This window comes from Artibeus jamaicensis, unplaced genomic scaffold (genome assembly GCF_021234435.1).
Source record: "Artibeus jamaicensis isolate MK-2021 breed Jamaican fruit bat unplaced genomic scaffold, CSHL_Jam_final scaffold_1964, whole genome shotgun sequence".
Taxonomy (NCBI): domain Eukaryota; kingdom Metazoa; phylum Chordata; class Mammalia; order Chiroptera; family Phyllostomidae; genus Artibeus; species Artibeus jamaicensis.
This window is the reverse complement of record NW_026522030.1, coordinates 10,294,089-10,438,267: the sequence shown is the minus strand read 5'-3', so window position 1 is coordinate 10,438,267 and position 144,179 is coordinate 10,294,089. Positions and strand designations below refer to the sequence as shown.

Genomic DNA, 144,179 nt, shown 5'->3' with positions numbered 1-144,179 from the left:
AAGACACCCCACATCGATCACCATCAGGGAAAAGCAAACCAAAACCACGAGGAGATGCCACTTCACACCCTTTGGAATGGCTACTATAACACAAAACAAAACATAGAATAAATGTTCAGGGGGACGTGGAAGTTTGCAAACCTTGTGCATTGCTGGTCGGGAATGGAGAATGGCGCAGTCACTGGGGAAAACAGCTTGGCAATTTCTGAAAAAAATGAAACATACAACTGATCCAAAAATCCACACTAGTTCTATACACCCCAAATTATTGAAAGAAAGCATTCAAACAGATACTTGTATAATGTCTGCAGCACCATTTCCCCCATTAGTTAAAAGGTAGAAACAAGCAAATGTCCATCAACAGATGAATGAATAAATAAAATGTGGTTTATTCATAGGAAAGAATATTATTTAGCTGTAAAAAGGAGTACAGATAGATGCTATAACACGAATATACTTTGAAGACGTTATGCTACGTGAAATAAGTCAGACACAAAAGGACAAGTATAGGACGAAGCCACCCATATAGGGGAGACTTAGAATAGGCAAATTCATAAACAGTAAAATAGAGGTTATTAGAGGCTATGGGGAGGAAGGAATGGGGAATTAGTGTTTAGTGCATATAGAGTTTCAGTTTCAGATGAAAAAAATTCTGGAAATAAACAGTAGTGATAGTTGCACAATATTGTGAATGCGTTTAACGACACTGAATTGCATACTTAAAATGGTTGAGTGGTAATTTTTATGTTATGTATATTTTACCACAATTCTTTAAAAATCCTGCTCAACCACATACAATATGATTTGGGGCAAGTTAGTTAAGGTGTTTTGTGCCTCTCTTTCCTTATCTGTGAAATGGGAATCATTGTGAGGATTAAATTATCAGATAGTTGAAGTGCCTGGGGCATAGTAGATGCTCTGATGTTATTTCCCCTGCTACTTCTTTCTGTCCCTAAAATACAAATAACTATTTCTTCCTTGATTATAAAACTAACACATACTCATTGTGAAAACATTCTTCTCAGCCAATACCTAATACAGACAAATATTTTAAAGAATAACATAACCCTGTACATTGGGGAATTGTGACCCACCCCACCATTCTTTTGACATTGTTTTTGTAAATGCTGACTCTGATTAATAAATAGCTTATAGATAAATAACATGTTTCTATAAAAATCCTAGGAGGTAACTTCAAAAGACATAGACTCCGACCTTCAGGCACTCCAGCCGCAGGAGATTTGCAGACCTTCAAGTATAAGACCAGGATGATGGACACCAGACCATAGCTTGACCAGTTTCAAGGTCTTTATCAGAATAGACTGTTAAGATGGGCTTTGGGATGTTAAGATGGGCTTCGGGATGACAGACCACCATCTTCTCAGGTGGCTGGCACTTGAATAAAACCTCTTTCCTTCCCCCCAGCACCTGTCTCACAAGTTTGGCTTTTGTTGTGGCAGGCAGCCCGCCCCGCATTCAGTAACAGAATTTGGTGAGCCAGGCAGGAGAAGTTGGATCCCCCAACAGACATCTGGGGTCCCAGCTGCTTGTGGTAGGCTGATCCGTGGCAGGGACTCCAGGGATTTTTCCAGCTGCTGCTGAGACTTTTTATCTTGGGGATTTTCCCTGCTCTCCCTCTCAAGGCATCAGCTGCCTGAAACATTTAGCTGATGAAAGGAAATGGGTCTCTGGGCAGTCAACGGACTCCAAGACTGGGTACGTCAAATAGGTGTACACACTGCTGTTGGGGCTCTTTAGCCTCTGGACTCAGCAGCATGTCATCTATAGCACTGTTTTGGTAAGAGATACGACTCCAGGAACTCTATTCCAGTTCTTCCATGGGAGGAAGTCAGTTTCTATTGGAGAGCTCTCCTCTATCTCTTCGAGAGCTCTCTGAGAGCTCTTGTCTGTCTGAAATGAAACTTTGGTTACAGTTGTTCTTTGCTTGCTTTCTTATCTTTTGGAAACTTGATTTGAGTGTTGCTGTTTTGGGCACACAGGGAATCCTCTGTCTCCACTGTTTTGTCTTTGTGCCATTTGGACCTCCTCAGGGTCATTTGTGGTACCAGTTGGTGTGAGATAAGATTCTAAGGCTAGTGTCCCTGTCCCTCTTCTTAGAAGATTTAGTTTGCAAGCATTTGTTTAAACTTTGTCTGTGCTTTAGATTTTGTTTTAATTTCTGTTTTGAAATGGGCAGCTCTGTCTCAATTCCACCAGAAAATCCACTGGGTTGCATTTTAGACTAATTAGAATTGTTTTGCCAAGCATCTGCTAAATAGGGTAAGATCTCTTATGTGTAAGCTTTCATGTTGTTACATCATAATGATCCTACTCAGAAATGATTTAAACTGATGGTTCAAAGAGAGGGGGGTTCTCACTCCCTTTCTAGGCTGTAAAACTCAGAAAAAAGAAAAAAATGAGGAAAAGAGTCTTTTAAACACCCCAAATCCTCCTTCTGGAAGCCCAGGAGCTGCCTCAGTCTGAGGAACAATAGGGCAACTCAAGTGGCGAAAGGTGTTCAAGCCTGATGTCTCCACTATCTCTTCTCCGGCCTCCTTAAAAGTTGTCAAGGACCCTGGGTAATTCATCAGCTCGCTTCTGAACACACTAAAGGAATGCAATAATGACCAAGAATCCAAATGGATGACTTCAGTTTAATAGATGTCTTTTAAAGTTATTAACATAAAATATTTGTTATGCCTGGTTTTACAAAAATAAGTTCATGTTATCATATTTTGCTATCTATAAAACATACCCACATTTTTGGCCCAAACTTTCAGAGAAAAAAATCTTTCATTTTAATTTTTTAGTTCAATTATTTATTTATTTATTTATACTTAGATACTTATTTTTTGTATTATGAAGAAATTTTAGCATTTATTTTTTTAACATATTATGATACAAGAAATTTTATGTCACAAGTAATTACAAAATACAAGAACAGACACAAGGTATTTCAGGTATACAGACCCATGTATAACACATATCCTTGTTTGTCCCTCAAAAATTCCGGCAAAAGGTGTGCATTATACATGGCAAAATGGTATCCATCTCTGTTAACAAAATCTGTCAAAAAATGACTTAAGTAATAATTTACTTGAAAATCTTATAAAGTTGTTTAGAACTAATAAATAGCTATAACTAAAATAAAGAATTTTTGATAAAGCTATTCAGTTATATATATAATTTTTCAAAGCTTTTGGTAATGTAAAACTTTAGAGTATTTCTGGATTAAATGGCAAAAATTATTGAACACCTGGATATTAAAAAATAACAGGTTACTAAAATATTCACTGATCTGAGTTTACCTACTTTGGACTTCTTATTGCAAAGAAGCCAGAGAACACATTTAGATCTGTTAGAGCAAAGAAACAACAAAAATATCAAGGAAGTGAAAATATGAGAAAGGGATCTAAGAGAAAGGGACATGTGTATTGCAGAAAGAAAGAACACTGGGAATGGAAAGAAGGAAATAAGAGAAAAGGGAGAGACACACAGGCAGATAGTGAAGCTGAGTGGTGATCTTGGTGATGAATGAAAAGGCCCAGGAGCGCCCGCTGATTGGTCAAAACCAACTGCATTTCCCCACAGGAACTCCAGGTATAAGGACAGCAGTAAACAATTGATTGATTTCTTAGTCTGATGCACTCTCATTTGTAATTCTGAGTGTTATTTTTAAACTGGTGTTACAAAGAAAGTAAATTCCTTTGTCAATTACACTAGAATCAAATATATAACCATGTCATTTTAAGTATTTTTTTTGTCATTTAGAGATCATCATTACTTTATTCTCATGCATTTGCAAAAATGTTACACCTTCAGGAAAAATCCATGGAAAGGAGTCTGACTTATTCTAAAATATAAATTTCTGAGAATAAAATTTCAGATTATACCTTTAAACTGGACAAAGATTTATAGAACTTTAGGAAATAACTGGGTTCATAGAAATACTGGCAAATAAGATAAACAAGAATTTATTATGGGACTAAATGTACTAAAGATAATTATTATCTTTATAACTTTGTTCAAAATATTACTGATTTGTAATTTTTTTTGTTTTCCAGATATAAAGAAACTTGTTTGCTTTTTTAGAACAGTTTGGTGAATTATATCTTAGTAAGCAGTACTGAGTCATTTATATTTTTCCCCCCTACTTGATCCCTCCAGAATTTAAAAACTCTTCATGAGTATTATTATTTTCATGATAATATGTTTGTTTGCATGAATCCAGTAAGAGTCTGGTTTCTTCATAATAGGACACATAAAGTCAGTTTGCACTTGAGGTTTTGTTAACCGAGACTTTGACTGGAATGCCATGTTTTAGAAAGAAATGCCGGGCACTGGATGCCATCAGAAAGCTTTCAGGAATGAAGATTGACTTTGAAGCCAATAAAAGCTCCTTGGACAAATGGTCGCTTGTTTATTCCTATGGTTCATGGCAGTCTTTCCAGGCAAAGAGCAAAGATTACTTTCCTGGGAGATGACAAGGAAGGAACCTCAAGACATTTTGGGGGACCTCGAGAACTTAAGGAGTTTACCCAAACTTATAGGCATTGCAAGCAAAGCCTGATGGGGACCATGTGGCTTGGCCTCTCCGCCCTATGAGGCTAAAATTCAGTTGGGAAACTCTTCGTGAGATTCCAACAAAGTAGATTTAAGAGAGCCTATGTGATCAATTGCTGTTCTTGTTTTGTTTATGCAAATAATCGGGCCACATTGAAGCTGGACTTCATGCAGTAAATGAATTGGTCTTTATTTGGCTCTTTAATATAAATGAAAATAAGTTTGGAGAAAAAAATTGTGTTTCGATCAAATCTATGATACACTGTTATGAATAATAGACCCTAGTTCATTGTTAGATTTTATTTCTCACCTAGGAACTACACTGTATCCTGAATTTTTCCAGTGTTCTTAAATGTTTTGGTTACAACCCTCTAACTTCCATGGAAATGGAAGAAAAATTGACAGGGAAGAATTTGAACAGTGGGGAATTGTAACCCACCCCAGCATTCTTTTGACATTGCTTCTGTAAATGCTGACTCTAATACATAGTTTATAAATAAATAACATGATGGTATAAGCATCCTAGGAGCTAACTTCAAAAGACACAGACTCTGGCCCTAGGCATTCCAGCTTCAGGAGATTCGCTGACCTTTAACTGTAAAACCGGGATGACGCACACCAGACCATCACTTGACCAGCTTCAAGATCTTTTTCAGAACAGACTGTGCTGTGATCTGCATGTTGAGAACTTTTCAATGCCCTTCCCTTGGTGTCTTTGCTCTGTTCTCCCTCTCCCTCCTTATAAAACTTCTGCTTGAACCAGATATTAAGATGGGCTTTGGGATGAGAGTCCATCATCTTCTCAGGTGGCCAGTCCTTGAATAAACCTCTTTCTCTCTCCCCAGCACCTGTCCCGTGAGTCCGGCTCTGGCTGGGGCAGGCAGCGGGACTCAAATTCGGTAACGACCCCACCACTCAAAGAAAACCAGTTGTCAGGTTGATATCTTTTCAGACTTTTTTCTCAATTTCCCCACATAGCTCTATTTTTTACATATAACATAATTTTATTATTAAGTAAACAGCATTCTCTGGGTAAAACAAAAAAGTATAATAGAAATAGATTTTAAAATATAAAGCATAGCATGACAGTGTAATAAACAAACACAATAGTCTTTCAACATATACAGACTCTAAAATTTTAAGCAAACTTAGACTGGTCTGTGTGATTTGGTATCTTTGGCCTCAAAAATTTATATTCTAGTGGTGGTGGGAGTGGGAGGTGGCAAACAAGCAAGCCATGAAGTATATGTGTTTTGCTAAACAAAAATGGGCTCCTTTTGCATATGCTTTCCTTTTCACACCACATGACAGCTTTCCAACACCCTTACTGCCTTTTAAGATACACTATGTAAAGCCTTTCCTAAGATATGCCTGTGTTTTGTCACCGTGTGTTGGTGCCCAAGTGGGATAACTGTGGGATACCATGTGTTTCTGCTGCTCCAGTGCCCTGACTATGTGTGCTAAGTCCTCTCTGCGGCATGCACGCTGAATTCAGTGTGGAACTGGCCTCTCTGCCAGAGTGGGGTTTCCCAAAGTACCTTCTTCAGGACACCCCTCCTCCAGTACACGTCACCATACGAAGATTCTACAACAGGCCAGAGAGATTTGGAAAAAGCACCCTGCGTATTTTCCCCTTAGAGGTTCTCTGAGCTTTGTTAAAGGCAGGTTGAAGGCTCTGGGAAGTCCTGTAGTTAAGAAATTGGTTTAATCTTGTTTAATCCAGCTTCCTGATTTTTTCATGAGCACTGGACACTGTGGCTACATACCAAAATGCCGTGATCACAGGAGAGCATGTGTGTGAGTTGTTGTTTGCAAAATTCTGCTGGGTTCATGTAGTGTTCACTTAGCTCAATCTCTGTTGTAATGAACATTACAATAAAATGGAAAAAGGCAACTTTTCTGACCAGGAGGGTATATTTAGGATGCTGCCACCGGAAATGTTGAGAGCTATACTGTGATTTTGCAAATATGGGGGGGGGGGAAGTTTAGTAGTTGGAGAAGGGGTGTCAAGAAGACATTACTTTTGAAAACTCAAGGAGAAGAAGAGAAAACACAGATAGTAAACACATTAAGGGCAAACATTATCTCAGTGATAATCTTAACTGTAATTAAAGATAATGCAAATTAAAGGATACTTGAAGCACTGTCAGGCATCACTAAAAAAGGGGTGGGGGGGGATTAGAAGGCAAATGCAAAATATAATCCCAATGCTGGCGAGGCTCTGGTGTAACTGCTATACTCCGTTAACCAATGACTCGGTAGGGTTACACAACCTGTTAGAAGGCAAAATGTAGCGAGAACCACAAAGATAAGAATCTCTTTGGTTAACAATCCCACTCCTAGCCATCTATCCTAAGGAAATACAAATAGAAAGCCTTACGCCCAAGTACTAACAACAATAGCAAAATACTGGCTGTATCCTCTGTGAAAGTGTCAAATGGGAAGTGTGACTTGAGGTAGAAGTGTCCTGTTGGAGGTAGTTAAGTACTGATGGAACAGAAACAAAATCCCTATCAGCGCCTTTGAATTGCCTGAACAATTTTAAAAACAGATTTCAAGGCTCTACCCCATTTGCGCAAAACCTGTCTCTGGCCCAGAGCTCCCCACCTCAGCCATTGTACTAGAGACCTCCCCCCTCATTCCCACCTGCCATTGCTAGTGTCAGATTCTTTCTGCTTCTGGTTCAGAGTCCAGAGAGAGGGAATCTGGTTGGAAAACATTCTTTTGTGCCAGGCCGTGGGCCAGCCCAGGAAATCAGCCGCTCCACAGTCAATGCCCAGCCCTGATCCAACCAACTGTAGGAGGCTGAACAGAACAGTACAAAGCCCAGTCCCCTACGCCTGCCTGCGCCTGTCTTCTCAGCAGGGTCTGTGCACGGGACCCTTTGCCTGGGTTGCAAAGGCAACCGTGAAAACATCCTGTGCATTATCTGGGGGAAAAGCAGGTTCCATGATTCCAAATCTCCAGCTGACCAGAAATCAGGCCGAAGCTTTGGACTGGGTCACAGCAGAAAAATCTCAGCAAGCGAGCCTCCTTTCTGGCAGAAAGAAACATTCCAAGTGCTCTGACAGAGAGAAGGAAATATTTCACAGCCATTTCAGAAACAGCCATGGAGACAATTAGCAAACCCAACCTCCCATAGCACGGATTTCTCTTCCCACAAATTTCAGAATGTCGCTTTCACTCACATCAGGGTTTTTAAGTACCACTTTCCCAAGTGATTTGGGCAAAGGAGCAGGAATATCACGCTCAGCTTCGGCCGTCCTTGCCAGCCTCATCCACTCAGAGAAAGCCACACCCGCTCTTCCCAAAGCACAGAGGGTAATGTTGCTTCTTGCTGAAAAGTCTGGCCAGGGCAGGAGGGCTGACTGAGGAGAGGCTTCAGCAGTGGAGCTGCCAGAGACAGATGAACAAGAAGGAGCTGAATTTCTGGGGAAGGAAAGAAGAAGAGGAGAGCAGGAGGACCTGAAGCGGTCCTTCCTCCCTTGGCATCTCAGGGGCAGCAAACTTCGGGCGGTGCTGTCTAATGTGCGCGGCTACTCACATTTAAGTTAATTTCAATGAATGAAAATAAAACGAACAAAACAACAAATGAACAAAAAAATTCAGTTCCTTGGTGGCACTAGCCACATCTGAGTGCCCAATAGCCACAGGTGTTTCAGCAGCTGTGGTATCAGTGCAGACCTAGACCAGTCCCATTATTCCAGAAAGTTCTGTGGGGGAGATCTGCAGAGTAGGCCGTGTTCCCTTCCCAAGGACCCCTCCCTAATGTTGGTCACACTGCGCCCACCCTATGGGGACAGATGTCCCAAAGCCAGCAGACAGCGGGAGTCCTCGGAGAAGGGTAAGTCACCATTTGGGGGTTTTCTGGATGGAGGACTCCCCAGGTTTTCTGTTGCTGTGCAGAGAGGGAGGGTTCATTCATTCCTCCTTTCCCTTTTCTTCTAGGAATGCAGCCACAGTGGTCAGTTCAATGAGCATGTGGCTTATTTCTGTGTCCCTATAGAGGAGCGAGCCTTGAATGGGGAGATCAACCAAACAACCAACCAAGTAAATGAAAAGAAAAGGCCAGATCAGTCCAGGGCTCACACACCATTAAGGTGTGGGGAGAACATGAAAGGCTGTAGCTGAAAATCAACCAAGCCACACTTCCCACCCCCACCAGGCCAACGGCCAGGACCAGGCTGCCCTGGGAAGCCTCAGGGTGGGGGTGGGGTCACATTGATACCCTCCCCGCCAGTGGCCCTGCCCATGAGGAAAAGCCTCAGGGGATTTCCCCCTTAAGGACACTGTTTGGAAGATGACAGGGACGTGCTAGGGGGTGCCTGAGCTCCCACTTCCAGCTGCATCTTTCCTTAGTCTAGTTCCCAGCTGTTCTGCTGCAGAGGGCTTTGGGCATTGGTCTGGTCCTTTGGGGAGAAGCTGCAGGCCCCTCCTGCTTGACGTCCCCCAAAGGAACTGCTCCCTCCTCATTCACAGCCCCTGCTCCAAGCTAGCCTGAACCTCCCGGCATGCTGAGCGGCCACTGTCTGATTCCTCCAGAGCAATCCCACCAGCCCCATTGCAAAACACACGATGGGACCCACCCAGGTTTTCCATCTGAAGGGTTTGACTTCTTTCCAACAGAAGCCTTAATAGATTAATTAGATCTTCACCTCTCGGGGATTTGGCAAATAAACAATGTTGCATTTATACCAACAATAGGTTTAAAGAACTAGTAGTGATTTATCATCAAAATTAGTCACCCTGGGTTTAACACGAAGGGCAATAAAGAGTTAACGTGTGCGTGGGGGGTGGGGGGCAGCCATGAAGGCGAATTGATTGCCTCTCTTGCCCTCAGGCCCTCAGATAAAATTTGGCAGAGTGCAAGTCTAAGGGCTTGTTTCGCTTCGCCTCGATGCAAGCCCACATTGCTTGATCTTTTGGAAGCATTATGCTACGCTAGATGACCGAACAGATATTTTTTTTCCTCAGTTACAGCTCTCTTTAGCATTAGATCATTGAAAATATCTGTAAGACGTGTTTGCTTCTGACATCCTGAGGTTCCAGGGATTTTCTAGGATCTGTTTCCCAGAACTAAGTGGGACATCAGACTTATCAGATCAGCTTTCCCGTGATTGAAAAATAAACTTTCCTGTTTCTAAACAAAGTTTTGTTTCTGGTGATGAAAAAATATAGATATTTAGATGATAGACAGATTTAAAATTCAACCAGCAAGAGGTCCCACGAATATACGGGTTCAACATTCCTTGCCATGTAGTAATGCATATGAACAAGTGTCTAAAGCTTACAGGAGAGTTTTCTAATGAGAAAGAAATCATACTATGGAGTCTTAAGTGCATTTTTCTCAGTGATCCCTGAAGCAACATCAGGACGCTTCAAGGCCACTGCAACCCTTGACCGTGCCAGCCTCCGGGTTGCCCTCACCAGTCTCCGTCTTCCACACCCCACCTCCCCCGACACCCTCCCCTCTGCCAGGCCTCCAGCTCTTTGCACACACCTCCTCCACCCAGCCTTATTTTCTGACGGCTTAGCATACTCCTACATACTATTTAAAATGCAAACAATAAGGGGGTTCTTTCAAAGTACAAAGCAGATACACGGCAACAAATCGCAGATAATGTAGCAGAGCAAACCAGTTCTGCGGGTTCCAATTTATCTGGGAAGTCCGCTTCTCTGAGTTCTGAACTGCCAAGTCCCGGATCAGTCGGGTCCCCATCCCCCTCTCCCTCCTCCCTGGCCCTTGAGGAAGCCCTGACAGTTTGACTCAAGCCCACGTATCTCTGCAGATAGCTCTTGGAGTGCCCAAAGGGACTACTTTAACCCCCCTGCCTCTCACACACCCAGAAATCTCTCTCTGGCCAGCTCACCAGACACATGCGGAAGACCCTGGTTCCAGAAAGCCCCACAGACCGTGAAACAGCCTGGCCTCAGAGCCTGCAGAGGAGGCCTGCAGCCTTCCTGGTTGGCAGAAGAGCCATGTATTTATTTATTTATGTTTGGCCGCAGTGAACTGAGGGATCTGTGCTCAGCTCTCAAGCGCGGCTCTGAGTCTCAGTGAAGAGGCCTGAGGAGGCATTAGTCCCAGTAAGCGCAGCAGGAGGCTGCCCATCCCCCCACCTCCTCGGACGAAGGGGGAGGGCAGGGAGGTGGTGGTCCAACCTACGGAAGGGATCTTTTCTTCCAAAAAGAAGCTGCATGTTTTGAGTGACACGGATCAGCCTGAAGGAAAAGAGAATAATTCCTGCTAAGCAGCTACTGCGTACTCACGTAATTTTTTGCATTTAATCCTCACCCAGACCAAATGGTACAATTACTTTCCCCAGACCTGCCTCTAACCTTGGCAGGGCCAGGAGTACAATCGGCGGTTCACGCACCACATACTTCATGCTTTAATGTTTTCAAGTTAAAAATCAAACTAACAAGCTACTAAATAAAGTATGTGCTAACCTCCTAAATTGATGAATATCTCTGTAACGCTATGGGAGGCCAAGTTCAAATACAGAATTCTTAGGCTTATCGGAGCTGAACTGTGGCAATGCAAGGAGAATGGCTCCTTCTTTTCTCAACCTTGACTCTGTCCTCAGCCATCAGTGGAACATGCCTGTGTGGAGACCAGATGTTTCTGCTCCGTCCACCCTGTTCCCTCCCCAACAGCTTCTCCAGGCCTCCACTGGACCTCAGATGGGCAGGGCAGCACATCTGCAAGAGGACAGATTTGGGAGCAGCCCCCACTGACCCCAGAAGCGGGTCCAGGCCAGTTTGGACAAAGAATTTCAGCGTCCTGACCTGTGTAATGTGGCTTACTTAGGGAGCATGGGTTCCCAGGGGGCAGGCCCCTTTCCCCTAGGTACCCCTCACCCAGCAGGGAGAACTAGAGGCAAAGAAAATGCAGAACAGAACCCTATACATTAGGGGGACCAGAGAAGGGAGGCTCTTGTCTAAGCCTAAAGATGTTACTGATTTTATTTATCTCCTGCACAAATGAACAAGTCGAATATAGCTGCCCAGTCCCTGGGAGATGAATCCACGTGAAAGAGGCTAGGTTCTTAATCCCAGGAGAACAGAAGATCCCATCGTAACCCATGGGCCATTCGGGGTTGACACCATGGCACCCCATTCTGAGATCACCTGCTAAATTCAGAGATGAGAAACAAAACCCTAAGAGGTTAGAAGGTTCACGATGGTCACACAGCTAGTAATCGATGGAGCTAGGCTGCGGACACACATCGGTCTGACCCGATGTCTTTCTAGACACCACACTACTCCCTGAAAGACCAAAGAGGAGGGTGACCGAGATCGAAGAGAAAAGAGGATGCAGAAAACAGCAGGCTGAATTTTGATGCTCTGGGATTGGATGCATCTTGGCTTTCCTGTGTGCAGTGCAAACCACGGTCTGCTTCAAGGGGTTTCTGAATGTTGGTGTGCCACCCAGGTATGCCCCTGACCCCATGCCACTCTCTGGCTGCAGGCAGCTATACGACTGGACCTAAACACAGAGTTTTCTGCTTGGGTGCTTATCTCACATTCCCCTCGGTTCTCAACCTGCCGTCTGTAAGTTTTTACTTTAATAAACTGTGCCCTTCCCTCTCATCCTCCAAGCTGTCTATCTGCCTGCTCCATGGAAAAAAAGGCGGCCTTGGGCGGACCAGTTAATGAAATTGTCTTCAGACCGGGGGAATTCACAGAGCACAGTGACACAAGGTATTTTTTTCCTCATTAAATCTAATTATTATAATTATAACTTGTTTATAGATCTCTAATTGGCTTTGCCAGTGAAAGCCAGAATGCATTATTAAGCAAGATTTAGAGAAATAAAACACCTAAGAACAGACTAGAAATATGGCTATTACATTTATATGGCCCTCAACCATTGAAGCCTTGTCCTTATTTTATTATCCTGTTAAGGCCAGTGGTTTTCAGCCTTGGCTAGACTTGGGAATCACCTGGGAACCTTAAGGAATCACTGGCAAATGTGTCTCATCCCCAGAGTTTGTGATGCGATTGCTCTGGGGACAGGGCTTTTTACAAAACTCTCCGGGTGATTTTATGCCGTTAAGGTTGGGAACCACAGTTGCTGAGGCCAAGACCTACCTTAGCCCCACCTGCGCTGCTTGTAGCGGGTAAAAGCATGTGCAGGCCCTCGAGCCTGCCGACAGCCACCTTTCCCAAAGCTCCCCACGGCCGTCCCAGGCCCTGTGAGTACTCTGGCGCACAGGTAAAACTTTCCCTATGTTCACAGTTTTAAGGAGAGAGGATCTTAGTGTATTTCCTGCACACATGAGAAAGTCAAGCATGGTGAGCAAGGTGGGGCCGACCCCTGGGAGGATAGAGCCTGGGGAGGAAGAGGCAAAGTCCTTGGTCCAAGGGCAATAGACGATGACGCCACCTCACTGCCGGGGTGGGGAGGGGCTGGGGGGAGTAGGGCTGGTACTGCAGTACTCCCATTCTCAGGCCAGCTGCCCTTGCCCAGCCCCCCCTGGTTCCCTGGGCTCTGGGCAGGCTCTCCTGTGTCACATTCTTGTGCTCCAAGAACCATGGAGGAAAGTTAGGAGGGGCCACGGAGGAGGCTCTAAAGGCTTCGGAGCTCCGGCCGCTGGCCCCGCCTGCTTCCTGAGTCCACCCAGGAGCCCTGGTCACTTGGCTTGCCGCTGGCTCATTTGCTGGCGACCTGAGGACAGTCACCCACCCCAGTCTCTCAAGTTCAGCCCCTGCAGCTGCAGAGAAGTTGTACGACGAGTTCCACAGGCGATCGGGCCTGTGGGTCTGGGACCCTGAAGCTGGGCTGGGGCCTCTCTGGGCCTTTCTTCAGAGACTCTGTGTGGCCTAGCGGTCCGCCACTGGTCAGCCACAGATCTGAAGACGCCTGACCGCACTCGTGGTCAGCCGGAATAACCACCTGAGCTCGGCTCCTGACCCCAGCTGGGCCAAGGCCTGGGAGGAAAAGGCCCGCATTGTTTTATTATGAGATCAGGCACAGCTTGTCCAGTGGAAGAGGGAAGCCCTCAAATGCCTTAATAGTCCTGCCAGTCTTGGCCGGTTATTTTCCACTCTTCACCAGGGCACAAAAAACTATTGTTTCCGAAAACTCTCAAGCTCCCTCTAGTGCATACGATTTATTGGGCATTACTTGAGCACCAACATTTTGAAGGACCTAAGGAAATAATTAGAAATTCGGGCTAAGATTTACAAATTATGATAGAGCAGCAACATTTATGGAAGCCAAAAATAACCTAAAAGGGGAGTAGAAAAATAATCAGGATGCATTACAGTATACAACTTAGAAATGTGATGTTTGAGAAAGATGTTTTAATGATATGGGGAAACACTCATGATGCAATCGTGTTAATGTGATCATACGTATATACACTGGGGTAGGAGCCGTGTGAAAAACACGAGAGGCAGGCAGGCGTGAAGAGGCAGAACACAGAGGATTTTTAGGGCAGTGGAAACACTCTGTGTGACAGCACAGGGATGGACACATGTCCCCTACATTTGTCCAAACCCACAGAAGGTACATCATGCAGAGGGAACCCTGACATGAACTAGGGACTTAGCGTGATCATGGCGTGTCAATGCAGGTTCATCAGCTGTAACAGACGTACCCCTCTGGTGGGGGATGTTGATAGTGGGGGAGGCCCTGCCTGTGGCGGGAGGGGTTAAGTCTTTTTTCTAAAAGTTCTGGAAATAGATAGTGGCCATGGTTATGCAGCATTTCAATGTATTTAATGCCACTGAGTTGTATACTTAAAAGTGGTTAAAATGGTAAACTTTATGTTGTTTATATTTTAGCACATGCCAAAAATAAAAAAAATAAATCCTTAAAAACATATGCAATGCATGCTCTGAAAATGTTGGGAAGAAAAGCCTCAAAACGTGAGCTATCTTTAGGAGCGAGAATATAGATGATTTTTGTGTTTTTCTTTAGCCTTATCTGAAAGGCCCTCACTAAGCACGTAGAAAAATGTAATTAGACTACAGAATCTACAAGCTGGAAAAAGACGTTTTATCAGTCAGGGTCTCCACAGAGAACAGAGGGGACGCCTGCCAATTGGAACAGTCTGAGGAGGTGTATGGACAAAGGCGTGGAGGTGTAGGGGCGCCCGGGGATCCGTAGGACTTGGGGTGTAGACACAACAGACCTGTTACCATCGCTGGGCTGAGAGAAGAGGCTGGTGAGAAGGTGACAGAACCGATAAGGAGCAAGAGTCGTGCAGAGCAGGCCACACCAGAAGGAGCAGGGACCCTCAGCTGGAACAGCAGCCCATCAAAGTGACCCCTCTGAGTCACTCCCCTCCCTCCTCTATCTCCTGCTGGGCATCCCTGCTGGACGGAACCTTGAGGGCAGGAAGCCCAGGGAGACCTCACTCTGTACCACGAGGCTCAGAGTGGAGTGCAGAGGGTGGAGAGTGGTCTGAGAGACCATCTAGAATTAGAAGCAGGAAGCTCATAGATTCTGCTGTGCGTTAACTGCAAAAGCTTGAAGAATTTATTGATTCAGAGTTGAGATGGATCTTAGGGGGTTCTAGTCCAACCATCTCTCTGCCATTTGGGAATGCCTCTTTATCGTGTCCCGGGAAGACGACCATCCAACCTTGGCAGAGATGACCTGTAGCCACGGGCAGCCCCTCTCTCCTGGGGAGTCCCACCCCTCAGTGGACAGAAATGACTATTAGAGAGTTGCCTGCAAAGAAGCAGAACGATGCCGTGGAAAGAGAAGAGACAGGACACCAGGATTCAAACCCCTGCCCCTTGGTCAATCCGTATTTATCTTGGTCTGATTTTCACCTATAACAGGAGCAATAAAGTTTATCTGACATACTGGTGTGAGGATTAAGAGATGATACATGGTAAGGAACTTAATAGCTAGCATATGGGAAGCCTTCAATGGATGCTGAAACCTGGACCTGAAATCTGTTTCCTGGAAACCCATCACCGTGGGTCCCCTAGTGACCCAGAGCACCTCCCCCCCATCACTGCCCTTCACAGGAATACCCCCAGAATATTTTCTCTGCTTCGGGCTAAGCTTTTCTATTCCCTTTGACCATTGTTGTTTTTCAGACACTTTATCCTCCTCCAAATAAGGACCTGCCTTATTCTAGATCACCCATCTCCATGGCCAAGAGTGGATTGGTATGGAGAAGGTACTGGGCCCATGCTGGCCAATTAGGTTCCTGCCCTGGGATTTTCAAACTGGAACTGAAGCGAGTCAGATCCTCTCTCCTGGTAGGAGCTGAGGGATGTGAGGTATGGGACAAGTCGGCAGTCATGTGTCCCGCTGGGTGGTGGAAATACACTGTGCAAGAGAGACAGTGAGGGTGACCCTAGGAAGCACCGTTAGTTAATCCTTCTTGAACTCTGTAAATAAATACAGTCCTTTTTATCTAAACCAGTTTGCAGTTCACAAAGGGTTTCTGAGAGTTCTGAATAAAAGAACCATCTTGGCTACCTCTGAAAGCCCAGAGCGTGGGCTTTAGAGTTCAAGAGGCCCGGGTTTGAATTCTGCATTGACCATTTACCAGACTTGTGGCCTGTAGCAAATTTCACAGTCACTCGGAACCCTTTTTAGGTTCACCTGTAAAATTGGCACAGCGTTCGGTACCTCGTGACTTTACTATGAGGGATAAGAAAGAAACATGTATACAAAGCCCAGTTCTGTACCTGGCATGCGGTAGAGTCACCCCGTTGGCAACAGCAAAGCAAATTTTATCTTTATTTTACTGACTTTGCGGTTAATTCAGACATTTAGAGACGCAGTCACAAATTTCCTTTTCCCACCCCAAGCCTGCACTGCCTTTTCTGAGCCTAACTGTGGGATTTTAAGAATTTCCCTACTCACTTTCCCCTTTGTCAATTCCAGAGAAATTGTTTAGCAGGAATGTTGACATTTTTGAAAGGACAGATGCTCCTCTGTCCCCCTCGGAAGCTTCTGACTTGTGATGTTTTCAGAGATTCATGACCAGGGCAACGGAAGCAGGCAAGGTTGAAAGAAGTCTTTCTCCTCTGCGGACTGTAAATTCTTGGGCCCTTGCCCAGAAATGACTTTCCAGAATAATTGTCCTAGAAAGCTCCTCACAGACTGCCTGTCTGCTGAATTGCCACCCACTGAAGTCAATTCACGGTTCCCGTCATCTGTCTACAATGATGCCCACTATCCACAAAAAGCCCTTGGCTTAGAGTTAGAATGTCCTAGGCTCAGTTTCCAGCTCTAGAAGTTTCTAGTAAGTATGTACTTGAGGTGTTGAAACATCAGGAGGAATGATTCATTCACTTGTAATTCATTCAACAGGCATTTAATGAGCGCATTTCACGTCCCAGGCCCTGCAGGGGCTGACGCTGGAGTTATAAGACAAACACCTAGCATTGATCTCAGATGGATTATATTCTAATGGAAGAGATCAGAAACATATTGCTGTAATTTAATGGCTATAATTTTGTCATTAATGGTGGTGTCTGCAATAAGCCCCCCCCCAAAATTCAGTGGGTCATCATGAAAAAAGTTTGTTTTTCTGCTTATGCAAAGTCCAGTGTAGATTAGGAAGCCCTCTTCCTTCCTGCAGCCACAACATGTGGGACACGTTGTCACAGTGAGGTCAAGAGAAATGGAGGAGAAACGTCAGCTCTTAACTGCCATGACCCAGAAGTAACACACGTCACTTCCACTTGTAGTCCATGGCCTAGGACCAGTCACCTGGCCACCCCAGGGCGAACAGAGGGAGCTGGGAGATGCACGAAGCTCATAGACACTGCTGTGTATTAACTGTCTGTGCCCCCACAGGTCATGCTATGCCAGCAGTGAGCAAGGGGTGGTGCATTAATGATGACTCCCTGGACTCAAGTAACAGAAACCAGCTTGAGTTAGCAAGAACGAAAAAGGAACTTGACTATAAGAACTGAAAGGATTTGGGGGTCTCTTTGAGAATCAAATGGCAGAAATGCAACTGAGCAGTAGGCAGGGATTATAGTCAGGAAAGGCAAAGGCACTGGGGTCTGTCTCTGGACTGGGGAGCACCTAGTGAGAAGGAAAGGAAGCTTCTGCTGTCGCAGACAGCAGTGTGCTTTGCGGGGAGGATCCCTGATGAGGGATGTGTAATCCGCACGGGAGAGAGGGAAGGAAGGAGGAAATGCATTCCCACGGAGCTGATGTCTGCCCTGAGATTATCTATTTTTTAAAAAATATTTTTTACTGTTGCAAAATTGCCCTGCGGTTCAAAGGCTAGAAAGGAGTTTGATAGGTGAAGACAAAGAACAAGGTCATTCCAGGCCTGTGTTCTTGGCTGAGTAGAAAACCATCTGGATTTGGAATGAAGGGTTCGGGAGGCAGAGGGAAGACCGGGTATGCATGGAATGAGGCCATGTGGGTTGGCCCGGACCTCTGTCAAGGGAAGTGGAACTCCGGATGTTAGACCACGGGAAGAAAGCGGCTGGACCCAAGCTCAACTGCAGAGCGAGAAGGGCGCCAGCAAGCAGTCCAGAGGGACTGAGGCAGCTTCAGTTCCCTAGTGTTCTCCATTGTTCCACAGGGAGGCCTCGGCTGGCCCAGGGGCGGTCGGTCCCAGACCACAAGCACCGCTGAGTGTCTTCTTCCATCTCCCAGGCCCACAAAAACCCTGGGGGGGGGGGCTTAAAGGGCCTGACAGCTCAGTTTCCTGCCGCACTCTGCTCCGAGGATGCCCACAGCTCTGATTTTACACGGCTCTGACCCTCGCACACGCTGAGTGACACAGGGCAAGAGGCATTATGTGCTCTGTATGATGCTATCCAATACGGTGGCCATGAGCCTCCAGTGGCTTCTTCAGTTAAATTACACTTAAATAAAAACTTCTGCCCCTCAGTCACACTAGTCACATTTCAAGTGCTTAGTAGTCCCTTGGGTCTGGTGGCTAGCACATTAGAGAGTGGAGACACAGACTATCTCCATCATGCCAGGAAGTTCTATCAGACAGAGTTGCCTTAGAACATGAACTTCAAGTGTGTGTCTGTCTTGTTTTTCGTGGTAGCTCCAGGCCCTGAGACAGTACCAAGCACGTAGAGCATGTGTTCAATAAAAACGTGGAATGAATGAATTGTTGAACAAGTCACTACTGACAGAGGAGGAAGGGAGATTGGGAGAGATGTAACTTCCACAGTCCAGCAACCACGTGACAAAGCTGGGACTCCTACCAGTCCCCCCACCTCCAAGCACCGCCTTGTTCGGCCCTTGCCTGCAGCTGGCGGCCTTGGTGTGCACCCAACCTCTGACAGCAGGGAGTGGTCCTCTGCTGTCGCCGTAGTGACCTCCTGCTCGCTGATGGGAAAGCCACTGGAAAAAAATGGCTTATGAGTGCTTCTTGGCCTTTTGGCTAAGACTAAGTATAAAAAATGGCTTGTAATTTCTTTTTTTTTCCAAGGTAAAGGGAATAGAAAATGTGGGAAATAAAGGGAAGTAAAAAGTTATTTATTTTTTCTAACACTAAAACCAGCTCAGTTAATATCCAGGGATGTTTCCTCCCAATCTCTTTTTCAACACAGATGTGTTCGAGGTGTCCACAGGGTTGTGTCATTTGCTTTTGAAAATCTAGGCAGTTACTTAGGCCAGAAGCTTCCTGCTTGCGTCTCCCAGACTTGCCTTGAAACTTCTGGGCCAATTTCTTTAGATATCAGCATAGTCCTCCCTGAGCCTGTATGTCCCCTCCATGGAGTGTGCCACAGCTGTGATGTGGTGGAGCTGAAGGCAGGGGCTAGTCGGATATTAAAACTGGGTGGTTGGAACCCTGGCTGGGTCGCTCGGTTGGTTGGAGCGTCGTCCTATACACCAAAAGGCTGTGGGATCAATTCCCAGTCACAGCACATACCTAGGCTGCAGGTTCAATCCCTAGTCAGGACGCATACAAAAGGCAACTGATTGATGTTTCTCTACATCCCCCTTCTTGTTTCTCTGAAATCAATAAACATATCCTTGGGTGAGGATTAAAAAACAAAACTGGGTGGCTGGGGATGGAGATTTCCCACCTGCCCGTGAGGGAAGGCCAGCCACAGGCTCTGTTTTGGGTTTTTTTTTTCAGGGACATGGAAATGAGCTGCCTGCCTAAAACATGCGAGGAGTCACCAGGGCTGCCCCACTGGGAAACTCACCCCTGACTCTGGGCCATGTCACGTCATGTGATGGGGTCTGAGCTCATCACTTGACTGCATGGGGATTCCTGGTGATAACATCAATGTTAAAACTTGCCCAGAACTAGTCAACCTTGGGAGACCCAAGGGCCCCTGACTCCATGGGATAGGGACACTTCCACGGTCAAGGTTGCAGGTGTCCAGAGAAACCTGGTGAAGATGGGCTTGCAAAGCACTTCTAAACCCATGGGAGCAAAGAAACCCACAGTCAGCAACTGCAACACACAAAAGACTTCACACTCCAAGAACTCGAGGTAATAAAATGATTTGAAAGAAAACTGAAACCAAACAGGCTGACGATTTTTGAAGCAATAAACAAAGGAACGGATGCTTTAAGCTTTAAAGCCAGAGCAGAACAGAGTGAGAAAAGAACAGGTAGGTTTGAAAAGTGACTATGCAGAAATTCTAGGGAAGATATAATTATTGAAACAAAGGGAGCCCATGAGTTCAGAGATGTGAAGAAAGAATGGGGATGGCTTTTTCAAGAGTGTTTCATTAATAAAAATTGTTAACTGTCCCTAGACGTCACGCACTGGTTCAGGGGTTTCGAATACGCTAGCTCATTTCAAACACAGAGGAGGAGGAGATCCTGTCCACACCGGGGAGGCAAGGAAGATTCTGATGAACTCCTGGACTGGCCATCACCGAGACGGTCAAGGAATAATAATGAAACGTTACACGGTATTATGTGTAAAATAAAGCAGTTTCCATTTACATCTAGGATTATCCCATTGAATCCTCATTCAATAATCTCATTCATCTTCAGAACAACCTCTTAAAGCAATTGTGAGTCTCACCTGCATTTGTGGCTAAGGGACTGTGCTTACGGCCACTAAGAAATTCCCTGATTTTCACAGTCACCCAGCACTGTAGTGGGGACTTCAACGGAGGTATGTTGAGTCCACAGTCCATGCTGTTAACGATAATACTAAGGAACCAGTGGGCGTTCATTTTGGCTTTCATCTTACGTGTTATTTACTCTGGAACAGGCAACGCAGTCACCGATTCAAAGGGCACCAAAAGGTCTAGAGTGAAACATCCGCCTCCCACCTCGGTCCCTCCAGGGGTGGGAGTAACTCAGACCCTGAGTAACCATCCAGTGTTCAGCCTATAGAAGCAAGTGTCTATAGATGTAGTTACATACAAGTCTATCTACATGGATGGATATTCTTTTCTCCCTTTTTATCCAGTTGGAAGTCTTCTCTACACTTTGTTCTTATTTTGCTGTTTTCATTTAACACTCTATCTTGGAGAGCCTTCTGGATTAGTATAGAATAATTAAGAAAATTCACTATTACTAATAATATAGAGAACAATAATAAAATAATGAAGGCCTTCCTCGTTGTTGTTTATGACTGCAGGATATTCTGTATTGAGATTTACTTACCTGGACCTCTATGCTGGGCACCCAAGCTTTTTCTAGTCTCTGCCATTACAGTGCTGTAGTGAATAACTGGAGGTATGTGAGGAATCTGTTCCTGAAGGTCCAACTGTTTGGTCAAGGTCACGTGCATTTGTGATGTTACGTTGTACTATAAAGCAGTTGCTTCCTTCAAAACAGCAAACACAGTATTTATTTCATACATGAGGCAGTTCATGGAACCGTAAATGCATAAACTTGGAGGCACTCACTGTCAACTTACAGGTATAATCTTCTGAGCCCTTTTTTCTACATGCACACCTCTATGCACATGTACACGTACACACTTGGAGAGCACACTATTTACCTACGTTTTTGTTGGGGTTTTTTAACACTAATATTACCATATGATCATTCTAAATTTTATTTAAATATTCTTTACAAATGCGTTTCATGATTGTGTATTACTCCATATGACCATATCATCATTTACTTGACCCATATCCTCAATATGGACACTTCAGTTGTTTCCCATTTTTTTTCATTTTTACAGACCTCTGCAGTGAATATTCCTGTATGTAAATCATGGTCCTCATTTCTGTTTGATATCCCGGTCCATTTTTCTTCTAATCATTAGAATCAGTGACGAAAGTAGAAGTTTCTCCTAGTCATGTTTTATTCTGGTCACTGGAATCAATGACGAGACAGAGAAGTTAGGGTGAAGAATATCAACATTTTACAAGTTCTTAACATACACTGTTAATACGTACGTAATAGGCGCCGCCCTCCCGGAAGGTGGAGCCCTGTGTGTCCCGACCCCCTCATCTCACCACTTCCTTCCCAGCACGAGTCTTATCGGGAAACAGCAAACCCAGCAAAGGTGGCATCCGCTGCTTTGTTCTAATGACTGTACATGTGACACTTATTTATTACACACCAAAGGCAAAACTTAAAAGGAACCCAACAACCCATAGTCTCCCAGTTTTGGTCTAATCACTATTAACATGTTGTTGACTTTCTTCCCAGGCTCTCCTCTATTTAAATATTTTCCATAAAATTGTCATTATCTCCAAAAACATGACTTTTATTCTTGCCAACTTTAAGCTAAAAATGTCATCTCTTATTTGAATTTGTCATATTGGTTGCAAATATTTTTTTCTCAGTTTTCTGATTGCCTTCTTGTTGTTTATGGTGGTCTGAATTTTTATGTGATCAGATCTAGAAAGCTTTTTCTCTGATCTCCCCAAGCCCCATTAAAAACGCTTGCCACGGGGACAAGGGTGTTTAGTAAAATAAAAGGGAAGAGTATCGGGGAGAGCAGAATCCTATCTGAGATCGGCAGTGTAAACAGCATTGGCCTATGTTCATTCAGCAGGCGTTCATCCACTCATCACTGTGCTTGTGTGTGTCTATGGGGACACAGAGATGACCCACCTGAGATTCTCTCTCCAGAAGTGAGATAAGGTGGGCGTAGCCAGTGATTCTAACACAAGAGAGGGTAGGTGTTCCGAGCCATCAGAGAAGGCCAGAAGAGGAAATGTTGTTTCAGTTCAGGAGGGAGGAGGCCAGGACGGCTTCCTGGAGAAGAGGGCGTTTGCGCTGGACCCACCTGGGCGGCTGGGAAGACCTGGAGCACGTGGATATGAGGAAACCAGACAGCGGTGGGAGCTGGTGGAGGGAGGAATTACAGTATTCCCGAGAGAAAGGGGGCAAGAAAACCCTGTGGGGTCCTCAGGCAAACAAACAAAACAAAAACAGAAAAATCCCTCATCCTTAGAGTGATTGGTAAATACGAGCGGTCCCCAGCTCACCAAGAAAAAGTTGTATTAAAATAGGCCATCATCATCGAAAAATTGGGAATTCCAAACGGACTTATCAACTTAATCCAGACCACATTTGCTACCTTAACTAGTAGAATGCCATCTGATGGTGACTTAAATCAAAATGGAGACAGACTGATCACTTCATTGCCAAGTTTAATGTTTTTCAATATATGTGCACTAGTAGCAGTAGTTCAGCCTTTAAAAATTATGCAAGTGGCATATGTTCAAGACAGCAACTTAGACTATACCAATAAGAAGGAAGGAAAGGGTCTTCACCAGCAACTTCACGCCCAGAGACACACTCCTCACACACGCGCGTGCCCCACCACCTCCCTGACGATTTGCCATCATCTACGTGTCTATCTTGGATCTAAACTCCATCTTTCTCCCCCACTTCTCTCTGTCTGTCTATCTGTCTATCTTGGTACTAGCCAACACAGCACTTATGCACCACGAATGGTCTAATTTTCCATGTAACAACTCAAACTTCACAGCAACCCTATGAGGTAGATATCATTATCCCCAGTTTACAGATGAGAAAACTGAAGCTCAGCAAAGCACAGAGAGGTCAGAGAACACAGGCTCAGGGAGGACGTTGTACGTCCCTCCCAAGGGGCGTACAACCCGTACATGGGGAGGAGCCGGGATCCAAATCTAGGCTCTTTGGCTCCATGATCTGTGCTCCTAGCCACCATAGTATACTGGCTTTATCTAACATGAGAGTCACACAGGAGTACTACTTTGTAACCCGAGTTTTTTACTTACTGGAACATCACAGATTCTGTGCGTGTCTACAGCCCCCACCTCAACTTCAGAGCCACAAAGTAACCTTGGTGTGTAACACAAACCCACCAAATGTCATCGAGACAGACTCTGTTGAGCACTGACATTGTTCCCAAATATTCACTGTCACAAAAGTACCTCACTGTACAACATATTAAAGCACTGTCTTGATATCAAGACACAAAGCCCTCAAATTATTCTTGTCGGTCAGATTCCCAGAAGTGGAGTTTTGGGTGGGTGGGTTTACAGATGTTATGGCCTTGATGCCTGCGACCACCTGCCCCTTCAGCTCTCCCACCAGGGACTGATGGCATTCTTAGTTGTGCGTTTGCAGTTCTGAAGATGGAGATGAAGTTCACAGAGGAGTCACCCAGTCGAAGTGTGCAGCTCAGCGGTGTTTAGAACAGCGACAACACTGAACGACCATCACTACTCTCTAAGTTCAGAACATTTTCAGTGCTTCCGAAAGGAACCCCAGGCTCATTAGCAGCCATTCCCCTTCCCCTGCCTCCAAGCCCCCGGCAAGTTCTGAGCTACGTCCCATCTCTATGGATTTGCCTTTTCTGGAGGACTCCTGTAAGTGGAATTATAAAATAGGTAACCTCTTGTGCCTGGCTTTGTTCAGTTAGCGGTTTTTCAAGGTTCATCCGTGCTGTAACACAGATGAGCACATCATTCCTTTTCATGGCCATATAATATTCCATGCTATGGATAGGCCACCCTTTGTTTATCCATTCATTGCTCAGCCGGTGAACATTAGGTGGCTTCCACTTTGGGGCCATTTACGAAGAATCGTGCTGTGAATACCTTTTTTAGTTCTTGATGGTGAGAATTCCTAATAGCTTTTTTGTCATCGAGGACAATCTGGATTTGGTACAGGAAACAAGGGACTGCTGAAGGGCTGTAACTTTCACATTTATTCTACAATGTGTTTTTCTAGGCATTTCTCGGTTGTCTCCGTTTCAAGTTTCTCTGAGTTTTTGTGGTTAGTTTATAAATAGCATGTCTTTTGTTTGAAAACTTGACTTACTGGCTTTGATTACTATCAAGCCTGTTCTCATTTACAAACTTCCTGCCTTTGCCAGGTAGGTCTCTCACAACCCAAACCCTGCATCTGGCCTCGGTGAAATCTAAGAGCTAAGTTCCTCACTGGAGCCCCAAAGGCCTAGGTCAGAATGACCTCACACTCTGGACAGAGTCCAGACAGCACCCCCTTGTGGGCAATGCCAGGTACTTCTGTCGTGTCTTTTCTTGCTGTGTTCATATATATTTTTAAATAGTTCATCTAATTTTTTTCCCCTTTTACGGTTCTACAGTATGCTCACTGTTTTCATACAAAATTTAGTCCATACAGTACAGGGAAAGGAGATAGGATCTTGACTGGCTGAAAAAAGAATTGATATCCAGGATTTGCTATGAGCTGTAACTGATAGGAGTTCTGGTTGACCCTTCTTGGGAAGGGTGAACAGACTTAGTTGCAAAAGGGATGGTTGTTCTATGTTAGGCCGCAACACTGCTGTGTTTTGGAAGTACGGGGAGGATATTAGGTAGCAAGAGGAATGGACTGCCGGGGACATTTGCATTGGTCACTCCACCTTTAAATTTGGAAACACTTCTACTGCATGAGGCAGAGATCACCTCCTACATATCCCATTACAGATGCTGAAAATGCCGCGTTTGCTTTTCCAGGCTCCTTTGCAGCTAGGTGAGGGCACATGGGCTAGGGCTCTGCCAATAAGAAGCATCTGCCCCAGAGGTCGGAGCAGGGACTGTGTAGATACATTTTGGTGAGGGTGGCAGCTGCAGGGCCAGCTCTATCCAGCATCCAGGGCAGGATGGTGCCAGCTGTTCACGTGCCATGCTCTGTGCTTAGGGGCAGTGGCAATGGAGACTACAGGAATGGGCTCTGAGATGTGATCTTGACATTGTTACCAACCGTACGTTGGAGGTCCTGCCATGCCTGCCTGAGGTGCTCCCATTGTTTTGTGGAGCATTTCCCCCCTTTATTCACAGCTGTCTGCTTGGCATCAGAGGGGTGCAAGTTAAAGATTCTAACACTAGCTCTGGCTGGTGTGGCTCAGTGGTTGAGCATCGGACTGCAAAGCAAAAGGGTTGCAGGTTCGATTCCCAGTCTAGAGAATCTGTGATTCCCAGACTAAGGCACATGCCTGCATTGCAGGCCAGGTCCCCAGTGGGGGGCACATGAGAGGCAGCCACACATTGCTGTTTCTCTCCCTCCCCATCTCTAAAAAATAAAATAAAATCTTAAAAAAAAAAGACTCCAAGGCATAAGACTTAATTTCAGCAAATGTTTATTCAATCAGAATCTTGGGCTTTGCCACTGGGTGGGAAGACAATAGAAGCTGTGAACCCATTTCTCAAAGAACAGATGAGAAATGGATGGAGTTTCAGGTGGGGCCGAGGTTTTCAGCGTAGGCCAGAAACCCATCAACCACTGATGAATTTTCTATGGGTCAGTGGGGCAATGCAAAAGATCTCAATGGTTTCTGTGGCCCGTGTGCGGAGGCGTGGTCAGTACTACCACCGTGTGCAAGGAACACTGCTGATGTGTCTGTGCCCGAGATGACATTGCCATCTATGGAGGAACAGAGATGCTGAAAAGGTGAGGCTGTCCACAAGCCACCTGGCCGAGGGATGGGATGCATAACTCAGGGCCTGGGTCGCGGTGGGCATATCCCCTCCTGCCACCGGGTGGGGAGGAGGAGGGTTGTTACTCCATGCCGGAGGGGGCCAGTGTAAAGCTGAACACCACTGAAGAAAATCTCACACCGTGCCTGTGCCAAGACCACCAATCAGCAGAGGCCAGCAGTGGGACCAAGGCTGGGGACCTCTCCACAGGCCCAGCATGCTGCCCCCCCTTGCCTGTGGGGCTGTAGGGAGGAGTGAAGCCCCTGAGAGCTCAGGCAGAGTAGGGTGGGGAAGGAAGTCCAGAGAGAACCGGACCTCTAATTACAATTATGATACAATACAAATTTGCTGCTGTGGATCGAATCATGTTGAAGCTCCAACCCCCACTGGGATGGTATGTAGAGGTGGAGCCTTTGTGAAGTACTTAGGTTCAGAAGAGGTCATGAGGTCACAAAGGCAGGGCCCTCATGATGGGTTTGGTGACCACAGAAGAGAAGGAAGAGACCATTAGGGCTCACTTTCTCCACCACGTGAGGACACAGCAAGAAGGTGGCTGTCTGCAAGCCAGGAAGACAACTCTCACCAGGAACTGAACTCATCAGCACTTGAACTTGGACTTCCCAGCTTCTAGAACTGTGAGGAATAAATGTCTGTTGTTTAAGGCCCCAGTGTATGGCATTTCATTACCGCAGCATAAGCAGACTAAGACAGCTGCATATTGACCCCCGTCAGGCTTTTTAATACCCAGGTTCGATTACAGAGATCATCTGTAACGGATCAGAATAAAAACAAGAATGGCAAGAAAAGCACCCACTGCAGCCAATCGGGGTGCTCAGGGCCCAGAAACATCTACACCATTTTCAGCAATAAACTTTCATGTTCAGACATAGCTGTGTGAGACTCCTCAGATTAGTTACGTGTGTGTCTGTAATGTTAGAATTCAGACCCAAAGAACAATCACTTCATGTTCTCTGCATCTGGTTTTCTTAGTCTGTGGCACCAACGCCCACCCAGTTGCTCAACCTAGAAACCGGCCCCACCCTGAGCTCCTCCCTCTGCACGCCCATTAGTTACCATCACTTCCTCCTCTTCAATGTCTAGGCTAAGACAGCTTACTTGGTTCTCATTGCCACCATCCCTCCTCAGACCTCTGCCGCTGCATCCCAACAGGTCTTCTTACCTGGCTCTGGGTTGGACAATGATGTTGGAAGCCCTGGGGTGGCCTCGGGAGAAATCCTGGAGCGTTTCTTGACCAGAGAGGAACCCAGAGGTTTAGGCCTTAACCAGCGAATGATGCACGGGTGGCCACAGATGAAGACTGACCTGTATAATTGGGGGGTAGGGAATGGGTAGGGACCTGGGGTTTCTAGAAGAGGTAAAGTTTGTGTTATCAGTCTATTCTGATTCAAGTGGTTCGTGCAGGTAACAGATGGGTGTGGATCCCATCAGGAGCTATGAGTGTTAGACTTTGAGACAATGGTTTGGCCTTGCTGAAATAACACAGCTGCATTTACTCCTGTGTGCTGGGCCTTGAGAAAGGTGCCTCCTTAGAAATCAGTCCTTCAGCAGATCTGAAGTCAAGGGATCTGCAGGGGAGGCTGCTGATGGTGCCCTAACAATTACTCCCCCTTCTTCAATAGTAAAGCTCCTAAATGTTGGCTGGGTCAAGTGCCATCCAGAATAAAGGCTGCATTTCCTAAATCCCCTTGCAGCTAGGTGGACCCACATGATTAAGTCCTGGGTGTGTGCAAACCTATGCAACTTTTAGGGATTATCCTTAAAGGAAGAGGCGGTCTTTCTCTCTCTCCTTTCCTCTTTCCAGCTGGAATATGGATGTGATGGGTGGAGCTGGAGCAGTCATTTTGGACTGAGGTGGAAGGTGTACATTGAGAACAGTGAAGACACCAGATTGGAAAAACATGGATCCCGATGACCATGCAGCTAGTGTACCAGCTCTGGACTCCTGTGCTCATCCAAGAGAGAAATAATTTCTATTTTGCTTCAGCTACCTTTACTTTGGTTTTCAGATTCAAATTTTATACCCCAAAATGAGATGCTGCAAATAACATCTAAAATGTAGCACTGGCTTAGTGGAATTGGCAGGCCAGCAGAGCGCAAGAATAGAATTGCCTTTTACACAATGCCTACACATCTGATGAGACTGTCATCTGCAGTAACTTGGAGGACAGACCACATGCTGACGGGAGCCATGACAATAGAGACGATGGAGGGAGGATGCAACACGTAGGACTATCGCTCCTTGTTGCTCTTCACAAAGTCCTGTGGAAGAGACACGAGCTAGGGCTACCGCCGACCCAACTCAGCAGAGATGGGGGAGGGAGGATGCTGCTTCGATAAGGGAGGCACTGTTTGCAGCCTGAACTCAAAACTAAGGTTTTGAAGTATAGAAATGCTTCTGTTCGACTGCTTTTGTTCTCCAGACTGCAGCTGTTGGGAGCAGTGGCCTTGAAGTGGCAGCTTTAGCAGGGATAAGGCCGGGGGCGGCAAGCCATTTCAAGACTTCTCAGCCAGAAAATGCAAACCAGGTAGTTCCAAAGATCGGTGTTGCCTCAGCGAGGGGAAAAAAGCCCAAAAGTTACAGGGCACAGAGAGAAGGGGTGCTTCGGAGGAAACATTACTGACAAAACGCTGGCCATTGAAATCAGGTAATGTTGCATAAGGGGTCATTATCCTAGTCTCTCTAAGTTGGTACATGTTTAAAATATTCTGTAATACACACTTTAAAAATACAAGACCATGTATAAACAAACAAAGCATTGCCTTCCCACTGTAGCTTTCTGTTCAGGTGCCCTTTGAGGAGGCAGAAGCAGAGCAGGCAATGCCAGTCTAGAACAATCTTTAGCTGTGGGTACTTGATGAAATTCCACTGGCAAAGAAACCAAACCCTGAGGACCCCGGGAACTGCCCCAAAAGTAGGAAGGCTACAGAAGCTGTGATATTCCCCAAAGGGTCCTCCCTTTGCAGGTCCCATTCAGGATTGGCTGATAGGTCAACAGACAAGGAGTTTCTCCTGGAGAGCTGGGGTGGCTGTCATGATCTCCCAGGGACTCCTGGGCGAGCCAGGGTTGTCTTTACTCTTCCTGCACAGTGGCCTCGGACAGCCACTCAGAGAAGAATTTCCCATTCTGTCCTCATGAGTTTTCAGTGTCTGTTTGCCTGTTCTTACTTCACCACTGTTCAGAGTTGTGCTGGGAGAAGGTAATTTCTGGAGTTTATAGGCCACGAGACCCCAAGAAGCCACCCAGAACTGATGGAGACCGCCCATCACCCAAAGGTGATTTTATCTTGAGCTTCATGCCCTACCAGCATGGGGTTCAGGTTTGCACATTTCAGGGAGAGGAGTGGCCTCTACGTGAGGCAAGAAAGATAACCAAAGGGTCAAACTAGGGCAGGACCGCTACGTGCTCTTCAAACACATTCTTTGTTTCTCAGGAACACGACTCTTGAGTTTCCATTAGGCACATGGGTTCTTGGAAGAAAAACTACCTTTCCCAGACGCCCTTGCAGTAGGTATGGCCCTGTGACTAAGATCTGACCAATGGGATGTACAACATCCTGACAAAGGGGTCTTGCATTTCTTCTCTCACTTCGCTCCATCCTGCTGGCAGTGAGAACATGGCTGCAGCCGCCATCCTGGACCTGATGCAGAAAGTGCACACTGGGGATGGCAGAGCCACAAAGAACCTGGGACCCGGGGATCCTGGAGCCACCGGGCAGCCTTGCATGACAGAGAGTAGAGGGCCTTCTACTCTGTGGAACCTGTTGCTGTCTTGAGAGACGAACTTAATTCTGATCTAGAATTGCCACCAAAGGGCAACACAGAGACAGGCGCTGTGCATGGTCCTGCTCCTGGGGAGCAGTGTCCTCCAAGACTCAGTACTTATTAAAAGAAACCAAACAGCCCTGGCTGGTGTAGCTCAGTGGATTGAGCGAGGTGGGCCTTTTTTCCCTCTCTCCTTCCTTCCCCTTGTTATGCAAACAAAATAAGGAAACACAGAAATCAAGACAATTATTAGAATAAAAATGCCAACACACAACGCTAGTGTTGCATAGCTTGAGTGTTTTTATATGGATCAAATTATTTTCAGTAGAGTCACTGGCAGAACAGATCTGAATGAAAAACATTCCCAATTTACAGAAAAAAATATTGCTGATCGGTAAGGATACTTTTCAAAACTACAGAACACAAATCCTTCATTGCTCCAAACAGAATGTGAGTTATAAAGATGGCGGACAGTCTGAGGTTGGAGTTTTGGCCTTCTGTACTTGGCCTGTCCTCAGTCTAGGATGGCAAGAATCAGAGGTGGCGATCCCTGTCTTTGTGTTCAATGACGCCAAGGTGTGAGGGACAATCTCTTGGGGACAAGTTACAGAAGTGAGATGGGTCTCTCTCCAGAAGCTATACAGCTTTCATTTAGAATTAATTTCAAATCTCCAGTAAACAGACTCCTAGAATGGCAAAAGTGGAAAGAACCAAAGAACTCATGTAGTCCAGCCCAACCTTCCTACTTTCCATATGAGGGAACTGAGGCAGAGGGCAGCAGATCTCGCCTAAGTCTAGGTCTAAACTGAAGACCCGCCCCTTGTGATCTTTACCCATTGATGCTGCCTCTTGGTGCTTCTGGAGGATGAAGAGGCAGGCCTGGTGCGTGCACTCCTGAGCAATACAAACATGGCAAGTAGCAACAGAGCCGCGATACCATCTACACTGAGCTGCGAGCATAGCTAGCTATAAATGACTGTGGTAGGAATTGAGGACCAACACAAGGTTGTAATCCATGCTCCCCTGCCGCCCACATCACCCCCAACCAAACGGAGTTAGGTATCTTTTTTCTGGAAGGTCAAAACACCAAGTGCAGGTTCCAGTGGGCGACACCAAAAGGGATCTCCCATTTGGTTAATCAAGTCAGCACACAGAGGCATCTAAATGAGATCTTTTGGAGAGCGCCAGAGCGCAGCATGTAAATGTCTCCTCCGTTCATTCCCAGCCAAATTTCTCAAGCAAAATATTTATCCTGATTTTGATGTTCTTCACTTAGAACTAAAAAAAGGCTTCTTAAGTATAATTGCTTAAGTGTATAAGGTGGTACAGCAGAAATCTCGTTACAGAATTTAATCGGTCGTATCTACAGCATTTACTTGCATATTTTTGCTCTTTTAGGTAATTCTCTTGTCTTGTTCGGCCCCAGCGTTTCATGGATTTTGCTCCTGGTAACATCTGCTGGGTCTGCACTGCCTTACAAGAGGCAGAAGAAGGTTGGTTTAAGCTTTGATAAGCTTCTTGGAAATTTATGTGATAATAACATTTCTGCAACCATATTAAACAATTAAAAAAAACAATAAAATATGAATCTGCAAACACATTTAGACGTCTCAAGATTTTTCCAGACAGGGCAACAGCACATTTTTTATCAAATGGCAATGACTCGCTAAGTATTCTGATGGCATCTGAACTCACGTCAGCTTTCCCACCTTCCCTTCCCCTCTGCTGTTTCCTGGAGAGAACTTTTCTGAGTCCCGGTTGAGCAAAGGCGCTGGCATAATATTCCTCTGTGCTTCTGTTCCCTTCAGAAGAAAAACAATTTCCTCTCATGACAACCCATATGACTCTACTGTTTCATGGCTGTTTGGACCAATCACTGGCGCAGTTAACTTTTCCAAGTAATTTATCCGCAGCAGTGTCAGATTCCAGCTGATGCAAATTCACATCAAGGGCACCCTAGTTTGTCCTCATACTCAACTTCAAGGTCTCAGTTTTATTTCTCCTCCAGCACAGATGAGGGGACAGGCATGGTGCTCTTCAGTGACTAGGCCGAGAGCATGTTACTGGTGAGCGCACCCGGGAACCAAAGTTCCTGCCGCTCACCTCCACTCTCCTGCTTCCTCCTGCTGGGCGGGCAGAAAGGCCGCCAAGGATGGGGCTCAGGGGTTACCTGTCCCACGGTACAAGGGTGCAGCACCACAGAACACCTCTCTCCCACCCCTGCCATTTAGCAGTAAACTATTGGTGGGGAAAGATGGGCAGTGTGTGAGTAAAGGTACTAGGTCTGAGATCAAGGTCTTCATTCCCTTTGCAGCCAGGAAACTACTCAGTGGTCCATCAGAATGGACTCACTTCTGCGCACTGTAATACGGAGCATCCTTTTTTTACAATTCCTGTTAGGGAACTGCCCTGGCTTCCTCTTCTGGGTACATATAAAGCGCTATTTAAACATGCCACATTTAAAGGGATTTTTGTAATTTATTTTCCTTAAATAATAATAATTTGCTACAATCTTGTCACAAATTTTTAAAAAAATTTAACACAGTACTAACAAAGGCAGAATTCTTTAGGACAGTCAGAATCGTGGTGCATTTAGAATAAATTAACATCAAATTGCATTTATATTCAGATAGTCTGATCCTCTCCTTTGAAATGAAATGGAGACCATTGTAACCGAGGGTGAATACGCGCATTTGTTCTTTATATAAACGCCACTGTCATTTGAATCAAGTCAGGAATCCTGAGAAACATCGCTGACCCGCACCCACAGACAGCCCTCCAGAAGCTGGGTTTCCCACGGTTCAATGCCTAGAAGATCGTTCCTCAGAAGGGCCAAAGATTCTGAACAGTCAGATGATATCCCATCTCCCCTCAGGAAAACCGTAATGTTTCAAGTGTAAGAGCTCGAAGTAGCAGCAATCCATGTAGTAGATTCAGTAGTTGACGGTTCCAGTCTTGGGCACTGAGAGAGAGCACGGTGAGAGGCGGCCAGGTGAGCAGCACCTGCTTCTACAACTAACGCGCCGAAGCCAAGACGACAGCCGACGTCCTCATTCTCAGTCTCAACTCGAAACACACCTGAACCTGCGGCACTGACCCGGTTCAGGCACTGCCTGTGAACCTGAAGGGGGTCACTAATGCAGGCAGACAGTGGGCGTTTTGGACACGATTGGCAGGGGCAGGCGGGATAGAGGGAGGGCGGGAGAGGGGCTGCTCATCCTTCAGCCGGAAAGCCCACCCCCCTGCGTTTGGTACATTCATCAGGTTTCCTCGGCAGCGGGGCAGGTGACCGCTGACTGTTCCAGCTCGGTCTAGGAGCACATGGAAGGCTTGGCTCGTAGAGTCCTGTACACACATATATACAAAGCATCGACGCAACTCGAGATGGCCACACCGTCTTATTCTGGGAGGTCAACTGCGCCTCTGGCATCCCCTCTCAATTGCCCAAGGATGGTTTACAGGATCACGGTGACGTCTAGGGAGGGAGGCATTAGGACAGGCCCCGACTGGAATCCCCTTTTCTGTATTTCTCTCTGGAGGAGTATGGGCCTAAACGCTACCACTGCATGCGTATCTACACGGGCCCTATGTACACGATACCTTTTTAAAGAGATTTAAAGTGCCTGGGCTCAAATGTGCCCTGTCCTTCCCCACACCACAGTCTACAGATTCCTCTTGCTGCTTCCAGAGAGAAGGTCTGTCCGTAAGAGGATGCCCTTGGAAAGAGGAATGAACGTTTTCACAGTTGTCTTTAACTGGGATCCAGCACTTGGACTAAGCCTTCTTCATAAACACGAAGAATCGCTTCGCACACAAACTTGTACTGGCTCTGGGAAGAAAAGAAAGCAGCCCCATGAACGTTACGTCACACCACACGCCGAGTTACTGGAGAAGTGCCCTCCGAACTCCAACTCAGGGCCAGGCCGGCCCTGGCACTACACGCCACGGGGGCAGAGTGAAGAAGATGCACCCACAAACCCATTGTTGCTGTGAGGTGAGGGGTGGGAGCTGTCCCCAGAGAGGGACGGGCGGAGCGTCATGGAATCCCAGCAGAGGGAGGGACCGGCTGTCTGTGGGAGTCAGGGCAGGGGTGGCAGTTGTTGGGGGGTGGCCACTCCAGGGGAAGCTCTGAAGACGATGACCCTTCCTGAGAAGTGCGGTCAGGGCTCACAGTCCTTGTCCAGAACACTGGGGACTCTGGATTTTTGTCTTAAAGAAGAGCCACCGGGCCCTGGCTGGGTAGCTCAGTAGGTTAGAGCATTGCCCTGCTACGCCAAGGATGTGGAATAACGAATCTATGTTTCTCTCTTCCTTCCTCTCTCTCTCAACTCAATAATTTTTTTTTTAGAAGAAAAGCCACTGAAAGGCACTCTGCAGAATACGGTTCTTTATATCAACAAACCCCATTTCAGTGATGTGCACAGGCTGCAAGGAAGCATTTAGACTGAGCTTCACTAGCCTGGAAGATACACCAAAATGATGCACTTGAAAACTTTTAAGCCAGCAAGGAGGTCTTCCATATCTCAAAACAGGGTAGAAAATAGCCTCAATCACCTGACTTTCCCCCTTTTAACCAGACTTTCTGGGTACAAATGAATATAAAATTGGTAAGAGCTCAGAATTTTTAGAGAAATCGTATATACTGCCCACGAGCCTGTGAGGATACAACACAGAACTCCACTCTTTCCTCTGTTAATGCCTTCTAGGGGTTTTTCCGCAGAGGCCGCCCCTCCAGAAGGCCTTCCCTGACTTTCCAAAGCCGGCTTTTGATTGGCTCCCACTGAGTTCTTAGCTATCCCTGCTGAGATTTGTAATAGACTAATCCAGCTCTCCTACCATACATACGAGCTTGGGTCTCTGCGTGTGTGCAATGATCTGATGACCTGAATAAATAAGAAATGGTCCGTTTTTGCAGATGGGGCAACTGAGGCTGGGAGAGAGGTTAAGAGATTATTCAAAGGCCGCCCAGTAGGGAGCCTGGATCATGGTCCCCCACCACCTTTCTGGTAGATCTGGGGGAAAACCACAAGAGCTCCTCTTCAGGACACGTGCAGTGCCGGGGACCCAAGTGTGACAGGTGGGAGAAAGCACACAGGAAGGGTGGGTGGGGCCGTGCAAAACAGGCAGCGGGGTGAAACCCTCGGGTGACCTTACTTTACCTCTCATGGACAAATGATGGGCCAGTGGTCGGCAATGCAGAATGCGACCTGGGCTGCTTCCCGGCCGAGTGGCTGGCAGGAAGCAAATCGTGGAGGCAGCTAAAGGCTGCCAGACGCAGTGGGCTGGGGAGTAGTTCAGCCTGTCCAGCTCTGACTGTGGGCAAGTGACTCAGTCCCCTCAAGCCTTGGTCACCTGACCTGGAAAGCCCTTGGCACAAGCCTGGCCCAGGGCAAGCTGGGGGGGTGGTCGGGGGGAGCGTTAGCCACTGCAATTATTTTTATTATTGGATTTCCACTCACTGATGTCTGCACCATCATGGCGCGCTGGTCTCGCATTTTCCGGACAATATCCAGCGGGTAAACAGGCAGGTTCCTCTCAATCAGGCACATGGCTGTTTCCATGGTGACCAAGACACCAGTTCGACCTATTCCAGCGCTGGGGGCAGGGAAGGCGGGGAGAGGAGCAGAGACTTGGGATTTGGTCAGTCAGCATTTCTGCACAGCCCAGCTTGACTCCTCCCCAGTTCCCACTTTTACTCAGACTTCCTCCCCTGACCTTCAGGAGTACAAAATGCACACGGAGGGCAGAAAAATGCTCTCCTCTGATAGCCTGAGGCTGGGGGCTTAAAAGTCTAAGGAAAGAAACCCACCTTTAAGTACAAACTCCACCCCCTGTTTTATTTACATCACTTGTGAAGGCCAGTTGCCTCGGGGCAGGTGGGGGGTGACAGAAGGACTTTCTTCCCCAACTCTGCACTGAACTCGGGAAGTTCATGCTTTCATAAAGCCCCGAATCTTTTGTCACAGCAAAGAATAGAAGCCTTGTAAAAGCACTGTCCAGTCTTGTGGGATTCAGGCGGACTTGACGTCTGCCATCTTTCTCCAGGCCTCTCCCAAGGAGTGGCAACGGAAATACCACCCCCCAAACCAACAAGCCGGGTACCTGCAGTGCACGAGGACGGGCTCGGCGTCCACCCTCAGGGACCTCACGTAGCTTACGAATTCCAGAAAGTCCGAGGAGTCATCGGGCACGCCATGGTCAGGCCACGCGACGTACTGGAGGTGTGTTACAGTGTGCTCTTCTCCGGTCTGTGGGACAGGCGGCGGGGCTCAGGCAACCCAGAGGGTAGGCGGGAAAACCCAGCCCCGCTGCAGCCAGGAGCTCCTGCGGCCTGACCCGCTTCCGCCCACTGTGCACAGCCCCGCAGGGGCCCTGGCCAACTCCCACCCACGCTCCTCACCTCCTCCCCCACACCCACTCCCTCTCAGCCCAGGCCGCCCCCCCACCATGGGCTGCTTCTCCACTTCCGCCCACAGGGAGATCCTTCCTTTTGCTCCTACTGCCTTTGCCATTAGGGCCACAATCAGTAGCTCTTTTTCCTTTCTTCCTTTGTTTTTTTTTTTTTGTAATGGGCAAAATTTATATAACACGAAGTTTACCAGTATTGAGTGTACACCTCAGTGGTTTTAAGCACATTCACAGTGTTGTACATCAACCACCACTATTTACCCCTTAAACATTAATCCTTCATTCCCTCCTCTCCAAGGCCCGGGCAACCACCATTCTCCTTTTTGTCTCCATGACCTTCACTGCTCCAGGTGCTTCATGTAAGTGGAATTATACAGTATTTGTCCTTTAGTGTCTGGCTTCTTTCACTTAGCATAATGTCCTCAAGGTTCACCCATGTTGTAGGAAGCGTCGGAATCTCCTTCCCTTTTAAGGCTGAATAACATTCCGTCGTGTGACTGCACCCCATTTAGTTTATCCGTTCACCCCTCCATGGACACGGGCCAGTCCCACCTGTTGGCTACTGTGAACGGTGATGCTGGGAACACGAGCTCTGCTTTTACTGAGATGCTCACCAGCTGAGAATGTGGAGCAGACTGGGAAGGGCAGCTCTACGGGGACCACTGAGGACGCTGACTGAGCACTGGCCTCTAAACAGCGCCCTCCCCAGGCCACTCGCTGCCAGGGGGCTGCTCACCTTGGTGTTGGTGACCAGAATTTCTCGGAACACATAGGCAATGGTGCAGTCCTCCGACTGGCAGCGGATGTGAAAGTTGCCATGCTCCGAGACGTCGGGGGGATCGGGCCAGTACTGGTGACATTTGGTCTGCAAGGGAACCACTGGGTATGAGTGACTCCCACTGTGGGGGCGGTGCACAGGAGCAGGCGACTGGACAGATGGGCCGGGCATCTGACCAGGACCTTCGCACTCACACCGGGTTCTCCTGCTTCGAGAAAAGGAACTCATGTGGGGCTGACTTGCTCTGTGGCGGTTCCAAGGGGACAGAGGAACGCACCTTCCTCTTACGGAGAATGGGCTGGGGCTTGGCCGGCCAGGAGCCGGGCCACAGCTCACAATCCAGACTGGGGCTGGAAGCTAGAGGATGAGTACGGAGACTTACCTTCTTCATCACCAGGGCCTGGACTGAGGAGCGACCTGTCCTCCCCCACTGCCTCCACCCCCAGTCAAGCCCACTCCAGTCTCTCAGGCCCCCTTCTCATCTCAACACCCTCTTTCTGCCTCACTCCCCCCCCCCCCGCCGAGAGGTACAGGCCTCAAGGCACCACGGTAAAGAGCACACATTTGGGAGTCAGACAGGACTCTGCCGAAGTTAGCCGTATGACTTCAAACCTGCTACTTAACTGCTCTGATTTTCATATCCTTCTCCCAAAAGACGGGGACAGTGCCTGCTTCTCAGACAGTGACAGGCTGGAGACAGCAGTGTGCAGTGCCTGGCTCACTGTGGGGGAAGGATTGAGTCACCGGTGCCCATTATTACCGCTGGTACTCCAGGCCCCACGTCAGCCTGAGTAGGGATGACGAGGGATCCCATACAAATCCAAACGAAAGAAATTCCTAAACCGAGAGGACCATCCCTTTGCATTTGAGCAGCAGCTCCTAGGCCTGCAAAATGCTTTCATATAGGGCTCATGAAGCTGATACTTCCAGACAACAGATGAGGAAACCCCAGGCTCAGCAGAGTTAAGGGTCTCGGGCTGCTGTGGCTAACCTGCAGGCTGGCAGACCCCACTGCCTCCCCACCGGCAAACTTTCCCATAGATAGCATACTCCTGCTTCTGGATGCGAAGCAAAATTCAGGGCAACCTGTCCATCTCATCATAGTTCTGCCTGTCAAAAATTTTGACTCACTCAAAAAAAATTTTTTCTCTAAGCCTACAGTTGCATCAAATGTAAAAACTACATTTGTTTACAGCTGGAAGAGGATATGTAAACATGGAAACAGCTTTTCTACTCTTATTTTCAAATGTCACAGTTTGAACTTAATAATGTGAAATCAAAGCATGCTGCTGGAAAGTCAGAGTTAGAATTTACTTGTAAACCTTAAGCCTGGGCATTTGGTCAGTAGCCATTTCCTGACTTCGCTTAGACACAAAGGGGCTACTGTCCGCAGGACCCAAGGCAGAGCCGATGCCCGCCACCTACCTATGCCCCCTCTTCTGCGAGGGGGCTGCAGGGCTCCTGCCCACAGGACGACTAGTGGGAAGCTGTCTTCTGAACTGATCAGCCCATGCGCGGCAGAGTCACAAATGCCTCTGTTTCTAGAGACCCGCAGGGCATCTGACCGGAACTGGCCTCTCCCTCTACCACCTGTGTCAGGTTTGGATCTTAGGTCTCCTTGGACCTGAAAGCACTGGGGGAAGAGGACGAAGTCTGTGGAAGTCCTGGGTTTCAGCCCTGTGGGTACGACCCAGTAACCGCCCGTGTGATTATGACCAGGCTACTTCACGTCTCTGAGCTGCAGGTGCCACGTCAACGCGGTTGCTGAGGGGAGGGATGATGACGCTCAAGCCTGATGCTTTTGAACAGTCACATGAGCACAAAGCAGTGCTTTCTATGGACATTTAAAAAATATTACTCACGCATTTTTAGAGAGAGGAGAAAGCAGAGAGGGAGAGAAAGATTGATGTGCAAAAAAACACCGGCTACCTCTCAAACGCCCCCAACCAGGGACCTGGCCCACAAGCCAGGCATATGCCCTGACTGGGAATTGAACCAGAGACCTTTCAGTTCCCAGGCCGGTGCTCAACCCACTGAGCCACAACAGCCAGGGCTCAAAACAACCCTATTATTGGCTCTATTTTGCATATAAGTAAACGGAAGCTCCCAGAGGGCACAAACTGGTGTCAGATGACACATGTGTTGGGGCAGATACGGATGTAAACACTCATTCCACGCCTCCCCCTGCAAGAAGAACCCTTGATGGAAGGTGAGGAAATGACTTTTGCGGTTGGAAAGCTATACCTCTATTGTTCTACTTCCTTTATGAGGAAATCATGAACCTGAAGGGAGAACACAATAAAAAACATTTGGGGTAGAAAAGAAAAAGGGAGAACTCGAAGTAGTGGGAGCATCTCCGAGACCACAGGGTGCAGCCAGGCCGTGGAAGAGCCCTCTCACGGGCAGACGTGATGGGGGACTCCGACCAGCCACACAGCTGCGGGGGACCCCCACTCTGCTAAATGCATAACATGGGGAAAACAATGGGACTTGCTGAAGATGTCATCTGGCCTGTAGTGACCGACTCCTGACACCAGGAAGGACCAACTGCTGGATGCCAGTGAGGACCCGATGAGGGGCCTCAGGGAGAAGGGCTCGGATCACCTGAGAGCTGGTAACAGGAGAGGCAGGAAACACACAGCCCGGATTTTACAGGGACGGGTCTCTAACAATCGGTAAGCAAAAGGGGTGAGGTCCCAGGGCCGGAAGCGGGCAAGGGAATGCTGTGACCCATGGGAGAACCAGCCAGAATGGGCTCAGTCAGAGAGAAAGGGCTGGGAAACAAAGACACCGTGGTTCACGGGGAGACCAGGGGAGCTCAGGTTCAGAGTGGCCGCCAGCAGAAGAGAGGAGGAGCGGGATGTAATCGGCACAGAGCAGGCAGGGCAGGACCTTGGGAGGAAGTGAGGCGCCCTGGGTGGAATAAAGGGCCTTTTCTGCTGGGCTGGAATGAGCAGAACCAGGGAGAGGTGGGGGGAGTGCGGCCGGGGGCAGATCCTCTGTCACTAAGCATGCCTGCCTGAGGTTTCTTTTCCTCTGTGGGGAAGAATGACCTTACAGCCGGGAAGGGGAAGCTGACCTGAAAGGGGGAAGAGAAGGCCACCACAGGCCCGGAGATGGCAGCCAGCACCCTGCGCGGGCTGAGGTGTTGTCTCTGAGGAACTGCATCATGAAATGGAAAACCTCGTGACAGAGGAGAGCGGAACCTTTGTGGAGGGTTCCCGAGGACACCTGGAGCATCGAGGCATCCAGAAGTCACGTAGTAGGTAGGCAAGCGCAGCAGTTTTCCAGTGGGGAGACCGGAAGAACTGGGAAAGGACACGGCAGTAAACTTGATGTCCGTCATCCATGAAATACCAGAGTGGCCCCGGATCAGGGCCTGCGAAGTACAGGATGCCTGGTGGTGCGCTGGGGGGGACCGGGGCCGCGTACGGCAGCACAGAACCGAATGGTGGGACGTGGACAGTCTCAGCTCGGGCCCAGGATGGCTTTAGTGTTACCGCCATAAAACTTGAACTCTCTTTTTAAGAGGAAGGGAGGGAGAGATGCGGTGCGTGAGGGAGCCAACAAGCCACATCAGCTTCGGAGCCTGGGAGGCCAGAGGATCCATTTAGAACTTGACAGCACTATGACGTGGTCTTTGTATTTGTACACATACCTTCTATTTATGGCAAGTGATACTGATGCATCTTTTCAGGGAAGGGGAATATAGTCAATACTATTGCGGTAAGTTTACACGGTGACAGATGATTACTAGAATTAGTGGGGTTATCATGTTGTAAAGGTTGAAAAATGTCAAATTACTATATTGTATACCTGAAACTAATAATAGCCAATATAAGATCATATACCAACTATACTTAAATAAAAAAGTTAAAAAATGATGTATCATCCAAAGGAAAGTTATTAAAGCAAAAAAAAAAAGTGAGTCAATTTAAAGAAAAATACCACAGTAACATACATACAGTCTAGTCCCGGCAATAACTGTTAAGGTGGCACTTGACCCACTAGTGGTGGAAACGGTCTGTGATATTCACGGCATGCTGAGCGCTCTCCCTGAAGGCTGCCTGCACCAACTCCTTCAGTGTCCCCACCATTCCAGCCCTGTGTGGCATCGTCATTCCATTTCACAGGGAGGTGTGCAGCCGTCCTAACTCTCACGGGGAGGAGGCCGTGGAGCTGGGGTTTGAATTCGGGATGCACGGCCCTGAGTCTGCCTTCTCACCCACCACACCACAGAACGGGACAGCCACAAGTGCTCCAGAGAGACAAAAAAATGTCCCTGGAACTCCATGTCCTATTCAAAACAAGATTAGAAACATCACATAAAACAAAACATGAGCGAAAATTAAAAGCAGACAAGAACGAAACTTCTAGACCAGGAGCTCAGGTGATGCCACAGACCCGCCGCCTTGCGGTCTCCGACGGCCCCCTAACTGGAGGAATGGCTCCCTGAACAGTGCCGTCGATACCTCTGACTCCCTGGACCTTCACAGTTTTTAACAGCAATGTATGGGAAGAGAAGAGGCTCTGATCAAAACCGTCACAAGAAGCTAACAGTGATCGCCCACACGGAGAATGACAGGAGAGCTGCAAAGGGCACTCTGAACACCGGGTCGGATGGCTGGTCCTACCGGTGATGATGATAATGACAATGCAGATGACACACGCCACCAGTACTTTTGCAGGGCATCTGCCACCTGCAGTTCTTTCCTTGTACATTGTCTCAGTCTTCACAGCCCTCCCAAGGTGGCACTCTCGTCATCTCCATCGTCCACACAGGGGGCAGGTGGTTGGAGAGGTTAAGACGCCTGCTCAAGAGGAACCATGCTCTGGACACAGGTCACTGGTCCTGAGCCCCACCAGAGGGCGGTGAGGGGTTTCAAGGATCGAGGGCATGTGCACCAAACGGGGAAACTGGCTTCACGGCAACTGAGACAAAGCCCAGAAAACATCCACTAGGCTAATGGAAGCTGCACCTGAATCCTCTCACAAGGCTAAGCTTACTTTCAGACACCTGAAAGAACGCTGCACAGAAGGAGGGAGGCCTCGTTCTATTTCTCCCAGGTGAGAAAAGCTGGTGGGGTGAGCGTTCAAAGTAATGGGGATTTCATTCATTGTGAGGAGCAATTTTAAAATATCAGGGCTGAACACCCACTGGAGTGCTTAGCAAAGGGGGGGAGCACTCTTCCTGGACCACCACATGCAAAGGCCCTTTGGAATCTGTGGGGCTCCACCCACTAGTTAAAGGAGTTCTTATCCTGCCCTTTCAGGTGAGAGGGAAGACTGGTCCCCTCGAACACACTCTCCGTCCTGGTCCTGTGCACTGACTTTCAGCGGGGATCGATCTGGCATTCTGAGCTGGAAACCGACCGAGAGAAGGCCTGGGAGGAGATGGCACAAGGATCATCAAAGCAGGTGGCTCGACGTTAATTTACATTGGATTTTGGAATGTGTTTCTGAGTACGTGTTTCATAATGACGCTACCCGGATGCAGGCACAAGGTGGAGCATTCATGACACAGGGATTGCTGCGTGCTGATTTCTGGTATAATCAGTGATCTGCTCCCGTGGAAAAGGCACGCCCTGCCGAGTACAGCATGGTGTCCGTCACTCTCCTGACTAACCAAGCCCCTCTGACCCATTTTTGCAGTGGGTTTTGCTGCAACACAAGCAGAGGTTGATAGAGGCTGTCATTTCTCCTACATTTTACCACCACTGTGAACCTGGAACCCACACTGCTCTTTGCAGGACCAGCACTTGCCCCAGTGGGTGAGGCCACAAGGCGTGCGGGGGTTCTGGGCAGGTGAGGCAAGGGAAACTGCTAACAATGGTGTGGAACCGAGAGTGGGAGGGGCTGTCCAGTCATTCTTTTGCTTGGGGAAGGCCAGGGTGTGGGCAGCAGGAGTGCTGAGCTTTTTCCATCATCAGGTAAGTCCATCAGGAGCGCCTTACAGAAACTGGTGGGCCCTGGAGGGGCCAGGCTGGGTGACGTTCAAGACCCTCTGTCAGCTCCAAGAGTCACGTCCCACAGAACACGGTGTGACACGCACACATTTGAATTGGAAATCAAGCCACTTACCCGCCCTCGCTCTGTGAGAGTCGTCAACATGACGATGAGTGATAACTTCTGATCCCAGACGACTTGCCAAAACTGTGCGCAGGTGTGTGGCAGGGGTCCCTGAGCGGCAATGTACTTGTTCACAAGGTTAGCGGCAGGGACTTCCATCTGGCAAGAGATCGTTAAGGCATCAGGACCTGCCAGACTCAGGGAGGACAGGGAGCTGGATCTTAAACTCTTCCAGTTGGTAACTGCCATCGCTCCAGAATAATGCCTCTATCCGTTTACGGCCAGTAAGAAAAGCTTTGAACAAGCTGTTTTTAAAAACCCTTGAAAGATATTTGACAAGAGTGCTAGCATGGCATATTTAAGATAAAACCGTGATACCCAGTAGGTAATAACTAGAAATTGTACCTAGAAGGTACTGGAAGAGTTTAAATAACCTTCCCTGGCCTACCTAAAACAGAAGCGATACTGGGCATCTGCATTTTCAGACAGAGAGCTGCCAGACGGGAGTGGGGGCGGGGACTGGGTGAGAAGGTGAAGGGACTGAGAAATGCAGGCTGATGTCACAGAACGGTCACGAGGACGTAAAGCACAGCACAGGGGTACAGTCGATAATACCGCGGTAACTATGCTCGGTGCCCAGTGGGGACTGGCAATTCCCAGGGGAACTTTGTAAAGTCTACGCTGTCTAACTGCTATGCTGCACACCTCAAACTAATACTGAATGTAAAAATCAATGGAACTAAAGCCCTAGAAGAATCCTAAACTATACAGGCTCATACCACCAAGCACTGTTGCACTTGGTTCTCTGCGTGGCCACCAATGCTTGTCACCAAGGTGATCAGTCCTACCCGCCCCGCTCCCCACTGCCCTGGATTTACAAATAAAGTGTATGTATGTCAGATATACAACATGATGGTTTGATATACATTTGCATTGTGAAATCATGACCACAGTCCAGTCAGCCAACACATCCATCACCTCATAGCTACCACCTGAGTGGATGAACGTTAGATGTGAACGTGTTTCAGCCATCCCTGGTGTCTTTCTCCCATCCTGCTCCGCTTTCTCGTTCCACGAGGGAGCACTCGGAACCTGCCCAGTGGAAGTCACGCGTTCTCAGGCACACCTAACTCCCGGTTTGGCGTGCTTGCTCAGCCACGGTGTCGGGGCTCACCACCCCCTCCCCCGTCACTCGAAGAGATCGCCCCAAGTGGTCTCACTGCCCCCACCACTTCTTTCTTTTGAATTTTTTCATTGAATTTATTGGGGTGACACAGGTTCATAAAGTTATACAGGTTTCAGGGGCACAGTTCTGTAACACATCATCTGTATGCTGTGGGTTTACTGCCTGGAGTCAAGTGTCCCCACCACTTCAGATGCTCTGCCTTTGGGACCCCAGGACTGGCAGTGAGGCTCGGTGAGTCAGCGAACCCCACAGATGTTGTGCAATAAGTGGTATCACTGACCAGACGCATTTTATTAGGGAAGCGCTTGCTATTTTTCTGCAAGTTGAGAACTTGAGAAATCATCTGTGAACAACACATTTAGCTCACAAGTTGGTGAACTATGACCTAAGAGCCAAATCTGACCACTGCGTTGTGAGCTAAGAGTGGTATTTTACATTTTTACCTAGTTTCAGTTTAAATGGTTGTGTAAATACCTGAGTAACGTCCTCACTTTTGCATCTTGACTTGCAAAGACCACCATATTTACTGTCTAGCTCCTGACAGAAAATGTGCCAGTCTCCAGTTTAGAGGAAAAAAACTGAGGTTCAGAGAGGTCCACTAAGTTGTCCCGGATTGTATTTTCACAGTGAAACGAATGCTCTTCCCACAACATGGGAAATGTTTCACCTTTTCTTTTTGGGTTCTATGCACAGAGGTGGTTTTATTTTTCTTATTTTAGATGTGGTATACGGTAACAATGCAGGGGAAACACAGAGAGTTACAAACATAGCGAAAAAACAAACCCAAAACAAACAACTGAATCCAAGCCCAAACACCTGAATGCCGGCAGGTGAGGACAGGAGGCACGTGGACGATGGAGTCAAAGACGTGGAATCTGAGTTTGGTCTCGCCGTCTGTTAGCTCTGTGACTTTTCAAATTATTTACTCTCCCTGAACCTCAGTTTTGTCCTCTGTAAAATGAGACTACTCTGCCTTTCCTCACCGGCTGCTGGGCTGAAACGGGGGGGCAAACAGGAAAGCACCTCGTCAGCCGCAAAGCACCGCACATGCCACGGTCATGACTGTTGTGAGGGCTGATGGGCTCTCAGCCACTACCCAGAGCCCCAACTTACGTTCACGTAACTCGCATTAATGTAATCTTCACTTCCCTGCAGTAATACCCGGGTGGTGTCATCTGTGGGGGAGAAGGAGAACCTTCTGATCATTCCGAGCGTTATTTCTATCGTACCCAGTAAACAAGCGTTCAGTCCCCAGCCCCATCTGCAGCGCCCGCCTCATTAGCACAAACACTGTTCCCCAACTGTTCCGAGTCTGCCAGGGCTGCAATAAAGATGGCGGTGTTTACAGACACACTGAAGATCGTCCCAGAATACCAGACAATCTGTTTGAAAAAGGGAAACATTATCTCGGTGCGTGTGGTGGGGGAGAGGCATTCATGCCGGATACTCACAAGGCAACACATCTTTGTATCGATTTTTGTCCAAATTTTGAGGCAGCTTTGCAACCGTGATGGCCAAACCGGGCTTCTTTCTGTAGAGTTGCTGTGTGACAGAGAAAAAAAAGGCCATTGCAGAAAAATCAGCTATGAAGGGAGTGTGAAAACATACTTTAACAGGAAGAGTTTACCATGCACGGCACCAAAATATTAATGTTTCAAAGGGATCATGTGTTATATATTGAGAGAAAAACCTTCCCAATAAGAAATTCTACAATCCCTTCACAAGCTAAGCTCTTCAGTATTTCTTTTTGCAAGAGGATCTTTGAGGGGGAATAAACTCTTTACTGTCTGAATCACAGATAATGGATCACAGTAAGTAAAACCTCATCTTTATGACAATTATTTGACACATGCTAAAAGCAAGTAAAGAAAAAATTATGAGTCAAAAGTAAATGGAAATAATTTACATCAGCCTAAAAACATTTCCCTCCAATTCAGTGGAGTGAACCATATATAAAATACATGAACCATATAAAATATATACATAACATATATTTTTATATTTAAAAGTATATATATTGCTTAAACACAAGAGCATTTCATTCATCATTTCACAAGTATATTTCCATAGTAAAAGCATTTATTCCCATACAGTAAACTTCACAGAAAGAGGTTTTCTCCGTGCATGCAATCGCTAGCAAAAAACACCACTGAAACAGTCTCTGCGTGCCTGCGAGTACATATTAGCACGCTTGCACAGCACCTGATGTGATTTTGACAATAGCTCTGTGAGATATTAATAGCATCTTTATTTTGCAAGTGAAGAGGAAGAGATTAAATGCTTAGATCACAAACTGCAGGCTGAACTCAATGCTCGAGTTTTCTTTTTTTCCCTCGGAACCACCTGATAAAGGCATGATGGACATAAGTGGTCCACACTTACTGTATACAACTCAGGGAGCTTGGGGATGTGTAAGCACGCACTGCCCCAGTGAAACCACTGCCCTCAAGGCCAAGGACAGGTCCCTTCCCTCCCCAAGTTTCCTCTCGCCCCCTTCAGCTTTCTTTCCTACACAACGGTTTTTCTCACTTTAAACTCGAAAGGGAAACACTATTTTCCAGGGCTTTTGTTAACTTTGTGGGAATTTAAAAAACAACACAATCTGTTCAATGTTGGAAGTGACGTTTTTTCTTTTGAAGAAAATTTGGGAAATGCAGACTGATGTATAAAGGAAAGTACCAGTAACTTCACAACCCTGAGATGGCCCCCTGTTCTCCAGCCTGTATTTTTCTGTGCATGTGTAAACGGGTGTACATAAAAAACAAAACGACTGTGTATTATCATGTTCATACTATGCTCTATGGAACCCACGTGTTTTGAAAGAAGCTAATAGATACTACTTTAAAAAAAAAAGTTCCAAGGTGGGAGACGTTTGGGAAATAACTAAACCCACCTTATCTTGTATGTTCCTCCAAGAAGAAAAGTCCTACAGTGCATGAGCTTATTTAATTATGACTAGCTAAGCGTTTCTCAAGCTAATGTGGCCACAGAGAATCTCACACCTCACAGGAAGTGTTCTGGGAAATACCAGCATAATTTGAAGCCTGTTATTACACAGTGACTAGTTCCCTGTTTCATTAAATATCCTAAGTATTCTCTATACACAATTTTTACTGTCTCAATAATCTACAGTTCCTCATAATTTATTTGAATTTTCACTCTATTTTTTTGATTAGGCTGTTTTTAATATTTTTTACTCTTATAAATTCCCCAAGGGAGAATCATTACACCAAAGCATATTTTGAAGGCTTTGATACATACAACCAGGTTGCCCTAGGGGAATATGAGAATGATTAGTTTAGCAGATTGGGTCAATATCGTCAACTAAAACGTGTTTGCAATTTGAACAGGAAGGTTGAATGTTATCTTGCCCCTTATGTTTCTGCAAATTTTATTTTTTTAAACCAGCCTCTGGTAGTTTTTCTCTTATTAGTTCTTTTTTATTATTATTAAACAAACAAGTTGCACAGAAATCACCAGGAGAGTACTAGCACAGAGATTTTGGGTAATGATAATTGTGTCATATCTTATACATTTGCCAAATGTTTATAGAGTTCCCATCTCTCCCTGAGCTCAGTTACTGATCTTTATAATTTCAGTTCATAACAATCAAGTAGCCACTGGACAACTTCTTCAAATATCTGTGAACTCAGGGAGAATGGACTCTCTGAGCTCCTTCTAGAAATAAAATCATTATTTATTGGAGGTTTTGGTTTGATTCTGAAAGGAGAAAATTATGGGAATCAAATTCCCCTAAATAACAATGGTTCTGATTAACTGCACGGAAGTGAAATCTAATTAAGCAAATATAATCCGTAAAGTGAAACTGGAGGTAAAAAGAATTTTTTTCAAATAATAGAAATGTAAATGTAATCAACGTGAGATGGTCTGGCAGAAAAGCACGGATCTATGAAAAGGCTTTAATTATAGTAAATATGTAAGCATCTGAGAAGTGTAATGATCTCTTGATAAGATTGTAGAACACTAAAGATAAAAAATACATTACTACAGCAGTGTTGAAAATATTTTACACGTGCACATCCAGGGCTCCACCTGACAGAAAGGTACGAAGATAAATATCGAAGAAATTTGTCTGTAGCAAACTAATTTTTTATTACCAGAAAATATCTGGATATTTCCTAACAGGGAGGAAGGAGTGTTGACTTAAACTATGGTACAGTTGTACCATAAAATTATACACAATTAGAAAAATTGACTATAAGCACACATTTGGTAGGATCTCCATTTATCAATTTTTAAGTAAGAAATGCAAGTTATAGAATAATATGTACAGTAGTAACCCCATAGTGGTATCCACGTATAAAATATATTTGCAAGAGTATTGGAACGAGTATGGAACAATACCCACCAAGTTATTTGTAAATTATAACAATGAAACTAAGGGAGATGAGGGCTAGGAGACTATTAATTTTACTTTGGCTATTTCTGAATTCCTTGAATTATTACAAGGAGAATTACTTTTTATATTCAGATGATTAAAGTGAGAGAAAGAGGTATAGAAAACTCTCTATATAAAACTGAAAAATAGCCCTGGCTGGTACAGCTCACTGGATTAAGCGCTGGCCTGTGAACTGAAAGGTTGCCGGTTTGATTCCCTGTCAGGACACATGCCTGGGGTGCTGGCCAGGTCCTTAGTTGGGGCCTGAGAGAGGCAACCCATCGATGTTGCCCTCCCTCGCTTTCTTCCTCCCTTCCCTTCTCTCTAAAAATAAATAGAATCTTTTTTTAAAATTTGAAAAATAAAATTTTTACAGATTTTATTCCTTTATTTTTAGAGAGGGAGTGAAACATCAATGTGTGGTTGCCTCTAGCACACCCCCTACTGGGGAAATAGTCTGCAACCCAGGCTTGTGCCCTGACTGGGAATCAAACCGGCGATGCTTTGGTTTACAAGCCTGTGCTCAATCTACTGAGCTACCCCAGCCAGGGCGAAATAAAAAATTTTTTACAAAAAGCTGGGTGAATAAAGCTAAGATTGTGGGGGGCCTTCGGAAGGTTTGCCATACACTTGTATTTATGTCTGCCTTGCCGAGGCTAACACCGAGTAGCCTGCCCACTGACGTGCTTCGCCCTTTCCGCACACTTGTTTCCTGAAGGGGTTAAGGGCCGGTTTCCAAATTCCTTTACTTTGCTGCCCCTTCTCCAGACCCTGTGAGCTGCCCTGCAGGCTGGGTGCGAAAAAAAAAGGCCCTGAAGAGGGGGTGCTGAGTGCAAAGTGACATGTTGAAAACACAGGTGTCCCTTTTTGGAAAGGCCAGGAATGGAGGGAAAGGAGTCCAAGACTATTACATTAGTCAGAACTCAAGACAAGGCACTTCGAGTGCCTCTTGGAAAAACACAATTTTCATCGCTTAGTCCTGGGCCGACAGTGAGGCGGGCAGAGCGGGCCCCTTACATTCTGCCCTGGAATGAGAGCCATCAGGGGGCCGGAGACAGCATCACAGCAACGGGGGTTGTGAGACCACTTAGTTCCATTCAAAACCATGAATTTTCACGTCCTAAAAGGTTCTGTTTTCATCTTATCAGAGTGTAGTTCGAAGAAGCGGTGACACTAAGGTACATTATAAAAAGCTTTGCTGACATGTCTGTGTCACCAGCTCTGGCCTCCAAAGACAGGAAACTGAACGTCAGCAGCTGGAGCTGCGCCACGTGGTATAAGCAGGACTGGTGAGATGACACAGGGTTTTTTGTTTTTTTAGTGCCATGTAATATGGGGGAGAGGGCATCGGGAGATGACTCTGCTCTCCTCAGACTTCTGGCCCAACCAGAGATGAGAAGCCTAGTCACGTCCCTCGGACGAGGGCTGTGGACACCCAGCTGGTCTCCGAGCAGGGCCCGCAGAACAGACACAAGCACTCCACCAATTGTACGATCCCATGAGGCGACTTCCCACTGGAATTCTTGGATGCTGAGAACCCGAGGGGGAAGACAAGGGCAAAGAAAGAAAAAAAAGCAGGGGGGGGCACTTGAAGGGACAATAGGAAAGGTGAGCAAAGAGTAGAAACAGATCCCCTTTCATGGCCTTGACAATGACCCCGAGCCTACTATAGACAACGACTTTGAAAACGCCCATCGACAGTCTGCTTCCTGGATCAAGTGCTGTGGCCTCCATGGGGGCGGGGCCTTGCTTGTTTGGATCACCCCCATAAACCGGAGGCCGGCACTGGGCCTGGCCCGTAGTAGGTGCTTAATGAAAATTTGTACCATTAAGGAATAATGATACTTGCTGCTTTAAACAAAGGATAGAAGCCACTTGAGTGAGGCATGACAAGAGGTGGCACAGAATCATATAAGCAAAGGGCGACCGATTTTTCACGAAGGCCCCAAGGACCACTCTGCAGTCACTGTCATTCACTACCCCCCGGGGCAGCTTGCCCACACTGGGGACTCCACCTCGCCCAGTGGGTTCACGGACTAGCTCGAGGGGCCTTGGGGCCCCTCCCTACCTCCCCATAAAGGTCTGCTGAACTGACCTGACATCATTGCTAGTAATCTGGGGACTGTCAACAGTATGGCTTTAAGTGCAGGGTCCCAGAGGTGGCTGCCACCCCTGCCCACTGAGGTGGTCTCGTGGGGTCCCCCTCACAGATGAACAGCGGCGGGCTGGGGCGGCACCTGCAACGTAAGCCCTCACAGTGTGCTCCCCATATTCCACACACACCACAGAACATTCTCGTTTCTCATAAAAACAACAACAAAAAACCGGTTTGGAATATTTTTTGGATGTCTATTTTTTTAAGGTGTGAGTTCTACCTCTGAAGGTACAATGGCCTTACCTAATTCCTACCTGTGTCACCTTAAACCTCTCATTAAGTCTTCCGTTCCCTTTGTCCTTCCAAACCAACTTCTACCACGACCACTGGAGCCAGGGAGTCACCTGTGTTGACACAAATGCATGTTTCCTACAGTGGGTGATGCAGGAGTGAGTCACGGAAAAAGGTCAGAAGACGACCTCTGGACTTGGGTGTGGACAGAAGATGCCGCATGGGGTGGTGGGGCTCCCTGAGTGTGATGTGGCCCTTGGTGGACCAAGTCCTGTGGCCACTGCTCTACCTCACCAGCTGGGAAGGGAGGAGACCTGTCCCTCATTTTCTGCCAACCACATCCTGCAGGTCTCCAAAGAGGTCTTATTAGACAAGGAAGCTGCGAGTCACCTGGTCCTCGGGTGAGGACGGGCACAGGGGCCTTTGCGGGGAGGCTGGGGCTCAGAGGACCAGTCAGCACCGTCACTTGGCATTTACCCAGGACGCCTACGCTGAGTGCAGAGCCGTCTTCTGCCTTAGACAGAATGTGCAACTCAGGGAGAGCATGGATGGAGCCCCAAGTCATTCTCATGAGGGAATGAAGCTGGGGCTGAATGGGTGAGTCCCTTGAAGGAAGGGAGTGTCCTGGAGGTGACAATGAACTTGAAACTGTGTGAACCCCAGATCTTTTTCCTCCACGTGAGACCAGCGGAACTCCCTGCCGTGGCTGAGCAGAGAGTACCTGGGCAGCCTGAGGCCGGTCACTAACGCTGCCGCACCGCTCACACCGAGCAGGGTAGCAGAGCGGCTGCCGGAGCGGAGGCCTCACGCTGCAGGTCAGGCGAAGAGCTGCCCACACTTGGCCGTGGCGAGTTCTGACAATGCGTTAGACTTTTTAGTCCATATTCTAGCCCTAGATCTCCCTCACCAGTGTGACACTGGACAAGCCCCCTCACCTAGGAGCCTCATTTCCCCATCTCTGAAGGCGTGGCCCCGATCATTCTGGCCGTATCTCTTTCACAGAACTGCTGTGAGAGTCAGCAGAGACACTCTCTGCTGTGAAACACACTCAGCAGATTCCAGGTGCCATAGAAATGCTAACTATTACGTGGGATTTTGTTACAGCTGGGACCACAGGCTTTCTAGAACACATTCGTAATTGTTTATCAAAAGCCACCGGAGGAGCAGGGAAATCCCCTTAACGAGAATGAGCCTCAAAGCGAGCTGTGCTGAAAACCAGCTCGTCACCACGGTCCATCACGGCCCAGCTTCCCCCGGTCAGGCCCTCTGTGCGGCGTAGGGGGTAGAGCGCGGGGTGGGGGCGTCTGCTTGGAACCAGCCACCGCTTCCTGCCCCTGCGATGTTGCCCCACCAGCCAAGCCACCCCCCCCCCACCTGCCGACAGCACTGAAGAGCCTGTGGGGCGCCAGGACTTCAGACGGCCCGGGTGCCAACCCCGACGTGACATGACCACTTTCTGTGTGGAGATGGGGCATGCTGTTTAGACTCCTGGAGCCTCTGTTTACAGATGATGATAGTTGTTACTCTTTACTGCGCCCTCACCAAGTGCCAGACAATTTGTTAAGTATTTATCTCATCTCACCCTTACCGCCAACCCGTGAGACACCCAACTGACCATCGAGGAAGAAGAGGCCACAGAGGTTACGGGACACGCCTGAAGCCACACGGGAAGTGAGCGGTAGAGCCAGGACTTGAAGCCTGTTTGGCTCCATGTGGCTAGATGGCGTCTTAGATCTCTTCCTGCTCCGATGCTGTCCTAGCCTAATGACAACTCTCTCGTGTAAGCACGCTGTGTCGTCTGCAAAGACTGGGGGGTTGTTCGGGGAGCAGGCTCTGGAGGCGGCCTGCCTGGGTGCCGGGGAGGCAGTGCCATTTACTGTGCACTCACGCCCTGGACTCTGACCCTTCACCCGTGCGATGCGCTGCCGTGAGCACTCTGCGCGGTGATGCACACAGAGCCCTCGGCGCACAGTCAGTGCTCATTAAAGGCTTCCCTTCGTCTTCGTTTCTGGTTTGATCTGGCCTCCTTTGGAATTCTCCTCCAGCAGCTGTGCAGGACACATTTCCCCGGTCTGTAAGCGGCTGTTAAACTATGTTCCGCGGTCTAGGGCTCCGCGGGACAGTGCGGGGAGACTGAGGCAGGGGCCCATGTATCCCGCCTGCCCCACCACGGAGCAGCGGTGTTGTCCGTTCTGCATCCTGTAACTGTGCAACTGTCATTTACAAAGAGGGTTTCCCTATTTAATTTCTAGGAAACACACTGACTAAATGAAAAAAAAATGTAAATGTGCACCCAACTAAAATTCAACCCTCAAATTTCTATGTTGTTCATTCCATATGCTACAGTCTAACCATAAGCTTGAAATAAAGGCGAGACTTGGGATAGGCAGCAGCAGGACACTGTTCCGGGTCCCATCTCTGCCCCCTCCCCCTCCCCCTCTGGACCAGCTCCGATGTCAAAACCTCCCGGGGATCTGGCTAAGAGTGTCCACACCGAGGCCCCTCCCAGCGTGGCTGATTCTGGAGCTGTGGTCTGGGCCCAGTGTGACAAGCTCTTCGGGTACTATCCATTTGGTTGAGTGTTACCGTTTGAGAAATACTACTCAAAAACACGGGGGGCAGGTGGGCACTTCTCTTTAAAGCATTTTTAAACTTCTTAATACAGCCCAGTGAATGTCATTCAAGGAAAACCTCACATGGGACCCCATATGTAAATCCTGAGTGCAGGGGATTTTCTGGGGCACCGGTGAAGACCAAGTTTGGTCTCGTTCCTTATTGAGAACACACAGCGCCTCCTTGTGGACAGTGTGATCAAAGACAACCGGTTCCCTCTGGGCGGAAGGACTTCCGTCAGCTGGAGAAAGCAGCTCCCCAGGGCGACCCCCTGCTGTACTTCTCGCAGCAGCCAGTCCTGTTTCCCTTTGCTACCCGACTCTTAGGAGCTCAGCTTCCCACCTCCAGCTTCTACACAACGTACATTCTATGTAATGGAGTCTTGCCCTATCTTGGTCTTGAGCTGTTTCTGGGATTCCTGATACATCCCCTCAAATATACTGAAAATAGACTGCCAATTTCTTGGAGCCAGAAATCCAGCTTCTCCCTCCTTCGCTGTGTTCCTGATCCAGGATTTGGCGTGCGGTGAACACCTGATACACACCCGCTGAATAAATGACTGGCTGGCCACTGGCTCTCCCCTTCCCTGTCCCTTCTGAAAGCACCGAACAAAGAATAGAATAAAACGAATTACTCTGTAGCTGGCTTTTAAGGTCTCCTTGTTTCAACTGTTTTGGACAGTGTTTACAAGTATGCAGTTTTAGTGTTTAAACGTGTGTTTCGATTTTGAACTTTCTGCAAGGCCAGAAAACATAACCGCTGCATTTTCTTCTTTTAACACCCTAAGCCTACAGAGCCTCCTGCCTGCAGGCCACCAGAAAGAAGGGCTTTCTTTGCCTTTATGTAAATAGTCAGGCTATGTCTATCCAATTCTACCCAAGTAATTATATTATTACTAACCTTTACTCCTTATTTTATTTCCACAAGATATGGACTTATGTTTTTTTTGTCTGTATTATTTGCCACAACTGTGCAGTTTAAAATTCCTTATTGATTTTTCTGGGGAGCGAAATCAATTATCTTCACCTCTCACTTGTGAGTTTTCACTTTCTACTGTTGTTCAACACACGCTGCTCTAATAACGTACTGTATTTACACCCTATTCCTTACACCATCACAAAACGAACTTCCCCTCACGGAACACGCCACGCTTTGCATTCCTTCCTGTTCCGCATCCATACGACCCGCTCTTTGTCAACGTGCGGCCACGTGCATTTGAAAAACTGCCTAGTGTTCCTTCTGTGACTGTTGCCTCTACACAAACAAACAGCGATGGCTGACTTCTGCGTCTGAACTGGATCTGAGACCATCTTTCATAATTTATGAACCCAAACTGTGCATGCTGGCATTAATCGTGATCTATTTTTTTAATCTACCTGTTTCATGCTTCTTTGTGCTCTTTTATCTTTTATTGCATGAACTAGTCTGCTTTCTCCTGCCCTGAAAGAAATTTGGACGGTACACACATTCTATTTTCATCTTGTGAGGGACCACAGCAGTAAAACTGACTTAAGATCTGAGCCTTCTTTGGCCTTGCTTTGCCTTCTGAACTCTGGGTGTGCTTTTTGCTAACAGTCGCTGCCCTGTGATTAGGCATCCGACTCTGATAATTACTCATGTTCACGAGGTTCTGGGGGACTTGGAAAGGAGAGCCACTATGCCCCATGGGATGACACTGCTGCAAATGACACACGCTGCCCCGTGGGGTCAGGGACAGGGCTCCTTCATCATCCCGTGGGCGCTCGCCCACGCTGCCTCTCTACTACCTTCTACTGCTGAGCGTCTGGAGCTTCTGCGTTGGCAGCTAAACAGCTCCAGAGGCCCTCCTCCTTGATTTCTGATGCATTTCTCCATGACTACCGAATGTTACTGGAGTAAGGTGAGGCAGAGTGCAGGGACGGGCTGTGGTCCTCGTGTCCTGCTTGTTGGGCCTGCTCCACTGCGCCGATGCTGGGAGCCCCTGTGCCCCACAATGAACACGGGCCCCCTGGTATCAGGGCTGATTCGGCAGCACCTGAGCAGCCCACCGAGGCCCCGGGAACCGGGCAGCGGGGTGAGCCCCCGGACTCCCTTACCTCGAACTGGATCAGCACGGTCCCACTTTCAAGGCCCTTCTTTAGCTGCTCCATGGATTCCTCCAACGTGTCCACACCCTCTGGACACACGGGGAAAATGGCATCTGGGAAGAGCTGGTTCAGTTCATCTTCAGATTTGATTTCAGCAAAGGAGTGGACGGCTGCAGTGGGCAAGAAAGGGTGCGTCTGGCTGTGCAGCAAAGCTCTGGTGACCAGTTTCCTCCCCCAAATTACCGTGTGACACCTGAATGTGGTGGTTTAGAACACCTTATTAAGGGGTCAAGCACACAGTAATCATGCTCACCAAAGACACTGCTTCTCGCGGAATGATACAATATGTGTTGATTACACAAAATGACGTACAATTCTGGCTAGTTAAGGATGGTGTTTAGTACTCACAGGCTTTTGCCAAAGGGAAAGGATGTTTCAAAAGGAAACATCTTCGCTCTTTGCTCACTCTGACCTGGTTCTATCCCATCCCCGCACCCCCTTCTTGGTTCCTTTTCATTTGCTCCCTTAAAACAGGCCCTTTCCCGGTCACTGCAGCGAGGTCCGGCATGCTGCCCGGGACGCCTTTGCCCCCAGAACTCAGCCCAGCTCTCGGCCGGGGCCACTTTTCAGGTGGAAACCCCCAGGTAAACGTGTGCAGTCCTAAGGCTCCTTCTGTGCGCCAGCCCCGCCTCTTCAGCAGCACCCCTCGCTGCACGTCAGACTCCACACGCTAAAACAACCCAGGGCCCCCCGCCCCCACCCGCACAACACTTCCCCAACCTCACAGGCCTCTTTCTGTCTATGGTTACACTTCCTTCTCCGATCTCCCAAACCGGAAACATGAGGGTTGCCCAGAAGGTTACACGCCCTCACTCAAAAGCCTTCACGGGGCTCCTTACTGCCTTCCAAAGAACAGGAAAGGACAGGAAGGGAATGATATGTGCATTTCTCCACGCGGTGGGCCTGAATCCCCACCATGCTGAACTACAGCTGTGATTCCCATTGTACAGATATGGAAACGGACCCTCAGGGTGAATCAGCTGCCCAGAGCTGTCAGGGTGGGGCAAGGGAATTCGGTCCACGCTGGCCTGACCCTAAAGGTCCCACTCTTTCCTTTGCAGAGAAGTCCAACTCTGGTGCCACTTCCACGATTTCTGCCATATTAGCTACTCCCTGTGCTGTTGACTTATTTTTCTTTCAATGAGCTCATATTTTTCGTTAAATATTTAAAAAATAAACTTAGTATCATCATAGTCACTGAAGACCAGTGGCCCACCCTTGTGGCTTTAAGGGTCTACAAACACCTGTTTCCTCACCTCGGACAGGCTGCGCGCCCCCCACCCCGAGGGCCCCCGTGAGGCCCGCACAGCACTGGTGCGGGGCGCAGCCTGGGGCCCGGCTCCCGGGCGCTGAGCTCCTTCACCCCCTCTCATCCTGAGGCCTACCCGGCCACACAGCAGCAGGGCAGCCCACTTAGGCTCCTGTGACTTCCTTTCCCGACCGTCTCACTTGTGGGTAACAATACTGACATTGTAAGAGGGTTATGAGAATTAAAAAGGATAATTATTAAAATAATTAGCAGGGTACAAGGCACTTCACTGGTGCTCCACAGACATCAGCCTCTACCGCAACTGAATACCTACTGTGTGCTGAGCAGGCTGCTGGCATTTGGTGGGGACGGGGAGAGGTGGGGACCTGGAGGGTCGGGGAGCCTCGCAAGGAGCGGGGAAGGGGCTGACACCAGATAGGTCTGGGTGTAAGTTTTAATGGGAACAGAGAGAGGCAGGAGAGTGTGTGTGAGTGTGTGTGTGTGTGTGTGTGTGTGTGTGTGGTGGTGAGGGGGTGGGTGCTGTGCGTTCACCTGTGAAGGTCAGAACAGAGATGTAAGCCCAGGGCTTTGAGTCACACACTGACAGCATTTTCCTTCAGTGTCGTAAAGCTGGGCAGAAGCATTCAGGGACTTGGCTCATTGTTTTATAGCAACAACAAAACAGTGCGGGTGTTCAACAGGAGCCGTCCTCCAGATAGCTACCATGCATCAGGCAGTATTTGGGGTCCGCCTCCAGTGTGAGTACCAGTAAGACCCTGTGCAGGGCAGACTGCTGTTATCCTCACTGTACATCAGAGGAAGTCAAAACACAAACCGGGCAAGAGACTCCCTCAAGGTCCCTTAACGGGTAGGAGGTGGAGTGAGAACCACTGGGAGGCAGCCAGGCCCCTGTCCCCCTCCGCTTACTGCCTGTTCAACAAAGCCAAAAGCACATGAATAAAACATAACCTGATCCTTCTAGAAAGGGTTAGAAATGCAAATGCCTGCCGGGCCAGGGAGCCGAGAGAGGTCAGTACTTGTTGTGGGCCGAGTGGGGTCCGGGAGGAACTGGGGGGGGTCACACCCTGTATATAAGGGCGGTGATCGGTGCTGCCTACCTCCAGAGGACTGGCCGAGAGGGGCCAGGCCCTCTGTGGGCAGAACCTCAAATTTTTCAGGTGAGAGGTCAGACATCAAGGTTGCCATGTGAAAGTTCTTGGTTTTCTCAAACGTTGGCCGCGCCGGGCTGGAGCAGCACCCCTGCGCCTCCTCCCACCCCCGCGGGTGGCTCTTACCTTTCCTCCGGATCACCAGGGCCAGCTCCCTGGTGTGGGACTCCCGGCTGGCTTTGATGAACATCACCACTTGGTCATGGGTGTGTTCTGAGATGTCCCGGCCGTTGATTAGCACGATTTGATCCCCTTCGTTCAGCTTAGGAATGCAGGTGTCCGCCTGAGGGGAGGGAAGAGCAGGTTTCTCTCGTTACCAGGGCCCAGCCCCCTGGGGGAGGCCGCGGGTGCGCTCTGGGCCCGACACCTGAGCCGGGGCTGGGTTCACCTTCACTCCCTCAGGAATTATCATCGTTATTTTTTCCGTCCTCTGCTCTGATGCCATGGCAGCTGGTTGCAGGATTCTAACAAAGTGCTGCTCACACTGTAAGTCATGAAACATTTTGGAACAAGGCTGACAAAATCATGGAAGCCATTTCTCTACGGCAGCCAGCCTTCACTTGTTAATGTCACGTAATGACTAGGAAGCTTCTGATCTCTCGTTCTCTAGATCGGCTGTTAGAAAATGGTGCTCGAGCCCTGGCTGGTGCGGCTCAGTGGACTGAGTGCTGGCCTGCGAAGCAAAGGGTTGTCGGTTCGATTCCCAGTCAGGGCACGTGCCTGGGTTGCAGGCCAGGTCTCCAGTGGGGGGCGTGCGAGAGGCAACCACACAGTGATGTTTCTCTCCCTGTCTTTCTCCCTCCCTTCTGCTCTCTCTAAAAAAATAAAATCTTAAAAAAAAAAAAAGAAAAAGATAATGGCGCTCCCCAGCTGAGAGAGCCTCGGCTAAGAGGCTATTTACCCACCTTGCAATGGAGAAGGATTTTGTAAGCATGGTACCAAAGACAGGAACCACTAGGGAGAGAAGCAGTGCACGGGATGGGGTAAAAGGAAAGCCTCTGTATTTGGAAGGGGCCACAATCGGTACAAAAAAGTCAGGAGCCAGCTTGATGGCCACTTATGAGCAAAGACCCCCACTAGTACCTTCTTAGGAGGCACAGTGACCCTTTGGTGCTCACTGCTTCAAAAAAGCACAGGACCTGCTGAGGTGGTCTAGACAGAGAGCTAAGTGCGGGGTGGCGGGAGGGGACACAGGGTCCCCGTGTCCACTCGGAGTGAGCAGACAGCAAACTGTGCCTCAGTTCCCGTCTCTTGAGCAGCACTTCCAAATTTTGATGGCACACCCATCACCTGGAGAGCTTGTTGAAAATGCAGGTTCTGGTTCAGGCAGTCTGGGGTGGGCCTGAGATTCTGCATTTCTAATGAGCTCCCAGGTGACACTGGAGCGGCAGCCACGGGGACCACGCTGAGCAGAAGGTCCTGGAAAACATGGACTCTGTTCTTTCTAATTCCCACCCACAGGCATTTACACAGGCTCTGTGCTACTGGCTGGCGAGAAACAGGACACGGAAATAGAAACCTGTCAGATTTGGCGGAAAGCAAACCTGGTTACTTACAGGTGACTCTGGGTTTATCCTCGATACCACGAGAGGCATCTTCTGATCTACTCCTCCCTGTAAACATGTGAAATTAAGGGAAAAAAACCCCACGTGAGTAGTTCATAGCAATAAAGACACGCGGCTCTTTCCGGCACAGGGAGGGGTGCGACTTCACTTCATCTTGTTCTAATCCCAGGGACGGCACCTTTCTGAAGAACAAGGCTCCTGAGCCTGCGTCTGGTGGGCTAACCAGAAGACTGCTTCAGTCTCCTACTGCCATCCCTACATTCTGTGAACTTCAGCTGCACTTGGTGGAAGCACGCTCCTTTAAAAAAATGCAAACCACTCCAGCAGGACTCCAAAGGCACAGCCTCTAAGTACTGCTGGACAGAAGAGTCTTGAGACAGAAGCCACAGACAAGGCCACATGCTGTGAGGGCTTTGACCTTGGAGAGCAGGTCATCGGCTGGCTCCTGGGCTACAGGAAGGGAGTGCATGGTAGCAGCTGCAGGATGGGCAGCAAAGACTACCTGCCCCCACTGAGAGCTGGAGTTGGGGCTGGTAAACTTTTCCGGTAAAGGACTAGAGAGTCCGTATGTTAGGCTTTGTGGGACAGAGGGCTCTGTGGCAAATGCTTAACTCTGCCGCCTTAGTACCCAAGGGGTCATAAACCCTTTGTAAATGAATGGGTGTTCCAATAAAACTTTATTTGTAAAATAGGTGGGTTGGCTCCTAGGCCATAGTTTGCAGACCCTGCCTAGGGGCTGACAAAGGAGGGTGATGGCCCTGCAGCTTGTGCTGCTGTTCTCTCTTATTGGCTTAGCAATGCGCAGGGGCTCTGTTCACAACTCCTCTTCGAGGGGTAGATCTGCTTGCCAACTGTGGGCCCTCATCTCTCTCTGCATCTGTCAAATGGGGTTGGAAACGCTGATGTCACCGCTCGGAACTCAGTGAGATGATATAAATAAGTGCCTAGCAAACACCAAGCACACAACAGGCACTTGCGACGAGGCAGCTGGTACAGCCACATCAAAACACTCCTGGCTCCGGGGGTTGGGCCCGGTTCCCATGTCGCCTCAGGGACGTGGCATGCTTCCAGTGGGGACAGAAAAGTCATCCACACACTGCCTCAGAGCACAAAACTTCTTACAAATACATACAACATACCTTTAGATTAAATCCAAATTTTCCATCTTCATCTGGCGTGATACGGATCAAGATCAAGTAGCCATCACCATTATCATTCTGGAAAATGTGGGAGAGTGGTCAGTTATGTAACCTGCCCCTCCGGTGGTTGATAAGAATACAATTTTGGTCAGTCATCACTACTTAAACGAGGTGCCTCTGCGCCAGGGTCACCTGGCTACTTCGGCACCCAGCCGGGACCTGCGCTCACGCACCTTGTCACAGTAGTACTGGCTGGAGTCCTCGATGGAGCCCCCTTTGGTCACCCTGTGGAAGTCCTCTAAGAACTGCTGGTCCACGCCATCCGGCGAGCAGGAGCCTGGAGCATTTGAAGACGGAGACACAGAACTGGATGACGTCCGGGTCAGGCAGCTTTGGGCTGGGTTGTTCTCGGATATACTCCTTCATCGTGGGGGGAGAGGAGATGTTTTAATAAGCGGATTAATATTTTATCGGAGCAAATGCTGCTGACTGTTGAGGCCTCATATCCCATGGTTGTCGCAAACCCTGGGAACCTCAGGAGAGCTCCAAAGGTCACCCTCAGGGCTCTGGCACACCTGAGGCCACAGGCCGCCCTGTCCCCTTCGGGTCTAAATATCACCACCGTTCGTTTGGGGGAAAAGGGGCAGAAGGACGGGCGGACCCAGGAGCTGCGGAGAACTCAGCTCCCTTCCCAGCCACAGGAGAAGGGCGGCAGGGAGACGTGCCGGCCACTCTGGAGGTCTGGCCACTGCGGCTCCCGCAGGGCCACGTCTGCACCCCCTCTGCAAACTCTCCCTTCCGTCCCAATCCTGCTGACAGCTCTGCTTCACAGAACTCTTTGCTGCCCAGAGGACATGGGACTGATGCTGCACATCCAGGGCAATTTCCATTCATCCTACTTTGTGTTATTTGCCCGTGACATCCATGTATTGCTCGTGCTGAGAACGCATGTTTTATTTTTCTCTAATACGGGTCCTTCTGTATCTTAGACCTGCACTGTCCAATGTGGTAGCCACCAGTCAATTTATTTAAATTTAAAGATTGGAAAGTTCTTGAATTGTACCCATCCATGTCAGAAATGAGCAATAGTCACATGTGGCTAGTGGCACCCGTGTGGTACGGTCATAAAATGTTTCCATCATCGCAGTAAGTTTTGTTGGACGGCGCTGTCTCGGAGAACTGCAGGCCATTAGAACTAAACGGGCCTCTACGGTCATCTGGTCCACCTCCCCTTTCACAGATGAAGGAACTGTCATCGAGAGACACTGAGTGGCCCAAGGTCACAGCTTTCCTCTCACTTGACAGACGGAAGCCTGATGGGCATGAGCCCCCAAGCACCTCTTTCCTTTCCAGGCCGCCCTGAGTCTGCTGCTCCTAAGATGCCCCCCACATCCCCCCGAGCCCCCGCCACACAGTCTGTGACCTCACAGGGAGGAGCCATCTTGGCCATCACAGTGCCGGACGTCCGACTTCTCTGCGTCACACCCCTCCCCACACAGGACCACTGCCTGGCGGAAGGTGCTTTACAAGGCCTACGGAATACGGGGCTTTCCTCGTGTTCTACATGCCGGGTACAGTGACGGGAGAGGTAAGATGAAGACGTTCGGAGAGAGAGACAAAAGGCAGCTGCCACCGCCTCTTACTGAATCTTTATTTCAAGCCCTTATTCATGAATTTTTCATTAAGTTAGGGCTTCTCTGTTTCCTAGAAAGTTCAAACTCGCTTATTTTAAATGTAAAGCCTGCATCGTATTCACACAGCATGACTCACAATTCTCGTTCGCTTGAATATAAAGATTCGGTTACAGACCAGTGTAGGAATACAGACACACGCAGGAGACGTTTGGTCTTATGGTTTTCAAGTTGAGGGAAGGGCGTTGTGGATGGGAAGGCATTTCAAAGACAGGATATTTTGGAATTGAAGCTGTATGCTAGTGGTAAGTTTTCAGACTAAAAATAAGTGAGACTTTAATTCAAATTTTTTAAAGAAAAAAAAATTCCCCCAAGTACTGCAACTTTCCTGTTTTAATGTTTACAAGAGCACCACCTTGTGGCAGAATCGAGGCAAAGCGGGTTCAGAAAATGCCGTGTGTCCAGTTCCAGGGTGGACCTAACATTTGATACGAAGAAGTTGAAAGTATGAACAGCACACACGCTCAAAAGTTTGGAAGACTCCAGAGGGTGACAGTGATGGAAAGGGTGAAAAGCATGCAAACAAAAGAACAGAAGAGCAAGGTGACAAAGCAGAAGAGAACAAATTTCAGTAAAATTCTAATGCATTTTATATTTATTATTTTCCTAAATTTTTAATGTGTGAATGACATAATCCAAGGTTTTAAAGTATTTTTCTTTTCCGTATAGAACACAACGATCTATCTAAAACAGCCCACAGGACTAACAGGAATATATCCAAAGTCATTATGTGCCCAGTACTCTTTTCTAAGCAGGGTCGGGGAGTTACTTGTTGACAGTAACTTATTAAACATATGACAGTATTTTTTGGCTGATCAACTTGCACAGGTGTTCCCTGTAGGCTGTAGGAATGTTCCGCTCAGGGTGGAGAAAGGACAGACAGATGGGGAGGAGGACATCGGATGAGAAGGTAGCAGCTGGACACAGCACGATGCCAGGAGCGAAGCTGCCGGACCAAGTGGGCTTCCTCTCTCCTTGAGGTGGGACGAGGGGCTATTGATGGAGAACCTGGTGGCTGAGGAGGGAGGGGTGAAGGGTGAAGGGTGCTGGGGGGCAGACCCAGGGTTCCTGGGGTAAGGAGTAGGGGAGGCAAGAAAGACAGTGCTGCGACTGGGGAGGAGGGAGCAGATGCAAGAGGTCTGTCCCCGAGGCAGAGGGGACACACGGAAGGGGGACTGTCGCAGCCGTCTAGAACCTGCCCAGGATCCAGAGCAGCCAGGGGGGAAGTGACCCGCTCCCTCCCCCAGCTCCCTGGGGAAAAGGTGCAGAGACGGGCGGACAGGCAGGTAAAACCCCTGGAAACGTGCTTCAGAGCTGTAAGTGTGAAGGGTTCAGAAACAAAAGCCATGACAGAATTCTTTTCTCTGAAGGAAAGCAACGTTAACGAGGCTAAACATGGCAGGACTGCCCATGAGAAAAAAGTCCTTGGGGGATGCTTCCAACCCCCTGCCGGGACAACCACAAGGACCTCTGCCCTCCCACAGTGGGGGCTCCACAGCTCTAATGGGGCCATGTGACAGAACGGGGTGCCGTCTCCTGTCACCTTCCTTTCCGGAGACTCCGACCTGCTGGAGGTGGGAGAGACCCGGGTCCTCTCTCTGTTCCTCTCCCAGCCCACTTACTGCTCGGCCGGGCACACAGCCGGCACTCAGTGGAGGTGCTGAGTGAAGGAAGAAGAGACGCCTTCCTGAGGCCCCTGGGGTTTGCGGGGTTCCTCTCAAAGAGCACGGCATTCACTGGGCGACCTGGATGCTCAGGTGAAAAGAGAAGGTGGTCCGACAGCTCTTGGCACCGGTGAGATCGGGGCGCCTGAGAACGGGACGGGGGTCTCACTAAATGCAGGCCTGCCGCGGGCCCGGGAGTCTGCAGCCCCCACCAGCTCCCTGGGGGGCTGGTGTTCCTGAGCCGTGGCCAAAACTGCAGCCGTGGGGGACTTCGAGACAGGGCTCTCTCAGAACGCTACGTGAATAAAACTCCTGGAGCAATGTCTCACGTGGGTTCTCGTGTAAAGTTCACTGAGTAACGAAAAGGAAAGTGTCTTCAGTATGGGTTCTTATGATACAGGCACATTCTTTCACGTGACACTCTCGTCTCTGCGATAAATGCCAAGGGCTCAAGACCAAAACTAAACTCGAGAAGGCGCTGAAGTGCTGCAGGAATAAGGGGTTCAAGATCTGTTGCCTTCTGAGCTCTGTATTTCCTCACTAACGGAATCATGGGTTATGCGTCTGTCCTCTTGCTGCCCCTCACTGCCCCCCTCAGATATTAAGACACCTCAATGGCAAAAGAGCACCGGTTACACTGCAGTCGATTTGTGCTTGAATCCTGGGATGAGAACTTCCCGATTCGTCACTGAGTGTTAAGCGGCGGAAAGAGCGGTGAACAGGACACTCGCCCTCAAAGAGCTCGCTGTCTAGTTTGAGAGAAGATACAAAATGATAACGAGGCCACACTGTAATGGCGGTGCTCCCATGTCGGGGGATTGGGGGGGCCAGGAGAGGCCTCACAGAGGAGGTGGAAAGACGACTCAGTAGGAGTTTGAACGGGCAGTAAAAAGGGAAGAAGGTACTTCAGGCAAAACACCAATGTAAAAATATAAAATATAAAAATAATAAAAGAGCCAAAGCAGCAATATATGCAGAGGCACGATACCTTGAAAAAGCACAGGAGAGGCACTGAAGCAGGGAAGTGACAGACTCGGGTGTGGATTTTGGAAAGACAAGCCTGCTGTCCTTGACAAGGGCTGTCTGGAAGGGGGAGAGACCAGGACGGGGGCAGGTGGACACTGCTGCGACAGGCCCTGCCGAGATGGCGGTGGACAAACTGGGCAGTGCAGTGGGGATGTGGGGGGATCAACACGGTGAACAAGGGGCAGGACAAGGGGTCAAGGACGGCCCAAGTTCCCCAGAGGTGCCAGCTGGGTGGCCAGCGGTGCGGTCTCACCCACCAGGACGCAGGAGGAGCCTCCGTGGGACACGCTGGGGAGGGGCTGAGCCCGGGCCACGCTGAGTTTAAGAAATCCGTCACACACCTACCTACACGCAAGTGGCCCGAACCCACTGAAGGGCGGGCGCGGTGCAGGGGAAGGGAGTGCAAGCCACTTAATGAAACGCGTCGCTGGCTGGTCTCTGCGGACCAGAGATCCTGTCTGTCACTACGATGAAACCTGGGCGCCACCTCTAGTAAAAGCAGCCCGCACACGGAGAATCGCGACTGAGAGGGAGCAGGGCGGGGAGTGGCCGAAGGAATCGGAGTTGTTTAACTCAAGGGACAGAGGGTGGGCTAGGATTCTGTGATGAGGAATTCCCAGCAACACAGGGGCCGCAGCAGCACTGACCACATGGCCCTGCTCGCAGACGACAGGTAACCGGCGCTCGGCCAAGTCTCTGTCCGGTTCCTCAGTGTGCACACGGACACCATGTGGGGCTACCACACGACACGGTGCCCGGCGCGGAGGTGGCAGGGGCGTCCCGAGGTGCACACCCGGGGGCCTGTGTGTACTTTACCCCACGGGCCTGTCCTACTTCCTGTAGCTGTCTGTTTCTCTGTCTGTCCTTCTGTCCGTTGAGCGGTGGAAGGAGAGGTGAACAGACGAGGTGTCGGGGAGAACTGGAGACAGATACCCTCTGTGGTGCCCCAGCGGCCGGAGGCAGGGATCTGGGGACGGCAGTGCTCACACTGGGTCTCGGCCACGGAGGCGGCTTCCTGCACAGTCTGGACAGCCACGCTGTCCAGCGGCGGAACAGGCCGCCACGCTGAGGCAGAGCTGCCTGTCGCTGGCGGAGAGGCCGGGTGACGGGGCCTAGGGGGTTCCTACGTGGCCGAGGGGCTGAAGGGGGGCCGAAAAAGGAGATTCCCAAAGTCTCTTTCAATGCACACAAATGGCTAAAAAAAAAAAAATTTCTGCCTGTTATAAAAGCAAATTAAAAAACAACTGTTAACAGTGGTAAAATGCACATGTAAAACGTATCATGGTGACCATTTCCCAGGGCGGCAGCATCAAGGGCATTCTCGCTGCGTGCACAGAAGTTCTGGATACAAAGTGCCAGCTGCCCCGTGTCCCGTGGAATGAGGCAGCAACGGACAAGCAACGGGCCAAGGCACCGTGTCAACACGACGCCCGACTCCCTCTGAGGGAGCAGCGTCTGCTCTGGTGACCCGGCCAAACAACTGTGATAAAACAACGACAGAGTTCTCCACACACAGCCCTAGTCAGCCTGCACGCGTGTTCTCCCCTGGGTCTGCTCTGCCAAATCGTCTTTCCTTTAGGGCACCGCCCCTCCCACTCCTCTGGGTGGTGGGCTGGTTGGTCTGGGTGTTCTGTCTGAGAAGGAATCTTCCTTCTCTGCGGATTTGAGCCTTTGCTCTGAAACAAGGAAAGGAAGACAGAATGGCCGAGGGAAGCTTCCGAGTAATGAGCACAGCCCACTCGGGCGCAAAGCAAGCTGCCACGGATCCGTGCCTACAACCCCACACCTCGCTGGGCCGTTGTACACAGCAGACAGGCTGGCGGGTGGCCCACCCGCCCAGGTACTGTTCACAGACCCGAGCCTTCCCACTTCAGGTTAAGAGCTCATGTCTCACCACCCATTTTCTCCCTTTCTCTTTCCTCTTCTGGCTTAAATGGGCACAGAACACTGCATTTGATTCTTTGTTCTAAAAGGAACCCTCGTCTCTGCCTGTGCTGTTATTCATCTGATTTCTCTGACAGAATCCTTTTTGCCTCTTAACACAAATCTGCTGTATAAAACATGTCAAACGTTTCTTAAACACTTTCAAATACTCACTGAACTAACCACACAGTTTTCTTTTCGCCAAGTACAGATCAACCTTTCCTGCATGCCTCGGGCAATGGAGAGCCCCCACACCCAGGCGCTCAGGGGGGCCAGCTGCCTCTGCCGGCCCAGAAGAGGCTGGCTTTCGGTCAGCAAGAAGGGACCCCCACCTAACTGAGGTGGGGGGCGCTGCAGATTTTCAACTGTTCACCCCACTTGCAGAGCACAGCCACCACCACGACCGCGAGACGTCGATCACTGGCGTGCTGGCAAAGCCCTGCCGAGGAAGGCTGCCTTCGAATCGCCGTTATTGGCTACTTTTAACACTGAGCTGTAAAATAAGAAGTGCCCCAGGATGACATTGTGCAAAGTCTCACAGGGGAGTTTCAGAAAGAGCTGAGGTGCAGTGCAGAGGGGTGAGCAGGGCGAGAAGTGACTTAAACCCCACAGGGCTTGCGGAAGTGAATCGGAAACTTAATCTTAATGAACTCAGTTCACACGGCCATACATGGCCAGTGGCCCCCACTGAACTGCTGGCGGGCAGGTTCCTGTGGCGTGATGGCAGCCGCAGCGGAGCTGGGCTCCCCGAGCCCCAGACAATCCCCCACGCCCCTTCTACCGGAGTCACAGAGCCCCATGGGGTGCTGCGAAGGCTGAGCACGTGCCATTGGCCCAGCTGGCCCGGAGGCCCTGAAGGCAAGCACTTGTCTACTTCGTCTCCGTGTTCCTTCAGGGAGCTGCGAAGGCTGTCTAGAGTGGGCCGCCGGACGTCGAACACCCCCTGGCGGTGCTGCACACGATCCCCATCCCCCCCACCCCGCACCAATGAGTGCTGTTAGCGGCACCTTCTGTGATGACGGAAGGATAGTGCATCTCCGCTGCCCCACGTGGTCAGCACTGCCTACGTGTGCATTCTAAGCACTTGAAATGAGGCTTGTGCTCCTGAGGAACTGAGTTTAAATTTCATTTCACCTTAAATAATTGAAATCTGAATAGCCGCATGTAGCTAGTGGCTACTGTCCTGGCCGGCAACGGTCCAGATGCTCTGCAGCGCCATGACGAGGCTGCAGACCACAGCAGGCAGAACTGGCACAGGGCTGGGACGGGCTTCCCAGAGCCCCTGGTCAGTCCCCTAAACCCTCCTCCTCCTTTCAGCGTGGTGGTGGAACCCCACCCACTGCGGGCTCCCGCTGGTTCAACTCAGGCATCCCTGCACTCGAGCCTTCTGTTGTAGGATTTGCAAAGCCGGTGTCACCCAAAGGAACACACACCCTTCCACCATGGCCCCACCAGGGCTGCAGCTGGAGCAGGAGACAGTGACCATTCCAACAGAAGCAACATCCACGCTCAGGTCACAAGGAAATAAGGACAAGAGGGATTATTTTACTGGACGTGTTAAGAACTCGGATAAGCTAGAAACCATGTTTGCTGTGGTCCAGGGCAGCAGGGAGGCAGCAACCGCACGTAAGTGGGCAACGAGGCCTCGTGAGGCCTGGGGTACAACCAGGTTGCATTTGCTGCTTTAAGCCAGTAGCTACAATGGTGAAAATTTACAGATTAACTAAAGTGCCTCCTCACTAACCTATGCTGTTTGGGGGAGGCGTTACGTTTATATTCTGGGTGAAGCATGGAACTTCACAGAATGGGAACCAATGACTATGGCTGACTACCTAACAGTTGATCCTATCCCACTTCAGCTTAAAATGTCATTTTATTTATTGATAACCTGTATCTTTGCCACTTCAAAAGATGATTCCATGGCTTACTCTGAAATGAACAGATATGGATGGCAGAACTATGAATTCATTAAAATGAAAAAAATTAAGGCTAAAATTAATAAGGCAAAAAAACGGTAGGGACTCTCTCAGAAACCTGGGCTAAGGGAAGCCAATGCACCTGAGCGTAATATGCAGCTCTGAGCTCCCTGGTGATCAAGTCAACAAAAGAACTAGTGCTTAGATACATCTTATTGCATAATAATAGGACTCACACCAGTATTTTAGGAAAGATCTTGTTTCCTGGCCTTGAGAGGAGTTGGTAAGTTTAAAAAAAAAGACAGTGGGGACATAAAACAATTTAATACAACCTGTCCTTGACAAAAATCTAACAAAAATTCAGACATGTTCTATGCATATTTTTTCTTTATACTAACTACTTACTGAAGAAAAAAATGAAAACAGAAATCCTAAGGGCATACTGCGGTTCCGAGAAGGCTTTCTGTGGAGAGCTAGAAATAGGCATATTTCTTTTTAAAAAATATTTACTTATTTAGAGAGAGAGGGAGGGAGGGAGAAAGGTAGGGAGAGAAAGATCGATGTGAGAGGGAATATGGATTGGCTGCCTCTCATATGAGCTCCCACTGGGGACCTTGCCTGCAACCCGGGCATGTGCCCTGACTGGGAATTGAACCGGTGACCTTTCACTTTGTGGGACGACGCCCAACCAACTGAGCCACGGGGGTGGGGGGCAGCATATTCCCAATGATGTGGAACCCCGTAGTGGTACGACTCTGACACGCCAGAGAAATGCCACTGTGGGTAATACGTCTGCACCTCTGGAATATGGAGTGACTTAGACTCAGCGTTGCTCACGCAGAGCACACTGTTTGGGGGAGATGATGACATGTCCTGGGAGGGCAGGAGGTCTCGGGAAGTCCAGCCTTAAACCCCAGGCACCCATCTTGTCTGCTCGTGGGGGAAGGGCGAGTCTGACGCCTGTTCCCAGCCCAGCAGGAGCAGCCTAGGGAGCTGGCTGCAGGCAGCCCTGCGCGCCTCTCACCCAGCCACCTGGGCCCGAGCAAATGCCTCAACAGTTCAAACAAGCAGGTAGAAAGAGAGAATGACACGATGACTTACCCTTGGTGTGGGCTTTGGTTCTGAGAAACCTCGGAATCGCTGTCTTTCGGAGAGAGCGAGCCCTTGTAGGTATAAAACACATCCTCGGTTTCGGTAATGTATGTCATTTCGTTGGCGAGGTTATCTGCAGAGGAGTGCCGTGGCTTTCGGATTTCATGCCGGAGCCGGGGACTTCGCCTGCGTGGGGAAAAGGTGGAGCCAGAAGCGTTGAAAGCAAATTCCACTTAAAAGTTTTTATCAGACACCAGTGATCTAACTTTGTGCCCTGACCAGATGCCTGGGTTGATGCTGTTGGAAACTGAGAGCCAGTTAACCCACGGCTACCCCAGAATCCAGCAAGAGCCACCTGGGGCCCCAAACTGTCAGGCCAGTGGTGCAGCCCCCAGACCAGTAAGCTCAGCTTTACATAAACAGGCAGAGGAGTCGGGTTTATGCCCTTTGGGAAGGCAGTGAATGTAGATGCAGGGTGAGTCATTCTTCAAGGAGAAGTCGAGCTCTCAATGCATAAATAATAACAGGCCATACTGGAGCCTGAGCAGATCATTTTTCTGACGAATTTCAACAGCATAAACAAGGGGTTCAGAAGTCAAGGTACAGTTTTGGCAAAACTCAAACCCTATTTCAATTTCCCTTCATGCGAATGTCACTCGACCCAAGAAGAAAGGTTTGCTTTGTAAAAATCCAACCCTTAGGTGATATTAGAAGGATGGAACAGCACCATCCTTTCCCTCCGACAGCAGCAGTAGCTGTGTGACCTTAAGCAAGTCACATCACCTCTCTGGGCCTTAGCTGTACCTACCTCCCTGCTCCTGAGAGCGAATCAGATGAGGCAATGTCCTCAGGATGGCCGGAGCAGCACCTAGGCATCGGCTCTTGCAGTGGGCGATTCCAGCCTGCTGAGCTCAGTCCCACCTTCCCTCAGTCTTCCCACTCTCCCCTTCTTATTAGTTAGCCATTTCTCCTGAGGACCGTCAGAGCCTCCACTATTCACACACCCCTGGGCCTGGATGATCAATAACACTGTGTCCAAAGTAGAGCAGAAAGGCTCGTAAATCCTCAGGAGAGGACCTATAAATAGCAGTAAGAGCTCCCAGCCAGGGGTGTGGCAACATCAAACCCGCTGTTCTGGAAGCTGTCCTGGGCCTCTGCTGTCCCTGGCACTGCTGCCCAAGAGACTGTGAGACGAATGCCAACACTAAATGCCATCGTCCTCCCTGCCCAGAGCATGTGGCCCCAGCGGAGGGTCCTCACTCAGGGGCCTGTGAGAATTTCCCTTAGTCCCAGCAAGTCCCAGCTCGGGAGTTCACGGGTGCGCCTGTCTCTCGTGAAATGGACAGGAAACCACACTCGCATTCCAGCGCAGAGCAGGGGCAGTGTTTCCAGACTGGTTTCCCCTCCAGCCGCTGATGCCAGGCTGTTTTGGCAGCATTCACAAAAACTGCCTGATGCCTTTATTATAATAAAATAACAACAATAATAATTCCACCTCCTCCCATGTTTATAGCTTACGAAGCACTTGTACCTTATTTCATCTGTGGTGATTTTTTTATAACCCTTTTACAGCTGGGGTGACTGAGACCCGAGAGGTAAAGAAACTTGTTAATTCACAGAAAAGCCAAAATCTGAGTCCGGATTTTTTAGCTATAAACCCAGAGCCCTTCCCATTTGCCAAACTGCCACTTCCCTCCTTTTCGGTCCAAGTCCATCAACTTAAATGTGGGCAGGCTTCCTCCCCAGGGCATCTGCTATGTGTGGCTGGGGGTCGCACATCCTTACGTCAGTCACATCAGGCACCTTTAGCAAGTTTCCCCCAAATTCACCCTGAGCGATGCCAACGGGAGAGATGAGATTAAACAAAATTAAATGTGCTCCTTGTTTCCGGACTGGTTAGGGCGCGCACGGGCTCACGTGCACTGCCATTCCGAGAGGAGCGGTGCAGGAGGCTGCGGTCCTCGGGCTCGCGCAGCCCAGACACGCCAGCAGTATTACACATAAGGAAGGCGTCTGGCCCCACTTGAGCATTTCAGGGAAAACAGTTCAGGAGCCAAACCTGCTCATGTAAACTCTGATTGTAGACTATTTCTACTTTAGGAATTTATTGAGTTTCTTATTTTGAAAGAGATAAAGAGTTTAGTGGGGGGGGGGCACAGATTAAAAAAAAAAAAGGAGGACATACCAGTTGGGAGTAATGGGGGGGGACCGAGAAGGCAGACTCTTGGTTTCTAAATGCTCCACTGACGTGGATCTCCGCATGGCTGGGTTCCAGACCATCCCTCCAATCACCTTTCTGCAATACTGGTTATTTACCGACCTGAAAAACCAGACGCAGGTTCACTTTCTACACTGCCGTATTCGACAACGAAGAAACAGCAGCACAGATGGAAGAGTCCACAACACAGCCCCTCCCGAGCCTGCGTGCCACGGGCCGAGGGGGCAGGAGCACAGGCGCGTGGGTCAAGAGCAATTCTTTTCTGTTCTGGTTTTCCCTTACGTCCCGTCTTCTCTTCTGGTGAAGACACTTTCTTGTCCTTGCTACTGCAAGCAACCAAGCTGCTTCCAGAACATAAGCGAGCCTTACCAGGTGAGGAGGAATTTCAGGATAACATAGAAAAACAGTTCACGTTGCTTCAAGGAATTCTCACGTGACTCACGCTGGCACGGGTACGCACACGGACCGTCTTCCCAGGTGCTTCTGGTCAGCCCCGCGCACGGGCCGCCACGTCCACCCAGGCCGCTCTCTGAGAGAAGACCTGGGGACGCGCTTACTTAGACAGGAGAACCGGGTCTCGTCCTTTGTGCCACCCTGAAGGTTACTTTGGAATTTTATGTGCACCAAGAGTTTAAATCTTAGCTAACTAGACCCGCTCAGAACATGAATTATTACTTCAAAGGATGAAGTTTGCAGCTAGTTTAGGGAAAACTCGGTTCTGGAATTTCTGAATTTTAAACAGTACTTCAGTGTCTTATTAAAACATTGCACACGTTTGCTGCAGTCTAAAATCAACAACAATAACAAGCAACAACAACCAAAAGGATACAAACAATGCAAAACGCCCCCTAGAATATCAATGTACTAATTTACAGTAAGAATTACTGTCATCACCCTCATCGAAACGCTCACAGCAGCCCTGCTAGGAGACTCTCCATCAGAAACCAAATGGCCATCGACTGAGAGCACAGCATCAGGAGGAGGAAAGCAAGCTAGATGGTTCAAAGGTTTAATGTTCCCCAAAGACTATGTCATAGGTTATTAATAGGCACTCTTTGCGGGGGGGAGGGGAAGTGTTCCACTGCCCCATTAGCTTAGAGAACACAGAACAGGTTTCTTTCATGTGGACCCTTTTAGGGGGGCCTCATATGCAAATGTGGAGATGTCTCTCTGGGGGCTGAGCCAGTCATGGAACCTCTGTAGGCCTCAGTTTCTTCACCTATAAAATGGAGATAAGGAGGACTGAAATTGTCCAGTCCACTGGAGCTGATACTGATAGTCAAGCGTTGCGACCCAGGCCCCTGAGCCACCCCAACCTCCCAGGTGACAGCCCCTCCTCGTGGCAGATGAAAGGTGGCTACACGGTCTCTGACTCCCGAACCCGGGCTGGCCGGTGACTGCCGTGACCAGGAGTAGCTGTGCCACTTCTGGGCCTCGCCTTCAAGATGATCGGCCATCTCCGTCTTGGACTCTTGGAGCCCCAAGCCTCCGTGTCCAGAATACCACTGCCCTGTGGGGAGTCTGCGCGAAGGGGCCCCGAGATCACAGAGGGGGATGAGGGGCCGGGCGAGCCCAGCCCACCAGCTGCGTGTCACTGAGAAACCTCAGTCTACACTACACAGGACCAAGGCCTTCCCGATTTCCTGACCCGCAAATCCTTGAGATGATATCATAGGATGGTTGTTGCTCTAAGTCACCAAAAGAAGGGTAGTTTTTTTATGCCACGGTGGGTAACCAGATCCCCTCTCCCCCGCCCCATTCCACGCTGGCTGCATTTTATAGAAGAGGAAATCGAAGCAGCAAAGTAAATTGAAACTGAAGTGCTACAGGCGGGATCTGAACCCAGGCTGCTGGCACCAGAATCCTGCTTCAGTTGCTCGCTGTGCCAGCTCTCAGCTGGCCCAAAGGGCTGGTCCAGCGGAAGCAGGTACTACATTCCAGTAGGTTGTGTCCACGACTCGTTCACTAGTGGAAGGACTGAACGTACAGAAACACTGGGCGGTACTACAGGAGCAAAACCCTTTGAAAATATACTTGTTCCTGGTTTCTGAGAAGCTGACAGAGAGCACTTAGCACCATAAATACTGTCACTAACAGGAACTCCCTACTTACTGACTCTGTAAAGGTACTTAATGGTCATCAACGTGACAGTAAGGTCCCTGGAAGAGTCTGACTCAGTCCCACACATCGGACACTGGTTCGTGAGGGGACATCAAGTAGTAACGGCCATCTCAACAACGCAAAAAACCACAAAAACAATGTTTTCACACCAAAAATCGATCTAGAAGTCGTAAGAATGACTGATAAACAATTTCTGCAACATCTTGTACTTGGAAGACATTTTTAGGACAAATAAATACACAAAAATATAAACTGCATGGTTAGTTTATTTAGAGAATAAATGTTAATCTATATTAAAAGCTAAAAACTTATAATGTAATTTCTTTTACTGTACTACTTATGACCTACTTTGAATATTATTCTTGTAGATAATGTCACTTGAAGAATTAAATATAATTAAGTACGTGCAAGTACAAAGTAGGCACTAAATAGTTATCGGTTATAATTATTACGGTTATGTCATGACTGTTATATATAACATGCCAGAGCCAGTCGACCCTGGAAACCTTTAGTGCTGTTGATTCGTTCATTATTATGAAGCACCTCAGGGGATTAACAGTCTGTGGGAGAGGCCGTCTCAGTGGCAACTGGCCAGGGAAGCCCGCGTGCCAGGCACCACGGTGACCCTGAGTCACGGCCACGTGCTTCCTGATTGTGACAGGGTGTGAGAGCAGCTGTAACTTCGGCTGCCTGGGAGCCTGGAGGACGGCAGGGTTGAGAAGGCAGAAACGAACGACAGGAATAGGAGCAGCGTCTGAGTGTATGTGGAAAGAGACATGGCTGCCCCCGGAGAGACCTGCAGCCATGGTTCTGAGACCCGCCAGCAGCTCCGGCCCCAGGGCCTGGGGCCCCTGGGGCAACAGCGCCCCTCCCCCTGACTGAGGACCACAACCCAGGGGTGACCGGGACGTGTTTACATCCCAGTCTATCGCGGAGACTATGATGTACTCACTTTCTGGGGTTCCTAGAGCCCAGCGTCCAGTACTGAGACAGAGCATTCTTTTCCTGAGGTAGCAGCTTCTTTGCCTGAAAGAATGTATGGTGTTCGACACAGGATTTCCACAAGTTTTTGCAAGATCGGTAATTTAACATGTTGAAGGCCACAACATGATCCCTGGATTCAGTCTGGGAGGAAGAACAGAGTAGAGATTTCATCTGCATAGGTGCAGAAGCGGGGTCTCAGCATTTCCCACCCCGTCGCTGGCAGCCAGGGAAGACTGACAGATGGCAGAAAAGCGGACTCGCAAGGCCTTGGGCGCAGCCCAGGGCTGCGGGGATCTCCGGGAGCCGGCTCTGTTAGCCATCTCATTAGTGGGAAGGACCGCCAGAGCCTGCTCTTCATCGGTGTCTGTGGTCTGTCGTGAACACCTTCATCTCAAGCGTACTTACATTTCTAGGTTGGATATATTTGGAGCAACCACATAAGGGCTGTCTGGTACATTCTCTCCCCTGGAGAGATAAGCTTTCACCTATCAGACAACAGGAATTTCATAATGCTTTAGATTTCTCTACTTGCTTCCTACAAAGCAGAGTCAAATCTGGCACTAACACATAAAAATCACTTTAATTATTTGCTTTACCTTCAGCCTACCTGAGTTTAGGATTTCTGTTTTCCTGTTACATTACCACCCCGTGCATTTCCGGGCCACCTTGACTGGTGTCCGGGGCGGTTGGGAGACCCAGATTCTAGCCCTGCTTCCCTCTGGGCTTTGCTGTTCCTGTTCCTAAGCACTTACTGCGATGGGAGCCGTGTCAGGTACATACTATCTTTGAAACCCTGGGAAACACCGTGGACAGAGTGACAGGAAGTGAAAACTGCGCAGCATAACAGGACGGGGTGTGGTGTCGTGGAAGGAGCAGACGGCTCTGATTTGAATTCCAGCCCCTGCACTTTGCAGCTGTGGAGGCCTCAGCTTCTCCACAGCTAAGTCGTCCTCCCTCGTGGATAAGCCGACTGAGCTGCCCGGGGAGCTGGGGCCTCTTAGGAGGTGCATGCAATGGCTGGCGTGCATGTGAAACGCATCAAGGGGAGGAACCGACCCTGCTGACTCTCCCGCTGCTCTCCTGTGCCAGGTGCTCTGACTGATGCTCTTTCATTTAATCCTCACGATGCCCTGAGAAGTGGGCATCACTGCAGTTCTGTAAAGAAGGTAACCTGGGCCAGGGCAGGTGAAGTAACCTGAATCCATCGTCTGACTCCAAAGCAAGTTACTTCTCCAGCCAGACAAGCAGAGCGAGTTGTACAGAAAAATGCTAGGTCCTCTGGGCTCTGGGTTCTTCTTGCTTTCTGCCAAGTACCCTCTCTGACATGTGTGGGGCAAACTGCCTCCACCCAGGAAGGAGCTGAGGTGGCTAAAAACAAGAAGCAGCGACCAAGACAGAGGTGTGGATACATAAAACTTTGCCTCCATGCACAACCAAAAGAAGGATAATAACAAATTTAAAAACACAAACAACCAGAACTACCAGAAAATTGAACTGTATGGAAGTCTGACAACCAAGGAGTTAATGAAGAAACATTCATCCAGACCTGTAGGAGGGGTGGAGATGGGCAGCTGGGGTGGAGAGGACTTGCAGCAAGGCAGCTGCTGGCAGACCAGATGATCCCACATTTGCATGAGGATAAATGCAGAGGAACAACTGGGAAGCAAGACAGACCATGCAACCCAGGACTCCAGTGGGGAAAAAACAGAGTCTCAAAACCTCTGACTGAAAATACCCGTGGGGGTTGAGGCAGCAGGAGAAACTCCCAGCTTCACAAAAGAGGTCGTTGGAGAGACCCACAGGGTCCTAGAACGTACACAAGCCCACCCACCCAGGAATCAGCACCAGAAGGGCCCACTTTGTTTGTGGGTAGTGGAGGAAGTGGCCGAAAGCCTGCTGAGAGCAGAGCAAGCAGCACTTTTCTCTCTTGGACCCCTCCCCCCCACATAGCACCACAGTACAGAAAGGTGGGTTGCCTCACCCTGGTGAAAACCTAAGGCTCTGCCCCTTACTAGTAACAGGCGTGCTGATATAAAAAAAAATATAGCCCAGATGAAAGAACAGATCAAAGCTCCAGGAAAAAATACAACTAACTGATGAAGACATAGCCAGCTTATCAGATGCAGAGTTCAAAACACCAGTATTCAGGATGCTCCCAGAAATGGTTGAGTATGGTTGCAAAATAGAGCAAAAAGTGAAGGCTATGAAAAGTGAAATAAAAATGCACAGGGAACCAACAGTGAAGGGAAGGAAACTGGGACTCAAACCAACGGTTCGGAGCAGAAGGAAGAAATAAACATTCAATCAGAGCAGAATGAAGAAACAAGAATTCAAAAAAATGAGGAGAGGCTCAGGAACTTCTGGGACAACTTTAAACATTCTGAATCATAGGGGTATCAGAAGGAGAACAGGAAGAGCAAGAAATTGAAAACTTATTTGAAAATATAATGAAGGAAAACTTCCCCAATCTGGCAAAGAAAATAGACTTCCAGGAAGTCGAGGAAGCTCAGAGTCCGAAAAAAGTTGAACCCAAGGAAGCATACACCAAGGCACATAAGATTATATTACCCAAGATTTAAGATCAGGGGAGAATCTTAAAAGCAGCAAGAGAAAAAGAGAGAGTTACCTACAAAGGAGTTCCCATAAGGCTATCAGCTGCCTTCTCAAAAGAAACCGTGCAGGCAAGAAGGGGCTGGAAAGAAGTATTTGAAGTCATGAAAGGCAAGGACTTTGCCTTTCCAAGATTATTCTATCCAGCAAAGCTATTATTTAGAATAGAGGGGCAGATAAAGTGCTTCCCAGACAAGATCAAGTTAAAGGAGTTCATTATCACTTCGTATCACTTCATCACATAAATCCTTCTTATATGAATGTTAAAGGGGCTTATCTAAAAAAAGAATAAGATCAAAAGCACAAAAGAGTAAAATGATGACAAACTTACAACTACCAACAATTGAACCTAAAAAAACTCTAAAAACAAATACAAAAATAAACTAAGCAAACAACTAGAGGAACAGATTCAAAGCAATAGAGATCACATGGAGGGTTATCAGTGGGGAGGGGAAGGGAGAACAGGGGAAAAGGTACAGGGAATAAGAAGCATAATTAGTAGGTACAAAATAGACAGGGGAAATTAGGAATGGCATAGGAAATGGAGAAACCAAAGAACTTATATGTATGGCCCGTGGACATGAACTAAGGCGTGGGAATGATGGTAAAAGGGAGTACAAGGTGGAGGGGAATAAAGGGGAGAAAAAATAGGACAATTGTAATAGCATAATCAATAAAGTATATTTAAAAAACGAGAAGCAAAGCAAGCATAGATATAACTCACCTGTTTTTGGCGTTGTTGTATAAAGAACTTTTTCCTTTTGAAAGAAATTTTTAGGATGTTCACCCTGCAAAAAGGAAAACACAGAAAACAACCACAGGAAAGCACATGAGGGATCAGCTGGGCTGTAGCTGACACCTCCCAACGCAAGTCCTCTAGTCCTTGATGGGGGTGACCGGAGTTTGCTTCAGTGTGGAAATGACCGTGGCCCACAGCCTTAGCCAAACACCAAGCAGCTGACTGAAGCCGAGTAACACATAAGGGCCCCTGGATTATGATGCAGCTTTTAAATGACAGGAACTACGGGCAGCACGCTCTTTGCTGTCAGCTGCTTTTGTGACGGAGCGGCTCTGCATGAGCTGGTGTGGGCCTGGGGAAGACAGGTGAGGGCAGTGTGGAGCCACAGACAGAGGACAGACAGAGCAGCCTGACCGGACCCACATCGCAGCCGAGTTGCTTAACTCTTGTTATTTACAGCTGTGCATCCGGTAGCCTCCTGACTGTTTGTGTAACAACATAATCACGGCCACCATTAACTGCGCATTTTTTATATGCCTGGTCCCCTACCAAACACTTTCCAAGCAGTCCCTCAACTAAGCCCTGCAACGTGTCCTGAAAAGGATGTTTTATTACATGCAGTTTTCAGATAAGGAAATCGAGGCTCTAAAACATCACCTAAGTGCTCAACTAGGAATACCTGAAGCCGGGATTCGAGCCTGTGTTCCTAAGTCCTCCACTACAAAGCCTTTCCTACACACTCCTCTGGTGAGGATTCAGGTCTTGGGTCCTCTGAGTTTTGGGGCCAGAAATGAACCCTTGTAAAAGTCCAATTAATAACTAAGCAACCACACTGAAAATACACTTCCTTCCCAGAGGAACTTCTCTGAATTCTGGTCAATGCACTGCCCAGGATTCCTCATCTCCAAAACCTGCCCTGCACCATTTTATCCACATTTCCACCGAGCATCTCAAACCACAGGGTGACTGGGGGTGGGGAGGGGATGCCAATGAAAACACACATTCCCAAGTTCTGAATCTGGATCCAATTCAGAGGTCAGAGGTAAACACTTGGGAGAAAGTCTCTATCCCTACGTTTAAAGTTGGAGGTAACATGCCTTTTGCTCAGCATATTTTAAAAGCACGATGCAGGAATAATTAGAGCCAGTTTGTACTTACCAAGGATAGAAACTCGTGCAAATATATTTTCGGTACACAGCAATGCCCCCAGAAGCAATTCCAATCATCAGATCTAAATTGTGCAGATCCTGCCAAGAGGAAGATCTCAGATTCACAGCGTGTCAGAGTCAGGCTCGTGTCCTCGGGCACCTCGAGCACCCACGCTTTTATAAACAGCAACGTGCGTGAACTTCAAAGGCAAAATGTTATGGTGAAGAGGCAAAAATCCCATCTCAACACGTACTAAAGATCCAGGTCCTCAGCACCAGAGTTTTCTAAAATGAACGCACAATTGCCTGAGACCTGCTTCACCAGTTTCAAAAGTCACCGGGCAAGCCCACTCATTCCACAGAATCACTGAAACGAAATTCGATTGAACCTTTTCACCAATTAGTATTGGATATCACATTAAAATCAGAAGGCTCTTGTGCCCTGCACAGCTTTATAGAAACCTCGACTCCCACCACTGGAAAGGTTTAGCCATTATAATGAAGTGTACATCCACCGACTTTAAATCCAGTGAAAACAGAAACGTCGCTTATAAATCCAATAAATTGGACATTTATGAAGAACCTATGTGCCAGGCATTGCTGTAGATAGTGAAGATATGGAAGGAAGATGCGGCACCATGAAGCTGTTTACGTCAGTTTGGGAACATGGTGAGTACATGTACATACAGTTTTCAAATGAAACAGCTCCTTCCCTTAAGTTATCTATACACCTATTTACCCAGATACTTGTACTTACAAGGAAAGAGCAGAGTTGGACTCGGATGGCACTTACTAGCTGTGTCATTTTGGACTACTGAGCTTTAATGTTTCCTTTCATGCAACAAGGACTATCGAACCCACCTCCAAGGGTTTACCAGGCTGAAATTAGAGAATATAAGTAAAGGTCGTAGGACAAGGCTTGCAACAACTCACTTTTAAAAAGTGGCGTGAACTTGAGGAATTAGAGAGACTGGCCAATGAAAACAGTGCCGATATAGTGAGAATCCAGGGAGTAGAGGGGCACCCAACTGAAATCACATGCTTAAGTGAAAGCAAATTTGTTTGGTGAAAACCAGGGTTGCATTATAAACGTGACACCTGGGATCAAAATATAGGGAAAAATACTAAGCAGGCAGGACAAACAAATGAGCAAATACAATCAAAACTGAGTGCAGAATAAGGACATAAACGAATGGCTTGGGTGGGCAGTGACCTGGGTCTCAAATCTCCTGGCTCTATGGTCTGTCCAGTCTGGACCTCCACCCAGCAGCACGGACAGTTACTGACCACTCAACTCCCACGCCCATCCCCACAGCTCCCAGCTCCCCTTGTACAAGGCAGGGCCACCTGACTAGTTCTGGCGATGTGCTAAGGTCAGAAGTGACAGTGTGTCTCCTCTGAGCCAGGTCATGTAAGAGCTGGTGTGCAGCCTCCAGCCTCCTCTCCTCGAGACAAGCACAAGGCCTTGAGCTGAGATGCTGAAGCCACAGCCAAGAGCAGCTGAGACTGCTGAGTCACACCTGGAGGAGGGCAGTCCTGGAGAGGCAGCAGGGCCCACTGCAGACTCTGAGCTCCTGAGAAGCTCTGCGGAGTCAAGGCTGAGATTCAGGGGGTTTTGGCTGATGCAGCATAGCTGGGGGTGACCCAGCTGCCTCTGGTCCTGTGGAGCTGTCAGCTAGATGGGTAATCACCTGACCTCAGGACCCTCATGGGCACTGGGGGTGGGGAGAACACGGGTCAACTCAGGCAGATATGAAGCCTACTTTACCACTGAAGAAAGTTCTCTTACATTTTGTTCCACTAGCAACAAAATATAATTTGCAACTAGGACTTAGTGGTCAAGTCCCAAAGTGGGTATTTTCTAAGATTCAGTACCTTTTTCCTACTTTATTCCCTATGTTGTAACGTGTCTGCCACAGTTTTGGGACTGAACAGTGTGTTTCTATGAATTGCAAAAATATTATATAGATATAAAATTTGGTCATTTACTCCACTTTCCTGGGCCTCAGTTTTCTCATCCGCAAAATGAGATAATTAGAATACTAACTTCATGAGGTTACTATAATTTTTGAAGGGGAACTCATGGTCTCATATGAAAACACCTGGGACAATGGCCAGTCCATCCATACTGGACGTTCAACCAATACTGGCTTCCTTTTGGATATGATGTGGGCCAATTACAGGCAGAAAAGGGAAAGGTCAGATATCAAGTAGACAGTGCTGGGGTCGTGCACTGAAGCCACTACTTCAGTGGCCATAAGGCCCTCTGAAAAGTCCATGAGTATCAGTTTCTCCAACTGTAAAATGGGAGTGATGATAATACCTCACAGGAAATAAATAAACTGCTGTGTGGCAGACAGAAATTGCTCAGGAAATAATAGATATTAGTCAGTTTTATTTAAAAAGTCACAACTGACTTAAAATATTGATGTTCATAATCCCATCATAATTTAAGAAAATAGTAATATTGGAGTCATTAGCTCTAATTTGAGCAGTGCTGAGATTAAACAGTAGAAACCTTAGCTCATTAAAGTGTTGCTGAGAAGACAGTTTTCTGCTTCTTCAACCCTCATATAAAACGGCCGTACAAAAACGACCCGTTTGCAATCCTCTGACCCCCATCTCAGATAAAGCCTCAGTACAAAGGCAAACATGAAAAAAGCAACTGAATAAATAACCAGCAAAACTCAGTATTACTTTAGAAACTTCCAAACTTCTGAAAAAAAGGTTTTGTGGGGGGTTTTTTTGCAAATAAAAAAGTTTCAGAAGATGTTTTCAAACTTTCAGAAATTAAAACAATTTTCTGAAGCAGAATGTGCCAGGGGCACCTACCCGGCCACCGTGCAGCTCCACCCCGTAGAAGTCGAGGGTCCGCGCTATGTTGATGAAGCAGGACTCCGCTTCCGATCGCTGCAGCCCACTGTAGGAGACAGAAGATCCAGAGTTCACCCAACAGAGGGTGTTAACTCCAAGTTCAAAAATTAATACAGACCCCAGAAAATCTGATAGCATTCCTCTAAAGTTACTAACTGCCTCATGTTACTAATCTTAGTCTAAATCTATATTCTACTAAACCAGGTTTTCCCTCTTGTCCACTGAGTAAGACTTCAGCTAGCCCACCCATGTCTTCATTAAATAATACTTCTCATTCAGCAGGCTCTCAACATTCAGACACAGAAGACTGTCACCTCCGGAATTTGCAACCTACTTATTCCCAGTTGGTTAATAGGTGCTCTTTAGGTCTTTCTGCCGCTATCCACCCTGTAAGCGGCAGCCTCAAACTTCCAGACGTCACCGTACTATTTTAGGACGCTGGTTTCTGCCTGGGGAGCAATTCTGGGAGAAGATTGGCAGAGCCTTTTAGAAGGGACGTTGGGTGGTTGGCCTTTGCTTTTATGGCCCTCCCAAGCACATGAGGCCCCTTGCAGCCCAGCCTTCCGTTTGGGGGGCTGGGGAGCCACCATAACTGAAGTAAGGGAAGAGGAGGCCAGGTGAGCTGTGTCTGTTGTAGGAAAGGCTTGATCCGAGTCAGTGCAACAGCCTGGGGTTCTGTTCTGGGAGTGAGGCAACCTCATGAGCTGAAGCTAGGGAGGGCTTTGGACTGACCCCGCCTGTCAGCATTTTTGTCCACCAGCCTGTGCATTAAATCCTACCAGAAGGAATGGCCCATTTTATTAAGTGGGGTAAACCATGAAAAGGTTTGCCTGGTAGGGCCAATTGTGGGGCAGTCTTTTAAAAATGGACCTGTCCTTGAGGAGTCAGCTGATTTCAACAAGACCCTAAAAGAGAACACAGCAAACAGCCCTAAGCTCTTGCTGCATTTTTACACTTTACAGAAGGCTGGTTATGCCAAATATATATGCCCTCATAAAGCTCAAAGGCTCACAAACCCCCGACATCTTGAAAGAGGACTCGTGAACCAAAGGGAGAGGAGGACACAGCAAACACAAGGGGATGTGGGCCCACAGTACCCAGCCCACGTTCCCAAAGTAGGCCACCCCCCCCCCCCCCCCCCCCCCCCCCCCCCCCCCCCCCTCACCTGTGCTGCTCGTGGAGCGATTCCACCTTTGTTAAAAAGTCTTCGTTCTGATCTGGTATAAACTGACTATCGGAAAGATAGCCTGGCTGATGAACGCAAGGATCATAATCTCCAAAATGAGCTATTGAGACAGAAGGAAGAGAAAATGCCTTTTCAGTGTGATCTAGATTTATAAGCATCTATAGCAACATACGAAAAACATTAATTGGAAATATTCTCCCCAAAAGCTCTGCCACCACAGGAAGCTGAGCTTCCCATTAGCTCCGGAATCCACATTTATTACTTGAACTCTCCCTGTGGGCAAAGCCCTGCCCTGTGTGCTCCAACCACACGCTCCTGGTCCCTGAGGCCACATAAGGGGGAAGGAGGTGACTGTTTAAATCTAGGGCCTTCCTAGTCTAGTCCCACAGCTGTTCCACACAGCACTTTGTGTTTGTACCCCTGGGTGAAGAAAAGAGAACCCACTCAGAAAAATGCCACTCTCTGTATGCCAGGCACTATGCAGGCTCCTATAGTGCCCCAAGGTTATTTAACCCTGGACCCAACTGCTCTAAAAGATGGGTGAGGGCAGAAGAGGGGCCACGCTGACCTTCTCACTGTCTGCATCCTGATTCATTCCCAGAATCCAGGAAGCACAGAAGGAAGGGAACCAGGATGTGTTCGGACGCCATGGGGGTAGGGGCATGAGGAATGGGAGTGGGTGGAGCTGAAGGATCTAGGCCCTGGCAAGGCTGAGGGGAGAGGGAAAGATTCTTAGGGGGAGTCAGAAGAGAGGTATTGGGGCTGTCAGAGAAATACTGTTGGGGACCTGCAGCCAGAGAGGGAAGAAAAAAGCTGGGGCACCTCACAGAAGAACCCCCAGACTGGCCCCTGGTCCAGATGGCACTCCTCCCCGCAGACCCTTGACTGTCCTCTGCAGACACGGCCCACTGAGCTCTGTAGTGTGATTCATATTCTTGAGAGCTGGGCGGTGTTCAACCTGTGCAAGTGCTCATGGCTGCCCTGGGGACTCAAGCCACCTGGGCGTCTGGATGGCGGAGGAGACTGGGAAAGAGAACCCTGGGCGGGCACCCAAGAACACCTACTTCCCTTCCCCAAGATTCAGTTTTTCCATCTGTATAAAAACAGGAGTGAGAAAGACAACTTCCAGCTCTGATGGGCAATTAATCTAGTATTTCATTTTCTTGATGAAATAAAAAAGACTATTTTTCATCTTTTTCTTAAAAATATGAACCTAGATCTTTCCAAAGGTTTTAATGAATTCCTCCTGCAGCTGGCTTCAATGCCAGGAGGCTTCTGAGGACTCACAAGGCTTTTGGAGCACAGGTTCAACACCGAAGGTTTCTAAAGCAAACACAACTGCTCTTTCACAAGGACATGGACTGGGGAGGAGGACCAGGGCAGTGCTTCACGGCCCATCCCAGCAGGATGTGAGCCAGGCGGCCACTCGGGTGGATTTCCAACACAAAGTCAGATGCAAGGGTGTCTTTCTTTACATCCACTCAGCCTTGCAGACCCTCAGCTGTTATCCTACACAAGAGTTGCTCTTTGAGATCACACAGTAATGACAGGAGCTATTTCCTCCATACACTGTTCCTCACAGGCTGGGAGTGGGTCTGAATAATCTTTAGGGCCTAGCTCCTAGGCCAGGCACACAGTAGGTGCTCAGAAATGTGGTACCTGGCACTGACTTGTAGAGAGGCTACTGCAAAGTTCAGTTTTGGAAGGGGAGGAGGGTGGAAAGCCCAGTGGCCCATGCATGTGGACTTGGCCAAGGATAGCCCACAGGCTGTGACGGCCAGCCAAGTGAGGCTAAGCTATAGACGGGAGTGTCAAGGCTGTATGTCATCAGCACAGTGAGGCTTACAAGTGATTTTGTGCCCAGGGAAGTATAAGCAGTGCATTTACAGGAAGTGATTTAGATGCCCTGGCACAGAGTATGCAATGAGGAGAGCTCAAGAAAGCCAAAGAATCCCCTCATCCAAAGCCCTCATGTGAAAGGGGGAGAAATTAAGGTCCAGAGCGAAGAATGGACTTGCCCCGATCACGGAGCCACTGATCTGCATTTCGGACTAGAACCCAGGTGACCCACACCCCAGCCAGTGCTCCTACCCACTCACCAGCCTGCCTGCCAGGCCTGAGCTGCTGCTGGCCATTTGCCGATGACAGTGGTCGCGTCCGCAGAGGGCAACCAAATGCTGCAAATGATTTTCCTGAGCCTCATGCAGCATCCTACTAAATTTTACTCTGTTGGTTTCATGAGCTCAGAAGATCCTCTTGGATCTTGACTTGGTCATCCACTGTGTCACTAACAGTCCCAGCCCCAAGATGAACAGCAATGTTCTCTCTTTAGTCAAGTAATCGACAAACATCTGAACTTAACACAGGGCCAATGAACCTCCTTGTAGGGAGGTTTCAAGACTTCAAGATTTTCCCTTGAAACGTTCCTTGGCTACTCTGTGCAGAGTCCTGTGCTAACCACTAGAGGGAAACAACGTTAACAGCCACACACAAGGATCTGCGAGGCACAGAGTGGTTTCTGCTTTGATTTCAGGGACATCATGGCAGGAGATGCTCCTGATGACCCAGTGGGAGGCCGTGCTTCCCTCCCCATTAAACAGATCATGGACCTGGGACTGACGGAGGGACCTGCCCACTGTCGCTCAGCTGGTAACTCAGAGGCTGGGCTCTGAGCACAGCCCACACTGTACACTTACTACACCACACGCCCAGGCGACGTGTGCAAAAGCTAATGATGGCAGAAAGAAAAAGAAATAAGGGACTTGTCTTTTAAGTCCCTGGCTCATATTTTATATTTTGTAAAAAAGACAGAGTATGTCACAGGAACTCAAATGCGTGGCATTTCAAGCTATTCCTCCACCTCCCACTTGAGCTTCTAGGCTCTTCTCAGGGTCCTCACTTGGAGGCTTCTCCAGACTCTGTCCTCTCTGCCCCAGGCAGGATGCAGCACACCCTCTGTGCTCAGCCTCAGGGCCAGCATCACCCAGTCTGCCCTGCCTTCCCAGGAGGCTGCGGGCCCCCTGGCGTAGAGCAGCGGGCTGCCTGTCTGTGCACAGCGAGCCTCGTGTAGCACCCACGTGTGCCACAGACTCAGAGGGCATTATGGAGTAAATATATACTTCTAAAAACATTATTCTTTGAGCCTCATACACTCCTGACAGGAGCCAGTGATCTTCCACCGTCGACTTTTCAGGTGTCTCATGCACAGATCACTTTATTTGTCTTATCCAGTAGGAAAATGTGCCTTTGGCCCGCTGATTCACTGCTTATTGGTAGGTAAGGCTTGTCTTCATAATAGACACCCATCTTGGAACGATGTTGCAAGACGTACCAGACAAAATGTAGGCATTCCCTTTGATCCAGCAATTTCATATCTAAAAATTAACGCTACAGAACTGTATACACAGAGTATGGAAAAATGTATTTACTGAGGGTGGAGGAATGAAGAACTTATCCTTAAAATGGCTTACATGACACGCATGATATTATTTAGCAGGACCATCAAGCTGCTATTTCCACTGAAGCTTGTCTGCACTTTTTAGATGCTAACAACTTTCTTTAGCACCAACCCATTAGTCCCTTGCAGAGTGGAACCTGACGACTGAAGCTTAAAATAAGATGTTTTTCTATTCTTAAATTTTACTCTAAATAGAATTTGTTTGTAATAGGCAGTACTTTCTCAAAGTTTTCTACCGGACACACGCAGACACGCAGTGATAGTTACCACTGGCCATGTGCCAAGCACCATTCTAAGGCTCATTTCTGCATTAACCCGTTCCAGCTTCACTGCAACGCTATGAGGCTGGTACTGTGGGCATCCCCACCTGACGGCTGAAGAAGCTGAGGCCTGGAGGGGCTCAAGGTCATGCAGGTGCAAGTAGAAGGAGCAAAACTCAGGTAATATGGCCTGTCTGTGCTCTCACAGACTCGGTTAACAGCCACTGTCCAGCTGTGAAACGCTCGTAGTTGTAGGTCACCTTCACACACACTATTTGACCGAGGAGTCATATTGCAAATTGTCACAATCACCTTCATCACCTCCATCTTCACGGTGAAAAAAATCGAGATTCACATAAGTGATGAACACAGACGCTGGGATTTAAATCAAGCCGGACTGCGTCCTGCATCTTTTCGGGTATTCCTGTCCCGAGAACCTAAAGCTCCAGTGGTGAATACCCTCTGAGGTGTGGGAAAGCGTGGTCTCCCCAGCTGACCAGCCCGGCAGACACGGAGTCCCTGAGGTGGAGAGTGCAATACGAACAGAGCTGCCTGGTGACGTGCCACTTTCCACACGGAGGTGACATGGCCGGGTCTGCCCCAGAGGTCCCGTAGGGAAAGGCGGACTTGCACACCCGCCCCGGCCCACCTCTGCAGCCTCTTCCCGGTTTCCCATTGGGGAGAAGGAGGTGCAGGCTACACAGACACTAACACTGGGTCTTGTCTCACTGGTGAGCAGGGTCACTGTTAAAAGCCCTCCACTTCCTGGTGTTACGCAGGTCGGCAGGTAAGCTGCAGGCCCAGCCACCTTGCTCTTGGCCTCTCCCATTTCTATTCTTTGCTGCTGGGGGAGCAGGCAGACTTCAGGCCACCTCAGGAGTCCCCATCAGCCTTCTCTTGCTACCCTGCCTCTTCTGAGACCACAGTAGGGTGTGCGGTTCAGCCAGCACCTGCTCTATGCCTGGGCCATCTTGCTCTCTCAACTCTCTTACCATGTGGTCAGCCAAGAAGGTAGCAGGCCTAGGTGGTGTGGGGCTTAGGAGAAAGTAGAGGGCCCTTCTTAAGTCCTGAGCTGCCACACAGCTCCGCACAAGCTTTCTGTCGGCGTCCTGTGCTGGCCCCACACAGCAAACTAACCATAAAGCCCTACTTCACCGTCCACGGAGTGGGGGGGGGTGCTTTTCACCATGTGCAGCAGCACCTACCACAGGGCTGTCACGGAACAGGCTCAGTGAAGTCCTGCTGACTGAATGAGGAGACAGGTGCTGCAGCTCAAACAGGCCTTGCTGGAAAAGTCCTTCTGAACTGCCTACCCAGAATGGCCGCCACTGGTCACACGCGGCCCCTGAGCACTGGAAATGCGGCGCTCCACACTGAGATGCGCTGGCAGTGTGAGACCTGACTGGTCTCCAGAGAGGTGGCACAACCAAAGTAAAATATCTAATTCATCACTTTCTTACCCTATTACGTAGTAAAATGACAGTATTTTGGAAATATTGGGTTAAAGCATATTAAAACTAATCTTAATCTGTTTCATTTTATTTTTTTAATATGGCTACTAGAAAATTTAAAATTACCATGTGCCCTGGCTGGTGTAGCTCAGTGGATTGAGTGCTGGCCCACAAAACAAAGGGTCACTGGTTCGATTCCCAGTCAGGGCACATGATTGGGTTACAGGCCAGGTCCCCAGCTGGGGGTGCGTGTGAGGACAACCACACATCGATGTTTCTCTCCCTCTCTTTCTCCCTCCTTTCCCCTCTGTCTAAAAATAAATAAAATCTTTAAAATTACACATGCAACTCATACACATTTCTACTGGGCAGTACTGCTATTGAATAAAATATATATAACCCATTAGCTCTATGGAAACTCTAAAAATAAATTCCTAAGATCCCAGCGGTGTTCAGAGTGGCATCAAACAAGTAGCAGGAATGTCCTCCAGCAAATTCCATAACTCAGGCGGGTCTTGGTCTCCGAGTCTGCATGAAGTGACTGACTGGTGGGAATGTCTGTCCCATGGGGCTGTTCCGGGGACCAAGCACAGGCTGTGAGCCAAGCCTCTGGCAAACGTAACGCGCAATGGGGTCTTCTGTTCCATGTGCTCCCCTGGGAGAAACCTCACACCACAGCCCACCCCCTTTTTCCTTTCACTGCCTTCCCTAATCAATACCCCCGAGCCGGAAGAGAGTGTGAGTCGGGGTCCGAGTGGAACTCTCTGGACAACAGGGGCCCTTGGGGAGAGGGGCAGGGACACGGTCAAACCGGAGAAGCCAGCAATCTGTCCCCGCATGAAGCACTCCCGCGGCGACTTACATTGTACTGCATAGGAGGCTAGGACCACTGCCGAGTTCAGCGGGCAGGTCAACCTGTCAGGAGAAAAACACGTTAGGAAAAAGGCACAGGAGCCTGGAACACTCATGGACCGCCTGTCTTTTCTTTCTGGAGTTAACCTCTAAAACACACCGTGCATCACGATGAAAATAGGTTTATGATACAACTAATATCAGGCAGTAAAGACAAATGCTACAGTAAAGATTTCTAAAAATTAAAGCTTTTTCATGTTTAAAGTAGTACACATTAATACATACACCCTGAAGGCCACAGCAGGCGAGGGTTCGGGCTGGTCGAGAAAGGCCAGGCTCACACCACTCGGAGGAGATGTGAGAAAACTGAGCCCCTGGATCGCGGGGCAACTGTCTATCTTTCCAGTAAAGACATGAAATGTCACAGGGCTCTCCGCTGACACCCCCGCCGTCTACTGACGCTAGAATTCTGGACCACCCACTCTGGAAGGGTGGCACCCTCTTAAATGGGGAAAAATAGAAACGCATGATGAATTTTAAAACTCCAGTGAGTTTTAAATTATCTTGTTGAATGAGTTATAGTTATTTAAGATCCCCAGATCTTTCTATTCCGAAGCTTCCAATCTGTAGGGAATGGGCTGCCCACCCCTCGGTTTTCCTGCCACCTACAGGGACCCACAGACTCTAGGCTGGACTTGCTCTTCTGCCCCCTTCAGCTCCTGCCCTCCCGTACACCCCCATCTCCGCCAGTGCTTTCACCTCTGTCCTGGTCACACCTCAAACCCTCTGAGTGCTCCCTTTTCTCCGATCCACCTGGGGCTCCGTGGTCTCCTCGGAGCCAGGCCAGCAGACCTGGGGCAGGGATCACTGCCCGGTGGAGGGGGGCGCTGGGGAGGGCTGAACCCTGCAGCAGGGGTGAGGGCCTGCAGTGTGGGGAGACAGATTTTAAAAGCATTCTTCCCAGCAACCCCATGGGAAGTGGAGAAAACATGCGGTTTCCATGGCAGCCCTTGAAGATGTGAGTCATGGCCACCTCTCTGACTAATCCGGCTGGCTCGCCAGGGTCCCCTTCCCGTCCCTGCCCTGTGTACTGGGCCCTGTAGCCACATGGAAAGGTGGCCTTCCCTCTCTGGTACCAACTGGAACTCCTAAGTGCTTGCTCCATGGCTGGAGATACATCCGGGGATATTCATTGTCTCTTCGTTTGTCTGGGGACCCTGAGAGTCCGTGGGAGAGTGAACATCAGCCATTTGCTCTCCTACCGAGATGGGCTCCAGTGAAACCTAAGCCAGGGTCCTTGCGACAGGAAGAGCAGCTGAATGGGATTTGGGGAACAACTTAGGAGAGAGGCTAAGGGGGTTCAGTCTAGATAGAAGAAGCAGTCCTATGATTAAGTCAGAAAGGAAAACACTTCCAAAGAATAGTGTACACACCAGCTAAAGAACACTGCAAGCCTGCATCCTACCCTCAGCTGGGCCACCGATGGAGGACATCCCTTCAACAGACGTCAGCCCACACTGTGTCTCCTTTTCCTAAAACCTATGAACACTGTGGTCTCCACTGCCCGTATCGGTCCTAACTGCTTCACGGACTCTTGTCTCCCTGCCTCCACCAGCCTGCAAGCCCCACTGTGGAAGCACAGCACAGGCTTCCGAAGACCCAGCTCGGAGAACTAAACTGATGGGAGGAAAGGGGAGGAGGAGAACGGGAATGAGGTGCGGCTGCCCCCACCAGTTTCCCTGCGTGCTTCCTCCCACAGGTCAAGAAAAGACTCAGGCCTGGGAGGAGGCAGCTCAGGGACCACTGGCTTGGCATCTCGGCTCCCTGCCTGAGTTATGTGAGGACTACTTTCCAGCCACGGAGGCGGCCCCGACACACAAGAAGTGGTGAATCACGGGCAGCGCTCCTGTGTTTGAGCGGAAAAGTGTCCCAGGGAGGAGACGGACCATCCCCAGGTACTGAGGGGCTCTGAAGGGGACCTGACTGAGGCCTGATCTGCCTCCCTGAAGGAAGTCCATTTTACATTTGGGGTCCCTCCCTCCCTTTAAAATTTCTCAGGTCTTTACCAGAAAGATAACTGTACCTTTTGTAATAGAACTGAAATAACACAAAACAAATTGTATGGGTCCTTAGCCTCTCCACACCAGGACTGAGTTTGGATGGATGTCCAAAGCATAATATTACACAGGATGCTGCTTTCAACATCCACTCTCTGTTCACACTGGGTGCTGCTGCCAGCAATGCACGCTCATTTGATTGGAACCAGCGGTTCTGCTAGGCTGGCAACTGACAGGGAAAGAAGAATGCAAAATGCTCATTACCTTCCTTCGCAAATATCCATCTTCAGTTGTAAGAAATACAAATGCCTACGAAACAATTATTCTCATTAATTCCTCATGCTCAAATTGAAATATGACTTGTACATTCGATAAACAAAATACACAAAGGCACATTTTTTTTTGTCTAAAGCATCAGGTACCGTTTTGCACATTTCAAGGCCACCCCTTCAGCAATGAGGGCTCGCGTGGCTGCCTCGGTGTTGATTGGTGGGGGCAGTTTCCCAGCAGCCTCATGTCAGGCCATGCCATCCTCGGGGTGGCTGGGCAGGGATGGACGGGGTGGACATAGCCCATCAAGGCTCAGCTGGTCAGTGAGCACCCCACCTTCAGCCTGGACCTCCCCCATCAAATTTGGGGGATCTGAGAGCACCAGCACCTATGACGTTCTGCACAGGCAGCCCCCGCACGCTTGAAGAGCTGCTGTTCTGAACGTGGCATCTGCACACCCACGTACCCTCTGCATGAAGTGGCTGAGGGGAGGAGGGTCTGTGAAGGCATCTCCTTGGTGGGGAAGCAAACACCCAGCTGGGTTTTTCCTCGTGTCCCAGGAACTGTGGGTGTTTCAGCACCAGTGCGACAGGCGCCAAGAGGCTGCCAAGACCTCCAAGCTGGATTCCGCACTTCCTTGTAAGCACGGTCGCTTCAAAAACCCAGGACCTGAGTTGTGGGCGGAGCTCGGGAAGGTGGCACAGGTGCCCCATCATCCTGCGAGTCTGCCCTCCACCCAAGTAACAGGGCGCAGCGGCCCCTGCAATGCTGTGCAGGCTGGGATGGGCCCGGGAGAGCATTAAATTTAGGGATGTGGCATACCCGTGGCACTCGGCCGCGAGCTCCCACTGTTTTTTAAAGCCTGGACTCAAGTGGGATAGACATTCCAGTGTCTGGCCAGGAGGACAAAAGTGAAACTTCTTAAAATACAATTTACAGGCCAGGGAGAGAGAATTCTGGCAATGTAAACAGATTATGCTCATTCTTCCTTGAAATTTATGTTTAAAGGTTAAGGTGCTGGTGTTCTGAGAACGGCATCGCGGCTTCCTATTTGCACAGCTCTGGGCCGTGCGCACGGTGTTTTATAACTTACTGTCTCACTTCAGCCTCCTAATAATAGCTCTGCCAGGCAGGCACCACTACCTCCGTTTTTTCACAGATGAGGAAACCGATGTTCAGAGAGGCTACGTGGGATCAGTTATATCTTATCTTAACCTGGACACTTACGCTACGAAAAAATACCTGGCTATGCCACAAACTTATTACGCATCTGATGACGAAACACTTGGGGCCCACTTCCTAACTCTGATACTGCTACTTTGACTCTAATTACCATCGGCCGGCTACCCTGCACGGGCTGAAGGCCAGCACTGGGAGACGGTACAACAGAGACATGCTGACTGGCGCTTATCCCATGTTGGGAGCTCTGCCTTGTCCACCTAGAGAACATAATCAGTCCTTTCTAGTTTGTTGCTATGTTTATCCAAGCTGACATTCAACCAGAATTAAGTGTTCTCTCCTCCCACCATGCTATTGAGAGAAAGAAGAGAAGGGGGAGAATTAGAGATAATCCGATGGTAAATCTGGGCTTTCGCTGATGAGCCTGGCTAATCAGGGTATCTTCCTAGGGATATAAATGAGAACATGAACCTGGACATCACCATTCATCAAATGCTACCTTGCCACGTATTTGGCAAAGCTGTTTTTTGGACTGATTTTATAATCTGAATTTTTTCATTGTGGTGAAATATACACAATGTACCGTGTACCATTTTAACTGCTCTAAAGTGCACCACTCGGTGGCGTCCGGTACGTTCTCACTGCTGTGCATCTTCGGCAAACCTGCCGCGCCAGCCCCGTGACCTCGTCAGGAGCAGGTCAGAAGGGTGGGATGGGACCCAAACCTAGCAGACTCCTGGACGGGTCACAGGAGCCTAATTCCGAGTCTGCCAGGAAACAAAATTCTGTTTACAAAGATCTAAATTTATCAGAAACAGCAGTTGGGAAGGCTCACCAGCAAGGAGACGTTTATTTGGCAACGAGAATAAAGGAAAGACATTTAGAAGAGGGGCTCGGCGTGCCTGTTCTCAGAACCGCCGTGACCACTCCCGGGCTGTACCCCACCTGTGAGCTCAACTTCAGAAAAAGCAGCAAACACGCCCCTGCCCGGGTCCCTGAAACAACCAGTACTACCACTCTACCCCTTCCTGGATGCTTCAAGAGCTGATTTCTAGAAGGGAACTGAACTTCTGTACAAGCTACAGAGTGGGGGCTTCCTAAAATACTATGTGGCAGGAACACAGGTAAGACTCTTCATTTAAGTAAAAACAAGCAAACGACACACACACACACACACACACACACACACACACAAATTAATGTAACACGTCAATGGCAGAAGCCTGGCCCAGCTCTGTAGGAGACACAGGGGTGTGGCTGCTGCCCCGGTTCCTTGCTGCACTGAAGAGAAACCTGGTGCCCAAACCCCAGGAGGTGACAGCTATACTCTACACCACCCTGTGGATACCACCGATCTTAAGAAGGGGGGCGGGGTGGTGGGGCTGGGTGTCCGTCCTGTAGAAATGAATTTTAGGAGGAACACATGGACAAACTAAAGTTTATATGGGACTTGGGTAAAAACAAAAGTTGACAATTCCTCATCTAGAGCCAACACCTGCCCCTCTGCAGCCTCCGCCCACTGGCCGTAACTCCACCACCAAGCACGTGCACTTCCCCCTCTCCCACGAGTGCCGCTGGCAGCTCTGAAGGAAGCCTTCGCTTCTCCCGGGCCTTCCCTCAGTCCCGAACTCCCCACATCTCCCTCTCCTACCAGGGAGGCTGACCAGGAGGATTCCCTCGGCTCCCAAAGGCAGGGAGCGTCTTCCCCACGGCTACGGAAGTGAAACGGGGGTGCTGGAGAGGGACGTGTGCCCTGGGCCCCATCTCTCTCTCTGGAGAGCACTGCAGGGACGGGGATGGGGTGAGGGGCAGCAACCACCAGTGTAGACAGCACAGTCGCACTTGGGGTTGGAACCCACTGCTGGGTGGTGAAATCAATTTCATGGGCCACAACTGGCATTTTAAGAGGAAAAAGAACAATGGGAAACTTTAGGGTACTTTTGCATTTACTATTGTTTTATGAAAAGTTTGATTCAGTACCTGTGTAATGAATCAAAATACACTTTTACTGTGGGGTTGTGATTAAAAGACTCACCGTACACATGTATATTATATGTATTTTATGTGTATCTATATTCATATATTTATGTGTATCCCATCATACCATTATTAAAGCAGCCCTTGAATAGAACTCAGTATTTAGCAATGGCTTGGAGTCATTTCAAACACATATTCTTACAGATAACATCACCACTCTGTGGACTGACCATCACTTATGAACTGACCTGCTGGGCAGAGCATCTCCACACTACCCCTCAGTCCAGCAGAGCACAAGACCACCAAGGGAGAAAACTGGAACCACCGCATGCGCTGCACAGTCACCCACTGAGGGGGACGGACCTCTCTCACACTGGCTTAAAGTCTAACCTCACGGCACACACAGCCAAACCCCCAGTGTCTGCTGCTGTAGAGAAAAGAGGTGCTCGAGGAAGGCAACACAGTAACAGACTAATATTTGGCCTTTAAACATACTGCAAGTTAACATGTGATCATGTGGCTACCATTAAAAAAAGAAAGGAGGAAGAAAAACAAGACAGCATTCTAAGTCTGGCGGCAGGCTCATAGCCACCGTGAGCGCAGAACCGATTCAATATCCCTGAAAGTCCATTCACTGCGCTTCCTGGTGGAAGAGCTCCCCCCACCCCACCCAAGAAAAAAGTATCAAGAACAAAAGGACCGAACGCTGCTGTGGCAGACAGCAGAGGCGTGGCTGAGTTTGCACGGTGCCTGTTGGAACAGCACAGCCACAGCTCTCCCGTGCCCGCCCCCTCCATTCCAAACACTGCTCCCCACCCAGGAAACCCACCTGTGCCAGCACAAAGCTTCCGCCAAACGCCAAGCCCGGAGGGGTAAACAACTCCTATCACAGCCCTCTTTCCCTTATCTGGTTCACAGATGGCCTGCCCTGGCTGGCTGAGTCACTGAGGAGAGAACGGGCCCGCAAGCTCTCCTCTCCAGCTCCTACCAAGCGGTGTCTGACAGAGAATTCTTAGCTTCGAGACCTCCTGTGACCCTGAAGAGCCTCAATCCTAGCCCTGCAGAGACACCATGGTACATGATGATCCACAGAGGACTGTCTCACAAGCTTCTCTTCTAAACCCTGCCTGCATCAGGAGAAAGGAACTTTGTTCTCCGAACACAGGGGCACCAGAGGGGGGTGGGGTGGGGATGGGGGCGGGGGAAGGCAGGAGGCTGCAGATGGGTGGGGGGCGCTGGGATTTTAGAGAAGCAGGCCCGAGACTGAACACGAATTAGCCAATTAAACTTCCAATCTGTGTACCCCAATTTTTACTTGGATCACAATTATTGGTGCAGTTATACCCAAATGAAGGATTTGGCCCCAGTGATAAAATACAGAGTACAGTTTCAGTGATTACTCATTATATACTAAATAGAAAACTTAAAAAAAATGGATTACCTGGTTTGTTCTTGCTGCAGTGTGTTGGGATCAGGTATAAAAAATCTTACTCGAAAATGCAGGGTACAGGGGAAACCTCCTACAACATTTTTTAAAAACAAATTAAATTTTCCCGTAAAAAAAGTCAAGGTATGTAAGCTGCTACTCTCCCATAAGTGATGCATTTTTCACTAGATCATAGCTTTTCCATCAATAAAAGCATTAATTTCAAAAAAAGGAGTACATAAGTTAAGTGACTGTCCAGAAATCTCCATGTCTACAAGAAGTAAAATATTTCTGTAACATCAGCATTGAACGAGGCATTATCTACTTTCTGCTACATGTTTAACTTAGGGCTGTTCAAGCAGTCCGCTCCATTACCAGTTTTAGGAATTTTAAAACTTCTTAAATCAGCAAACTTCACAAAATTCACAAAGAAATGCTATGTCCCATATATAGCGACTGTGTACTTTTCACACATTTCCACGTGCATTCCTGACTTTACCACCACCACGACTGTGAACAGGCGAGGCTACTACTGATACCAGCCTTTTACAGAGCAGCCAACTAACTAACAGACCTAGAGGTGTGACCTGCTTTAGGTCACACAGCTGATCCCCAAATTGGAGCACTGGGGTTTCTGATTCTGCTAGACCATGTTTCAAAACATTTTTATACTGGAAAAGGTCACGCTTTGAATGCAAAGTGAGTTAATATACTAGCAAATATCATATAATTAACAGACTAAGAGATGGCTTTATGTAACGATACCAAGAGTCAGTTGGCCTGCATGGACAAAATGAGCCCATTTCTTTCGCCAGGCAGAGCAATGGGAGAGCATCAGACTGGGTTGCTAAGATCTGTGCTCTGCGCGATGCCAGCGTGGCCCCTCTCCGTTCCTCAATGAACACCCGTTGGCCCTATCCAAGTGCTCGGCACGCGCTCGCTCTCTGAAACCCAAGTCTTCTCCAACAGGCTCTTCTCACCGTCTCCTCTACCTTAGTTCATTCCTGCCCCAACCTTCCCTCTCTTTAGTGCATCTCTCTTGTATCTCTGCCTTGTGTCAAAGACTTTAATTGGTGTGTGCGCACCTATAAATGTACCTCTGTGCAGACGCCTGGTTCCAGAGTGGGTGGTGCTGTCACTCTGGGTGCAGGCTGACCAGCTGCACGTCAGGGGATAGCTAAGTCCCCCCACTGCCTTGGGTGCCCTTTCAGCTCCCTTCCCTACCTCTGTAAGCTGTCACTGCACGTCCCAGACAGGCCCCCAAGTCTGCCTTGTCCTCCTCTGTGCACCCAGAGCATCCTATTCTATGCTCAGAACTATCCTCCAACGGTCTTGTCAGCAGGTCAGCCAGGTTCGTCTGGGGCACAAGGCACATAGAGAGGACCAGAGTGCCACGTTGAAAGCCCATATGCCTGGGAGTTAACCTGCACTGGCACCCGCTCCTGGTTGATGAACTGTGTGTTATATCTGTGACATCACCTGCTTATGCCTTGAGCTCCAGTGCCTGGAACTATGCTGTTGGGAAGGGCTAGAGGTATGTGTATGTGTGTGTCTTTCCTAGCCTGCCCCTAACAACTGGGCTAAGAAAGGCCATCCTCCTTCCTTTGTAAAAAGAGTGTGGGTTCCCTGGCTCTTGGCTGCCTGCTTTCACCTTTCTGTCTTGTTCACAGCTGGGGAGGACCCCTGGGGGCTGGTCTGGAAGCATCTCTGCTCACTCAGAAGTCAGGGAGAAGTCAGCTCACTCACATCGCCTGGACCACCTGGAATCCAGGTACCAGATGTGATAGGTACCCTTTTGACTGGAGGAGGGAACTGGGTCATGATACACTAACACCAAGTGTTCAAGCAAAATGAGGTCACACTCACCTTTTAACTGCTTCCTAATGGGTTTACTTGATTCCAACCATCTCTGCTGGGTAAGAAAACATAAGATATAAAACCAAACCATGCAGAAGTCCAGCACATTCCAAAGGGATGGTACTCACGGGAGAGTCCACCGATTCATCGCCATGCTGCAAACCGAAATACTCCTTTTCAGTCACGCACAAGTGGTTGAATGCCATATCCAGAAGAACTTGACCGGTGTCTTGTTTCTAGAATAAAAAATGCCGGGTGGGCAAAATTTTAAAATAAATTACGAACTGGTGGTTAACAAATTGTTATTGTAAGGGAATAGGAGCAAGAACATTCAGAGAGATTTTGTGTGCACACACATCCCACAATAAGAAATGCTTCCATGAACTTCAAGTTCAGAGGCTACACCGCACCTGCGAGAAGCAGAGCTAAGAAAAACGACACAAATACAACTTGAGACAGTACAGTTTAATTTTGTAAGAATTCTTCCCCTCAGCCAAGATGCCCAAGTGATGACGACTGAACTGGAAAACTCGGCGATCGCGGGAGAGCAAAGGCCCCATGACCCACCCATGGGTTCTCCCAGCACAACGCTAATCCCACAGGGCTGCCTTGGCTCCCCAGGGGGCGTGGCCCTGTGCTTGGGAAGAAGCAGCTCTCTGCTCATCACCTGAAGGAAGAGGCTGAGAATAGTCAAATGCCACCCAAAATACCCTCTAAGGGATTTGGCATGTGACATGCTGGGGGATTCTCTGCCTCACGGCTCCTCATCATCTGAAGTGAGAAGCCGGTGGGGACGTTCAACCCCACTTCACATCCAGAGCAGTGCACGGCCCCCTTCAGCACTCGGAGTCGATGGAGCAGCAGGCACGATGCTGAGCACGGGGACAAAGCCACAGCAAGTGTCCTTTTCCTGCCCTCCCAGAGAGGCCAGCCGCGGAAGCAGCCACTGTCACATGGTGTGTCAAACGCTGTCAAGTGCCGAGACACACTCAGGGCAGGGTGAACACACAAAAGGACAACACAGACGTTCAACTCAGTCTCGGGTGGAGCAAAAACAACCCCAACCAGGGTCTGCGAGGTCACAGGGCTGAGTGACACCCTTCCCTCCAGGTACAGGAGCCAAGAAAAGCTCTTTCAGGCGGGCAGCCCGGCAGCACAAAGGCTCAAGGTTGGGAGACAGCGGGGGATGTTCGGAAAACAGCAAATTCTACTTCAATGGGCTGATCTCTCAGGAATCCTTTGAGCCAAACCATTGAACTTCAGGACAATGAGTCAGAAATAGACCGGATAGAGAACCAAAGGCAGCTCTTTTGAGTGCAGATAATGTACCTGAAAAATAGGTCGCAGTGGCCAGGAGGAGGACATTAGGTAACTGGCAGGCCTCTTCTTTGGCACAGTCTCATGTCATGGGACCTGAACAGTGGGAACATGAGACACGCCCATTTCCTGAACACATCCCCTTTTCCTGCCCGAGGGCCCTGTCCCTGCCACCTCCGTCCTCTGCCTGGGACATCTCCATCACAAGGGAATCGTGATGCTGTGGAAAAAATGACTGGCACATGTGCTGAATTATGAGATATTCTCTCCCCCTAAATTATGAGATACTCTCTCAATGCATCCAAGAGCTGCCTGCTTCCTTGGTTGAAACTGTTATTTCTATGACTCTCTATTTTACATTACTAACAATTATAATCCACTGAACATCTACAAGGAGCCAGACATGCTACTACTACACACACTTTTCATATAGCCTGTCTCGTCTTTGCAGCAACTCTGCCAAATTGTCATCAGCATCCCCTGGGCTGACAAGCAGAGGCCCCGGGAAACTCTGTGTCCGGTGCGGTCGGCTGGTGGATAAATGGTCTGACTGCCCGACTCAGGCCCACGTGATACCGAAGCCGCATGTGCCCATGAGTCTGCCTCTCTCCTTTCTGGAGTGCACGGCTCATCCAGTCCAGTAACTGCTCTGCACAGCTCGCCCAATTCTCAAAAGAAACTGAAATATAATAAAGGACCCATTTATAATCAGGACAAGGCTCCCAGCCCAGTCCCCATCCCACGACAGGTCATCTTTGTTATACCAGGTCACCGTCGGTGTCCGGCTTGCTCCCTAGGCTTGGCAAAGGACAGCTGACAGCCAGGTCAGTGTCCCCGACGATGCCCACTCCTGGGCAAAACACGGTCCAGGCTGAGGAGTCTGCATGAGGCAGCACGAACAATCCCCACGGGGAGAAAAATGTAGAGCACTGTAGAGTCTAGGCTACCACCAGGCCCTCAAATTCAAGTTCAAGGTGAGTAAGCTTTGAGCAGGCTGCTGGAAGCTTGGGGAAGCAGCACTGGCAGCAGCGTGACGATAACAAGGGCATCCACGACTCGGAATGACTGGGCACCCTCGGGAGGCCTGGCTCTGCTCTGGGCGGGTGCTTTCCCTGTCCCCGTCCACAGGGCTGATTGCTTCTCCTCAAACACCTGCTTCCCTGGGACCCACAGGCTCTTGGCCTCCTCCTCCCTCCCTGGACAGTCCTGTCTCCTTTAGTGCTCCTTCCTCATCTCGCCAACTTCCGAACATCGAACCCCCGTCGTATCGCCTGTTGGCTCACTTCTCAGGGCATCCCATCCAGTTTCATAGCTTCAGGTACCATCTCCGCCCTGGTGACACCCGCATACGTATCCCAGCCTGGACCCTGCTCTTACAACTCCCGACTAGTGTCTGTATCTACCACACCCATGTCCATACAGTCCCTTGTTGATGAGCAACAAGCATCTCAAACGCAACAGTTCTGGTTACAACAGGACTGGCTACCCTGGCTGCTCTCACAGCCCTTCTCATCTCTTTCGATTGCCACTCCGTCCTACTGACTGCTCAGGCCAAAAATCTTAGAGTCACCCTGAGGTTTCCCCTACATTCCAAATCCTAGCTATCAGCAAGTCCCCTCGTCTCCACCTTCAAAATATTTCCGGACTTGGTTCACTCAGTCCCCTGCACTCTACCTCGCTGTCCAATGACCATCTCTCCCTCCAACTGTTCTGACGGCCTCTCAGTCCTTGGCCCCAGTGCGCTGTCGACAGAGCACCCAGAGCGACACTGAGTCAGCTCACGCTGAGTCTCTGCCCAAACTGACCAGTGCTTTCCGCCTCCCCCAGAATAAACCCAGTGCCGCAGAACTCCCCACTGCAACACCTGCTACCTCTCTGACCTCTCTCGCCACTCTCCTCTTTACTCATTCTGTGACTGACGCATTTACTTCCACATACTGGGCTGTGACGCACTGACCAGGATTCTGCCTCAGGGCCTTTGCACTGCTGTTTCTTTTCCCTGGAATGCACTTCCCCCAGGGAGCATGGGATTCGTCCCCTCACTTCCTCTAGGTGAGGTCTTCCCTGACCACTTCTGCAAAGTGACAACCCCACCCCCTTGTCCCTCCTTGGCACTCGCCACCCGCTAAGCACATAATACCACCACCAGGGTACACGTTTGTTTACGGTCCATTTCCTTCACAGGATTTGGTTTGCTGTTCCGTTCACTGCTGTGTCCTCTGTATCTGAAGCAAAGCCTGGCACAGAGGTGCTCAGTAAACATCTGTTAAATGAGCATTCCTGTTCTCATCAGGAAGAAGACACACGACCGAGAAGGAGCTCCAGATTGACAGCACACATTTTAACAGGGAGGCAGACAGAAATTAAGCTGTCAGTATACAGCAACTAGAAGAGATACACGTGACCTGTGCAGAGCTGGTTCAACCACAAAATTCTACAGATGATGATGTTAAAAGGAACTAGAACGTAGGAGAAAGTTCAGTGAGCCAAAGCAGCTGCTTTCTGAGGAAGTGTGTATGACCTTGACGGAGGCCTCTGCATCAGTGGTCTTCCAAACTGCAACGTGCATGACGCTTGCTTGGCAGGCAGTCAGGATGCAGATGCTCAGGCCCCAGCGCCAGAGAGCACCCGAGGGGCTCCAGTGTGCTCTAAAAAATACTCACAAGGGCTGCACTACCCCAAGTACAAGAAAACTACTCACATTCTAATTTATTAAAATAACTTTAGTTCATCGGGGATTCTGGCCACATTCCCAGTGCTGAACAGCCACACTTGGCCGGTGGCACCAGTGTGGGCCAGCGTGGATCCGGACCACTTCCCAGCACTGCAGAAAGTCCTCCTGGGCAGCGCTGCCCTACAGAATGGTTTTTCTACAAACTGGCCTAGTAAACATGCCACAGGTGTGTGTCCTAAGCCCCTAATTTGGTCCTAGAGACAACGAACTGGACAATGGCACGCCCTTGCTGGGGTGTGTCTTTCTACTGCAATAATGTCCCCCACCTGCCAGAGATGGAGGCCCTGCGCCTGGGTGCCGGCAGAGCGGATGGGGGAGGCGGGCAGAGGCTGGGGAATGCCTATCTCTCCTGTCCATTTCCACTCCCTGCCAGGTGAGGGGCCCAAATCCCCAAGTCCTTAGTCATCGGCCTGCGTCTTATCCCCTAAAGGGAGATGAGGCAGCAGTCCTGACCTTGGACTAGGAGGGGGATCAGCACCCACCATGCTGGATTTCACGGAAACCGCCCTCTCCCCGTTCCCGCTCAGCCTCCAAGGGCCACCGTGGCAGGTGCAGCAGCAGGCAAACTTCTCGGGGGGCAGGAGACACGGGGGTCAGTCTCTGTTACCCTTTAAGGTCTTACGGCCTTTTATCGCCCTCTAGGTATTCTCGTCCCCCACCTTCTCTCTCTGATACCTTTCCTTACACATTGAACTTTCCAGGCTGGGGCAGGGAGGGGACTGGGCCCTTTGGGACTGGCCGGAGGATGGGAGAGGCAGGCAAAGGTCATCAGCTACATGGTGAGTGGGGAGGGGCGGGGCGGGGCAGTGGGGATGGCTGCCGCAGACACATCTCACTGCTGGCCCGGTCGTCCCGCTGGAACCCTCCTTCCTAGCCTCTGCCTGGGGCTTGCGGTGGGAGCAGCCAGGCCATCCTGTGGGGCTAACTGTGCAACTACCCCTGACAGAGAACCCGCCTATCTGCACATTCAGTGAGCACCAGCTGTGTGCCCAGCCCCATGCCAGGCCCTGGGGAAACGACACTGTTCTTGTCCTCCAGGAGCTCACGCTTTAAAGAGCAACATGTTCCCTAATAAACACAAACACTGCTCACGCAGTGTGACCTGGGCTCTGATAAGGCACATGCAGCACACCATGGTGACTAGAGCACTAGCTCCAGAAGTTGACAGAAACGTCACAGAAGAAGTAACATCTAAGAATCATACAAGTTCACATCACGACGTAGAGGGGGAAAGACCGTCCAGGTGGAGGTGAGAATGTGGGCATAGTTTTTAAGGCTATTTCCAGTCCAACCTCAACATATGAGATCTGAGACCTCAAGCTTTCATTTTAAAATAATCTCCATTTCTTGGTTTATAAGAGGAAGAAAAAATTACTTCTTAGGGGCACTGGCTCCTAAAAAATTAAAGTGGGAAAACTTACATTAACTTTAAAGGTCTGTACCGAGCCATCTAAAAAGCGGATGCTGCAGACGACTTCAGATCGAGTTTTTTCTTTGGGTAATTCTGAGGTGCGTATATTAATTCTTCCACCCAACGCTCGTAATCGGGAGGTCATAACTATCGTTGAATAACCTGTAACAGAAGACGTACCCGTTAGCTCTCTGATATGCAAATCACCCGTCGTGCACGACTGCGCCACGCAGCCTACCTACCCTACACCTGTCCGCTTTGATCTTCGCAATACGAGGATGACACCAACAGTGAGACTATGCGACAGACCATGCTTCTGTTTGAGTTTTGACGTCTAAGCAGCTCTAAGCAAAACTTACTGTGGAATCGTAACATGTTCACAAGGTTACATGGCTTGTTTATGTGTTTTATTATCTCCCTGGTTTAAATCTTCCCAAGCTTTTAATTTTTTGTTTCACTCTTTTATATATTTGTGGATTCCCTCCCCTAAGGTTTTACAGAACTACTTGTGGTGTGAAAATGACTTAAAATATAAAGACGTTTACTGATAAATTACATCCCATTAAAAGTAAGAACTTCTATTCATTAAAAGAAACTATTTACAAGAATAAAAAGGCAACCCACAGAAATATTTGCAGTACATATTTACAAATCTACACCTGTGAATCAACAAGGGAAAAAACAACCCATTAGAATATAGGAGCCACCTTAGTTGTCAGAGAAATGCAAACTAACACCACAAAGCCGCAGCACCACACCCCCAGCAGGACGGCCCCAGTGAAGTCTGAACCACCCAGCGCTGAGCAGGGTGCGGAGTACCTGGCGTGCTCACGCACTGTGGGCGGCACACACGGTCTGGCGGGACCCACTCCGCTGAGCCTACGTGTATCCTGTGCCAGAGCAATGCTACTTCGAGACACATTCCCAACAGAAGGAACGTACCATTTGTTTCACTAAAATAGGTCTACAAGAATCTTCATGGCAGCCCCAACCTGGAAAAGACCGAATGCCCATGAGCAGAATGGGTAAGTTGTGGTGGGGGCACACCACGCATGCTACACAACAAAGGGCGTGAAGGGATGACTGTTACACATGACAGGAATGAATTCCTCTAAAATCAGATTGAGCAACAGACGCCAGAAACAATAGATTACCTATAGTGTGAACACAGTCACATGAAGTTTTAACACAGGCAAAACTAATCCATGCTCAGAGAAAACAGGAAGGTGGTTATTTCTGGGTGCAGGGACTGAGGGGGGCACAGGGTTTTCTGGGATACTGCACTATTCTAGTTCTTGATCTGGGAGCTAATGAGACTGCTGTCTTCACTTTGAGAACATGGTTTGTGTACACCTTTGTGTATGTGTTGTATATTTCAATATCAAGTTTACTTAAGAATGCATGTAGGAAGAGGGGATTAGTGGCAAGGTTAGACTCTGACCATGGTACAGTCAGGGAACAAGGGAAGTGGCTAAACTAGGGAATGCAATTGTGAGTGGTAGACTAACAACCTGAGAAGTGTGCAGCTGAGCGGACAGTTGCTTTATGCAGGTGGGAAGCCAAGGATGGAGGCCAGCTTAAGGAATGAAGAAGGTGTAAATCTGGCAAGGTCGGGCAGAGGAAGGGATGAAGATGAAGGACTTAAGAGCAATTCGATGTTCCTTTTCATTAATTCTCTGCGAGGCTTCTACAATGAACTGGGCCTTCACACATGCTGTTCCTTCTGCCTTTTCGCTTAACTCCTGCTCACACCTCGGTGCTCAGCGCAGCATCACCCCCTCAGGGAAGCCTCCCCAGTGTCCCTAACCGCCCGGCTGTGTTCTAGGCGCTCTCCTCGGAAGTGCTCCCTGTAATATCACATTTATAAGTAATAATGTGATTAGTTAACAGTTGCCTCTCCCACTTCGGGTAAGTTTCATGAGCGTAGGAACCAGGGCTGGTTTTGCTCCCTGTAGCCCCAACACTTAGCTCCGGGAGGCAGTCCATGAGTTTCTGAATGAATCAATGAATGGCAGGCAAAATGAAATGAAACATGAAGCCCAGATTTATAGTGTGGAAAAAGAGCAGGCCAACATGACAGACAAACTTGCACTGGAGAGAGTAGGCAGGAAGGATGATGGAGATGGTGATGCCTCGGGCGCCGGTGCCCTCACACAGTAGCATGCACCTGGATGGCTTGGCTTGGGGATCTTAAGATGTACACTTGGATCCAAGCAGGCTGGGTGGAGCTCAAAAGCCTGCATTTCTTGGTCTCCCAGGTGACACTGAAGCTGATCTGAGGTCCACCCTGTGAGGGCAGGTCACAGATACCTGGACAAGCGGCACCCCAAGCCAGGCAGGGCCAGACTCGGGAATCATTAGCAAGGGAGGGATGAGGACAAGGCAGAATCAAGCCTCAGGGAACAACAGAGGTGCAGCTGCAGGAAGTGAGAACACCGGAGAGGAGAGCTGCGGAGGAGATGCCTCCAGGAGAGAAGGTGCAGTGATCCCTTATCCTGTTTAAGGAGCTCCGGGGGAAACGCCGTTCTCCTGAAGGAAGGAACAGGGAATCTCGTCATCATCATCGTCATCATATAAATTCCTGGGACTGGCAGTGGAAGGAAACTTGTCCTGCAACTTACAAAATTCCACCCACCCCGCCACCTCCATCTTGCCATTTCCAATGAAAATGTCATCCGAAGCGGGAATGCATTTTCTGAGTAATACCCAAAGTTATCAAGACAACAAATGCATTCGTGCCACAATGCCTTAACCATACTGAATTTAAAATGTCAAATTTAGAAAGAGAAATGAAGGACTTCCACCAAAATGGAAGCATAGGTGGAGACGCTGTGCTTTCTCACACAACCAAGTTTAGAGACAACGAAATATTAGCAACAGAAAACACAGCCAGAACACAGAAAATTGAACTTTTCGGAAGTCTGTTAACAACAAATTCTTCAGCCTGACCAGTAAGAGGGGCAAACCCAGCAGCTGCTGGAGTGGGGTTGCACAGGAAAACTCGGTCAGATGGACTCAGGCACATGGATCCCAGGCATGGGGGTGCAACGGGCAGACCCAGTGAGTGACCCAGTGAGTGACTCAGTGAGCAACCGGCAGACCCAGCGAGGTCGCAGGGTGGTGGGTTGACTGTGGCCGCGCATTCGTGCGCAGATAGACCAGCGAGGGAGTATGTGGTAAGATAAGGACCCAGCAGGCCCCAGCGGCGAGAGGCAGCTGCCATTTCCCCACTCTGACCCCGCCCCCACATACAGCATCACAACCCAGCGACCTGGGTGGCCCCACCCTGGTGAACACTGAGGCTCTGCTCCTCATACTTAACGGGCTCGAACAGAACAAATATGGCTCAAAAAGATCTCAAAGTCCCAGAGCCCATAAATCTAAGCGATGAAGAAATAGCAAAACTTTCAGATGCACAGTTCAAAACACTGGTGATCAGGATGCTCACAGAACTGGTTGATTTTAGTCACAAATTAAAGGAACATATGAAGGCTAAACTAATTGAAATGAAGGGAATTGCACAGGAAACCAATAGTGATGGAAAGGAAACTGGGACTCAAATCAAGGGAGTGAACCAGAAGGAAGAAAAAAAATGGCCAAACAGGAAAATAGGAAGAAACAAGAATTCAAAAAAAATGAGGAGAGGCTTAGGAACCTCCAGGACATCTTTAAACGCTTTAAACATCCGAATTATAGGGGTACCAGAAGGGGAACAGGAACAGCCACCAGTGGAAAACTTATTTGAACAAATAATAAAGGAGAATTTCCTCAATCTGGCAAAGGAAATAGACTTCCAGGAAATCCAGGAAGTTCAGAGAGTCCCAAAGAAGTTGGACCCAAGAAGGAACACACCAAGGCACATCATCATTACATTAGCCAAGATTAAAATGAAGGAGAGAATCCAGAAGCAGCAAGAGATAAGGGGACAGTCACCTACAAAGGAGTTCCCATCAGACTGTCAGCTGATTTCTCAAAAGAGACCTTGCAGGCAAGAAGAAGCTGGAAAGACATATTCCAAGCCATGAAATCCAAAGACCCACAACCAAGATTGTTCTATCCAGCAAAACTTTCATTTAGAGTGGAAGGACAGATAAAGTGCTTCTCAGATAAGATCAAATTCAAGAAGTTCATCATTACCAAGCCCTTATATATGAAATGTTAAAGGGACTTATCTAAGAAAAAGAAGATTAAAAAGATGAACAGTGAAAGGACAGCAAACTCACAGTTATTAACAACCACACCTAAAACAAAAGCAAACTAAGAGGACAGCTAGATCAGGAGTGAACCACAGAAACGAAGATCACATGGAGGGTTAGCCACAGGGGAGTGGGAGGAGGAGAAGGGGGGAGAAGGTACAGAGAATAAGTAGCATAGATGGTGGGTAGAAAATAGGGGGGGCGGCAAGAATAGTATGGGAAATATAGACTCTAAAGGACTTGAGACACATGTTCATGAACTAAAGGGGGGATGGTGGGGGAGGGGAATGAAGGGGGGATAGAACAAATGTAATGGCATAATCAATAAAATAAAAAAACAAAACAAAAAAACAAAACAAAAAAATGTCTAATTTATTACTGTTTAGTCCTTGTCTAAGAACTTCAGGTGGGTTATGACTTTTAAAAAAAGACACACTAGGAAACGTTAGTGGGAGGTACGCACTAGAGTCACTGGGGGAGCTTTTCAAAGACGTGCCTGTCCTGGCCCCATCCATAGATGGTGACTCAACACCTGGGGTGTGGCCCACGATGGCCTTCTCTTTGGGAAGCCCTCAAAGGAAGGGCGGGCATGGGAGGGCTTGAGGAGTTGGTGTTTGGGGCACCTCCAGGCACCGCTGGAGGGTGGGGCTTAGAATACAGGGTCCGCAGAATCTGAGCCGTGCTCTGGAGACCCCTGTGGGAGTCAGGCAGGTCCTCAGCACAGCTGACATAGAGACTTAATTATGCCATGGCTCTGGACAAGAAAAAAAAAACCAAAGTCAATTTCGAACAGGAGCCCGAGCACCTGCGTGGGTACCAGTGGGTCTTCCGAATGTCACCACAGTTTATGGTGCTTTCCGGCACGATCTTGTAGCCCACTGACAAAATACCATAAACCGGCAACCCAGAAGAGACGCATTTTTTTCCTCCTCTGTTACATAAAGGCCTTAGAACTTAACGACAACATCATAGCTAGGTATTTCACGATAGTTGCACAAACTTCCCACAATTGTTTCTAAAGCAAATTTTGAAAAGAGGAAGCCTGATAATAAGCACATAATCAAGCCATGAAGCGTTTGCAGGCTGTCTTGAAATAAAATCTTAAACAATCCAGGCAGAACAATAGAAGCTGACTAACTGCCCCATTTCCTGTACCACAGCAATTGGGGAATTCAGGGTTTCTATGGCTTCCTTTATAAGCCTCTTAATTCTAAACAAAGCCACAGCCCAAGAGGAACAGCCCGAGAGGAACACTCGGGCCTCTCTGACCACAAACGATTACAGCTGCGGCCGATTCATTTCACAACATGGCAGCCAAGCTGGTCCTTTGCATGTTTTTTTAAAAATCAAATAGTTAGAGCTTTAGAATCTGTTTCGTACTCTTAACAACAGAGGTTTTCTACTGCGACTACAGTTTTTTTCAAAGATTCTACTTGCAAAACGCAGGAATAGGCCACATCTCACGCTGTGCACAGGAGAAGCCCAGTAGGTACAGTGAGTGTGAGGATTAGCACGTGTGAAGTGCCCACACAATGTGGGACATATTTTAGGTACTTAATAAAAGGCACTCTATTAATACTACCAAGGTTTTAATGCCCTCAAGTGCAGACTGTAGGTTCTGTATTTTGTAGGGAAGCCTGACTTCAAATACCTAACAAAGGTGTAATGTTCTGTTTCTTAAAATTGTATTTGTTTTAATAAAGACAACTTGCTGGAGTTAAAAGAGAGTTGCTATGGATATGAGATGTATGTTTGAGCTTCTCGGCAAAGTCAGTGAACCCACTGGCGGCGGCAACAGTGTTTTGCCACGGGACTGCCATGCCCTGGGCACGCGACACACCAGAGCCCTCGTACTCAGGGGTGGGTAACCAGGCTTAACCACTGGCACCTCTGGGCTCCGCATCGGCCCTGGAGCAGAGACCGGGAAGAGGTGATGCTTTATTTCCTAAGGGCCTACGTGCTAATCTGCGGAACTATGTTCTTTCCCAAGTCCATGACCACAGACAGAAAGAAGGGAGGGGCGCACACTCTTCTCCATTAGAGAAAGAAAACAACTGAACTCGATTTTGATCGTTTTCAAAGAAAGTGTTATGGTTATTTTAGACCCTTAAAAAAAAAAAGAACTTAGACTCCTTTGCTCAAGTGCAAGGGCCAGATAAAAAGGAATGAAAGAAAGCAAAGAGTCCTGATTTATAAACACCTAATGTGTGAGTAAAGCTCACAGGTGAATCGGAAACAGATAACTCTACCTGAATCATCAAGCTGACCTGGGCCAATGGTACCACCTAGTGGTCATCAGTGGAAAACACACCACCTCCCACCCTGACTTTCTTCCTTTTTCAAAGGAAACATGGACAGCTTTGCTCCCTTATGAGTCCAGCTTAAAAAAAAACTTAAACAGAAATAAACCTCTCTAACAATATATAATGCCTTCCCCATAACTCAATTCCCTCTGCCCTTTCCCTAACTCTCCTTCCCTGGTGAACTCAGAAGAGCTCTCTTCTTCTTCTCTGGGAACGTAGGAGCCCCAGCAGATACCTGATCCCCTGGAGAGGGACAGACCCGGCACAGAAAACAAACACTCATGTGCAAGCAGCCACGCTAGACGGGCGACTCATCAAATCAAGTGTGCGTCTCGTCCGACACCAATATGTAACAACAAATGTTTTATTTGTCTAGCTGCTAACAGAACATCGACACTGCTTCCTCCCCTTCACTGTAAACACACCCTCGTTGGGCGGCTTCGTGGGTTAACCACGTCTCCGGGGGAGGCAAACCAGGGCCTCGCAATCACTTACGACCGGACTGCCCGCCAAGAGGAAAGCTTGTGCCACACTGCTGATGGTTGCCTGCCCCTCCCGCAGGGCAGCCTCTAGCCCTGGTCTGTTCTAAGGCCAGGCCTGAATGTTCCTTAAGTTTCTCTGGGTCAGTGGGGTATTTCCTTCTAAAGATACGATTTACAAATATCTGGATGGGGACTGATCATTTATTGAGCACTAGATTAAGATTAGATCCAAGTGTAAGAATGCATGCTTTACTAAGTTAAGAGAGAAAGAGTGATTCAAATGAGACTCTTTTTAACCAGAGACTTACATACAACTTTAGTGTACTTAAGAATCACCTGGGGAGCTTGTTAAAATACAGATTTTTGGCACCACCCACAGAGATTCTGGCTTAGTAAGGACGGAGGAAATTGCATTTTCAAACTTAAAAAAAATTTGGAGCTTAGGGAAAATCTGCAAGAAAAACAGAACTCCCTCCCTGGCCTGGACTCAGCTGTTAACACTTTGCCACTTAAGCTTTTCTCTCTCTCACCTGCACCCCTACCCCAGGCTTCTAACTGAACACCTGAAAACTGTAAATATCATGCCCCTTTACTGCTGAATATTTTAGCACATATCTGCCAAGGACAAGGACATGTCGTGCCCACAGCACAGTCTTTGCTCTGAGGCAATTTCACATTGACAAAGTGCTCACGTAACATACGTCCGTATTACAATCTTACACACGGCTCTGATGATGTCTTTTACTTCCTTCCTCCTGACCGCGACTCCAAGCCAGGACGGTGTCTTGCTTCGGCTGTCACACGGAAGTTGCATTTGTAACAAGTATCCCCACGGGACTCAGAAGCAGAGGGTTTAAAGCACCTTGCAGTGGAAGCCAGTCAGCCAGATGATCTCCAGGGCTCCTTTCGGTTTTGCCCGTCTAAGCCTACAGCCAGGGGCTTGGGGAGGTCAACCCTCTAGGTCAGCTTTCCTGTCTGTGTTACCAGTCGATCCGGGAGCTAAACAGAGTTTCTACAGCTTAGCACTCGGTCCTGGCGGAGCACTTCCTACAGCGTCGCGGTAACAGCCTTTCCAGTCTATATGTCAGTGCCTGGATTAGCACCGCCGCGTGACGGCGTGACGGCGGGGAAGGGAGCAACAGGGAATGACAGCAGTTCGGAAAGGATGCTCTCACTGGAGGTTATATAACCAGAATGACTCGGCTTGTCCCTTCAAGTTAGTCCCCGTCTTTCACAGACAGCAATTCTTAACGAGTCATAACACCCGAGTTATACGAAGAGACCGCAGTGCCTGTTGCGCACACTTTCTCGGAAGTGGGTGAGAGACGGCTGCCCTTGTCATAAGCAAAGAAACCAAAGGCCAAGAGATGTGTGCATTTTGTATGACTTACCAGGCTTTGCAAATGTGGTTAATGAAGCTCAGCCCAAAGAATGAAAAATCCGTGATTTTAGCTTTCATTTGTGAAATGCCCCTATAACTTAGAAGACACTTCCATAAATGCTATTTTACCTTATTAATTTTAAATTGTGTGCAGCTGATAAGCAAATTACCATACAATCTGGAACAGGAAATTTAATTTTCCTCATGGCTAAAATTTTCATAAACTTATCAATACTTCCTTCTGCCATTTTTTCTGCTTATTTGGCCTTTTTTAATTTCCAAAGTATAACACTGCATCATAAAGATAAATACACTTAGTTTAAAAACTAGCTTATAATGTAAACATCACTACTGAACACTTCCTAAATTAGAAAAAAAATCATTTATTAAGGCAGGTATTTTCATATTTATTTCTCATTCAACATGAGGGCCAATCAACTAATTTGTCCTGAGCCTATAAGCCACAAAATTAATTTTTAAACATCTTTAAAGGTTAAAGCTTGCTAATGGAATTCTGTAATCCCAACTAACAATGGAAATACTGATGCACAACATTTATTTTTAATTTGGATATGCAAATATAAAAGTACTTGATACCTTTTGTTTATGAAAATGCTTCTGTGAATGCATGTATGAAAGGCTTTAAAAACTCTGACTTTGTACTGTCCTCCACCAAAGGGGGGGAAATGCTCAGTCATTTCAATAGCACGGCTCAACACTCAAATTATTTTGCAGTTGTCTATCCCAATACTCCAGCAGCACAACCCTGGCATCAAAGCGTCTGTCCCGCAGATCCCGTAATTTGTTCAGGGAGTGGATCTCCAACTGCAGCCCCCAGGAAGCAGGGTGGAGTAATTTGTGGGATTAGTTTACTCAAAGAGAGACCCGTCATTAGCGTCCTTGGTCTCCTACAACTTCAAAATGTCAAATAGTTTTCTTATTATGGAGTTGGGTTTATTTATAGGTTCGACACCATGACACTTGCAAAACTAACAAAATAAAAGTTATACTTGATACTGGGAGGGTAACAAGAAGTCGCCCCGCGCTGCCTGAAGGGCAAGACAAGGAATGCCGTGGGAGTTGCAGGCAGTCTGGGGAAAGAGGTAATGTTGCTATAAAGAGAAACCAGCCTCTTATGTTCCATGAGCTGAGCTTTCAGGGTCGGGATGAGGAGAGAGCTGACTTAACCACAGTCTGCCTCCAAAGCGATTGGAAAACTCACATGAAAATCGTGAGTACAAGAAGTCATCACCTCCCCCCACCCTTTTTCTCCAAGTATCACATACAGGGAAGAAGCAGAAATTCTGAGAGCCAGTCCAGAAGGCTGGCAGGACTCCTCAGGCCCCTTCCCAAACATGACTCCTCTCCCTACGGTTGACCACTCTCCTAACTTTTAACACCACTTTCATGAGATTTTTTTTTAAATAAGATTTTTAGAAGGGTTTTGTTTTGTTTTTAACAGTTAAGAAAAAGGTATGGTGGTGCCGAGCCAACCCCCTGCACGTCTCCCCCGGCAGCCTCTCGGTATGCGCGAGGACGCTCTGGTGGCTTGTGTTGTCTGGACTGCACGGAAACGACAAAGGCCGTGACTCGGCCTCCCCCGAGGACGCCCGCTGAACGGCGCCTGGTAAACTCCCGTTACCTGCCAACTCGGTGAACCCGGAAACTTTAGAGGCCAGCAAGCTTGCCTCCTGGGAGAAGAAGGAGACACATGCCAGGCCGAGGAGGAATGGGACCAAACCTTACTGAGGACACGGACTCCCAGGACCCGGCAGCAGGCAACCTATCCCAACAGCCTCCAAGCACCAGCCAAATTCCCATCCCCACTGCAGGACTACAGTTTCACAGACCCATCGATCTTGCTTGTGATTATTTCAGTCTTCATTAGCACGTTTCCTGGGCACCTGCTGTGTGCCAGGCCAGAGTGGTGCCTGGCGTTTCAAGTTCTAAGGGAATGAAAGCCCACGTGCCAGGGGAACAGGAGAAGGGTCCTAGCCGGGGTGGAACTCGGACCCGTTCACAACAGCTCCACAAGGAATTTTGTGGAATAAAGGGAGATGAGCCAGGTAGAAGCAGCAGTCCAGAAATGTCGCTGCGTGTGTAAACCTGTGCAACGGTTTACAGGAGGAGACAGGAGGAGAAACACATGGACATTTGGAAACTCCATGGAAACACATTTCGTAGGAGTGTCTGAGGAATTGGGGAAATCTCAGGGAAGAGATAAGGGTCTTCAAAAATCCAAGGGGTCGTGACACAGAACAGAAATTAGGGTACGGCCTGAGGCTGTGGGTCGGTCAGCAGGGATGGAACCTGGCAGAGACATACACTGGGAGTCCAGCCTGGATACTCACTAGCTGTGCAAACTTACAGAGATTGCTCACCCTCTCTGAGATTTGGTTTCCTTATCTATAAAAGGGGGAAATTTTTCTCGGCTTTCCAACATTGCTTTACATACTGAAGGTAATACCTATGCAAATTAACAGGCACCTAGCAGGACCCAATCAAGAGTATTTATGCTTACTACAATCATTAGATTGATTATCTTAGACCCCAAAGTTCCAAGGGGTGGAAGAGGAAGTGAAACAGAAGAAGCAGTTTCTGAACCGCCAAGGCTGCACAAATACGGGACAGCCTTGGTAGAGAGGGAGCTTCCCATCACCACAGGAAACCATGCAGAGAAGCTCAATAAAACTGGAAGGGTAGGACAGATGAACGTTGAGCTTCCAGGACCAAGATTCTAGTATGACTTGTTTCAACAGTGCCAGAGTTAAATTTCTGTACATGCAAGCCCTACTCAGAACAGCACTACTCAAAACTGGATTTTCTTACACGGAATTCTCATAGGAAATAATTCTAAACAGATACCTCACACCTCAGTCTTGGGAAGAAAAATTAAATGGCCCATTAAACTGTGGCACATGGGATATAAAATAACATGAACACACTAAAAGCAATGCACAAAGCTCAAATACAGACAATGGGATGGGTTTATATTGAGCCATTTCTACCTAAAAGACTATTAAAGTCTTTTCATTCTCCCTCTGAATAGTTCTACTGGGCCCAAACAAACTGGAAAACAGGATGGAATAAATTTACTCTACAGGGACATGAATCAAGTTGCATAAACTTTACAAAAACACTGTGCTAATATTTGCCCTCAGGAAAGGGACACGCCCATTTGGGTGTCAGCCCCTGATATTTCTATCTTAGGCTCCAGTCCCCACCCCTGTGCAGCTCGGAGCAGCTGAAGCCCTCAGAAAACAGCTAAAGTCACTTTGAAAGATTTGAGATGCGCTAATCGCCACGCATCCCAGCCAAGAGCCTGGAATCTCACAACCGGACCGTCCCGCCAGCTCTGCTCCTGCCAAGGAGCTAGAAGCCAGTGGCAGCCTGGCCAGGGAAACCCAATCCTCACCACCACCAGCCCCGGCCATAATTTTATCTCAAGGAAACACAGAAAAACACCTTCCAACTCCTCCCCCACAGGGCATCCCGCTCTTTGTCGGATCAGCCGAGTGCCCTGGGAAGTCCCAACTCCATTATTTTTCTGCTGGGTTTCCCAGCTTAGAGCCTCCACGGCTCCTCCCAGCTTTAAAACCCTCTGCTGGTAAGGTTTTAATCTGAGGGCCATCTCAGGTTCTGTCAGGTACAGAAACCCTGCCAGCGCCTCTAGAAACTCAGGTAAAGAAACTCAGATAAAGTGTATTTTTATGCAGCCTAGTCAGATTTCCAGGGCTTTAGGTCTTGGTGAGAGGGGCTCAGGAAATTAATGAAAGGAAACTGCGTCAACTCTAAGAAAGACGTATAAAGCCATGCCGAAACACTCATCAGGATAACAGTATTCAGGAATCATCGGACGAAAATCTCTCTTGTTGCTGCTATGGGAGCACTCGTTTGCACGGAGGCCTTCCATGTGCTGGGAGCTGGGACCACACCAGAGACAGACGCAAGCCATTTCTTGGTTTCCAGGGGCCACTGTGACTCGCCCCAGGAACACCGCTGTCGGGGGCTGCCTGGGGTCTCTGTAAGGCCAACTGACACCCGGGCCAGCTGGAGGCCTGAGAAGCAAACCCGACCGGGGTTCCAGTCTCTGCTCTGCCACTCCCAGCTGTGTGACCGTGGGCAAATCCACTTCTTTCCCTTCTTTTTTGTAAAATCCTTGCTCAAGGACATGCTTATTGATTTTAGAGAGAGGGGAAAGGAGAAAGAGGGAGAAAAACACAGATATGAGAAACATTGATCAGTTTGCCTCTTCTAATGGCCCTGACTGGGGACTGAACCTGCAACCTAGGTATGTGTCTTGACCTGGAATCGAACATGTGGCCCTTCGTTTTATGGAGCATATCGAGATGATGCTCCAACCAATGGAGCCACACTACCCGAGGCGACAAATTCACTTTCTAAGCTTTGTGTACTCATCTGTAAATCATTTTAAAGAGCAGTGACCTTGCTCCTAACCTAGCAAAAAGCCCGGCCCACTGCGGACTCTCCCCCCACACCGGCTACCATGAGCACTGACTCCATATCACCACCGCCCGTTCTGCCCACCTCGCCCCTGGTCTCTGGCCTGTCCCCACTCCCAGACTTCCTGCCCTGAGGAGCATCCAAGGCTCCTACCAAGGGCAGCCTTGCTGTTCCCATTTCACAGACTGGTAGATGAGACTCGGATAGCTGTGCTCCAGGCACACAGTCAGCCTCCACATAAGGCGATGATCCTCAGCGCAGTGCAGGGGCATCATATAGCTGCCCAGTGAGTCCACTGGCTCCTGTTACTGGGAGGGAGGTGAATTACAGGTGATTCACTGAGGGCAAAAGGCCCCACTTAATCACTATTACATCTAATTTACTGACTAAAAGTATGTCCTTACCCTTTGAGATAATCTTCATGAACACTCCCCACAGCTCACAGTGCTGGTAAATTTCCTCTTAGGGGAGAAATGCTCCAGGAAGCCGTTTTTCCCCGTAATTGATTCTGCAACTTCAGAAACCCGAGTAACGACTTGGGTATTTATTACCATATTCCCTCCGTTCTAAGGTGACAATTGATTTAAACAGGTATTTCAGATTGCGAAATGCCAGTTTCAGAAAAGCTAAAAGGTGGAACGCTTGTCTTTCAGAATTGCGGAAATGCAGTGCATGACTTCCTCTCACCGTGGCAACAGGTGTGGGCTGGAGCGAGGGCATGCGACGTGTGAAGGCCCTTCCAGCTGCACAGGCCGGCCGCCCCTGGGTTAATCATTAGCGGTGGGAGAGCAGGAGTGGGCCACCTCACTCTCTGAGGCCAATCCTACCCCGTGACCAGCTCAGAGCCCGCCTTCCAGCACCAGCCCCCTTCCTTCCACTGCACCAGCATCTGGGGACGGAAGAGCTGCAAGGGCTCCTGATAGAGGCCCAGGTGCACTGCACCCCCTGGGGAGGCGGCTTCTCAATGAACTGGAGCTCAACCAGACACTCGCCAGCTCACCTTCAGGGCAGATGTGCTGGCTCTCACCCAAGGATCTCATGACAGCCAGGGGGTGGGGGAACTGATAAACTGGTGCACAGGATGCCCCTCCACAGCAGTGGAGAAACAGCTGGCTGGGAACCCCAGGGGTCACTGACCCTGCAGGGAGAACGGAGGGCAGCCCGCAGACCAGCGGCTGCACAGGGCTCGCTCTGCTGCGTTCTTGCCGGATAAAAACTGCAGCACTGTCTTGTTTGCGCTGGTTTTTAGAAAGTCATATTTGTACTGTCTCTACAGTCACGCAGCCCACCCTGTCCCACTCCCCCACTGTCAAACACTTCACTGGCCTTGGTGGTCACGACTGAACAATCTCCTGCCCAGTGGGATCGCAGCCATGGCAGCGTGTTCCCAAGGCTTCTGATGAGTGGGGCTTATCAGACTTGCAAAGAACCACAGGAAACCCAGAGAAGGGAGGGGCATGGGACCCAGGGCACGCACGAACGTCAGCCCATGAAGTGGTGCAGTGAGGCCCAGAGGAGCCCTGCTTTAGGGCAAAAGCACGAAGGTGGAGACAGGCAGGGGGTGGGGTGGGGGGTGGTTAGGCCACCGCCTGGAGGGAAACAGCAAAACAGGTGAGCAGGTCATTGCTGCCGGGGGCAAAACCACAAGACTGTTTTCTGTCTTTTGCACCAGGTGGAATCGCCTTTTTACTTGGGGAAGGGTGAAACTGAAGGGGATGGGAAGGCATCTCTGAGCATCTGCCATGACCCGTGACACGCTACACCTGTCGTCACGTGACTCCCCCACAGGGGCAGAACTGGCAAAAGGCTGCAAGGACCGTGGCTGAGGAGGCCTGGCTCCGAGCGGGGCCCGAACCCGGTGGTTCCTAACAGTCGATCTCCTGGCAGACACCGCACACCACCCGCTCTGGTCTTTTTCATGGTGGTAAGACAGATCACATTTTAACCACTTGTAAGTGTACAACTCATCAGCTTTAGTGACACAAGGTTGTGCAACTGTCACCACTATCTATATCCCAAACTCTTTTATCACTCCAAACAGGAACTCTGTACCCATTAAGCAATAACTTCTCGTTCCCTCCCACCCCCCACCTCTGGCAACCTCTACTTTCCCTGTCTGTGAATTTGCCTATTCTGGCTATTTCTTGTAAGTGGGACAACACAGTATTTGTCCTTTTTTTGTATCTGGCTCGTTTCACTTAATGTCTTCCAGTTGCACCCACGTTGTAGCATGTGTCAGGACTTCACTCCGCTTTGACAAAGAACATGCCCTGTCATGGATAGATCACACTTTGCTATCTGTCCACTGGACACCTGGCTGGCTGCCCCCACTGGCCAGTGAACAGTGCTACAATGAACGTCGCTGCGCAAGCACCTGTTTGGGCCCGTTTTCCGTTCTTTTGGGTCTGTATCCATGAGAGTTGCTGGGCCATATGGTGATTCTATGTTAAAACTTTCTGAGGACCCGCCAAACTTTTCTACAGAAGCCGCATCACTTTACAGCCCCACCAGCGATGTAAAGAGGGGCCCTGTCTCCACACCTTCACCAGTACTTTTTCCCTTTCTTTGATGACCATCATAGTAGGTGTGAAGTGATATATTACTATGGTTTTAAAGTAGAATTGTTAGTTTTTCTACGCTTCCCACCTTTCTGTATTTTCTAAATTTGCATTTTCCCTAGTGACCAGGGATGTCGAGCATCTTTTCAAGTGCTTGTTGGCCATTTGTAGATCTTCAAAGAAATAGCTATTCAAGTCCTCTGCCCATTTTTTAGGTTGGGTTGTTTATCTTAATTTGGGGTGTTGAGTTATAGGTGGCCTTTGTGTTATTCTGAATGTTAAACCATTATCGGATATATGATTCGCAAACATTTTCTCCTACTCCGTAGGTTGTCTTTTCACTTTCTTGATAATGTCCTTTGATGCACCAAAGTTCTGAATTTCGATGAGCCTAATTTACTTATTTCTTTCATTGCTTATGCCTTTGGGGTCATGCGCGAGAATCCATCGCTCAACCTTGATCGTGGAGATTTACCCCAATTGTTTCGGTGAGGGTTTTATGGCTTCAGTGTTTGTGCATAGGTCATGGATCCATTTGGGGTTCATTTTTGTATATGGTGTGAGGTAGGGACCGCCCTGTCTTTTCTGACCAGGGTCCCTTCCCCTCCACGATTCTCTGGCAGAACTAGCTAGCACTACAGCATGAACTTCATGAAGACAGGGTCTGGGTCTTTTAAAAATCACCACTGTGGTATATGTAGGCAGCCATCCCAGTGCCTAACCAGCAAGTGCTCAATAATTGAGATAAATGGACAGCTGAGGGCATAAACTCCACCCCCACCCCCAACTACAAGACCACCCACAACTGGCTGAAAGACTCTTGTTTGCAACAAAGTAGTAAATCCGATATCTAAACGTGTTGAGAACTAAATCTACAGCAACAACTGTATTCACACACTGTTATCAGTTAAACTAAAATGACCCAAGATCTAACCAGCCTGCTTAACTGACTGGGCAGAGAGCCCAGCCCCAGAAAGCTCAGCACGGCCTCACCAGCGTCCCAGTTCAAGCCCCTCAGTGCGCAGAGCGGCACCCTGAAGGGCCTATGGAGGCAGTGACCTCCCAAACCCTGGGCCTCACGCCCCAGGGCTCCACCACCAAACGCAGGCCTCAGTGACCACCTGCTGCAGATGAGCCACAAAAGGGTAAGAGATTAGGCTGAATTCCTTCAAACGGTAGGAACAGCCCTCCGGTTCCCAAACCTCCTATCAGAAAAAAAGACCCCTGGGTCCTAGATCTTCTCCTGCCCTCCCCACCTGCTCTCTCTGCACCGGCCAGCTGCCCCATTTCCTGTTCTCGGGTTGCACTCAGCTGGTTCCCACCTCAGGTGTTCACACCTGTTCCTCTGCGTGGACCAGCCCTCCCTCAGGCATCCTCCAGCTGGCCCTCCCACTCCCCCACCTTCTTCTTGAGTCTGCCCAGATTTTACCTCGGGGAGGCCTCCCCGACACTCCTTAGCCTCTATCACCACCAGACTTAATCACCCACCAGTTTCCCACCTGCCTCCTCCCAATTCCCTGTCCGTACCTCCCACTACTAGAGTGAAATCCCTTGAAGGCAGGGACTTCTTTCTTAACTGCTGTAACCCTAGCGACTAGAACGGGGCCTAGCAAGCGTGAGGTGTGCAGTTGGTATCTGTGGAATGCACAGATGGACAGGACAAAACGGGGGACACCACTCTCAGTACTCGCCCTGTCACTGAGTGTCACACAGGGGCCCACAGGCGGCCCCGGGCGCCTGGGACATCGTGGGTGATCAAAGGCTCCTACCCACCCCCGTGCGGCCCAGAAGCTGGCAGCTCCACTGACCTGGCCACAGAGAATGGAGCCTCCCCACACCGGCACTTAAGGCTTGCACACTGCGTACACCATGAGTGAGCGAACAGCTGATGCGCACAGGGCTGACTTGCACCGGCACTTCTAGAAGGCCGTGTCCACGCTGGGACCAGTGCATCTCCCCAGCTCGGCCGGAAGGTGGTCTGACCGAGCAGTTCTAGTCCTAGGGACCTACTGTTGGTTTTCCTTTTCCTTGGAAAGATCTTCCTCCCAGAGGCATTTGTAACATTGAAAACGACAACCAAAAAGGCGGATTTCCATCTTTAGAGGGCCGGTACCATAAGTTACAAAACAGCCACAGGATGTCCGTGCAGACATCATAGTGACGTGGAAAATGACTAGAATAGTAAATTTAAAAGGTTATAAAACTGTGTCTGCAGTATGTCCACACCTACAACATAAAGGTAAGGGAACTTGTAAGACTGTAAAAGTAGAATCGTTAGTTTTTCCATTCTTCCCACCTTTCTGTATTTTCTAAATTATCCGTGAGCAATAATGCATTAGGAAAATCAAACTGATAGAGCTTTTCAAAGTGAAGTTCTGCTTTACTGGCAGCCAGGGCACCTGGTGTTTCCCTGGTGCCCAGGGTGTGTAACTGCTTGCACCTCTGTCCCCTCACTCGCCTTTGGAACCCTGCTTCCTCTCCCCCCAGCACCCAACGCCAGCAGGCCTCCCAACCCCGCCACAGCACCGACAAGGGAAGTCGTCGCAAGGTCTGCGACCACCGTCCCTGAGAAATCCCGTTCCAAGGCTGGGACGCCCCACCCACCGGACGCTCTCCTGGCCCACACCCCCCAGGCCAGGCCGGACCCCTGCACTCCCCAGCTCTGTGGCTCTGGGCAAGTCACGGGGCCTCTCTGAGATTTCACTTCCTCTGCAGGGAAATGCGGCTGACCCCACCTCACAGGGCGTATGAGGCTACGAGTGTGCTCCAGGCACCGCCACACACTGGGCCCCAACCTGCTGGCTCCCCCTCCCAGCCTCCCGAAGCTGAACTTCTCCATCTGCCTAACTGTGGGCGTCTGTCCTCTCCTGAAATCGTGTTGCCCTTGGACCCTGGGCCACCACACTGTTTCTTGACTGATATCCCCATTCCCCGGCGGAACCCTCCACTCCTTCAGAGAACACAGGGCCCACTAGCGTCCCTCAAACCTGACGCCCAAGCCCGCCCAGGCACTCAGCCCTCCACAGCCCCCACTCCACCTCCCGGAGTCTTTCTCAGCATTTTCACTCGAGGTCCCACTGACTCCTTAACCATCTTCCCCCATCCACACCGACACCTTCCCAGGCACCCAACTCAGTGCTGGGCTCTTGGTGCTGCCTTTTAGTCACAGGACTTTACATCTTCTTCCCCAGTGAACACCCTGTCTCTGTCGCTCTCTCTGACGCCTCAGGCGTTTGATGAGCACCAGCTGCAGCCAGGCTCCGTGGAAGGCGCTGGGGTTCTGAGGGAAGAGGCCATCTCAGCTCCCTGCCCTCTGGGAGCTCACAGGCTTGTCAGAGAGATGCACGGATACTCACCCTTCAGTGTGGTGAGCGCAATGAAGACAAGTGTGTGCCCCTGGCTGCTGGGGCCTTGTCTGGACTGTGACCAGGGACTCAGCCTGAGATGGCTTCTGGGGGGATTCGAATGGCAAAGCCAGACCTTGCAGGGTAGAATATCAAACAGCAAAACCCAATCACCCAATACAAAGCCCTCAGGGGGTCGCTACTGCCCCACTCATCATTACCCATCATCTGATCCCGATATGACCCACCAGGCTCCAGAGGCCCGGGAGCACCTGCCACTTTAAGGCACCTCCATGTTGCCGGGTGCTTCTGTGGCTTTTTCTGCACTCTCTGCCCCATGAGCCTGCCCAGCAAAACTCATGCTCTGGGCCGATGCCATTTAAAGTGCAGCTCTGGGCCGGTGGCATCAGCATCCACCTGGTGCAGGTTAAAAATGCAAAATCTCAGGCCTCGCCCCAGACCTACGGAATCTGAGTCACCTCACATGCACATTAAAGTCTGAGAGGCTCTGCTCTGCACCCCCTGATCAACTCCCCCTGGCCTCTGCCTCCACATCCTCTTCCTCAGCTCCCCTGACCTTCACCTCCCAACCACCCCGCCCCCGCAGCCCACCTGCCCAGGGCAGCACACACGAATGACAGCTCTCTCCCTCCCGGGGACCTCGGGCTCCACCTGCAGACATGTGCACACGACGGCCCTCCGTCAAGCTTACTGCGGAGGACAGGTGGCAGGTAGTGACCGACACCCAGCGCCTCCTGATTGTCATATGCCACCAGAAGTCCTTGTCATCATGCAATCTGCCCTAGTGAGGGTGACATACTTGTCACTCCAAGTATAGAGATGAGGAAACTGGGCTCACAGAGTTCATGGGGGGGTCAGATGACCCCAGGCTTACAACCTGCACCGAGAGGTTAACCAGGAGTGCCACCGTCTCGCAGAGAGAATTCTGTATGGGAGTATGTCTGCGTTTTACGTGGGGAGCAGTCCCTGGACCGGGACCAAGAAACTCGGGAAAGTAGCCCAGAACAATGGGACAGGTGGGCGGAGGCCAGACTGCAAACCTCTTCAGTGACAGGCTAAAAAAGGAGCTCAGACCTACCGGGGGCAGGAGGTAAGAAGCTCCTGGAGCAGTCTGGTTAGAAGCCACAACATCCTCCCCGGACACCCACCCCACCCCCTCACCCTCATGAACCTGATTTGTCACCACTGGGGACCTGCTTCTCTGAGCCTCCAGATGCGCTGGCTCCACCTGCTCTCACAGGCTGCAGCCCGAAACCGCCACAGCAAAGCCTCGGCAGCAGTCACCAAACGGGCCTTGCGTGGCCCCCAGCAAAGCCCAGCTGCCAGGAAACCCTTCCCTCCTTCCCCATGACTGGCAGCACCTTTCCCAGAAAGGGTGGACACCGGGTCCCCTCCGACCCCGTGTTCCCCCACCAAATCGTGCTTCCACACTGATGCCCTATGGAAGCCCAGAGACTTGCCCTCCCCTTCAGACAACAGCCGAGGAGGCCGGCCGGGCTCTGGGGGATGGAGCAGAGTAACAGACGCGTCTGCCCTGGAGAAGCTCACAGGAGGGAGCCCCGGCCCTGAGCACGTACCCCTCTAAAGGGAAACCAGTCTCACGACCCCCTCGCCGCCACACATCTGTGCACCTGGACCTATACGGAAATTCAAAAAAAGCCGAAGGCTTCCTTAGCCTGGGGAAAATGCCTTTTAGTAGCATATAATCACTGCAACAGCGAATCTGCCCTTATGATTGAAAATTTCAGGACTAATTTTGTAGAAAACAAGAAACGTTATTATAACACAAAAATGTTTTAATTCTTACATTATCTATAGGCTGAAAACATGTTGGTAGAACCTGGTTTGTGAAATGCAGACCTGGAGGCTGGCTAAGCAGCACGCGGTCTGCGGCCCAGAGCCTCAGCATCACCTGGGAGCTGGTGAGAGCCCTGGAACCGGAATCTGCATTTGCACACCGAACTAGGGAAGCCCTGGCCGGACGCGTTCGGTGTGGGGGGCCTTGGGTGGAGATGGGGGGAAGCAAGGCCAGACGGAGCCAGGTCATGTGGAATTGGCAGAGAATGAAGTGATCTTACGTATTTTTGTAGGGGACACTCTCTGGTAGCAACGTGAAGGAGGTACGGGTGTGAGGGCCTTGTTGGGGACACTAAGCAACAGTGGAAATAAAAGGGAGACGCTTAGGAACTAGCCCAGTTTGTGAAGGAGGGCGGCTGGAGGACAGATTTCTCAGGCAGATCTGTGCAGTGCAGGTGTGGGGTGAGTGAGGCGTGACCCTGGGGTTTCACGGTGAAGACTCACGGAGAGGGTGTGTTTAAGGAAGAAGGTGCCGAGCTCCGTTCTGGATGTGCATAGGAGCTGGGGAGGTGTTCAGATGTGACATACACAGGACCTGAACTGCCCAGAGATGACTGGGCTGGAGACTCAGACCCCTGAGCCCCTGATGAGGGGATCAGGTGAGTTCACCCAGGAAGCCTGCAGGACGGTAAGAGCAGAGGATAAAGGGAACAGACAGCAGAGGATGAGCCAAGGCGGATGGGAAAGCAGGAGGGAGGCTGCGTCACAGAGGCCCTGGCATGAGGAAGGGGCAACTGGCCATGGTCTTGACAAGTGAGTGGTCCCTGGCCATCACAGCAAGGTGATGTTAACCATGGGGCCAGTGGGGAAGCCTGGGGGTGTCAGGCTGGTGGATACAGGGGCAGACAAAGCTGGGACTGCTATACAGCTGTCTAAACATCTCACCTGATGTGCCAAGTCCCCTTTAATCAAAATTGCCTTTCTGTATACCTATGTTCACAGTGGCACTATTTGTAGTAGCCAAAAGGTGAAGACAAAGCAAGTGCCCATGGATGTCCAGACATCCACATTCAAGGGAAAATGTTCCCTTGAATGTGGATTCAGCCTTCAAAAGGAAGGAAATGCTGACACATTCTACAGCATGGATTAACCTGGAGGACATCAATCGTGCTGTGCGATATGACAATCCCAAGAAGACAAATATTGTACGATTCTACTTACGTGAGGTACCCAGAGCAGTCAAATTCAGAGACAGAGAGTAGAAGGGCGGCTGCCAGAGACTTGGGGGAGGCAGATGGGGAGAGTTAGTGTGTCATGGGTATGGGGTCTGTCTTGCAAGGTGACAAGTGTTCAGTGGCTGCACAGGGAGATGGCGGCACTGCACTTTGTCCTTAATGCCACCGAGCCGCACACTTAAATCGGGTCAACACAGCGAATTTTACATTACGTGTGTGTTAGCACAATTTAAAAAAGGCATGGCTTTCATTATAGGTACGGGACACCTGAGCACCTGGAACTGAACAGTGTCTGTGTCAGGAGAGGAAAGAGCAAAGCTTTCTCCGTGACTGCAGACCACCTGTCAGCAGGCAGTGAGGGGGAGGGAACAGGCCTGGAGCAGCTTTCTTCCCTCGGGTGGAGGGACAACCGTCTTTAACGGTAAGTGGACAGGTAAGCTTGAGCCGGAAACTCGCATTTTCTCAGACTGGAGGAAAGGCACAAGAGGAGCCAGAGAATGAAGAAGGAGTGGCAAAGGTGAAGAGGCTCCCACGGGATGGCCTTGACATCTCAGGGCCACAGGCACTGGGGTCATCTGAGGAGGTGGGGACAACAGGGACATCTGGAGAGAGGGAAATGGTTAGGTGGGTGCAGGGTCGGGGGCGGCTGGGGGCAGGGGGTAACAAGAGAGGACAGAATGCAGGGTGCAAAGTGCAGGGCACACTGTCTGAAACTGTCACTAATCCTGGGGCGGAGGTCCTCAAAGCATAGTCCCCGGCCTCTGAGCCAGCAGCATCAGGGGGGCGATTGTTAGAAACACACGTTTTCAGGCCCCACCGGGCAGTCTGATTCAGACTCACTGAATCAGAAACTCAGGGGGCGGGGCCTAGGAGCCTGTGTTTTAACAGCTGATTCCGATGTGCCAAAGTCTAAGAAACACTTGTATAGAATATAGAAATCCAACAGCAAGGACATAACATCTTTTTTTGTATGAAAAAAAAACCCTAGCAGCTTCTACAGAAAAGAGCAAGAAATTCACGACTGCTTCAATGCCAACACAACTGATTTCTATAGTTAGAGAAACGCCACAGCATGTTAACAAAATTACAGAAATATACAATCTAATAAACTTCCTGAAATGAGGTCTAGAAAACAAACCTGAGACCTGGGGGCCTGAAACTGGACAACCCAGGTACCAGTCCCTGTTCTGGGACCGCCCGTGTGCCCTCGAGTGTGCCACACCCTTTCTGGGCCTCGGTTTCCCCACCTGAAAAAAGACGGAGCTGGAAAAGGCTCTGAGACCCCTTCCCGTTCTGACGCTGTGCGATTCTTTCCGTCCTGTAAAAAGTGACCTCGAAGTAAATGCTTTTACACAGCTGAGCCTGAGGGTGGAAAAGAACATTTTTAACTACTAAAACAGAATACAACAGTTAGCTAGGGAACCTTTCCAATGTTCAGTATGTGGTAGTATCGTGCACTCTAAGAACTAGAACTCTCCTTCACTAACTGGCTTTTCCATTACTGCCACCGACGCACAGAGTTATAAAAATACTGGACTGGACTGGACCGGACCGTGTTCGTGAAGTCCACGTGACTGGGTTGCCCCAGAAAGACATACCTTCGCATTTTCATCCTACGGGGTTTTTTAACCCAGGAAGTCAGGGTTTGTATTTGTTGCTAGGCAGAAAATGGGTTAAAGTGCCAGATAACACGGACCCCAGAGCTTACCACCTCTGACCAGAGAGCCTGAGCCTTCAACGCCGCCACTCTAGGCTTCCTGATAAATGGCTCCCAACTGACCTTGTTACCGGGATTCCTAGAGGCTGCTCTTCTGCCTGGTTCCTCTGTATCCAAGGCCCTGTCTACACCTACCACTCATGCAACACTCGTCCTCTTGTGCCTGGGTCCCAAGTTGACACCTGCTTCCGTGACTCTGCCAAAGGCCAGTGACTTGGTCCTGGTCTTAGAACTAGGGCTGGGAGAGGGCCGTGAGTGTTCGTGCAGGAAAGACAGGGTGCAAGGGTGAGCCACAGGCGGAAAAGGACGATGAGGTCTAGGGAGACGCTAATCTCCCGCCCTACCCCACTCCGACCCCCTGGCTCTTACATTCCATTAGAATTTGGTCAGTGAGAAGCTAAGCTGGCTTTCTTGTCCCCTTTGTGCGTCTATCACAGACCCTGTCCTTCCTTCTCCATCCAGCCTGGATGCACAAGTAACATTTTAGGCTGTGGCAGTCCCATGGCAGGAAGGAGCAGGTGAGGAGAGGGCTGCAAGAAGGCTGGTGCACCAGGAGCAAAGCAGGCCCAGGGAGATGCGACCACAGAGGGACCAGGGCCACGAACGTGGGCCCGGCAGGCAGTGCCAGGGAGATCAGTTCTGTCTTTATCCAGATAAAGGGTAGAAAACCCTGCTGGAAAGTTTTCCAGGCTGATTTCCCTGCACAGACCTCCAACCTCAAGTCACACTGGGTAGAGTCACACATCCTCATTTGCCTAGGGTAGTCCCGGTCAAGGCTAGCAGATTAGATACAATTATTAATAGCTGCCCTTTTTATTCTCAAAATGCTCTGGTTCGGATAAGAAATTCTAGTCATCCCATTCTTGGGTGCCCAGGCCTGCAAAGTCAGAGTCCCAGTTAGAGAAGGCTGCTAGGGGCTGGGAAGGACACGCAGGCTGAGTCCCACGCCTCATCACATGTTCCATTCCCCTCTCCAGCACCCCTGCCAAGCCACCACCCAGTGTCTGCTTGCATACCTGCAGGGACAGCAAGCTCACTATCCCCCGAGGAAGTCTCTCTTTCCCGGGGAAAGCTGTGTTATAAAAACAGCAAGATTCAAATCTGCACACAGTGTGGTTGCAACTAAGGACAACATCCTTCAGCAAGGAAAAGAGTGGGAATGAGGGAAACTGGCTTCTTCCTCCCGCCTATCGTATGGTCTCCTCATTCAGCAAATACTTACTGAGTGCATGTGATGTTTCAGGGGCAATGGGGATACAATAGAGAGTTAAAACAGAGACATAAATAGAGGGGCATTCTACAAAACCACTGGCCTGCACTCTGCAAAGACTTCACAGTCGTAAAGGACAAAGAAAGGTGCAGGAACTTTCCAGTATAAAGGATACTAAAGAGACATGACAACCGAATGCAACCCATCTCTGGGCTTTTCTTTGCTACAAAGGATACCATCGAGACAGCTGGCAATACCTGAATAAGGTCTATAGATAGTACTGTAACAACACTGATTTCTTGATTCTAAAAACTGAACTGCAGTTATATAGGAGAATGTCATCATTTTCAGGAAATGCGCTGACGTATCTGGGGGAAAGGAAGAGTCTATAACTAGTCCTTAAATGGCTCAGGTAAAATACATACATAGAGAGACGGCTAAAATAAAGGTGATTAAATGGTACCATTTGGGGAATCAGAATGAAGGGCAGACGGGAGTTCTTTGTTCTATTCTTGGAGCTTTTCTAAGTCTGAATTAGGTCAAAATAAAAAATTAAAAGAAAATAGTAAGTCTCAGAGACGATTATTTTTTTAAAGAAAGACTTCGCGGAGTTCACAGTGTAACTGGGGAGACAGGTAACAATACAACTAATGATACTAATTAACTGCAAAATTGCGACTGTGAAAAGCTCTGTAACAGGAGACAGAGCTGGTGGCGTGAGCGTTCCTGGCAGGCAGGCTCACCGGAGTCGGGAAGGTGAGGGAAGGCACCTGCAATCACGGAGCGAAGCCCCAAAGCTGGGGAGGGGGAAGAAGGCTCCAGATTCTCACAACCCAATTTTTTTTCTCCCTGACATTTTAATTTTAATTCTCTAAAACAAACCATGTGTAAGTTCGATAACCAGATCGGGGAGGGAAGCACGCCCTCTCCAGGCCCACCAGTGGTCAGGGTCAAGGGTCAGATGACAGAGCTGGCTGCTGCCCCTCTCACCAAGAACCTCAGGTCTACACTGAGGCGGACTCCCCTGAACAAGTGGGATACAGGGGCCAGGGCTTCACACCCCACTCCCAAAGTCAGACCAGTGCCTTTCACCCACACAGCATCCAGCTGGCCACGGCCCCTCTCTGGTCCTGGATCCTGCCCCTGTGGAACATACCTTTAGTGCTAAGAGCTTGAGCCTGTAGCCCTGCCCTGGGAGTGAGCCACGACTCGCCCACCGCGACTCTCAGCACTGAACTTGACAAACTGCTTGTCTGCAGGGGCAGGCGCCTGACCACAAAGGGAGCAGAACCTTCTGTGTTGAGTTCTGCCTTAGTAGGTTTTTGTTCATAAACTTATTTAAAATAGTCAATTTAAAAGACACGGGATCTGCCCTGCCTGGTGTGGCTCAGTGGACTGAGCGCCTGCCTATGAACCACAAGGTCACTGGTTCGATTCCTAGTCAGCGCACATGGCTGGGTTCAGCCAGGTCCCTGGTTGGGGGTACACGAGAGGCAACCCCACATTGCTGCCTCTCTTTGTCCTTCCCTGCCCCTCTCTCTGAAAATAAATAAAATCTTTTTTTTTTAAAGACACAGGTTCTATTATTAGTCTCATTTTACGGTTCAATGACTTGTCTGGGGACAGATGTGGGTTCAAATCCTGGCTGTCCTACTCAGGAACAAGGTGCCCTTCAGGCAGCCACTTCCTCTCTCTGAGCCTCGGTTTTCTCACCCCATCCTGAAATGGGGGCTTGTGGGAATTCGCCAGGTTCTGGGACCAGAAGGTATTGTTTATCCCCTCTTGAGGCTGCAACAGGCTGAGGTGCAGAAATTTCACTCCAAACAACACACTGCTTAAATATTTACTAAAACTTTGTGTATCCTGACCATAAATCATAGGACCTGAATTTTCCAGGACTATCCCAATTTCAAATCCTCTCTCCTAACTTTCCACATAAACCATGGAAATGTCTCAAAAATTCCACTCTCTCAGTATCCAAACAACACCTCCCAGGCCTCCTCTTGCACAAAAAACGCAACACAAACATTCTTTCTCCGACCACAGTCCCCAATCTCCGGTTCGGAAAGCGCGGTTAGGGAGCCCTGCAGGCCCCTGAAGGAAGCAGGGCTGGGGAAAGATCCGAGGCAGTCAGCGCTGCGCCAGAACCCTCGGCCCGGCTGTTCTCTGGTACCACAGCGAGAGACGAGCCAGGAGAAGGCGGACCACGATCGGAGCATGGCCCGCAGAGGGGCACAGACTGGGGAGATGAGCTCTGCCCCTACCTGCCTACCCAGAGGCCAATACCCAGGGAGGCAGCGCAGTTTGGGGGCTGCTATGAAGACCAAATGAGTGAGGCAGTGTTTGGAAAGCACTCAGGAACAGCGCCCGGCAGCCAGTAAGTGCTTTATCAGTGTGGAATAACTGAAACCAGAGGCGTCCTGGGCAGAAGGGGCTCATGCCTCGAAGACAACCTAGAAGCGTTGCTCCTATCCCAGGAAAGGGGGGAGAACCAGCTCTTACCCCTGGGCTGAGTGCGGCCAGGCCCGAGATGGGAGTGCACCTAACTACAGGAGGGGGTCCTACATCAACCAAGCTCAGAAGCCTGGACCTGGGAAGAGTCGTTGCTCCTGAAACACACAAGGTCTACATGCGTCTGAGCCTTTGCACCTGCTGTTCCGTCTGCCCTCTGAATACCATCTCTCTCTACCTTCAAGGCTGAAAGCAAACGCCAGCTACTCCCTATGATGTTCCCTGATGCCCATCAGACCACTGGCCTCTCTGCATCTGGCTTTATCCTCTTTTAAGGCAGTTATCAGATAGACAGGTGGACAGAGAGATCACATACATAGATCAGTTTTCCCAACTCTACCCTGAATCCTCCCACAACAGGGGTTTGAATTTCACCTCTAACCCTAATGCCTGTCATATAGTATAGACTCAATAAATCTCCGAATTTGCTGTTAAATCTGTGCTCACAGCTGGTGTTCACTGAAGGCACAACCAGAAGCTACGTGATGCAAGATCACTGGTTCGGGACCCATGACCAGATCAGATTTCAGCCAGGCGCCTACCAAGCCCTCCCTTTAGTTCCCCCTCAGGCAGATGAAAGGAGATACCTGTGAGAACAGAGGCTGCGGTTGCCGGGACCCAGGCAAGGGCAGTGTGGACGCTGACCAGATCTGGTGCTGTCTCTGTTGGAGTTAGTAAGGAGAGCTGAGGCTGGGGAAGCACACCAGCAGGCTGCCCTGCCCCCACCAGCCTGTCAACACCAGGACAAGTGCAGAGTGCCTTAGGCATTCCAGCCCCTGAAACAGACCCTGAGAAGAAATGGGACTTGCTGTCCAGGAACCACTGTCTGGTGGAAGGAAGGTGAGGGCTGGGATTATGACCAACTGGCACTCTCCTGGGTAGAGAGGGAGGGACCACAAATTGCTGGTCCCCTCCCAACCTGCCAAAAACCCCGAGGGGCTTCCTGTTCCCTCTGGTCCCCCCAAATAGGCCTCTCTCGTGAGTTGTCCATCTTGGAATATGGAATCCCTCCTGAACCTGGACCCACAGGTTCAAAAGCTCGAAATACATCCCTCTTGCTTCTGGAGCCACACAACCTTTCCTGTTTCCTTATCTGCAAAATGGGAACAGGGAGGACACTGAAATTAAACAACGTATGTGAAATCTCCCAGTGCATCCTCGACAATCAGTTTGCTGAAACCAGACAAGAGTGGCGAAGCAGTGTGGGACCCTCAATCTGACTCTGTGTTAACTTAGGTTCTTTCTCCTGCCCAAGCAGTCTTTTGGGGCCAGAACCTGCCCTTCCCTTACAAAAAAAGTCTCCCCTTGCACCCTGTTTTTGCTGGGGTGTGTGGGCCAGCACTGCATCTGCCATATAGAAGCAGCTTAATTAATAAATGCTGGCTGAACAGAATGCCTCAGGCACTCTGAAATGCCTTCAGTAACCTGACCTTTTACATTCCCCAGCTAATGTCTAATTTGCATATAGGAATCCGTTTTAGGAGATGGCAAATCACCAGAGACAACTCAGGATCAATACAGAGTAGTAGGCACATTTTATTCTACTCTAATTCTCTGCAAATTGGTGTTCCATTAACTATACGTGGGATTTATGGGAGCTCACTATAAACTAGAATATTTAACTAGAACGACCTACTCTGTCAGATAATAGCCTACTGTTGTTAATGTTCAACTAGTCAATCTCAGAAAGGTTTCCAGTTTCCAATCTACTTTACATCCTGATTTAATCATCAGGAAAGTCATCTATTTGAAAGTCTCCTACAATAAAGGGCGGCTTGTGTAGAACAAAAAAACCTGCCCATGGAACCAGAAGACCTAAGTTATATCCCACCTACACCACGAATGTGTACTCAGTGGCTCAAAGCCTCAATTTCCCCGTCTGTAAAATGGGAGTAACACCAGCCTCAAGGGGGAGTTGTAAAAATTAAATGAGTTGATGCATGTGGATGTACTCTGTGCAGTTCTGTAAGGTTATACAAAGGTTATTATTACAGTAAAAACGTAAGACGAAATTCTCAAACTCCAATAGGCTAGTGACAGAAAACAGGAGTGGATCTAAAAGGCCAGGCAGGATATTTGGCCCCCAGGGGACATCTGGCCATGTCCGGAGGTGTTTTTGGTTGGCACAACTGAGGGAGAGGGACTGATACTGAAACTTAGGGGCCAGAGACAGGGGGATGTTACTCAATATCCCACAATGCATAGGACAGGCCCCACAACAAGGAATTAACTAACCCCAGCCAAGAGGTTAAGACACCCAGATGGAGGCCCTGGCCAAGTAGTTCAGTTGTCAGAGCATCACCCCAGACACCAAGGTTGTGTGTTTGATCCCTGGTCGGAGCACATACAAAAATCAACCAATAAATGCATAGTGGAACAACAAACTGATGTTTCTTTCTCTCTCAAAAATCAACAAATAAAATTTTTTAAAGGGAACCCTTCTCTAAATAATCACTAAAATTTGGGTTAAGAAGCTTTTTAGAACAGAAATCTTCCTAACTAGGCTTTATTTTCAAGCATCATATGCGTAAACATTTGCAGGACAGATCTTCTCACAAAACGGCTTGTAAGTACAGCTGAACTGCCAACTTCTGGAGTTTCTGAATGTATGAAACTGCTTTTAAAGATGCTCTCCGATTACAATTCAGCTGAATTGTTTTTCCAAAGCCCTTGACTTCATTGAAGTTCTCCAGGGCACAAAGAGAGGGGCTGTCACTCTGTCACTAGGCCCTGAAGATGCTTTCCTAATTCTAATTTCCTGGTGAAATGGGAGCCACGAGGGTCTCTAAACGAATTAAATTCACATCACGCCAACTGCTCGCTTGCTTTGTGCCGGGCATAGAGCCAAACACCTCCACATAATTTATCCCACTTAATCCACCCAACAACCCAGTGAGATGAGCATTATTACCGGCTGTTTGCAGGGGAGAAAACTGAGGATCAGAGAGGTTAAACAACTCGCTCAAGGTCACCAGCTGGCCAAGGGGGGAGACCGACTTGACCAGAGGTCTCCAGTTTCCAAGTCACAAGTTCTTTCCACCACCTCGGACAACCCAGGTGTCAAGCTGTCTCAACTTCCCATGAATTTTTAAGGCAACCGCAACTTCTCAGTAAGTTTAGGTTGCTGAAAATGGGAATATCGGGTGCGGGGTGGGGGTGGCTGGGAGCTCACATTCACTCTCCCACTGCAGCTGTCTCCCCAGGTACCTGATAAACCAATCCACATTGCCCGCGGAACAGGATAGATTTATTGGCGCTGGAGTTCGTGCCAGGCCCAGGAAATGCCATCTTTGAAAGCCAAGAGGCGAATTAGCCCTGGGAGCTGGGCGAAGGTCTGGCTGCCGGGGTGGCTTGCTCATAGAGAGCTGTGCGCCCCTCTGCGTCCGGGGGCCAGGGTCGTTGTGCAGCTGGGCCCTCCGGAGCCGCCGGCCGCGCGGGTTCCGCCAGTCGTGTCCGCCCAAGCCCGGGTCAGAGCGCACGCCCACGCCCCGCCGCGTCCGCGTCCCGGCACCCGCCAGAAAGCGAGCCCCACCCGGCCCGGCCTGTCGCTCCGGCCTGGCCCCGCCAGGTGAGAGCGGCGGGGGCGCCCCCTCCCTGCCCCGACGTGGCGCCAAGACCCCGGGGCTGCCGCGTCCGCCAGCCCGCCCGCGCGTTCGCCGTGCGCCTGGGAACGGGTGGAGGCGGGGCGGAGCGAGCGCGACCCCAGACCCCGGTCGGCCTGCGCCCCGCACTCGGCCCGCTGGGGTCGCGCCGGGCCATACCTGCAGCATCCGGGGGCGCGGAGCGCCCAGGTAGGTCGCGCTTGCGGGCGGCGCGGAAGCTCGCTCGCTCACGGCGCGACCTGGACGCCGTCTGAGCATGCCCAGTGCCGCCCGCGGGCGGCTCCCGCCGGTCGGGCCGGCCGCGACGGGCCCGCGCGCTGGGCGGGGGGCGGGCGCCCTGGCCGCCCTGCGGGGCTTCCGCGCCCCGAGCTTTCTCACCGGGACGCGCCTCCCAGCCACTGGGCCTCTTGGGCCGGACTCTGGGCAGCCCCGAATCCCCTCGCGCGTGCACGCACATATTCGTCCCATAACCATTTATTGGGCACCTACTATGTACCCGGCCCTCAAAGATTTCATACCTAGGAACGTCAAGCAACCAGCTTAACAAATCTGCGAGATACGGGGGAGTCTTGTCTCGAGGGTCCTGCTGACTCCCAGTCCAGTGCTCACGCCCTCCATTAGTAAGCTTCCGAGCTTAAACCTTCTCCCGAAGATTTATGGGCCCCCTACCTCATCTCTTCCGCCTCAGTTCACACCTGCCTTACTGCAGCCCGGGAGCACCCTTCTTCCAACATACACTCAGAACCTGGCCAGCCTCCACACGCCTTTCTCTCTTTGTGGGACGTCTTTGCCCAGCTTTTTACGTGTCTGCCACCTTCTCATCGCACAAAGGAACTCCTGGGAGAGGTCTTCCCTGACCACTTTACTAAAACAACTACCCTCCTCCTGTTCTCTCCATTTCCTCGCTTTATTTTTTCACATCTATCACTATTTATTCATTAGTTCATTCAACAAATAATTACTGATCAGCTATTCCGGTTCTTTACGCGTGGTGATCAAATGGACAAAAATCCTGTCCCCTGGTGGAGTTTGAGGGGAGAGGCAGGCGACAGACAATAACGTACAAGTAAGCAAGCTGTATGGTATATTGGAAGGTGAGAAGTTCTACGAGGAAAACAGAACAGGGTAAGGAGAATTGGGGTGGAGGGAGTGCAGTTTTCAATGAGGTGGTCAGTTCAGGTAACACCGAGGTGACATTTCAACCACGCAGATAAATTGGAAAGAGCATTTCCTGCAGAGGGGATAGCCAGTGCAAAGACCCTAAGGCGCAGGACCAATTAGGCAATGTCAAGGAGCACAGAGGAGCAGATGAGGTCGATAACTGACTTCCTCTAATTTGCTTACTTCTTATTGTGTATTATTCGCCTAGGAATTTCAGCTGTGGGACTGCAATGGTGCCTGTCTTGGCTGCAGTGTCCCACACACGACAGCAGCGCCTGGCACACAGTAGGTGCTCAAAAACTATCTGTTGGATGAATATGTGAATGAAGAGATGTAGAGAGGGTTGAAAACATCCTGTCCGGACTCGATGCCTGAGGTCCAGGAGGCAGGTCGGCCTAAGGCCATGGGGCGGGCGCCGGCAGCACCAGGTACCCACTTCGATCTCTGTCCCCGCGTTGCACGTCCGGGGTAGCTCCACTGCACCTTGCGCCGCTGGAGAGTGGTGCCGGGGGAATTCCGACAGAGCCCGGGAGACCCAGGAAGAGGACCCGCCCCGCGCCCCGCCCCAACCTCTGGTCGTCAGAAAAACCTGGAGCTGGGGCGCTCGGACGGTACCGGTAAGACGGACGGGGAGCGCACTGGGCATGCTCGAAGCCGGCTGCGCCGGAGCGCCAGCGAGGAGGAGTCACCTAGCTCAGCTGGCGACCGCTGCTATGGAACCTCGTTGTTCCTTCATCCCCAGTCCGATCCTACCCATTCTTAGGCGAGGGGTGGTAGCGTGTGGGGACATTTTTTTCCGAAGCTCAGTGGGAAAGCTGGGAATTCAGAGTCTGCGAAAGGCGTTCTCTGTTCTCTCCTAGCAGCTGTGTGACCTGGGTCACGCACCTTGACCTCTCTGTGCCTCAAATAAAACGAATACCTACTTCTTGGATCCGGCCTGTGTGTGGGGATCGAAGGAAGTCAAGGTCGTGAACGTGTTCGACTCCTGCATATTCACGTCCTTGATTTAATTCAATCCCTGCCCCCCCCCCCCGCAATGGATGGGTGGAACAATAAATCCATGTTGCACTCAGATGTGGAAAAACCTGCAGTAAATGGGCATGGGATTTCTTGGAGTTGTATTAATTTGCCTTCCTTAAGAAACTAGATTGTAACTACCTTTTCTTTCCCCGAGGTCAACAGCCATTAGTTGAAACAGTGTTCTCAAAATCGAACTAAAAAATGTCCATAACTAAGAAAAAAAAAGTCCTAAATATTTGTAAAATTTTGCATTTCATATGACCATAACAGGAACGGGAACAAAAGGAAAGAATATCCGTCAAACCGGAAACAAATCAATGTCTAAAAATAGAGGAATGATTACCTAGGTCATGGTACATTTGTTGAAATAATAACTATTTTACACACAATTAGACCATGTTATCACAGGGGATAACTTACACACCATGCTAAGTGAAAAAAAAAAAGCTGAAAACACAAATGCACTGGATAAAAATTGCACATTCGCCAAGACTTAGAAGGAAATATGTAATAGTCTGATTTGGAGGGGTCTTGGGACTGGGTTTTCTTTTTAAGCTATTAGTGCCACCTTGTAGCATTGGCAGTTAGAACAATTTAAAAGATCAAATTAAAAATTCTTAAAGTTTTTGTGTAATTCAAATAATAACAACAATAATAACCACTATTATTGAGCTCAAGTATGATCAATACTTTACTCATGTGCTGTCTTTAATCCTTACAGTCACTCTCTGGAGTGGGTGTTTCAGCTCAGTTTTACAGAAGGGAAACAATCAAGAGCTGTTCACACCTGGGAAGTGAGGGCACGGAGATCCGATCCGAACACCAGCTGGTCTGGTCTCAAAGTCAGCATGTTAGGTTTTACAACATTGCCTTTCTGTGTCGTGGCCTGCCATGTTTTGAAAATGAAATAAACCACGTATTACTTCATTATTGTGTCTTTTTTGCTTTATTTTCTCTACCCTTTGATGTGTTTGCCGGCTATGGGTTACCTTGAAGCGTTCTAATCTCCTGTTGCTATTTTATTCTTGGGGCCAAAACAACAAAGTCCATCCTGTTGAGCTGTTGCACCTAGAATGACAGTTGATCTTGTATTGTAAGCTCCCAAACCTTATGCAAGAGGGTTTTTTGGACGGATACATAATCTTCTTAGTGTATGTGGTTGAACCCAACCCCATCTATAGCAAATAGAGTGCCCATTGGGGCCACTCTACCAAGTCTTGGCTAATGAGGCCAATCCAGAGAAGACCTGCATAGATTACTGTCCCTAGCAATCATCTTGGGGGAAGAATCACAGTATAATGGAATCACATGGCCCATGGACTCCTCAGGACTTTGCTGTGTGATGTGGGGAATAAAAACATCTCTGATGTTTGTGGAGAGAAAGCCAGAACCCTAAAAACAGCCTCCCTACTGCTGAAAGGCTTAAAAACAAAACAACTCAGCTCTCTTTTCAAACATAATGCTGATAGACTGTACCTGGTCCAGAAATCACTAAACAATAACAACAAATGCACAAAGCCAACAAGGGTCTTTTCATTGGGAAGGAAGAAATTCTGCAAACCCAAAATGCATCACTGGTAATGGAGCAGATTCATGCAAGTTAAGAGGAACAACAGCTGAGCAGCTGAGCACAGTTATTAGCAGCATTTCCCAGAACCTGCCATTTGGGCAGAGAGCTGGTGCCAAGTGCTGCACACAGGCAATTGGCTGGGGGCATTTACAGGAAGAGTTTCCTGGAAGAAGCAGTGAGGATTGTCATGCACATCAAAACTCAGGAAGTCTGGTCACTGGGAGGGCTGTTTCAATGATTTACAGCACAGGGCTCCCTGCTGAGATGCTAATGCTCATCAATTATTTGTGCTGTTAATGCAAGCTCACGAAGGGCCCAAGAATCCGTAAATATGTGGGCAAGTGGTGCTGTTATAATGACAAGTGAAAAGAATACTTGCCTATTATGGCTTCAGCTGTATGAATTACTGGGTTAAACCGTATAAAATTGTCATTTTGTAGGTCTACAATGGGTGAACGTTGGTAGCTTCCTATATTTCAACTTAATACAGACACGTAGGAAAAAAGACTGGAAAGAACTGCACCAAAATACTAATGGTGACTGAGTATTGCCTGTACAGACAGAGGGAAGAAGATACAGAAGCTATCTTTTAGAAATCAGGAGAATTTCAAGCCTCTTTCTTACTATGTCTTTATAATTTCCCATATCATTTGTGGTTCTTTTGTTACCAGGAACAATGAAACAAACTTAAAAGTTGATAAACCGCAGAAAATGATGTAAAGAGAGGAAAAATGGCTACTCTGGAATTGTACGAAAACATGAGAGGTTCTTATCCCAGAGGGTGAAGTTTGCCCTGCCTGTCCGGCGGTGGCAGATGGCAACAGGATGTCTCTTCCTGGCCCAGGGGAGGGACAGAGGAAGAAATGGCCAGTGGTCACACCAGCAGCCTGAAGAAAAGTGTTAGTCCAGCTCAGGACTTCTCGGTCTCTCAACTTGCATTTCCAAGAATCCAGGACTTCATGGGTCTCGCTTTGAGAAACACAAATGTTTAAGCCTAAAGTTTTATCCATTAAAAGAAAAATGTCTTTCCATCACAAATTATCACTGCCGAAAAGTTCTCTGATTGCAAAACAGACGAACAAATTTAAATTTAATGTGAGCACAAAAGCAGTGATGAGGTGATTGCTGTTGATTCAGTCATTCATCAGATATTTATTAAGCACCTACTGTGTATCGGGCCAGCTCTGTAAGTGCTTGGGTGACATCAGTGACCAAAATAAATAACAAACTCTGCTCTTGTGGGTATGCATTCAAGCCAGACTGAACAACAAGCATTATGAATAAATGAATCACAGTTTACGTTAAGAGACCAGGGTTAAGGGTGATAGGGAGAATGGTGGAGGAGGGGGGAGGGGGTTGCAATTTTAAACAGGATTGAGAAATTGAATCACTTAAGCAAACGCCAAAGCAAAGACCTGAAGGAGATGAGGGAGTTGTTCATGCAGATATCTGGGGCAAAAGTCTGGGCAGAGGGAATCACCAGTTCCAAGGCCCTTAGGGGAGCATGTCTAGATTAAGGGGGCGATGGGAAAAGCTGCAGAGTGAAGCCAGAGAGGTAGCTGGGGCCAGAACCCAAGCCCTCCCGCCCTCTGCTTTGCCAGCCCAAGGAAGGACTCAGCCTTTCAGCCTGAGCTGGACGAAGTCAAGCCCACCTAACAGCTGCTGAATGTGCTTGACAACACATCAAAAGTTCAAATGCTGCTCCTTTGGATGGTCACTGGAAACCAACTTGGCAGTGAGCGCAGATATCAATAAGGGAACCAAAATCATGTGGCAGCCTTTCATTATAAGGGAGTCAGGCAAGTGATCCAGACTCTAGAGGTATTTTTAATATTATCATAGAACTAGAAAGATAACATGAAATGAGGACCTCAGAGGGCTCTCAGACCTCCAGGAACATTTGAGCGAACCCTCAGGGATACACAGACCCGAGTTTCAAAGACTCTCTCCCAGCACAGGACCAAATGGACCACGATGGACCCACAGACCACCACATAGAAATGCTGAAAAGCAGAAATGTAAGTGTAGGAACTTTGAGATCCCGTTCTGGAGACTCAGTGCATTGAGGGTGTTCCCATCAATAGATGTCTGTGGCTTTAGAAGTGCAGAGAAATGATGAGAAATGCCGAGAGAGAGAGAGAGAGAGAGAGAGAGAGAGAGTTGGCATCCCAAACGGTGACGGGCCCTTTTCAAGCAGTGGCCTTCCCTGAAAGGGAAAATGGGTTTGCTGAGCCCCCCAAGCACACCATCAACATGAGGAGAGAGAGAGAAGGAGAACAGGCAATGAGTGTAGTTGTACAGAGGTCATGGCTTTGAAAAATCAGCAGTGATAAAGGAAACCTTCAATGGTCCTTAACAGAAGATTCTAGGGGGGAAGAGTCAGGAACAATACTGAAGGGAACAGCATGTCTTAAAGTTTAACTAAGGAACGACATATCAAGATCACCTTGGCGGAGAGAGTCCTTGTGAAAAACGGCCTCAGTACAAACCTTCTGAATTTCTGATGGTGGGACCCAGGAACCTGCATTTTATAATGGGCTATAGGAATCTTAGGCACACTGATGCTTTATAAGTTCTGTCCTACAGTTGCCAATGAATGTCCACCAAGAACACAGTCCAAGTTTTCAACTAAGAGGACGGGGAATCCTACCAAGAGACAGTCATGGTCTTCTACGGAGCACTGATGCTTGGATGGATGGGATTCAGCACCAAAGCATCAGCTTCTTAAAGAAAGTATACATTTCAAGGGGCTGGAGGGGAGGAGGAGATGGAGGGAGGGCATGCCCCGCAGAAAAACGAGACCCCCTAATAGAGAGCTGTTAGGCTCTCTGCTCTTGACTTTGAATTTCTGACTCCATCCATCAGACTATGCTCTCCTGGGGCCAAGAGCAAGCTGAGCATGTCATTAGAGAGGAGGTAGTCATGGTGGTGGTCACAGAGGTGGTGGTGTTTGCTAAGAGAGACAGACCTTAAAATAAACACATCGAGGTGCATAGAGTACACCCAAAACGGAGACTAGAAGAGCCATTGTTTCCCAAAGAACAGAGTAAGTGGAGGCAGGGCATGGTTCTACAACTGCTCTGTGAGACATAACCTCTATAGAAGTAAATTCTCTCTGGAAAGAGAATAATGATGTACATATACTGTTTTGTAAAAATTATTTTGTTTTACGTTTTGGCTCCCTCTAAGTTTTGCTGACCAAGTGCGAAGCCCAGGTTATTTGACAAGCCAAGGCTGTCGCTATGAGCAGGGCACAATAGTTGTGTAACATGTTTGGAAGAAACAGCCATAGGTTGAGAGCTCTTACTCCTATTAGACATGCGCGTAGCTGAGGGATGGGACAGGAAACAGGGCTTTGGATGAGGATAAAAGAGAAAGAAAAATCGTTCCAGTGACCTCAGGATCGAGAATGATGCTTTACTGACGCAGCTGGTAACAAAATGACCAGAGCAGTCAGATGGAGAACTTTGTCTCCCTGGTCCTCGACCCGAAGTCCCGGCAGTGAAAAGACCATCATCTGAAACCTGTTCCTGCTTGGCTGACCATTCCATCCCTGCGTTGCTGGAAACTTGATCAAGTCCCAGGAGAAAACTGTGTTTCCAGCCCTAGTGACATTTCAAGAGCTGGAGACACTCGCTGTTCAGCCAGCCCGATGCTCTGGTGACCTTCTAGTGTTGCAGGCATGACACACCACAGGATTTCCTCAACTGCGCCCTGCTGTCCTGCTGGGACGTCTTTCTCACTTTTTCCATGGTACACATCGTCACCGCATCACAGTCCAAACAGAGTGTCCCCCGATGCCTCTGTAAACATGAGTCACATGTGAAGCTAAAGGGATCTGTGTTCGGCCAGAAACAGCGTGTCATCTTCACAGAGGGGGTACGGGTTGAGGACGGTCCCGTGGTTTCCTGCCAAGACGCCCGAGCGGATGACTTCATGCAGCAGCACCAAGGCCCACGCAGATACTGCTCTTCTTCACCCTAAATGGCCCCTTCCAGGCAGAAGTTCTCCAGCTACTGTATCAAAAAAATTGTCCTCTTTCCCCATTTCTTCACCTTCTTAGCCTTCTCTGTTTGGTCTTTGATGCTACCAGCTAGCTCAGCCTTGCTCATCTGGCCTAAACACTGGCACAGACCTCTTTGTTGCTTCCCCTTGAAGAATAAAGGCCACCCGTGTCAACCTCCTGAGACAACTCATTGTACCATCTCTGCCTGTTGAAATCCTACGCATCCGTTAAGGTTCAAGGTACAAGTGACTTCTTCCTGGATTAGCCCGGCTGGATATGAGCTCTCTAATCCCTACACCCCAGGATATTTGGTCTGTTCTTTTCTGCCTCTCACTTCATTGGACATGCATTTAATTATTAATGTACATGCCCCTTGTGGTAGGTAGAGTCTTGGAAAATTCCCTGAATGGGGCCAGAGATCTTCCTGATGCCATGGGCTATGACTATTATTTCTATGCAAGGCACGCAAAGGGCTCTGTGCCCTTTCTGAAAAAATGTCTGGCTTTTCTGCAGTGAGCAGGAAGAGCTGTGTGGTATCTGAAGTCCCTCCGGAATTCCTTCTGGAATTTTGCTTTAGAGCTTGATAATTAATCCACCCATAGGTAGATAAAAAGAGATAGAGATAAAGGTAGGTAGACAGATAAAGGAGACATCTGATTAGTCGTGTCCCAAATAAAGTATAATGAATTCTGTGATGCACTCTCAATTTCTTTGCGGAAACAATGGAAGGAATGAGGACAAGGCCTCTGCCGTTCCGCACCTGGGAGTCCCCCAGCTGCGCCGGAAGAAGGTCTACAGGTCAGGGGCACACCCCTTTGTTATCTACCTTCAGTGCCGAGTGAGCTGATTCCCAACCATCTCTGGAGCCCATGACATCCATTTTTTGACAGAAGGACAAGGAATAACAGGGTGAGTAAAATCCATCGTAGAGAGGACCGGGGAACAGAGGAGGGCTAAGC

The 144,179-nt window shown here is 49.0% G+C and overlaps 1 protein-coding gene across 10 annotated transcripts; it reads right to left on the bottom strand.

Moving 5' to 3' along the window:
- Positions 1 to 32,573: 32,573 nt before the first annotated feature.
- On the bottom strand, positions 32,574 to 135,703 carry PTPN3 (protein tyrosine phosphatase non-receptor type 3). Of its 10 annotated transcripts, XM_053656178.1 has the most exons (27): positions 135,623 to 135,690; positions 132,449 to 132,523; positions 104,653 to 104,804; positions 99,309 to 99,416; positions 99,190 to 99,235; positions 97,339 to 97,417; positions 92,736 to 92,780; positions 90,425 to 90,477; positions 84,374 to 84,494; positions 83,167 to 83,254; positions 80,345 to 80,433; positions 79,172 to 79,235; positions 75,806 to 75,978; positions 72,700 to 72,834; positions 70,524 to 70,700; positions 61,436 to 61,622; positions 61,203 to 61,280; positions 60,055 to 60,111; positions 58,625 to 58,781; positions 56,030 to 56,190; positions 46,008 to 46,098; positions 45,670 to 45,731; positions 43,383 to 43,529; positions 37,260 to 37,388; positions 36,218 to 36,363; positions 35,575 to 35,710; positions 32,574 to 33,944 (listed from the first exon to the last, which is right to left on the bottom strand). In XM_053656178.1, exons 3-27 carry the CDS (start codon positions 104,785 to 104,787, stop codon positions 33,867 to 33,869), a joined length of 2,742 nt encoding a protein of 913 aa, XP_053512153.1. In that variant the 5' UTR covers positions 104,788 to 104,804; positions 132,449 to 132,523; positions 135,623 to 135,690; the 3' UTR covers positions 32,574 to 33,866. The 10 variants fall into 10 exon arrangements, with proteins under 10 accessions (XP_053512153.1, XP_053512148.1, XP_053512146.1 ...); XM_053656173.1 differs by lacking the exon at positions 132,449 to 132,523 and having other exon boundaries at positions 135,623 to 135,703; XM_053656171.1 differs by lacking the exons at positions 132,449 to 132,523; positions 135,623 to 135,690 and adding an exon at positions 135,069 to 135,310.
- Positions 135,704 to 144,179: the final 8,476 nt, after the last annotated feature.

Coding starts and splice junctions, on each gene's coding strand:
- PTPN3 (XM_053656171.1), bottom strand. Junction 61,623..70,523: donor AACCAAAGCCCACACCAAGG/GTAAGTCATCGT, acceptor CCCACGATGAAG/GAGTATATCCGAGAACAACC. Junction 60,112..61,202: donor AATTTGGATTTAATCTAAAG/GTATGTTGTATG, acceptor ACATGTTTACAG/GGAGGAGTAGATCAGAAGAT.